This window comes from Neopsephotus bourkii, unplaced genomic scaffold, assembly GCF_033783945.1.
Source record: "Neopsephotus bourkii isolate Nb327-2 ecotype Australia unplaced genomic scaffold, CSIRO-AGI_Nbou_v1 NB_1749, whole genome shotgun sequence".
NCBI lineage: Eukaryota > Metazoa > Chordata > Aves > Psittaciformes > Psittacidae > Neopsephotus > Neopsephotus bourkii.
In genome coordinates, this window is record NW_026902223.1 from 2,654,138 (window position 1) to 2,796,767 (window position 142,630).

The 142,630-nt window shown below is 48.0% G+C and overlaps 3 protein-coding genes across 3 annotated transcripts; 2 read left to right on the forward strand and 1 right to left on the reverse strand.

Moving 5' to 3' along the window:
- Nucleotides 1-2,088: 2,088 nt before the first annotated feature.
- On the forward strand, nucleotides 2,089-8,443 carry SLC16A6 (solute carrier family 16 member 6). Its single transcript, XM_061377470.1, has 6 exons — nucleotides 2,089-2,323; nucleotides 4,019-4,260; nucleotides 4,842-4,985; nucleotides 5,692-5,820; nucleotides 6,747-7,568; nucleotides 8,184-8,443. The coding sequence occupies exons 2-6, from the start codon at nucleotides 4,026-4,028 to the stop codon at nucleotides 8,441-8,443; spliced, it is 1,590 nt and encodes a 529-aa protein (XP_061233454.1). The 5' UTR covers nucleotides 2,089-2,323; nucleotides 4,019-4,025.
- Nucleotides 8,444-22,601: 14,158 nt separating this feature from the next.
- Nucleotides 22,602-49,402, reverse strand: GNA13 (G protein subunit alpha 13). Its single transcript, XM_061377195.1, has 4 exons — nucleotides 48,992-49,402; nucleotides 47,062-47,288; nucleotides 32,043-32,093; nucleotides 22,602-27,542 (listed from the first exon to the last, which is right to left on the reverse strand). The coding sequence occupies exons 1-4, from the start codon at nucleotides 49,323-49,325 to the stop codon at nucleotides 26,970-26,972; spliced, it is 1,185 nt and encodes a 394-aa protein (XP_061233179.1). The 5' UTR covers nucleotides 49,326-49,402; the 3' UTR covers nucleotides 22,602-26,969.
- A 4,607-nt stretch (nucleotides 49,403-54,009) lies between these two features.
- Nucleotides 54,010-83,756, forward strand: RGS9 (regulator of G protein signaling 9). Its single transcript, XM_061377229.1, has 19 exons — nucleotides 54,010-54,157; nucleotides 57,361-57,457; nucleotides 59,697-59,747; nucleotides 59,909-60,015; nucleotides 60,655-60,706; nucleotides 62,067-62,125; nucleotides 62,491-62,567; nucleotides 64,263-64,344; nucleotides 64,665-64,727; nucleotides 70,827-70,856; nucleotides 71,415-71,476; nucleotides 73,408-73,521; nucleotides 74,469-74,584; nucleotides 74,961-75,048; nucleotides 75,547-75,685; nucleotides 76,353-76,438; nucleotides 77,772-77,889; nucleotides 81,040-81,389; nucleotides 82,190-83,756. The coding sequence occupies exons 1-19, from the start codon at nucleotides 54,095-54,097 to the stop codon at nucleotides 82,344-82,346; spliced, it is 1,911 nt and encodes a 636-aa protein (XP_061233213.1). The 5' UTR covers nucleotides 54,010-54,094; the 3' UTR covers nucleotides 82,347-83,756.
- Nucleotides 83,757-142,630: the final 58,874 nt, after the last annotated feature.

Consider the following 142,630-nt stretch of genomic DNA (forward strand, 5'->3'; position numbering starts at 1 on the left):
CCCGGGATGGAGAAGCACGTCCCGGTGCGAGCCGCTGCCACAAGGGACCCACAATGGGTGTTCTGGCTGAGCCACAGCCAAACCCTCCACAAACCCAAGCTGCAGCAGGGGAAATCCCCCCCAAAATGAGCAAACAAGATGGGAAAAGGGGATTTTACAGCAGAGCTGGGAAGCCCTGGGTTGGAGAGGCTGCAGCTTCCAGCTCCGTCCCTCCCATGGGGCCCCTGTCGTTTCCTAAAGCCTTATTGCACTTGGAAAGCCCAAAGGGAAGGAATGAGAAGGTGAAGCAGAGACAGATGCAAAGTCCTGACAAGAAATACCAAGGAGTAAATCGCTCCTGTTTATTCATGCCACAGATATTTGCATTCTGATTCCTCCCCTGGAGGCACAAACCTCTTTTGTTGTCCCACAGCCACTTGCACTGTCCCTGCCAGCGAGAATTACAGCCTGGGGAGGACGACCCATTCCCTTATATAACGGGGTATCAGCTCCTGGAGGCCAGGCAAGGTGCTTGCCCTCCATCTGCAGCCCTGAAAGGCATAACCCACGGGAGGATGGGGTTTCCTGCAGGATGGGGCGATACGAGGCTCTCTAAAGGCGCAGTGTCCATTGCTCCCCATGGATTTGAGCTTGTTTAGGAAGGGACTGCGAGGGGTGAAGCTGCTGAAACCTCGCTGCGAGGATGAGGGAGGCAGCGGCCGCTGGACCAGCTCTGCTATGAGGAAGCTCCAAGTTACGGAGCAAAAGCCATCAGTGACTTGTCATCAGTTTGCAGTTCTGTGCCCGCTGCCCTCACCTGCGCTGCCACACCAGCACTTGCACTGTGACAAAGAAGGAAGCCAAGAGAAGGGCCTTGTGCCAAATCAAATGCAGCAGCCCTGTATAGGCGAGGCATCGAAGAACAGTTTAACCGGGGTAGTTTATGCAGGGATATAAACCAGAACCCCCCGGTTCCACTTTAACCCAGCAAAGGGCAGGGATGTTCCGGGAGCCCTCTGATATGACCTGTGGGCTCCCAAACCTCGCTGGCATCATCCACCCATGCTCAGCACATTGAGGCCAGCACTGGGATGCAGCCATAGCAGTGATCTGGGAAACAGCACTGCTCATTTTTTCCTCTTATTTACTGATTTCAGGGGAATTTAGGGGAAACCCTAAAGCACTCATTGGTTTAGTCCCAACCCCTGCACCGGGCACTGGATCCCTGTCCTGTGCTCTCTGTGGCAGATGCCTGCCCCAACACTCCCTTCCACCCCATCCATATAGGTGCTGAGTCGCCTGCTTCCACTTTGAACCATAAATTAGGTTCCCCATGCAAGGGACATGTTTTCCCCTAAAAACTCAACATGTGCTGCCTCTGATACCACAGACTGGAGGTGTCAAGCTCAGAACCGCCACTCAGGACCTCACCGTATGCTCAGCCCCATCCCATCAGCTCCGGTCCCAATCCCAGCACCTCGCACAGCAAACAGGATGGCATCTGCCTGCTTTGCTGTGAGCCCGAGGTGCTCCTGGCACTGCATCCCTTGTGGGCGCACAGATCACAGCCATGCTGCCCATAGTGCAGACATTCCTCGCACCCCAGCTTGCACAATCTCATCCCTTATCCCTTTCCCATAGGGAGATGGAGGCTTTTACTGCTTTTGGAATAAGCCCCCCCGAGAAGTGCTGGATAAGATTCGTCTGCACAGGCTGCTGGGACATCCAGCCTCGCCTGCAAAGCTTGGACCAGCTGATCCCTGAGGTCCTTTCCTTCCCACCTGGAATTCCACGCTCCCGCAAACAAAAGCCTTAAAACTTCAGCACCAAACCGGAGCGACTCCGAAATCCCAACGGGGGGGGGGGGCGCTCGGGAACCGCCATGGGGGGGACCCAAACCCGCACACCAGGACCGTGCTCCCCCCACCCAATTGTGACGTCCCCGCTGTGCCCTGAATCGGCGGCGCCCAGGGCCGGGTGGGGACCACACTGGTGCCGCTGGGGCAGGTGCCGGGTGCCCGTGTCCGTGCGGGGCGGGCCGGGGGGGGGGAGAGGGGCCGGTCCGTTCCCCGCCGCCAGCACCGCCCCTCGGCCGCACACGCGGTGCCGGCGCCGCCGCTGGGGCGATCCGGGCCCGGCGCGCACATGGCGCTGCGGAGCCGCCGGCGGAGACCGGCTCCAGCCGGTATATAAGGGCTGGGAGCGAGCGCAGAGCAGCCGCCGCCGCGGGCAGCGGGAGCAGCAGCGGCCGCAGGCCGGCGGGCAGCGGGGTCGCCTCCTCTCGCCGCCCGCCCGCCCGGGCCATGGGCAGCCCCTAACCCCGCCGCAGCACCCAGCGCCGCCGGTGAGTGGGGTCCCGCCGGGGGCCTCCGGGGAGGGAGGCGGTGAGGGGGGGGCGGGTGTCTTTGTCTGCCTGCATTAATAAATAGGCTTTTTATTACCTTTTCCACCTCGCTTTTTGCTTTTCCTCCCTTCTCCCCACCTCCCGTTTCCCGCATCCCTTTATTTTTAGCCGGCGGCCCCGAGCAGCCGGTGCGGCGGTGGCGATGCAGAAATCAGGTCTGAAATGTTCGGAAAGTGATGCAGGGAAGGAAGGGGGGGGCGCGCCGGGCCCCTCCGCGCTGGGTTTTCCATCGCTAATTTCTTTCCCCATTCTGTTTTCTGTTAATCCCTAAATGTACATGGTTTGTGTGAGGTTTGTGGTGGGGTTTTCTTCTTTTCTGCTTTAAACACAGTGCTTCCTCCTACCCGAGCCTCCCCCCGTTCCCCGTGCAGTGACACAGGCATTCGCTGCAGCCCCGCTGCCTCCCCCGGGGGGCACCCAGGCACTTCCCACAAACTTCGGTCACACACCGGTGGTCCTCCCGGTGCCCCCCTCCCCTTAACCCAAGCACCAGAGCCGGGGCAGCGGCGGGATGCTGGAGCTCACGCCTCGCTCCATCCCGCACCGGAACCCCGCCACGGGCACCCTGCACCAGCCTGAACCCGCTGGGTGCTGAGACACCCCCCCCCCAAGCTCCACTTAGGGGACCCCTTCGGGTCCCGTGGGGCCGCTCTCGGGTGGGTGCCGGTGGGGACGCGCTCGCACTCGCCTGTTCCGCGGTGAGAAGTTGCCCCGTGGGATGCAGCCGCTGCCGGAGCCGCACGGACACAAAGTGCCGGTGATCCGGGGTATAAAATGGAGGAGGGAAATGCCTGGTGCCTGCTGGGGCGGGGGACACGCAGGAGCCCGGCTCTGTCCCCGTGTCCCACCCGCAGGTGCGTGGGTGTAGCACAGAATGGGATGAGGGCATAATACACCCTCATCCATGGTATCAAGTGATGCGGAGCAGCACTGCAGAGAGCCCGATGTCCTGCCGGGGAGCCCCTCCAGCCCTTAGCGCGTCCCCTTGCTCCTGCTCTTGGGGTTCCAGTGACCCCAAGGGCTGACGGGGACAGCACAGGGAGCTGGTGGCCGACGAGGTTACAGCACTGTGGCGAGCTGGGGATTGGCAGCTCCAGAGCTGCCAGAGCAACTGCGGGTACCCCAATACCATAAGCAGCAGCTCGGTGGGTGCAGGACACTGCAGGGTATGATGGTGGGTTGTGCCACTGACCAACCCCACGGCAAACGGGTGCTATCGGGGTGTTACCATCCATCCCGGGCCAGGCAGAGGGTGCAGTGGGGAGGACGGGCGCTCCTGAGGAGCTCCTGCAGCTCCACCAGCCCACGCTGGGTCCCGTGGTGGATCTTTCATGAACTGCATCCATCCACCCCCATGCACTGAGGTACAGACGACAGCTCCCGGGTGCTGGGATTTGCTGATGGGAACAGCTCGGCAGGGTGCTGAGCAGAGAGTTTCTGGTCCTGGGCTGGAAAAGCACTGGCAAAAACGAGCCCTATGGGGTGACAAAGGCTGAAACTTCACCCCAACTCCTGCATTTAATCCCTCGGCAGCACAGGGACTGGCCTTAGGGATGTCACAGCTGCTAGGCCGTGCTTCTTCCAGCAAAATCCATCTTAAAACTGATGCCTGGCTCTTTCTCCCCTCTCTTCCAGATCAAAAATGACTGTCAAAGCTGTAAAAATGGGGTGCATGGCCCCAAATGTCTATTCTAAAGTGCCTGACGGAGGATGGGGTTGGACAGTTGCTTTTGCTTTCTTCTTTGTGGAAGCTCTCACATACGGCATTATAAAATCATTCGGTGTCTTCTTTAACGACCTGATGGAAAGCTTTGATGAAACCAACAGCAGGATATCCTGGATAATATCCATCTGTGTGTTTGTGCAGACCTTCACAGGTAAGAGTGGCAGGCATCCAGCACGGGTGCAAGGGGCAGCCGTAGTGCTGACTCATCAGACAAGGACCTGGTACCGGTGACTTTGGTGTCTCTAATGGCTCTGTTATAAATAACAGCCATAAAGTGCAGAGCTTTGTGCTCCTGGAATAACAAGAAATGTCTGCCTCAGCCCAGCCATACCTTTGAGCCCCAACTCATCCTTCTGCATGGTACAGGGACATGGTCCATGTTGCTGAGCCTGGCACGGCCATTCAGCAAGGGGTAAAAACAAGAGTTTAAGACCTAACTTCATAGTGAAAAGGGTTGGAAATACCTTAAGCCTCACTGAAATCCACTGCTGTCTGTGGATGTTGCTGCAGGTTTGTTCCCTTGCACCCTTTCTAGTCTTTGCTGATCATTTATTAGCACATCTGAAGTGCTGTGCGGTGCTCGAGGGATGGCTCCAGGGTGATGCTCTGCTCTGGGAGGCCAGCTAGCAGGGGAGGTGGCATATCCTGGGATGTGGGCAGGGGTATGAGCAGATGGTAGCTGAGGTTGCTGATGGGTGCTGACCACGTCTCTTTTCCCCTTCTTCCGTCCAGCTCCTCTGTCAACGGTCCTCAGCAACCGCTTTGGTCACCGCTTGGTGGTGATGGCCGGGGGGGTGCTGATCAGCACCGGCATGGTCATTGCCTCCTTCGCCCGCTCTGTTGTGGACATGTACATCACCATCGGCGTCATCTCCGGTGAGTTGTCCTATTCCTGCACCTCCGAACCCTTCACTTTCCTCCGGCTTTCCGCAAAGCGTGGCTCTGGCCATGGAGGGGTTTTACTCCCCACGTCATGGGGAGTGCTTGAGAAACACTGCTGACCCTCCTGAGCTGCTCTTACTCTCCTGTCCAAGGCGATGACCTGGGCTCAAGGCTTGGTCTTGTACCCTGGGGACAACCTTGGGACTCAGTCCTGCAGCTGTACCGATTGCTTGTGCTTGACCGGGGAGATGAACGCTGTTCATGGGGCCAAATCCTCCAACCTCTCCTTTGATTCTGTGTTTTTCCTGATACTTTTCCCCTTCTCCAGTCTATCCTGGGTGTCCTGCTCACATCCGTGGCCAGGAGCTTGCCTCACTTAGGGGATCAATTACTCTTCAGGCAGATGAGGTCCTCCAAATGGACCCCGCTGGCTGTTTGGGAACAGAAGGCATGAGCTGGGTGGTTGGGTCTCTTGTTTTGCTTTTCCTTTCTTTCCCCTTCTTTTTTCTTTCCCCCCTATCCAGTTTAAAAGAAAATAACATTGTGGTTTCCCCAATGATTTTCTTCCAGGGTGACTTGCTGAGTTGGCCGAAATGATACTGTAATCTCGCCACTGGGAAAGCTGACTTAACGTGTTCTCGCATCGGTGTTTCCCCCTCCCTTACTTGTTGTTATGGCAATTTTTGGCATTTATTCACAGGCCTCGGATACTGCCTCTCTTTCCTCCCGACTGTCACCATTTTATCACAGTATTTTGACAAAAGGCGTTCGCTGGTCACAGCGGTGGCATCCACAGGGGAATGTTTCGCCGTCTTCTCCTTCGCACCAGGTACAGTGCCCAAATGCTGCATGTCCATGCCTAAAGCCCGATGTTGCTCCAATCCTTTTCCCAAGCAAACAGAAGCCAATTGATACCAACTTGGTGCCCATGCACTGCTAAAGTGCACAGGTGGTTGCTCACATGCCCTGCAAACAGGGCTACAAGTAATCCTAGAGACTGGTCTCCCCATGCCCAAGCCCCCCCAGCACGACGTGTGCCAGAGCAGGACGTGCCTTGCTGATACACAGCCTGCCCGGTTCCCTATATAGATCTAGCAGGCTAAAAATAAGACCGAGAAACTTCAGCTATTTAAAACGTACACAGTACACATAACTGTTCCTAAAGGTTAGTGAGCCTCTGCTCAGCATGAGCTGCTCCAGCCTTCTGGGGACCTGTGCCCAGGCACCATGTGCCTGTCTCTGCAGTTCAGGTGGTCCTCTCCTGCGCACGCTTCCATTCATAATAACCCATTGTAAAGCTGCTCTGATTGCAGATGAAGGCTTGTGATTACGCAGTAACACGCACCTTTGAGCAGAGCAAAGAGACTTCCTCTAATAGCTGGTTTCAGGGTGGGGTCAGTGAGAGAGGAAACTTTACTGCTGAGTTTGCTCTCATTCACTAAAAATAACACCACCTTCGTCCTTGTGCATCCCAAACTCACCAGGACCTCACAAGTGGTTACCTAGAGGGTGGCTTCTGCTAGCCAGATGTTAGAGGTGGCTTCCAGCTCTTTGCTGCAGCTGATGGGAGGAACATGGGTGCCAGACCCCTGGGTGGCCCTGGGCAGGATGGACCAGGATGGACCCTGCTCAGCCTCCATAAGAGCTGAGGTGCTGGGGACAAGCTGGTGATGAAGCTCCAGTACAAACAGCTCCTTGGTGTAACTCCACGTTCTTCTACTTATACTTTCTTCTTCTTCTGCCCTCTTTCCTCAGCAATTACTGCTCTGAAAGAGCAGATAGGCTGGAGATACAGCCTCCTTTCTGTTGGGGTGCTGCAGCTGAGCATCGTTGTGTGTGGGTCGCTCCTGCGACCCATTATCATCCAAGAGCAAGAAGAAGTGAAAGCACATCCTCCAGAAGAGCCCACGGAGACCAAGTACATGCTTGAAAACGAGCAAACACGCACCTCAATAGAGTCCATAGACTCAGGAGTCGAAATAACTACCTCACCCAGCAATGTGCCTGGAAAAACCAAAGCAGAGCCGAAAAGTGAAGAACCAAAGGAACACGTGCAGACACTTGTTGAAAATAACAGCACCCCTCCAGAACCAAAAACCAAACTACTGGACTTTTCTGTGATGAGAGACTATAGCTTTATCTGTTATGCATTCTTTGGCCTGTTTGCTACCCTGGGCTTCTTCGCTCCTTCCCTCTACATCATTCCCTTGAGTCTCAGCCTTGGCATCGGCAAAGACCACTCTGCATACATACTGTCGGCCATGGCAATCGCAGAGGTCTTTGGAAGAATCTCAGCGGGCTGGGTCCTCAACAAGAAGCCCATCCGCAAGATCTACATCGAACTCATCTGCGTTGTCCTGCTGTCTGTAGCGTTGTTTGCCTTCCCTTTTGCCTCCGAGTTCTGGGGCTTGATGACATGTAGCATATTCTTCGGGTTCATGCTCGGAACGGTAGCAGGCACGCATATTCCCCTCCTGGCAGAAGATGACGTGGTTGGCATCGAGAAGATGTCCTCTGCAGCTGGTGTCTATGTCTTCATTCAAAGCTTAGCTGGGTTGGCTGGACCACCCCTTGCAGGTAACTCTAAAACTCATGTTCATTTGGGGTTTGGGGTGTGGTTTTTGGCATGCTGTTGGTGCTGATCTGTCTAGAAAGTGTTCTGGAAGCGCTAATCATAGTACTCGCCTAAAAGCCCTGCAACTAGTATTAGGAGACACTCAGAGCCAGAAGACTGCTGCAATGCAGTTCTGCAGAGTCCCACAGATGAGGCGGTCTCCACTGAGGAACCTCGGAGTGAAGGAAAATACTGCAGTGCTCCCCTGATCCTGCTGGAAAACTAAACCTGGCATCACTTCAGGCTCTAGAGAGTGGCAGAAATGAATCGCTTCCACTGTGCATGTGCTTCTGCCATAGACTGCAGAAAGGTGAAGCTCTCTGGCATCCTAAATAGATGCATTTCATGCCCAGAGGCTTCTGACTTGCCTGAAGATGACACTATGCACCCCTGAACACTGTGTTTTACTTCTTTTAAGGTAGCATCTGTTTGTCATAGAGTAGCATTGATTGCAGATAAAATGATGCAGTGGTACCCGGATTAAAGTGGTACCCAGATTAAAAACCCTGTGGGAGGAATGGATGGGCATGGGAGAGGGGAGCCACCTGTGGCTAACTGCTGTCAATGTGTCCCCATAGGTGTCATAGTGGATACGACACAGAACTACAGCTCAGCCTTTTACTCCTGTGCTGCTGGCATGGTCTTGGGTGCCGTGTTCCTGTCCCTGGTGAGACCGTGCAAGGTTGGGCTGTGCCACTGCTCGCAGCAGGGCGCGGAGGAGAGCACGGTGGGGGCTGCTCCATACTTACCTGATGACTTTATAGACATGGATATTGGAAAAGGGGAAAATTCAGGAAAAGGGGAAAATTCAGGTAAAGGCTCTGACAGCGTGATCTAAACACACACCACCACCCTCCCCCGTTCCTTCTCCATCTAAATCTACCCGGCGCAAGACTGGGGAAGATGTCAGCTCTGCTCCACGTTTTAAAGCTCCATTCTAAAGGGAATGTGAAATTTTAAATGTGAACAGTTGCTACCAACAACTTCTTTTTTTTTTTTAATGATTAGGAAGAACTTTTTTAACCAATAATGGAAAGCTCCATAGAAAATACGGATAGCCACATCCAGTAACTTGTGTCTAGCATGAAGACGTGATGCACACTCCTGCTTTCCTGATAACAAACAAGGTTCAACTGACCCCAGAGAAACTGAGAACAACAGCAGAAGCAGCTCAGCCTCTGACTGTCCTCAACCACCCCTACCACAGATTCCAAGCAAATACAACACCGATGACATGAACTGGAGACAAGCATTTCATGCACCACCAACAGCCAAGTCAATCTTCTTCTGGAAATATGAGGACTCATGTTTTAGGCTGGAGGAGGCTAGGCTAGAGAGCTGGCCTAGTAGAAACCATTGTTAATGTTCTTAACTTGAACATCACAAATGCTGGAAAATCAGAGGCTCTGTATGTCTTTATGGCCAGTTATTACTGCACATCTTAATCACAAGGTAATTTTTCTTCTCCTGATTGGTATCCTTAGAACTGTTAGGGTTTTTTTTTTCTGTTGATAGTCAGCTCTGATGTACTGTTTCTAATTTAATTAGTATTTATTAATTTATTCTAAGATTGCTAAAGGAGGTTAGCTTAAATAAGGGGAGAGGAAAAATCATCTTCTGCAGATCGGAAAGCTGTCTTTACATCACCCTCTTCAACAACTATCTTGTATTGCTAGCTTGTGAAATTGTTGGGAACCTTACAGCATAGAGTGTAGCTGTTTTGAATAGGTAGGTCTTAGGTAACCCAGTTGTTATTTAGAAAGGAAAAAAAACCAATCATAAACCACAGATCCAGCATCTCTTTCCGTCAGGCCTCAGCTGGTGTCACTGGACCTAGCTCTGCTGCTGTCACCAGCCCACCCCACAGGGAGGGTTGGGCTCAGTATGTCTTAATGTACCCAAAACCTTCGCTTACACGTGCACAAGGAACTCTCTGCCACATCACACATGAATGTGGAACACCCCCTTGATACCCAGCCCCTGGCAATCTGCTCCCCGCATTGTCAGCCATGGGGCATGTACCCCCTGCTCCCCAAAGTCAGCAGGATCCCTTTTTTTGCTCCAGTAAAATGAACCAGAGTCTGTGCACACAGAAGGCATGAGGGGAATAGTAAAAGACAACATCCTAGATCTTCATTTAGTCTTAACGGGAGAGATTCCTACTCATGGTGACACAAGCTTGCTTACCCCACCTATATGCATCTTAACGCCTCTTAAGCAACTCAGGGGGACAAATCAAGTCTGGTTTGGTTTGGAAGGCAAACCAAACCAACATCTCTGTGTTTTTCAATGGAAGTGGCATCATGCATTAACTGCTACGCTGACCTGTCTGTGTTTTACCAGCCATAGAAATGGGGGACAATCTGTCAAGAAAAGATTAAAAAAAAAGATTAAAAAAGCCCAGGAATCTCGCCCCCTCTTTTTGGGAAGGTGCTTGATGTGGTTTTTGTGTCTTAAATGTCCCAAAACCCAATAAATAGGCACTCTTGCAACCAAGTGGCTAGAGCAATCCATCCTCACTGCCCGAGACCTGCGGTCTCGCATCCTTCCTCTGCCTCAGCACTTTATCACAGCCAGCAGAACCTCGCTGCGATGCACCCAGGACTGGAAGACCCCTTACAGAGAACTGAGAGTTTTGTGAATCAGTGAGCAAATGAACAAGTCACAATCGTCGCATTAAGATGTACTTTTTATTTATTGTTAATTTATGATGACTTCAAGCATTTTGGTAAATGTTCTGTAGACTCTTAATTGTGAGATTATGGAAGTCTTTTGTGATACGAGACCTCACTACAGCACTTTGCTATTACACCTCTGCTTGGAAGTGGAACAAGGCCTCCAGGTTTTGTGTGTGTGTGGATGCTCCCTGTTCGGCAGATTGGCGAGGTTCTACTGTAATGTTCTCTTTGTTTTCTACAACAGTTTCCAATACAGATCAAATGATATGTCTGTCACTGACCTCACGTTTCTGTTCCTGTCTGTGTAGCGGCACGAGCAGGGGAGCGTGTGAGTATGTGTGTGTGCGGGCACAGAAGACCCAGAAGCAGGCTTTAATGCGTTCAAAGCAGGACTTACTGATGTGTTTGTAACCTAGTGGACTCTGGAACTATTCTAAAACACTGAGTTTTGCAATAAACTTGTTCTTTTTTTTTTTTTTCCTTTTCCTTTTTTTTTTTTTTAATAAAGAAAATGAAGAAAATTTCCTGCTTCCCTCCTCTCCATCCCTAGCACGAGGCCTGGCAGCGTGGCCATCACATGCCACTTCCTCAGCCTGCAGCAGCCTGTTTGCCCTGTGAATTGGGCAATCCTGTGTTCTTCTAAAGAAGATCAGGGCTGACCTCGAGGGTGCTCTTGTAAAGCCCTTACCCGGGGAGCCCTGATTAGAAGGAGCCTTTTCTCCTCCTGGATTGGTGGCACTGGGGAGCGTTACCCTCGTTCCTTCGAGAAGCACGCAATCATGTCATTATTTTATCATCTCTCAGTTGCAGCATACTTTCTCCATGCCAGGCTGGGCGGCTCATGTAGCACAAATTAAGCCACTAAATACCAGGATAGTTGCACTAAAAGGCAATTTTCTCTCCCTCAAGCCTTGTTTCTTTTTTAGCCAGATGAAATACGCCCTTCCCCACTTAGCCCCTAACTCTCACCATCGCCAAGCCCTATCAGGAGTAAGGCTGCCACCCTTAATTCCAACTATCAGTACTTCTATTTGCAAGTGAACTACTTACTGAAGAAATCATGCCAATGGTACACGTTAAGTACAATCTGTTTTCATTCTGGTTGCAAAAGTCCTAGAGCAGAGGTGATTGTACGTGCAGACCTAATGCAAATACCAAAGTCCTGGGAAGCTAACCTGCCTCCATGTTTTACTCTGGCTCGATTACAGCAGTGAACAAGCACTGTTTGCAACAGCTTCCTCAAAACCAACCCCTTCAAAAGGCATTACAAAGGCTGAAGAGAACTCACTTAAAAGCACATCAAACCGTAGCACTTTCAGATGTCTCCTTGCACAGATTGGAGTCCTTTTTCCCACCTGGTTTATGTTAATTGCCCACATCCTCCTCTTACCCTGGTACAAGGGCTTTAAGGGCAGAATAACATAGGATAAGCCCCATTTTGTTCAGCAGTATTCCAAATGTACCTTGCAGCAGTAAATAAGAGGACAGCACGTCAGGATAAAAGGGGTTGTTCAAACTGCAGTCAATGAGGCCAGTGCTGGCCAAATGTAAATAAAGGAAGTTACACAAGGTCAGCTTGCAGGAGGACAAAAAGCTCCGACTGTAGGTATCGGGAGCAGAAAGGAAGCTGTCCAGGGGGGTTGTTTGTTGCTTTGGGGGTCTTTAAAAGCGACAAAGCCATTTTTCCAGTTGAAATCCAAAGGAAGGGCAACCCCTTGTGCTGCTTCACTTGCTTTACATAAGCTGACACCAGGTACTCAAAGGGACAAATGAACCTTTAAAAATAGCTGAACTGGCTTTGGAATGAAAGTGAAGTAGGTGCTTACAAAACAGCTCCCAAGTTTTAACGCTTCCCTTCAGATGTTACTTGTTAGCATCTGAGATCATCATGTTCCAGCTGCCCATAGTAAACATGACCTGGATTTTCAGTGATGCAAGCCCAAGCTGCAGCCTTCCTTGCTCCCTCTCTCTTTGGACAGCATCTTAAAGATGCCCTATAGGTTGGGTTAAAGATCCCTTGGTTGGAAGGCAGAGAGAGAAAGCACGGCTGCCCAGAGGAGTTATGTTGTACTTGGTGTCCACACTAACAGACAGGACCCCTGGTTCCCAATGGGATACAACACTGGCAGCACAGGGAAAGGCTCGCAAGCATCCCAAGATGCCACCAGTCCAAGAAGCTGGTGTGTAGACATGATGCACATGTGCTTCCCACTGATCCAGGAGACCTCTGGGAATCCTGGCAGCAAAGCACAGTTTTCCCCTCCCTGTTTTCACTCACATGGACTTTTACTTGCAGGGTCTGCACATCTGCGGCTGCACCAGCATAAAGCGAATTGCAGCAAGCCGTGTCATAAATCAAATGCAATCCCCCTCCCTCCTTCCTACTGCAGTTGTCAAGCTCCAGTTACAACAATTTGTGGTAAAATATTACTCACCAGCACTTTGGCCCGTGTAAGCAGCTCTGCCTCTGTAAAGACAGCCCCTTAAATCACTGCTTTGTCACAGAAGCCACAAGCATAACCAAAAGACTTATTACACGCAGACATTATGAGAATAAGGCCGGGGAGACAATAGTTCCCCTTGCTTCCTTTTTGTCAAAGCTTTCATTAATGTTGTGAATGTCTTTTTCTACTTTACCCGCTGCCAGCTGCTTGCCACAGCCAGCCTGTGGCACAGGAGCAGCCCAAAGAGCAGCAAAACAGAGCTGAGTGGTGGCAAACCGGGCTGCTCAGCATCACCCTGTGCTCCTGCTTCAGCGACCTGCGCTCCCCAGTGATGCTGGTACCCCCCCGTCCTGCCTCCGCGCTCTGCTGATTCACTTGCATCTCCACCGGCTTGTGCTTGTGCTATGGGAAGTTATCAAAATTGGGCCTTTTAAGCACTTCAAACCCATCAAAGCTTTTGTGTTTTGCTGTTGATTGCATTGCTGTTGGATGGGGTTTTTTAGATGTTGAGAAATGAGATAAAGACCCAAAATCATCAGTGAAGAATTTCTGCCTAGGATCCAATCTAAATCTGATTCTAACACTGCCTCTTGGCCAAACCTGCTGCTGAAGCCTTTTATCCACTCCCAGTCACCAAACTTGACCCAAGTTACCCAAACCCCTCTCCTCACAGGTTTGCATCCCTGCTTCTCTCTGTCGGTGGTGACTTAGGGACACCCCGACACGTGTCACCACTTAAGATGCAGCATCGCAGACAGGCCCTGGCACAGCAATTTCTGCACCTTGACATCCCCACATTGCCTCTGTTAGAGAATTCATTCAGGGGTGGAACAAGGTTCTGGTTTGCACAGAGAGAAGAGAAGGGCAGGGTGCAGTGCCCTCCACATCCCAGCAGCAGAAGCCAGCCTCCCCCCAGGACTGGATGCAGGGCAGGATGTACCCCTGTGGATGCAGGACAGGTTGCACTCTGCTGCTCTGCCAAAAGCAGTCCCGTGGGGCAGCCCAGCCTTTGATACCTACTGCGGAGTGCACACAGGGAACCGGGCACCACCACGCGCATGGAGCTGAACCCCCGCAAGAAGCCAGCTCCTTCCCCTGCCCGCTGTCAAATCACTCCCTTCCCTCCTCCTGCTGCAGCCCGGCGCCTCCGGCTCCCCCTCCCTGCACCCAACAACCACCACCGAGCCCCCGGGGGCCCCCAATCTCCCTCCCTCCCGCACCCGGGGGTGCAGCAACAGCGCCTTATCAGTGCGTGCCATGCGCAGGCACCGCGGGGCTATCGCGGGCTGCGAGCCGGCCGGGCCATGGGGCACCGCGAGGGGGAAGCCAGCGCCGTAGGGGACCCCCCCGGACAGAGCGGGACGAGGCTGAAGCGAAGCCTGAGCACTCACGGGGCAGAGCGGCTGCCATGGCGCAGCCGTCCCGGCGGGTCCTGCTCCTCCCCATCCCGTGTCCGTCCAGGCAGAGGGGAGGAGCGCGGAGCCCATGCGAGCGGCTGTGCCATCCGCAGAGCACCCCGAGGCACCCCATGGGGAGCAAAGGGCTTCACCCCACCCGCGTCTCCCAGGGACACCGAAGGAATGAGCTCCCCGAGCTCCTGCAAGCCCCTCACGGAACGGACTCGCAGCTCTTCCCTTGCTGCTGGCAAATCATGGCCTTGTCCTGCTCAAGCATCAGCTGCACAGAACCCACAGGTTTTGTCTCTGGAAACCCCTACACTGGAACTTCAGTAACACTCATGTCCATCCTTGCCCGCACAGAACTTACAGAGGGTTTTGCCTCTGGAAACCCCTCAACTGGAACTTCAGTAACACTCACATCCATCCTTACCAGCACACAACTCCGCTGGGTAGCTCATGCAGCTCCCCATCCTCTGCCAGGAGGACAATACATGAGATCAACAGTACCTGGAAAGCAGCCTGTAGGCACAAAGGTGACTTTCCTGCTGCTTCTCCCTTCTGCTGCCTGTTCTCCTTCCTCCTGCCTCCACTGGTGAGGGGTCAGAGCCCTTCACAGCTTCTTCAAGTATAGTCAAAAGCCCTCAGAGAGGAGATGGAGACCTCCCTCCACAACAGCAAGAGTGAGTCCTCACACAAATACATTAACCAAATACTTAAATACAAAATGATGCTCAAGCTTTAGTTTGTAAATGGCTTCATTGAGGCCACCCCGATCCTCCCCAGATCTCCAGCAGCATCTTCACATCCCAGAGATCTCCATAGAATCCCAGCCTGATTTGCGTTAAAGGGACCTTAAAGCTCGTTCAGTTCCGACCCCTGCCACGAGCAGGGACACCTTCCACTGGAGCAGCTTGCTCCAAGCCCCTGTGCCCAACGTGGCCTTGAACACTGCCAGGGATGGGGCAGGCTGTTCAATCCCTTTTGCATCTCTTTGCTTTATTCAGTCTCTTTTGCACATCTTTGAATGTGACACGAAATGTAACCTCGTGTGTCCTCAAGGACCAGACTCTGATCTTGCAGCCAGACCGATGCGTTGTCCTCCTTGGTTAAAAGCACCTTCATCACAGCACAAAGGGCTGAACTGGTCAACTAACAATGTGTAAAGAGGGAACTGCACATCAACTGTGTATTATGGCAAATTCAATATTAATAATGAAGGAAACAACAGCAATAAACATCAAAATGTGTGAATCTATCTCAAAAGAGGAAGTTTTTACATATCTCCATAGAGGTGCAGTCTGGTGGGTGCTTCCAACAGCAGGTAACTGACCCGCTGCAGAGAAGGTAATTGCTCACAGTGTGTGAGGAAGAGGCACAAAAGTAGATCCATGAAGCAACAATTAATCCTGAAAATTGTGCCCAGTGGGAACATTCCCCCATCAGCCGGATTTGGGGCTCAATTGGGATCAATTGGGATTTGGCACAAAGAAACCCATTTACTAGCCCAGAGGAGGCAGCATCCTACCGGGGTGGTGTGAAGAGTAACGGAAACCCAACCAAATCCTGGCCACAGTGATTAAAAATGCCATCCTGGCTCAGGAAATTAAAGCACCAATTAAATCTGTGAGCCTGGTTTAAAGAGAGGAACGTGTCAATGACCTGGATTAAAGTTCAAGGCATCTCTGCTTGATCTTCATGCACTGCACTTAGGTGCAACCCATGCTATGGGCAGACCCTGGTACCTGGGACTCTGAGGACAGCACGCACTGCATCACATCGCACTGGGTGCTCATGGACTGCCTCTCCCCACGTCATCCCAACACCCCAAAACCAAGCTGCTCATTCACCATTGCCCCTTTTCACCTGCAAAACCCCTTTTACTTATGCAAAGGAACTCTAATTCCTGCAATTTTATTATTAATCCTATAAAATACCACTCATTCAATGGCACAAGCCGTGGGACACAGCACACCCCAGGACCTAAAGCAGTGTTCAAGAGGGATGAAGACAAACATTCCTGGCTCCACGTAGCATCAGCAGAGACCAAATAGTGCAGCATCACGTTAGCAACCGGTGTCAGCCAAGAGATGATACAAACATGAGCTTTTCAGTGAAGAATTTTTAGTGCACTTGGTAGTTTCTTGTCAGACAGCACGTTTTCAAACAGCCCATAGGCAATGACAGCAAGTAACCCTTTAAATAATGAGCTTGGCTGCATGGATTATATGTTCTGCTTGCATGCCTTAGTCCTGCAGCACATCAAGGCACTTCAATAACCACCTGTGGCTCCCCTTGAATGCTCACAGTGAACACATTTGGGTTCCTGCCATTATTTCACTATCATCTTCATGCATTCCTTGATAGGGAGAAGTGAAAATGAACTAGAGTTGAACCACTTTAATCTTCACATTGAAAGACTGAAGCAAAATCCTTCTCTCCCTCCCCACTGCATCCTGCTCCTTGTATTTAAACCAAGATGGTTCATACTGGTCAGAAGGGTTCCAACCCCGACCCATGTGAGCAGCAGAACCCTTCGGCCTGCCCCAGATCTCTGGTAGCACCTGCTTCTACTTAGCAAACCAAACAAACAGTTGCTAACCACAAGTGTAACTCTATACCGCTGCCATTGCTTTGCACGTCTCAGACCACAGCTTCCTCTGGAGCCCCTGACCTCGTGTGTCTGCTCGGGTTTTACGTCTGTGAGCCCATAGGAGGATGAGACAAACAAGAAAGGAGCTGCAGTATCTACAGCAACGGCTGAAACACAAACTAATGGGGGTTGTGAAACGCAGCCTCAGAGGAAGTGGAAGGCAGGCTGCACGGTGCTGGGGGGATAATCCGGGCTCTGACATGGGGTGATGGCTCATAGGGCACCCCAGTGTGGGACAGGCACGCATCCAGCCAGGAATGCGCTGCCCAAGGACAAGGGTGGCCAGAAAGCTGCCCTGAGCATTTGGGTGGTAACACTTGACCCTCATCCCCAGGAGACCTTGGGAATGGGGAATGCTGTAGGATTGGAGATGGGCTTCCTGCATTCCTGAGTACTGGCTCCTGCAGGGCAGTGGGAAGCAACCGGACAGTGGTGCCAGCACATGTGCCACAGGTCCAGGCTCTTCCAGCTCTCCAGAACCAAGGCTGGAGACAGGGTGGAAAGAAAAGGCCGGGGGCTTGTGTGACTCTGATCCTATAGTTTTCTGTAATCACACACATGGGGCAGGGATGCAGGGGGTGTCTATAGGGTTCATCCAGGTGACTCACAGACACATAGAATGGTTTGGATTGGAAGGGACCTTAAAGCTCCTCCAGCTCCAACCCCTGCCACAGGCAGGGACCCCTTCCACTGGAGCAGCTTGCTCCAAGCCCCTGTGTCCAACCTGGCCTTGAGCACTGCCAGGGATGGGGCAGCCACAGCTTCTCTGGGCACCCTGTGCCAGCGCCTCAGCACCCTCACAGGGAAGAGCTTCTGCCTAAGAGCTCAGCTCAATCTCTGCTTTGGAAGGTTAAAGCCATTCCCCTTGTCCTGTCCTTACATGCCCTTGTAACAGATACATGACTGGAGCCCCACATCATGTCCCACAGCCATGGGTGCTGACAGACACCAGGAATACACCAAATTTCACACATCAGGAACTGATAAACAGCCGGTGTAATGCCAAGTGTCCCTGTTTACATGGCCTCATCCCCCTCCGCTTTACCCTGAGCACCCCAGGGTGGGCCGGGGCTCTCACCTGCCAGGACCTGGGAGACAGCTATAGAAGCGGAGCAGCTGCGGGGTGTGGGGGGGGGAGGAGAGGCCGCTGCTCCCCCTCATCGCACACAGAGGTCCCCCCGCGATCCTCTCCACGGGATGTGCTCCCAAAGCACTTCCCGAGGGACAGAGCATCCCCCGGCTGCGCGGCCCTTGCGCGCCCCCTGCCGGCCCCGCACCGCCACTGGGGACCCGGACCACCGGAGACGGGGACCACCACCGGGAGGATGCTCATCCACACAGGCTGCGGGAGCCACAGCAGAGCCCTTCCTCGGGGCTGTAATATTCCCACTTGTTTCAGTTTTTAATGGATTTCAGATTTCTGTCCATTTCTCAGCAGAAAAAAACACATGTACTCGCTGCTAAACGGCTTTTACAACATGCCCCCACTATAGGTGTCACCTTTTGCAATTCCTTAGAATTCCATTTGTTACACTGATATTTGCATCTTAACCTTTAAATAAAGGAAAAGAGAACTAGGCAGCAGCGGCCCAAACTAACATGCAACAGTGACACAGATGTTTGACGAAACTCCTGTACTGTTGGGAATCTCCTGTCTCCACAGATAAGGGCTTTTCTTGCTTATTCCCATCACATCCAAGCAAGGTGTGTCCTCTCTATTCCCCTGCCAGAAGCAGCATTTCCCCAACACACCCAATAGATCTTTGGTGGGTTTATAAAACAAACAAAAGCTCTGATACTGCACGCTCATGTGATGCTTTTTCTGCTCAGATGCATTTACAAACACCATGAGGCTTGCTGGGAGAGACTATGTTCAGACAGGAGTGTAGCCCATTGCTCCAACATAGGTACATCCATGTTCTGGTTTTCCCCCTCATTATATCCTGACTCTCTCAAGCACTGCAAACAGACATACACCAAAGACAGGGATCCAGGGATTCCTGGGAAGCGTTGCTGATGCAGTGGCAGAGATTGCATTTCAAACCTCCTATGATCTGCCCCGTCGCCTTGTCCTGACGCAGGGTGTTATCTGCTGGACCCAACGCCGCTGAGCCAGCATGGATGCTATATTTAGTACTCAGATGTTCCTGGAATCCAGTCCCATGCTCATATCACGGCACTGCTCCCTCCACAGTGATTTGATCTCAAGCAAGCAAGAGACAGCTCTGATATTTCTGATGCTGTTCTGGGGCACATCGTGGTGTTAATGCTGGCATTGGAACGGTTTGGGGCTCAAACAGGGTGGTGTGCAGTGATTAATTCTGCAACTTAAACTATCAATGCATTGCAGATCTGTTGTTTCTCTTATCAATAGGCTCAGCTCCACAGTATTTTCCATAAGCACTGCATCAGGAGCTCTTCCCAAGAGTCTGGGCTTACCCACAGACAGAAAGCCGGGGTGACATCCATGTCTGCACAAACAGCAATCCTATCTTGCCAGAATATGGAGGAAAAAATCAGCCTGTGCTAAAGAAAGGTGTGATCCAAAGAGCTCCAGCCATGGAAATGGGAATTTAAATGAGGATTTAGCAAGGAACTGTAAAACACATGGGGTTATTTCCAATGGCACTACTGAGATCTGAAGCTGTTTATCTGCAATGGCTTGTGACTGTTACAGAAGTGAATGTAGAGATGGGATGGGTGAAATCCTGCCATGAAGTGGGACTGGAGGACCCTCAGCAAGCAGGTAAGGCAGAGCTTTCCTCCAAGGACCTCAAGAGAGCTCTGCACTGACACACACCGTGCTGCATCTCTTGATCAGTGAATCGCAGCCCAAGGCACTGGGGTGGAGGTGGATTCATGTCACTCCAGGTATCTGAAAGAGCGTGACCAAGTCTGGGCTGCTCACTCCGACATACCTGGGGCACTGTGTCAGGCCAAGAGTTGCTCTCTGGAGGTGGTTTCCCCTCCCTATTGATTATAAATGGCCCTTGAAACTGCCAGCTCCAAGAAACATTCCCTAACTCTCCCCCCCCCGCCCATGGAATCACTGACCTCCACCTCCACAGGAGCCACAGCAGTAAGTGAAGGTGCCAGACCACATTCTCCACCTCTGCTCCCCTTACACTGGCACCATCACAGACACTCGTCTTGCTGCAAGCAAACCAGACGGGTATGGAGACACGGGGTATGGAGACAGGGGTGGGAGCCTGGCTCCAGTGGAACTGGCTGTCCTCCAGATGCTTTCACATTGGATCCTGGCTGCTGCAAAGGGGAAAACAAAGCACTTCACCTTGTGTGCCTTAAGAGGGGAGCTACTTCGGCAATGAATATTAAATAAGTAAAACCTCTCCATTATCTAATCTACCTGTTCAGGCAATTGGCTTTCGAAAGGAAGGAATCTTGCAACGGTGCCTATTGGTGCTTTGGCACAAGGGAACTTGCTGCTGATGCTGGTACATGTGAAGATGTTTCCTTTACCCCAGTGGCATCCCCAGATAGATGATAGCAGAGGTAGCTGTGCCCTGCTTTATTACCACTGCAATGAGAGGCAAGTGGTAGCAGGGCATCTGTGAACATTGCTGGCAGTGTCCAAGGCCAGGCTGGATGGGGTTGGAGCGGCCTGCTCTAGTGGAAGGTGTCCCTGTCCATGGCAGGGGCTGCCTCACATCTCCTACAGTTCTGCAGATGGGGATAAAGACTCTGTGTGGCTCATCTGCATGAATAAAAGGGGAAGTTTTCCCTCAATTCTAGGCAATTCTTAGCAAGTGACAGGCATGATGCAAGCTCACTGCTGCAGGCTTGCTCCCCTGCAAATCCTGGTGTTAATAACTCTGAAAATGCCAGTTTCACTGAAGTTTTTCCATTTGCTTCCTTTTTCGTCAGGGAAAACGGAGGCTACAGCAGTGAAGAGTCATCAGTTCACAGCTGCTCCCACCATTACTTTAGATTAACATAAGAACATCCAACTTACAAAGTGCAAAATACCAAGCACAGAATGATCTGTATCGCTGACAGATACTGCCTTTTCTTTCAGTAAGAGCTGAAAACAAAGCACATCTCCCATGTAAAGACTGAGGGTGCCCAGAGAACTCGGAGCTGAACCTCATGTCAGGCCTGGTGATCACCCTGCTCAATGCAGAAGCAATGCTCTAATGTGTGGTGAGCTGCTGGAGATGAGTTATTCACACTTGGTCTCATCCCACAAACATCATTTGCATGGAAACAGCCATTCATTGCCATCCTTCAGAGGGCTGTCTGGAGGAGGGGTAAGGTTAAAAACATGCCCTTTCCACTACGGCTTCCCCTTTGAATATGATAAGGGGTGGGTGGCTTGGTTCTACGTAGGAGAAGTTGACTTATTCCATGCTGCAGGCAAAAGGAGAGTGAACAGAGGAGATCACCGAGCATGCTATGTGGGTAAAAGCCGTCCAAGTCTTGGCCTGGTGCTGTATAGGAGAGAACTGGAAACCAAGCAGGGATTCAGGCTCAAAGCATCACTGTTTGTCACTGGGAGAAAGCCAATGGGGAAAGAAGTCAGCATCTTTTATCCAGGCAGGATCCATGATCAATTATGTTGAATATTGGAATAGGGAGTGGTGAACAGGGTAGCACTGGATGCACAGGACCTTGTGCTTCCTCCTGCTCTGTAAGCCCTAAATCAATAAACACCACTCTGCACAGATCAGCATCATCTCACTGGGTCACCGTGTTTCAACCCATCCAAGCAAAGTAATGGGATTTATTCACTTGCTGCACCCGCTGCAAACATGTTCGTGCCTCCTCCTCCCTGCCTGAGGAACAGCAGACACAAACCTGCTGCCACAGCCGGTGCCAGGCAGCACACAGGCTTTAAACATTAACCTTCGCAGGAGGCTGCAGGCACTGAAGCGGCTCCCATCAGCCTGCTCCACATCCAGGTTTGTCACATCCAGCACTCACCAATTCATCAAACCCTTGGCTTCCTCTGCAGGGGCGGGCAGTGGCTCTGCTGGATGCACGGCAGGGAGCATAGTGCTCCAGCCTGAGCCTCAGCACACGTCTCCTTTCATAGGATCATGGAATCACAGAGTGCTTTGGGCTGGAAGAAACCCTGGCACAGCTCCATTCTGCTTTTGTTCCCTTATGTCAGTTATTGTGTCACCAGCCAGTTACTTTAACAGGAAGGAAAGGGGCTTGAAAACCCAACCTGCATGCAGTAGCACATGCAATGAGGTGTTCTGTTAAATCAAGAGCCTCGTGAATGTGAAGAAACTGCCTTGAAACTCGCCCACAGGAATCCCAGAACAGGCTCCTTCCCTGCCCATCCTTCAGCTCTCCACACTGCATTATCATTGTCCGTGAGGTGCTGTGAAGGGTCCACCACCATTTACCCATTCCTAATGAGAGCTTTAGTCAACAAGAGCTTAACTAGAAACCTTGGTGACCCCTGATGCAATTACACTTGTAATACAGGGCTGAAAAGCCCCAGCCAAACACGACCTGTTAAGAGAGCACAGATGGTTTGTGCTGGAAAGGACCAGTACCGTGATACATCATTTACACAGTTCTGGCCACTTACGCAACACCACACACAAGGGGCATCAATATTTTAGACGCTGAGTGCCAAACTGGTTGTGAGATGCAAGTCAGCAACTTCCTTTTGCCTCTCTACTGCAGAAAGCAAATCAGGTGGAGCCCTTTAGCAAAGAGCTGAAGAGTCCAGATTTAGTACATAATGTATGTGAAACGCAAGCTGCGGCAGGAGCAATCCCTGCTCTTTGCCAGCCAGCAGAAAGAAGAGTCACTTGGCTGCCTCTGTTGAAAACAATGTCCTGATACCAAGTGAGGCTGTATATGTTTATTCATCGTCAGTAATTTTTGTACACAAGGCAAATATTAATAGCTGAAAGGCAACACTTTGAGGGTATGTACAGAGCAATGTACAAGCGAGTGTAAGAGGTGTGAAACTATTCAATTTAACCGTCTTATAAAAAAAGGAAGTGATGCTTTTCTCTTCTAAGACCTCCCTTAGAAATAACTTATTGCCAATCCGAACCTAAAGCAAGGAGAAAACCAACAACGAAAAAACCCAATTTACAATAAAAAGTAGTCCCTGGAAAGTTTATCAAAAGTTAAAACATATAAAATTGTAAGCAACAAACATTTATACAAAGCTAATACAAATCTGGGGTTTGTTAAAGATCTATGAGGTTGTTACAAAAGGAGTTTTTACAGAAAGGCTTCACGTCAGGTAAGCTCTCACTGCTACTGGAAGCGCAGGAAAGCGCATTTAAATAGTCTGCAATTCAACTTCTGTTCAAGTACAAGGCGAAGAAATTGCAAAATGGCACTGGATTGCAATGCTGTGTAACTCAAAACCGAACTATGTTACTGGTACCATCAAACAGACCTGTAAAGTTAACTGGGGAACCATTGGGTGTGGCATGAAACATCTGATCCATCTGAAACAGGAACTGTTGGAAATGAACCTTCTGCAACCGTCCTGAAAGAGGAATACCCAGAGGAGTCGATGGCCAAGGGACACGCTGAACATCCTTGGTTCCAAGGCATTCAGCAGGGAGGCGCTCCCCAGTGTGGAGCAGACACAGTAGGACCAACCTATCTGGGACTGGTCATGAGTATGATGATGAACCAAGTGTCATGAAGCTTGAAGCACCCACCCCACCTGAGCAGTCCGCTCCAATCCCTCTGATGGGCAGGATGTGAAGCTACTTACTAGACAAATGAGTCCCATATACAGCCTTTGAGATCGATGAACCCGCCTGACTTGGTTAAGAGCAGATATTCGAGAAGAAAGCTTTAGTTTTACACAACCTGATGGCTTAAGCTCCCACATAAAATATATTAAAAAAGTAAAACCTTTAAAGCCCTGATGAACAGCCACAGTTTTCAGGTATTAAATCGAACACACTGCAGCAGGGAACAGTCGCTAAAACACCAATTTAACCTTCAAGTACAGGAAAGCTGTACAAGACAGTGGTATATCTCCATATGGTCAGTGATCACTCCAAAGAGAACTAAGGGAATCTGGGGAAACCTGATTTTCCACCTGCTTTCCCACCTTCACTAGAAGTATGTTCTGACCTTGTACCACAGACTGATTTGCATGAGCAGGCTCCACTCTTTACTAGCCAACTGAGATTCATTTCTTTGCTTCAGGATAAAACTGATTCAAAACATCAGTCCTTCAGCTTTTGTACCAAAATGATGTTCTACTATAAAGACATAATATTTAGAAACCATTGTGAAAAGAAAGACAAATAATGGTACATGCTGTGCCCTTTCTCAGGTAGCTAATGAAGAGTAAGGCTGAAGATGGAAAAGCCAAACACTGATTCAGTTTAGCCAGCATGAACAGAGGAACCACATAAAGAGATACAGCAAGGTCCATTCCCTCATCCCCTCTACACAAGTGGTAGTGGGAAACACAAGTGATTTGACTCGATTTCATGAAAATAACTCATTTCTGCCTGAGATTCATATAGTGCTTATCTACCAGGGCCTGCTTTGCCAGAATGGCCCAACACTGCAGGGGCCACATTGCTATGTTACCAGCCCCGGTGTTCACAGGGCAAGCGATCTAAAAAGCATTAAAACCATTCTATTTGGTGTTGGTTGAGGGGAGAAGCCTGCTGAGTGTCTTCCCCTCTTTAGCCGAGTACCCAGTGCCTTGGTGATACTGATACACCCTTTGACTGACATCAGTTTTGAAGATCTTTAGTAAATTAGCAGGTCCTTTGACACAAAATTCATCAATGTTTTACATAAGCAATTTTGTTTAGACAAATTCCAGGTTGTTTTCCTATCATCTGCTATCCAATCTTTAGTCATTTCTGCAGCATCTGGTCTGCCATCCTGCAACACACATACTAGAGACCTCTCCAAATTAATTACTGTAATTAGAGCAGAGAGAAGTCTCTTGTCATAAAGACACTTGTTCAGACAACTGTCAGCAAAGGGAAAAAACAAACCTACTCCTCTTGTTGACTAACAAGGGCATGGACTTGATCAGCTTCTGCTTTCCAACACTGGACTATGAGGCTATGCAGAGGTTTGGTGTCTGCTCATGCAACATTTATAGCTCAACAGATCACCCTTCTCCAAAGAGGGAAATGGAGAACTTCTGGACTCCCATTACACGCTTCTTGTCTAATCTTTTAAATAGTCTCAGCAGCCTTTTTTGACATCTCAAGTTCATCCTCTTGAATTGCTCACATATGACCAGAATACATCACACCAGAAGTAACCATCATATCCATGTCCAGTTAAGAGGCAAAACCTTAAATATCCCCACCTAAAGATGCTATTAATCCTCCTGACATCAGTGCTGCACCCAGATGTTACACTTCCGTTCAGATAATGGCACTGTGACTTCTCCCAAGCTCTTTTCAGAATTCCTTCCTCCCAAAATAGTGCCTTATGGCAGGAATCGCAGACTAATCTATGACTACTCATTGGATGATATAAAAAATAGAGGTCTTTCAAAGCACCTAACTAAATAAAAATACATTATTCCCCTTCTATTGACAGAGGAACGAGGTACAGAGATGTTAATACAACTTACAATCACAGTAAGTAAAGGCTAAGTTCAGAAAACAGGCGGCTTTCCTACATCCTAGCAGGGACACTGCTCCAAGCAGTGAGAACATGATGTCGCACTACTTGCTACATGTCCTATGTTAACAAAAACTCATTAAAGTATTGGCCAGCATCATGATCCACAGGAATTGGTCTGTTCCATGGAGAAAGCGGCCAGCTGAACTGCCTACATGACACTACAGCCTGGGGGAAACCTGCTCCTTAAACACTTTAAGCTGACAAAAGCTTACTCTCCTTTTGCAGGATGTATGCTGGGTGATGTATGAGGATTTCTGGGCAAAAGAAGTATTTTGTATTATTCTTTTAAATCACATGGCAATGGTAACATCCTCCCCCTCAACCCCCCCCACAAAACACAACAAACCCAACCCTGCACTGGAACTTTTGGTAAGATACTCTTAGTCACAAGCAGCACTCTGGAGTACGCTGTGCAACGTATTTGGCTCAAGTACACTTAGGATTGCTAGACCCAATTGGGATGTGTCAGAAAGAACCTCATCAGCTGAAGCACATTCTGCTGTGACACGTTCTTTCTGCACAAGGAAACATTCATCTTCATGGTGTCAGCTACACAAGGCCTCTGCTGGGAACACGGATGCTCACATAAGGCCACTGGAAATACCGTAGGACAGAATACAAGGAGGCACTTAGGTTTGCAAGTCCTTCTATCCATCACCACATGCCTACTGCTTAAGATGAGGCACTCTGTAAGTCATGGAGAAAGTAAAGATAAACCAGTGCTATATTAAAGCGCTTCAAGATCAGGGTAAGGTACCTACATGTAGTATCTGGTTAGTGAAGATAAATACAAGTTGAGCTTGCTACCCCCTCCCACATAACACTCTCAAGAGGACCGTATCACAGTGCTCTGTGCTTTGCCATGGCTCCAAGAGGTCAGTACAATGCAGTAGAGTGAAACCGTGTACTGTGCCATTCATTAACTCCTCGTCATTGCACTTCTGCCTGCAGTTGTACTTCCTGCCAGGAATGGCCAAAGCTCCCAACCTAAGTATATTTAAACCATCTCCTAGTCAAACCCCATGCAAAGACCAGTACGTTACACCCGGGAATCCGAGCTTCAAAGAGATGATTCCAGCAAGGGATTTATGGGATTCCTAACCAGCAATAGACCTGAGAAATCGTAAGTCAGCTATGGTATCACAGTCTTCATAACAGAGTTAGATGTGAAGAGTTTCTCCCCCCTTAAATTACTGCCACACTCTTAACAATTGCAACAATTTCGCTGAACTTTGGACTTGGAATTCTGAAGGTGGAATGATTTTTTTGCCTAGGATAACAATATACATGTTCATAAAAGGTCAGATTTATCACTTTACAGGTACTTAGACATAGGTCCGCTATAAAATTACAACTGGAGTCAACTTGAAGCTACACTGGAAGAGATTAAGCCTGAATTTCTGCAGAAATTGGCAATAATGTGTTCAGCAGCAGCTTTTAGCCACATATCGAGAAGTCTGACAGGATCTGGATTTCTCTACTCCTGCTGTAAACTTCCTAGTTAAAAAAAAAAAAACAAAAACACCAAAAACAACACACAAAAGTTACTCAAATAAAACTGTCTTTTTGCACATCACTGTAACATAAGCTGCTTGAGGTTGTCGTGAAGGATGGTATCCTTAACGTCACGGAAAACTAGCCGGATGTTTTCTGTGTTAATAGCAGTGGTGAAGTGGTGGTAGAGGGGCTTCTGCTGCTGGTCCCGGCGTTTGGTACGAAAACAATCCACCAGGAATTTCTGGACATCTGTTAAGCAGTGGGGATCCCCCTCAAACTCGGGGAAATAGTCTTTGATGCTCACTTTTTTTACTTTTTCCTCAAGCAAGTCCGTCTTGTTTAAGAAGAGGATGATGGAGACGTTGCTGAACACCCGGTTATTGACTATTGTCTCAAAAATGTTCAGGGACTCCGTCAGGCGGTTCGTTTGCCGATCCTCCATCAGCACTTGGTCAAACTCACTCGAGGAGACGAGGAAGAGTATGGACGTGACGCTGTCGAAGCACTCGAACCACCGCTTCCGTTCGGACCTTTGGCCACCTACATCAACCATTTTGAAAGGGACGTTTTTGATTTCAAAGTCGTACTCATGAATCCCTTTCGTAGGTTTCCGGGCCAGCAGGATGTCCTGCTGTGAGGGAAGGTAATCCTGAAAGAGACATCAAGGAGAGTTTGCTGATTAGGGTACAAGGTGCAGGTGTGGTGATCACAACTGAGTTGCCATTGAGAGAGAAGCTTGCAGAGGAATAGCACAAGGTTTTGAATAAACATACACATGAATGCATATTTATATGCTGACACTGAAGCGTTTTGGAAAGATCTAGCATCCAAAGCAGGAAACACACCCCATATTAATCAAACATGGACCCCAGAGAACTGAAGCTTTCCATTTGCCACATGACAGGGATCCATAAACAACCCGCACCATCAGTTCCTCATGCCAGTTTCCCTCATTCTGGATTACTTTTCTGCTTCAGTCATCCTCTTCCCACAAAGCTGGGAAAGACGCTGGCTGCCAACACTGCAATGCAGCAGTCGGGGTCTAAAGCAGGTTTCTCCAATCTGTAACCACGGGGAGTATCCCATTCTAAGCGTGGGTGCTCCATTCCTCCCATGTTCTCGTGCACACTGCATGACTGCTTCCAGAAAAAAGAACTACTACTCAACTAAGTCAGTTTTAAGGCAATTAGGGCAGAAATGCACAACCTAAGCAACTTTCTCTGCTCTTGCCATGGATCTTTCACATCATATCGGTCCAAAAAGTCACTTCTATCAGCTACGTGCCACATCTGGGAGCTCAAAACATAGCCCAAAACATACTGTGCAACTGGTAGAATAGGAGAAGAAACTGGCAGCTGAGGAGAGCAGCCTCTTGCCAGTAGGACAGCCTAGGAGCTCACCTTTTCCCCCAGAATTAAAGAGGCAGGAGAAGTAGGTTTTTCACTACTTGTTTCAGTGTTACGTGACTGGTCATTACCAACAGCTGCAGATGTTAACAGGAAGAGGAATTCTTATTAGTCAGCTTTCGACAGCCTGAAATTCAAGACTCTTATGGGGGATTTCTTCACTCTGAGTTACACTTTGGCACATGGTCCAAGGCTTTCTGCTGTCTAAAGAGCACATCTCTAACAGGCAGCTGGCTGACGCTGAAGTTTAAAGCTTTGTTGTTCACTTGTTATGGAAACTCTTCCTTACCCCTTTCCAGCATTTCTCACAACTTCAGAGAGTGTGACTTCAGTTCCACAAGTTTAGTCTCCTCTTAGTGAGTGATCTACAATCTTCCTTTGACAGTGCCAGACCTGGACTTTTTACAAGGATGTGTAAGACCTGGGTCCACAAAGCCTGATTCAACTAGTGAGCTGGGGCAGGGGAACAAGCACACGATTACACAGCTACTTAAATACTGGTATTCCAAGTGTAAGGCATTTGGGCAAGTTTGACCCACAGCCTTTAAGAAAGGAATGCTAAAACTTAGGGAGCATAATGTTCCAAAAATTCAGAGATCACTTTGCTTTCCGCTGTAAGCTCAAAAGTGAAACCAGCTACAGAGACTGTTGTTGTCTGAACTCCTGTGTTTCTTTACTGGAGCTGCCCATGACTAAGGCACTGATTTTTATCGTGGCAGGAATTACAGAGCAGCTCTGAAGCACAGGCTCCCACCCTGCACATTCTGCTGCTGTATTATTACACATCCACAGCCAGAACCACCTCAATCTGCAGGAGAGCTGAACTGCAAAAGTAGCATCATTGTCATTCCAAACCAAGCAATGGGCACCTGCAAATCAGTCAAGGGCCCCGATTAAAAGATGCAGCATTAAAGGGTAATGAGATTTTTCTCTTTGTTAAATTTATTTTTGGTCTTTTCTACCAAAACTTGTCAGAGAGGAAGAACAATCAGAGAACAGAACAATGACTGTATCAGATGTCACTGAGCACACGTGAAGGGATTTTAAGGTGACTGTTAACACTAGGGAAGAGGATGTTACAGGTTTCATCTTTCGGACAGGAACGCAGCATCTTCTGTTATTCAGGAAGTTAGTCTCAAGTTCTCAGAACAAAACCAGAGAGTTTTAGGAAGGCTCAGGAGTGACTGAGATTATTAAAGTAAATACATAAGATCAATTAATATGAAAGGCAAAGCCATCTATACCTTCACTACTGAAACAAGAGCATAAAGAGAACTCTTCTGGGATTTGGCCTGTAATGTTTATTCAGTAAAGCTTTCAAGAACAAGAAGCTTATCCCTAAAATTCCTGACAAATTCCCTCTCAAGTATTACTCCTCATTTAAAATTCCTTCCACACTTGCAACCACAAATAAAATCCTTTCAAGTGCTTTCAAGCTCTCCATGCACAGAAGACCTACCATGTTTTATACCAGATGCACTCTTATGCACCAGCCTGCAAGTGAGTGCACGAAAGCCAAGTGCTGGGTGTGCAGCCATCATCTGGCTACAGGAGACCAAACAACAACTCCTAAGAAAGCTCCAGCATTTTAGCTGTCTTTTGTAAGGATAATGATGTTTTCTTCCTCATGCCCAGATCCTTGGGATACCAGCAGCTTGACATTACAGCAATTCTGAATGAGCCCCTTTCTCACTGTAGATCCCATTCTCCCTATTGAAAGACTGCAGCATTAGGAGAGTATTTTCCTTGGATAGAATTGAGTATTATCCAAGTCCTTTCAGTGTTTTGCCACTGTCAGTCAGTACTTTTCCTGCAAGCATCCTAAAGGGCACATTCCTTTTCTACACTTTGCCCTATCTTTCATGTTGACTGTTGTCATCTTAAGGTCCATTCCATTCCATTCTTCACCCTCACCCTTTTCTGGTTTGTTTGGTTGTTTCTGGGGGGTTATTGGTTTTTTTGGTTTATTTTCTGTGCAGCTCTTCCCAAGGATCCACACTGATACTGACTCCGAACATGTGCTTTCTTCCTGAATTAGCTCCTTCCTCAAATGCACTACTCTTTTTTCCTCTAAAGGACTTCTTTTGGTTGTGAGGTAGTTCTCTTAACTACCACGTCACTGTTTCCATAGTTAGAATGTAAAGCACGAGCAAGATGCAGTCACAACATGGAAAGTGATCTGTCTCTGTATTTTGGATACATATAGTCTGCACTGGCAGATGAAACAACAACAAACATGCAGGAATCCAGCTGATCCCAGCCAGCTACTTGTATTTTGCTGATCTGATTAAATCTGAACATTAAAGTTCTTTTCCCTACTCACTGCTATCATCTGCTCCTTTGGGCAAGAGGCACATGAATTGCAAGTCTATCTGTTCATAAGCAATTCAGTTGTGTCAGATAACAGATAAGAACAGTAAAATACTTACATTAATATACAGTTTGGGGGAATAATCATTAGACAAATCTTGCATATAGGCAAGATTAAACCAGAAGAACCCATCAAATCTTTCACTCCATAACAAAACTGTCCCACATAGACCCAACATTTTCTATGACAGCAGATCTTGAAGGATCCCTCTGTATCTCAACATCATTTGGGCTAACTTTAAACTGGAAACGCTGTAATTCAGAGCTCAGCATTCCCACAGCAACACCAAACCTACAATAAGTGTGTGTGCATATAAAAATAGAAAAGAAAACACAGTGACTTCAAGTTTCAGGCTTGAACCAAGGAATGGACCAAAGGTTCTAAATAAAGAACTTTGAAAAGAAGATGCAAAAATATTTACCCAAATGTGCAGGGGCAGAAAAACCAAACCAAAAACCAAAACTCAAGGGGCACTGGGTTCAAAACCCAGGAGAAATCCACCATTATCAGGAAGTTGAGCAGTTCCCTAAGCGAGTGCAGCTCTCCTACCGCTGTGTAACTCAAGACCAAATCAAAACTGAAGGAGCAAGAGCTGGAGCTTTCAAGTGAGGTATCTGGGAAGCACATGGATACTGCAAGGTAATCACCAGTGCTCTAATCAGAAAAAATTACAGTTAAAAGCTTAACCTTAACTTTTTCCTCCATTAAAAACAGAATTAAGCCTGATGTAACAGGATTCAATTGAAGTGGTTGGGATTCCTTCAGCATTTGTTAGCCATCAGCTGGAAACGACCTTGGAGAAACTGCCTCCCCATGGAGTTCAAGCTGGCATCCCATTTTACAGGCAGTTTTTCCACATGCCATTTCTGCAATACACAACTAATGAGCATCAGACAACTTCATTATTCAAGCAGTAACCAAGAGTTCTACCCAAAAGGTTCAGCTCTTTCCCCCCAGAGAAAACAGATTTGGTTCTGTACCAAATGTGTTTATTTTGAAGCAGATGCTACAGGACAGTACCACTGAGCCATGTACCAATTTAACTGGGTGTTCCTAACTGGATACGTACAAACAAAAGCACTCATTTCTGGGTATCATTTAGTGTTGAAGTGTTAAATTAATAGCGTTTTGACTGGACAAGCATTTGTAACTTGGGTTTTGTTTAATTTCTACATAAGTTTTATTACCAGAAAGTCTCTTGGCCCTTGCATTGCCCTCTGGTTTTGACATGTTGGCGATGAACTGCTGAGATAATGGAACAGTCAAAGTTAAAGCTATTTGAGTAGACACTAATAACATTTCATCTGTTTAAACCCCAGAGATCACAAAGACTGCTTAAAACTCAAGACTGAAAGAAACCCAAAAGACTTACTTGTTCTCCAAGTTTATCCAAGTTGTCCAAGAAATACTTTACGGATTCCCCCTGAAAACAAAGCAAACAGTTAGTTAAATAAGCAGCACGCTTGATCCCAAGAGTTTACATTGTGAAGTCCAGTTCATTTACCAACATCCAGACAGTGTTTTAAGCTTTAATCACTACTATCTCTCAAGCAGCTCTCCTAAGAACACAACTAATGTTTTATTTCTAGGTCAGTTAATATTTAAGCTTAAAAGCATAGGTAGGCACATTAATAATAGCTAAGTTCTTTCCAGTTTAGAATTGCTAAGTAAATTCTACAGTGTTATCCACAGGAAGCATCAATGAAGCAACCACACCTTCATTAGGAAAAGCTGCCTTCAATTCTTCCAAACCCTTTGAAGAGTCTGCACATACAGGCATTCAGTGCAGGATTAATGACTGCATTTATAACTGCGTTGCCATACGATCCCATTCATGCAGGTACATCCCCTGAGCACTGCCAATGACCAGCAGAATAGGGATAAGAAACCACAACTCATGAAGCATTTTACTAAAGACCAAGCTGGACAAGACCTCCTTTCTCTGGGAATAATGGACAAAGCTCCACACTGCAACACTGCATGGTATCACATCTACTATACAGGTTATGTTCTGGATTTAAGCCATTCCTTTCCTTGCAAATAGTAACTGAAGTGTTTAATCCCTCCAGTAACACGGAACTGAAGATTCTCTACTGTAAGCCTAAACTACAGTCAACTCTCCAGAACTCCATCAGGGTGCTGGGATGAAGGAAAAACTCTTACAAGGATGCTGCTGAACCAGAGTTCACTTCCAACAGGTAACATACTGACTGAATTTATTGCAAAGGAAGGTAGCACCGTTATAGGATTCTCAGCATCAACACAACAGCAGAGCCACACTTCCTTTTGAAAGCTCTTGGTTACCAAGCTGTAACTTACTTACTTTATAGTAAATACAGAAAAGAAGCCATCTGTGTTTTGATTCTAGGTACAGAACAGCAAGAACACTGACAGAATTTTCTTGATGAGCAATTCAGGCAGCATCCAGGGCCGGGTGACTACATCTAAGCCAGACGTGTGAATCAGGACAAGAGTTACACCCCGATAATCACTTCCCTTCACTTGAAATAGAACTTATCTACGAAGAATATCAAACCTCAGCATTCAACTGTGTCACCTAAGCAGCAGTGAAGTAGGGTAAGGTAAATAACAGTCCAAAAAGGGTTCTGGCAGATACATAACACGAGGCACGTACCCTTTGCAGGTTTCCCAGGTCCTATAGTTACCTAACAGCAGCAGACACCTCACCTTCCAGTGTGCAATTTGAACATCAGCTTTTCATTAGGCAAGACTGGGACTCTGGTTGAAACATGCCTTGTGCTTGACACACCTGCAGGGAAAGCGTCCAGCACACTTCTACTACCTTATTTTACCTTCTGTTTAGTTTACCATTACTGATTCTCTCTGCGTGACAAGCTGCAGCACTAACATTAACCAATCATTTCAAAGCCAGCGGCATGGAACAGCAGCTCTTGCAGGGACAGCAGTATTCCACACATACATCTTTTTCAGCACTCCAAAATCCATTCTAGCCTCAGTCCTCTCTAGGGGAAGTGTATGAGAAGCAGCATTCCCATTCCACAGAAAACAGAAATACACAACCTTAATGCACAAATCCATGAAAGCTTCCCAAGCAGGGGGAACAGGACCAGAATTGAAGCCTTCCAAGTACTAAGACCACTGTCTGCAGCTGAATATTAAGACAAAATAAAGTTAGACTCAGGCTTAATTTCTTTTTTTAGGTCCTTAGTAGGAGCTGCTAACCCTCCCTCCCCTCAGGACTATGTAAAATCAGACAGATTTCAGACTCATTTAGTGGAGGTATTTATTCCACAATACCTGGGCCTCAGAGGCTGTAAGTATGGATGTGTGTGGCTACATATATTTTAATCTTAGACAACTCTTTTTTTATACTGCCTACAGCAATGCCTACTCCCTAAAGAAGCATTAACTCCACGCTACTGGAATGCATGAGTTACTACATCTCCTTTAAGTCCCAGGGCTTACTGCTACTGCAATGGATTGAGCAGTTGCAGGAGTAAACCACAGCCTGTAAAGGTCACAAAACACCCCCAGAAACAGCTTCCCAAATGAGGGGATTTCCTGAAAACATGAATGCAAAATACATGGCGCTGTAGCAACTGCAGTGCTCTAGAGCCATACATCAGCAGAAGAGTGAAGCACACCAAGGGGACTGCTTAGACTCCACGCTGTCAGGTATGGAAGTCAAGGGCAGGCAAGTATGAAGGTGGCCATTCTGAAGCTCATCAGGTTAAGCCTTAAAAGCAGTCAGTTATGAGCAGGATACAGTTAATAAAGCAGTGACATACCAGCTTCCCTCCTCCACATCTGCAGCTCACTCAGTTCTTCCCTTGTGAAAATCTGTCCAGACAACTAATATGACACACCAAGAAAGTGCTGTCACCATGACTCAACTCACTATTTAAGGATAAAAGTTGTTCAGCCATTGGATTTTATCAATTTGCATGGCATCAAGAACTTAAAACAGCGCTAAGTTCATCAGGAGTTCTTCCATCACATTCCAGACAGCCCTCCCCTGTCATACAGCTACAAGCCAGTGTCTTGACTCCGGTTATTTTCTATCTATCTGGCCTGGACATCTTCAAATCAGCAGGCTCAGCTCTGATAACTACAGCTACTCTTGAGCAGCCAGCCACCACGACTAACAGATGGTTATCAGAGTGCACTCCTGCAGAACTGAACAGTTCTGACCCATTTTAAACAAGCTTCAAAAAGGCAGCACGACAAAGCAACCAAGCAAGACTTCAATCCTTTTCCCAAGGGGTGACTCTGTGTGCTGTATGCAGCATTCAGAAACCCACTGAAAAACCCACCACACAACAACCAATGAAAGCCTTAATACCAGCAACTGTTAAAACTGAGTATGAAACTGATCTAGCCACAACACCAGCTCCAAAGACAGCTTCTGTGTTAGGCTACTTTTGTTTGATACTAGATCCAGAACTAGATCTCGCTCTGTAAATCAATGACTTGCTATATTTAAATGCTATGTTCAACAGACAGTTGTTGTCTTCTAAAATTTCCCTTGACACAAACTGTAAACCCTCTGGTTTACCCAACATGACTAGAAAACAGAAACTTGGGGTTTCCCCACTCTGCCCCACTAACTCCAGTGTGGCTCACCACGTCCATGTGGCTGCTGTAACAGTCAATCTGCTGCTGTCATGCCACAAAGGAGCCACAGCAAGGACAAAATCAATAGGAGATGGAGAAACTACAGGATGTGCCACCATCAAAAACCTCTGTAGTTCCCCATTCATTCCCACTGACTTCACACCCATGTTCTGTGAGCACATATGATGGAAACTGGAAGATTTAGTAAAAGAAATACAGCGATGTGAAGGTCTTAAATTAGTCACAAGCGAACCTTTGGTTTTTCAAATGCAGGTGAACCCTTTGAAGTCATTTTTACAGTTGAGCAGTTGTGAACTGCCAGCTCCTGAAGTGTGGTTGCAAGCTACCAATGCTCTGTTACACCACAGGAACAGTACCATCGACCCTTCCTTGTCCACTGGCTGCCTCCTTCTGCTCAGCTTAAAGCACAGTACCAAAGATGTGAACAGAAGTGACAAACACCAACTTGAGCACATCTCTCATGCATGTTGATACACTGCAATAGAGCAGACTTCTTGAACAGCCCCAGTACAACAGAATGAATGGCCTACACATTAGTTTCAAAGCTCTTCCAGTGTCAGGTCACTGAGCTTTTGCTCTTTTCATACAGTATTAATATGAATTCTATCAGAACATAAGATTTTAAGCAATCACTCTGCTTGCAGAAGATGCCCTTTTTTGTTCAGATGGAGTATTCAGAAACACATGTAAACCACAGGAAGCTGACTGTTAAATAACTTTATTCATAACTGACAAGTGTTCCATTTTCAGCAAGGTTTGATTCAGAACAGCCTGTGTGCCTGCTGCAGTCTTGTGATCCTTCCTGAGGAAAGCCAACTCATTTCATCCTCAGCACACAAGTTGTGTTTTCTTGTAAACCACTAAATCATATTCTTATCAAGGTACCTGATATTACAACAACAGCTTCCCATACAACACTGCATCCATCTCAACTAGTCTTGCTCATGCCTATACAATGAAGTATCTTGAGCTTTGTGTAACACTCCTTCTACAAAGATGGGATTACAGCACATGTTGGATGCCTACCTGCAAGACAAGTGTGTTGCAGCTGTGTTCTGAAGTAACCCTGATCAGTTATCTTTTATAAACACCACTTGGCAAAGATTACTGTCTGAAACATTGCTAGTTAGTGCCTAAAGCAGAGCAACCACTAAAATATTATGGGTGAGGAAAAGGAGGAAAAGAGACGATGACAAGAAATACACAACAGATGAACACATCTTTTAAACCCAGGAAGTGGCACCAATTTATTTGGTTTCCATGAAAACAATGTCAGCAATCTAAATATGATTTGTTGAAACCTCAGCATCGCCAAATGGCTTTTTTAGCTGTTCCAGGGCAACACAGCACATTCTTTCCAACAGCAATCACTTCAAAAAATAAAAAAGAGAGAAAAAGCATCAAGTACAGATTCAGTCATCACAAGGTTTAAAGATAGATATAAACAGTCTATCAAACCATCTATGTCTGGCTGCAAGTTCACACTGAATGGACAGGACCTAAATATCTGAAAGGATAAATCAGATATTTAAAGAAAACAGGAGATATAACTGAGTAACTCTAGATTAGAATTACAGGAACCACCAAACCTTTTCTCTTCCTGACCCTACCTGAGTTTCTGGTAAAACACAGATTTTTTTATTTTCTCTAATTAAAAAACCCACAAGCACACAAAAACAATGGCAAAAAAGCTTTTTCAAAAGCCTAGTTTAGAAGAGGAGGTAACTACAATGTTCTTAGGCTGCCAGGTACATGCCTAAACTGACACACAAACCAACCACCCATAACACGGGAAAAGCTGCTTGAAGGAAGAAAGATAATGGAGGAATAACCAAAGCCTTAAACTTCTGCATCTTACAGCACCCTAATAGTCCTTGTGGCACTCATTATATATAGTGTCTTTTGCCTGTTAGAAGCTTAATCCAAAGGCACAAAGTGCTTTAAAACAGTACTGCTGCCAATGGAAACATTAATAGACCAGCCTTGAAAGGGCTTAAGCACAGGTACTGTACATCCAGATCAGGTATTTCAGGATCTCTGAGCTTCTTTCTCTCCAGCTCAACCATCTCAAACATCATTTAGATTTGACCTGCCCATTTTCAAAGGTTGTTCAGCTGGAGAAGAGAAGGCTCCAGGGAGACGTCAGAGCAGCTCCCAATGCCTAAAGGGGCTACAAGAAACCTGGAGAGGAGCTTTAGAGAAGCGCCTGTAGGGATAGGACAAGGGGAAATGGCTTTAAACTGAAAGAAAGTAAATTTAGATTAGACATTAAGAAGTTATTCTTCCCTGTGAGGGTGCTGAGGCACTGGCACAGGTTGCCCAGAGAAGCTGTGGCTGCCCCACCCCTGGCAGCATTCAAGGCCAGGTTGGATGGGGCTTAGAGCAACCTGCTCTAGTGGAAGGTGTCCCTGCCCATGGCAAAGGTTGAACTGGATGTGCTTTAAGGTCCCTCCAACCCAAACCACTCTATGTTACTATGATACCCTGAGATTAATTGCTGCTTCTTTGTAAGACTGGACAGTTTCGGTTACAGGTTACACCTGCTTCCACAGGAGGACAAAATAATCCTGTTCTCCACCAATACGTGTCACAAACGCGTCACATCTCATCCCACCTCTGAGAGCACCAACTCATTTCCTCTTTTCAGCACTTCCTGTGTGCAGCTCCAGTTGTATTTGACTGTTTTCGCAGCAATAACAACAGCATCACGCAGTGTAGAAGTGAAACCTGTCTTGTGTTCGCTCACACACCCTGAATATCTGTCCTAAACCAAGGAAACATTGAAATCCTGACTCAAAGAAGTAGTCTTTTGTAAAGCTTCTTGGTAGCAGAGCAGAATCTGTACTGAGAACAGCTGGATCACGTTGGGTAGAAGGTGCTCAATAGCATGAAGCTACAAAAGCACCATGAAATGGAGGAGTAACACTAAGTTTATTTCATGACTGACATTTTTATCTTGCATAATGGCATTAACAAAGAAAGGTGAAGGGGTTTAAGAAGGGGTTTAACCCAATAATATCCCTTTAATCTATTATCCCCTATTTACCATGTAATCCAATTAATCCACGATTCCCCAATGTGGATAACAAATGGAGGAAGCCAGAGCACACCAACCTGAGCTCCTGCAGCACAACTGCCTGGCAGCATCCCCTGTGGCTGTCAGTGAATGAGGGGGAAAAGGCATAAAGCTCAAGCCAGTCTGGATCTCAATACTCCAAATCAGCTCCAGCATCTCCTGTTTCTCCTTGCACTGACTACAGGTTTGCCCTTCAAGGGCCTCAGTCACAGTTCAGACCCAATTTTCTCCAGTCAGTGGAGCATTCCATGGTTTCAGACATAACATGCTATCCCCCTTAACCAAATGAAGACATGATCAGGCACTAAGAACTTAATCCACATACTGGTGCGCCACAGAGCAAACTGCTCCAGCTTTGAATTACTTCCCTAAGAGGGAAGAAATCCAATGTCGTTTTTCTCAGCTAGGAATCCCTCCCCTCTCCTGAAGGATGCAACTGCCAGATTCTTAACAAAACCTACTTAAAGATACAAACATTCACTACAGCTTTGAGGCACGAAACGGTGTTCTGTTAAAGACTGCAGAACTACAATTTCTTCCATGCAAGACACCATTATCATACCTCTATTTCTGAAAGACTACTTGGAAACCAGGCTGTGCCATATTCTATAAACAGCTGAGAGTTTTAAGAAACCCTTTGAGTTGTATGAAGCAATATTCTATTTGTACAGCTCAAGAGTACACCCCAAAGAGACTCTTTCCAAGAACTGAAAGCCTGAGGAGTACCCAGCATTTTCCCTGGAGTGTCATTTTTCTTAGGATCACCAATGCTCCCACAAACAGGAAGAAAACTCAAATCTACTGCAGCCCTTTCTAGAGATCAGAGCCTGATTAAGCAATGTAGTAAATGGGACACAACCCATGAGGAACCAGAATGTCTAATGAAGATGTTTGTTGGCAAGAACCTGAACAGAAATTAACCCATGAAAGCAAATTAGGATACACTTTCCACAAGATCAGGTGAACTTTCTTCCTTCAAAGTTCTTTTTACTCTTTCCTTCAGGACATATCTACAACCCAAACTCCCCTTCCAGAACGGTGACTTTAGGAAAGACACTGACACTTAACAAAAGATTGTCAGATTTCATTGATGAACCAAACCTCCCAAGTCACAGCACACAGACAGATCTAGAAGCTGTATGAAAACATGCACTGACCCAGACGAAACAGCCACCTCCCAATTACTATTTACACTCTGGGAAGCATCTATCTAAACTTCAAATGTTTTACACACAAAACAGACTGGAACCAGACCGTAAACATTTGCTCTTCTTTCAGTGCACTGACCCACTGGCTCCATGACTTCATGTGTCTGCAACTCAAACTGCATTTAACCTAACACTGAAGCAGTAGCGAGCCTGCAAATCTGCCATCCATCATTTGGAGCTTCACTTGCTTCCAAGTTGTACGAGACCGACAAAGGCTCCTCAAAACATGACAAATATTTGGCATGTGGAAAGATATCAGCACTAAAAGTGGTCATATTGAACTTTAAGGTGCTTGAAAAGCCCACTACATAAACTGTAAACTAAATCACAACCTTTCAAAAGCAGAACCCTGAACTAGACACCAGGGCAGGCACTGAAGTATCCCTCGGACTCAGTTTTAAAGTACATTTGGTTCATATTTCAGCCTCATGAGAAACACAGTTGACCAAATGCTTTTAGTTCCTTTCTCTGCCTCAATTACAGAATCCATTTTGATTACATTCTGGTATTTCTGTTTGTAAACGATGACACACAAATACACAAGCTCTTGTTACCAGCTATCTGACAAGATTCAGTGGTAATTTACTAGGTCTTGTGAAAGATCTATAGGTATCCTTAAATGAATGCCAGCGTATTTAAAGGTCAGTAAAAGCCATGCCTAAAGCACTAGAACAGTGTAGAAGACAGTTAAAGGCCCCAATACCATCCACATGTAAAATTCCAGTAGATCACCCTACACCAAGGGGTCTTTTTTTACACACTATTCTGTGTAGACCTTTTGAATTACAGAAGGCGTCAGTGCACTGTTTCCTCTCCTGGAAATTCTGCATCCTCTTTACTTGGTCACCAGTGGGTGACCAAATACTATCATGTGCCCAGCAAGCTCATGGGTGATGACACACATCTGTATCTCTCACCTATAAAAAGAATTCAGGGGTCTTTTAAGTTCCTTAGTTAAGTCACAGAAAAGGAGCACAATATTCCCCTTATTTTAACTGAGGAGACTGTGGAGTGCAGGGAAAACATTTAAGGCGTGAATGACCATGACAGAGAAGTGTGCAACAAAATGCAGTGAATTAAGTGGTGTAAAAAGCAGCTCAGTGCTTATAATAGTCCAAAACTCTCCTACTACACAGTTGAAGTTGTCAGTTACTGCGATGATAAAGAATTCAGAGAGGGTTTTATAATCAAAATTCCTCAACTTTCCCAGCTGCATTACCTGCTGTTTCTTGTTAATGCAGACATGCAAGTGGTGAAGATACTGAAAACAATTTAGGACCTTCTTTAGCTTCTGGTGTAATCTTCAACATTTTCTTTATGCACCACTTAAATTTGACCCATCAAACTACTTTGGCTGTAGAGTATAAGGGCTATTCAGAGATTTTCATCTGGATTAAACACATTTATTGTTTGACAATTTAACTAATATTGTGTTCTATGACCTATTTATTTAACTTTAAGACATAAAGAAAGGCTTCATATTCCAGAACAAGATACCATTTGGTCTCAGCTAGACTCCATCAGCACCGTGATCCAGCTCACTGTTGCGCACAGGACAGGCTCTGCACCTTCTGAGCATCTCAACTGATTTGTGGTAAATTTAAGATACCTCCAAAAGACCAAGTGCCAGTAGCCAAAACGCTGTCACGGAGATTATCTTGCCTTCTGTGTGAAACGCTACTACTTCACTGCTTTTCTTACGTAGCAACGTCAGCTGCACTTACGTTTTCTGACATTTTCTTAAGCAACTTCCCCAGCTACCACAAGCTGAAGTTTCCTTCCACTTTGCTAGTTCTGCATGAGAGGTACAGCATGAACTCAGAACATATAAATAGCACACAGCATTAACTCATAAATACAGCCAGAAGAGTCATACAAATACAACCCAAGTGTTATACGTGCTCAGTGAAAGCAGACTTAACTGGCCTCTAAGGCTGAAGTCTAGTTAGAGTAAACTCAAATTAGGGAGCAGCAGCACAACACTGCCACTGGCATCACACCTTAATCCTAAAGGATCCCATATTTACATATGAAAAAGATGGCTCCATATTCTTTGCCTCAGGTGCACAATATATAGATGGCAGATCAGGGCTGCATTCATACCACATGTTTTGCCAGCACAGAGGTTTGCTGACAGCTATGAATACTACCACTTTGTAGTGTAGATTGGGCTTACATTAATAAGTCATTTCTAAATGGACAGAGAATGGCACAGCCCTTGCTATGTTTAAATCCTGTGAAGCAATGTAATGAGACAGCTCTACAGGTACTAACATGTACGACCTTGCAGGTTAGCAGCCAGCAAGGAAATGGGCTCTGAACGAATGTTTGTACCACGGTCTCATGTTACTCTGTAAGCAGCAGAAGCAGCAAAAGCTCATCTAACGTTTAAAAGAATGTACTGAGAAGAGGTTCACACATTCAAGACACGTGAAAGTCTCTTCCTCTGAAGGGTTCGGGCTGTTGGCATGCACAGTATATCCAGAAGGGCACAGTGTATTCTACCTTTATTTAAGCAAGGCCCAGGAATGCAAATTTTTGCAAGTAGGTCACCTTTTAGTCTTCTGCAACCAAATGTTTAGGGAACTAAGGCACGTGATTATCAACACGACAGAGCTTGTCAAGACGGAATACGTATAAGAACACATAGCTCTGCTCCCACACTGTATTGTGAAACTACAGTTTAAAAGTAGCAGAGACTGAAGCAGAAATCCTAATCCCAATTTGGGAAATGATACAGAAATGCCATTTAAATCACTGTAAAAGTTCACTTGTTCAGCTCAGCATTACAGTCAATTCAATTCCCACTACCAAAGCACCAGTACACACATGGAAGGGTTTCTGGCCACAAACTCGAGTAAGGAAACTCAAGCCTCCTCATTGTTGAACTCTTGTGTTAAGCCCATACAGAGCCTTAAGGCCAACTCAAAGTGAGCATTACCTTGTCACTGGGGCAGGAAAACCAGCAAACCCTTAAGAACTCAGAGTCTTTTCTGAAGGTTTAAATGACACATTTTTAAGTATAAAATTGTAAAGCACTTTTCTGTCCATAGAATCTTTGATAAATCTTTTTCAGATGAAGACCAAAAGTGGCTCTAACCTTTCCAAGGGTTTAAGGAGTCATGCTTACTGTACACGCACCATCTGTGATGTGATGTTTGGCGATCTATTGCCTGGGGAAAGAGGGCAAAATAGTTCGTATTTCAACACAAAGCTGCAGCTTTGTTCTCCCCACAGAATTCTGAACAATATTCTGTGTAATTATAACATTATACTTAAATTAACTCTGAATTATATGATTAAGTGCCCAAATAGCCAATGCACATGTTTTACATAAGCACAACCTCCACACTTCACCCAGAAACAGAACGAAGCAACACAACACCCAATCCCAGAACCAAGAGGTGATCTGGGGAAGGAGAAAGACATCACCACCCCTCATCTTCAGGGTGTGGAGAGGTTGCAGAGGATGAATACTGGGAGGAGTTATTGGCACAGTACAGATGGCACAAGGTAATGAAAAGCTTCTGAAATTCAGTGCCACAAATACACTGTAGATGCTTTTAATGAATGACAGATGCTGTTTTTCCGGGTTCTACACTTGTGACTTCAGAGAGATTCTGAAGTACTGACCACGAGACGGGCATCCACATTTGAGAAAGAGCTCGTATCTGGCAACCTGGTCTGGCCTCAAACACAACTGGCCTCATCATGAGCACTATAATCAAGCACATTTCAAGGATGTGCTGCCTACACACCTGAAAGAATCTTAAGTTTTGCTAATATTCTGCAGTGGCCATTTGGGGACTCATTTCCAGTAGAGCTAGTGTAATGTTCTCATGTGTACAACAGCCCCACCAATATGCAGACACAGAACCCAGAAAAGCCCCACCAGGACAAGATAAAAGTTCAAACTGAGCAACACTTCTAAAATGCTGCTCTGCAACAGGAAAATGCTGCAAGGAAGCTGCAGCAAAACTAGCAGCATAACTTTGAGCTGAACACGCCTTTTCCTGTCTTCTATAATCTGATCTAGCACTTGCAGACATATCACAGAAGTAAACATGATCCAGAGGTAAATGCACATCCTGCCATCCTTGCTGTACCATCCACGCCTGCAGTTCTGTGCAGATATGGACAGAACAGTGTCATCACTGCCTCTGAGCACTTCAGGTTTGTGGCATTAAGGACCAAACAACACAATAACACTCTGTAATTTGCAAGTAGGGCAACATGTAACTATCTGCAGATCAACAATTGCTGGCAGCAAGCATCCAAACCCATCGAAAAGTTTTCTTTTAACAAGAACAAACCTTTAACACATCCAAAGCTTATCGTGTATCTGAGCTACTCAGCTCTCATCCCACTTTTCCATTGTCAGAGAATGAGAAGACTCCTGGAGACTACTTCAGAACGCTCCTCTGTGCACGACTCTCGTAGCAAATGTGAGTTCACAGCACCTGCTGAAGCGAGAGGCAGTGCAGCAGTGTACAACCATACCACCCTCAGTGCTTTCCTCAGTGTTACCAGATAGGCAGCACCAGCACCAGCCACTCCTCAGCTGCCAGTATCTCTGAGCAAGTCCCAGTGAGAACAGCAAACCTTTCCAACCACAGAACTGAACAGCTCACGAGCATAAATACAAAGGCGAGGAAATATCTTGTTAAATCACTTTGCATGTTGTAGAATTAAGATGTGTTTTATCCAAGTAATTTCAGGAGATCTTAACTGGAAATCAACTGGCAAGGAGAAATCTGCAATGCTCATTAAATGTCAGAGACCTTCAGGCTGATTCAGACTAACTCTGTAACTAATCCACATCAGACATCGACCAGAGGCTGTAGCAGAAATAAGCTCAGTGCACGAAGGCAGAAAGCTTGAAGTCGATCAGAATATAAAGTTACAGGAACTGACTAAGCTACAGAGCCAAAAGAGTCTTTAGTTAACTGTGTCAGTGGAACTGTCACCTGAATTACTTCACTTTGTAATAAAATTTGAGGGATTATAATATGAACCACCTGAGAAGCACTGAAGTGGCACATATGCACTAAGCTGTAATTAGTTTCAAGGCACTCCATAAGTGACCTCATGAATTCTCATAAATACTGCTGTTAGTGGCCAGAAGGCCCCTATTTTTATACCAAGGAAAATAAATCATATTGACTATCCTCATGACCACTTACATTAACAAAATGAGGAAGGACGCTCCAGCAAACAAGGCATGGAAATGCTGATTTCTAATTCCATTAGAACATAACCAAGTTCTGCTTTTCCCCCTCTCATGCTGCTATAAAAAGACCACATTGTTTCTTCAGGGTCTTAACATCATCTCTGGCATTATAAGTGAAAGATGATGGAGAAGGGAAACAACACGAACAGCTCAATGATTTCTCACAAATGTGCACAGATGTTGCCAGTATCTCTTCATTACATTTGTTGTCCCAAGCAGTTGAACTGGAAGTAGAAAACAGTTTTATTCCCCATCTGCAATGCTAACAACTTTCAGCTCTGGATCCTTACTTCAAGAGTCAGCACTCAACCCAAGAGCATTGTCTGCATGTCTTCCAACTTCTCCTTGCCCTACCTCCTGACTTGGAGGTACACTCATCACTCCCTCCTTCACTATTTGTGTCTCCCTTCCACAGTACATCACATACCTAAACTCTGTGAACACTCTTTTTCAAAGCCTGCCAGCAGGTATGACAAAAATTCATACCACTTCCAGGAGTCTTCCACCTTTCTGCTGCCCACATGGGGCTCTGTCATAGCTTCAGCTGGAGTAAAACCCCAGCCTTCACGCCTGGCCAGCACTGCTCAAGCTGCTGCACTCAATACAGCGACATCATTCAGCTGCTTCCTTTTCTTCATGTTTATAACTTGGCATAAATATCTCAGGCTGAGATTTTTAAAGGATTTAGGGAATAACACAATGTAAGCATAAATAAAACAGTTACCTTACTTTCAAACTTAGTATTAGGATAGCCGTCAACTATTAAGAGCACTTAAAAAAATACTCTGGAGTTCTGCCTAAAACATAACAAGATCCATACACGATCCAGGACATTATGCAGATTTAGGGATTTCCAAAAGAAAGCAATAGGGTTTTTTCTGCCTGAAGCACAACATACTCTTCAAATCCTACTCAAAGTGAAACTCTACACAAGCTTCAGTTATGGAAAGAACCTTCTTCTCAGACTCAAGACGACGGAATGGCAATAAGGCCCCTTTGCTGCTTCCCCTGCAGCCACCAGCCATGCTTAGCAGAGACGAATTTATTTAACAGCTTTCAAACCATATCACTCCATCACAGCAACTGTGTCACTAAGTCACATTTGCACCAGAAACAGAGCAATGACGTTTTTATGATCACCTTGAAGGCAAAACACGAGGAACAACAGGTCTCCTTAGAAACACATTACATAGCTGAGCTCACAGGGCAGGTGACAAGCACCTGCCCATCCTTCAATCTCTACAAGATGTTCCATGATCAGAGCAATACATATTTACACAACCTGTTTTAGCCAGAGCACAATTACACAACCATTCATAATAGCTCAACAGGAGACATCACCAGCTATTGTTCAGATTCACACTAACACAAAGGTTATTTTTAAGACATAAAAAACACAAAGCCACTTAGATTCAAGAGACCTACAAGAACAGATTTGATCTATTTTAAGGTTCTCCACCTCCACCCCTACAAACCCCTGTGCCACTGGCTTTTACTACACAAGTCTGTGAATCAATAAACAGCAAATATAACTCAAATTCTTTGCTTCCTTTTGCAGCATTTGCCTGGAAATGGAGCAAAGGGACTTCAGCTGTCACAGGGAGTTAAAGCTCCAGCTCAAAATTGAGACATGTTTCTCCTTCCTTTCCATCACCACTATAGAGCTGCATACTCCATCTCAACTCCACTATTAACCTGTATACTCCATCTTCAGCTGAGAACTTGAATATAACAAAAAATTCATTACATGAGCATGAACACAGACATTCAAAATTAAACAGGAAGTATACAGAGGGAATGTTTGCTAGATTGCTCAAACTGGAATAGAGAAGGGAGTGGTTTTTAAATTCTTCTCATTAACCCATGCATATCTTTTCTTAAAAATCACATTACTGTTAAGGCTTCCTTTACTGCAAACCATGTTTTGTGTTGTTTTTTAAGTCGATGCACTAGTTCACAAAGGAAACAATCGTATGGTAAAAACACTACAGACATACAAGTTCTGTTACAGAACATAAAAGCCCTCCAGACCTCTGCTTTCTCACATATGAAATGAGGACAATTATGTCAGAAGCTCTTTATTCTTGTTTTGTAAAAAAAGGGGAGGGAAGGAGCGAAATACATCTGTTTGCAATACCACAGCATACCAGTGTACTATTCCAAAAGGCTTAAGATCCATGAGGAGGCCGCTTGAGCTGTGTTGTATGCACTCACACAAGAATCGTACACACTCAATTCCAAATACAAACACAGAACTTACCAGCTGGAACTCCCTGCGCCGGTCGTACGCGTGCTGGATGCCACTGTCAGCCCATAGGGCTCGGATGGCTGGCAGGTACTGCAGGAACACTGCTGTCTCCACCATGCCCTGCACCACTGAAACCGAGCGGGTGTCAAACGCCATCATCGTATCTCCATTACTCTGGTTCGCAGGATCACCCCAGGGGATATGAAGTTTCTCTCTGGCATCCACGAGGACTCTCACACCTTTAATAGGATGAAAGAGCGTTGCAATTAGTTTCTCAGCATCTACTGTTTCAGTAGCCTACAAACCTGCAGAGATTCAGACAATGCCCTTACTCTGTACAGTCAAAGCTCAGTGGGACTCTCCACCCAGGAGGAAATCACAAAGTTTCTGAACAACCGACTCCAAGCACTATGCTTTCAGGTCATTTCGAATCTCAGATACTTACTATCTGAAAAACATGGCCATGGCCAACAGTATAATATCCACAGCACAAGTTTAACTCTTGATAAAGTGCTGGTTTTAATTACTAAGCCCCCAATCTGTGCTACCAAACAAACACTTTTGTCTGGCATGAAACAACTCAAATGAAGTATATTTAAAAGCTTATTTCAGAGTATGTCAAACCATCTGACTGTGTATTTTAAGGTTCCCTAATCTCTGTATTCTTATGAGTGTGGTATCTAGTTAACCTCTAGACAGTTATCACTGCTTTAACATTTGCAGAGATATGAACACAATATTTACCAAATCATTGCACTCACTAGAAGTTTTTTTTTCCTGCTTACATGCACAAGGAGTTGTATCATTGAAAGACTTCCCTGCACTTTTTTGTTACTGTTTTGGTAAATATTCCCTACGAGAAACAAAGTATTTTAAACTTCTCTTATAAAGGACTTTAAAAAAGAAAGTATCATAAAGATTAAGCAACTGCAGAGGCATGGGGAGAGCGTAAGGAAATCAAGGTGCAGTAACAAGTGACTGTATAACAACACACTTGTTCAATACCAGTGTTGTTTCAAGCTTCATTCCCTTCCCATGACTTTTCCACCTGTCAAACGCAGTGACTGCAGGGAAGCAGCCTCCAAAAGAGAGCTGTAGTTCCTAAGTGTATATTCCCACAGAGTAGGAAGCACCTTATTTTGCTAATCTCTAACCTGGTCAACATAGGTTGCTCGTGATTCCTACTGCCTTGCTATTTATAGCTTCCCCAGCCTTGGTCTGTAACCAGCTTTGTAAACCAACTGTCTTTAAGAATCACTGGATCTCAGCCCCCTTCACAAGCAGGGCTGAGGTCTGACATTGCTTTGCTGTTTCAAGAAACTTAGCTGAGACTTTGCCCACCTATTACATAGTCCAAACTGATAAACTGATGAGCGATTTAGACGAGAATGTGGCCGATTCAATACAGATGACAGCAGTGAAATGAAGAGCCCGCTCCTAAACCACGCATGGAGGTTTCAGCGATGCATTTATGACCCTTGGTGCAGGTTTAACCTTGGTTTCCAACACTATGGCAGCTTTCTTCCACTGCAGCGAAACGCTCCCTCCTGGGGCGCAGGACACGTCCCATCCTCCGGCACTCTCAGGTGCATCTCGCCCCCATCCATTAGCGTTCATCACCGCGATCGCGTTACCAGGAAATGGCACCGCTCGGGACCTCACGGGCTCAAACCGCTGCTCCCGCCTGGGGGCCGCGCCCGGGCCGCCGCCTCTCCCCCCCACACCACGGCCGGGTGACACCCCGCGGAGGGCGGCTGCCCCCCGAACGGTGCCACCGGCAGCGCGGGGCCGCTCCTCCTCCATGAGGGAGAGGCCGAAACGAAAGCACCGACCGAGCGGGAGGAGGCAGCGACCCACCGGGCTCAGGGAGACGAGGCCGCCCCCCCTCAAACCCCGGCCGGGCCTGGAGCTTCCCGGGGCTGCCCCTTCGCCTCTCACCCACCTTTAATCACGTTGCTGTAGATGGTGGCTCGGAACTCCTCCCGGGCCGCCCGGTCCCAGTCCTGCCCATGGATGATCCTCATCTGCTTGAGGAAAGTAGACTTGCCGCTCTCCCCCGCTCCCAGCAGCAGGATCTTGACGAGGCGCTTCACGTACGTCTTCTCGCGGTTGAGGCACTTGTCGATCTCCTTGGACTTGCGCTGCTGCTCGGCCTCGCCGCTGGTGAGCAGGCAGCCGGGGAAGCAGCCCGACAGCACGGAGCGCGACGGCAGGAAGTCCGCCATCTTAGCGAGCACTGCCAGCGAGGGCAGCGCCCGCTCCGCCACCCCGCGCATGCGTGACAGCGCAGCGTTCCCGCCCTTGCGCAGGCCCCGCCCACTGAGCGGCGCCTCAGAGGAAATGGCGGGAGACGGGGGCGGTTGCGGCCGCTCCGGTCGCGGTCGGGGTCTCTTTAACGTCTGTAGGCAGTGCTTAATGTGCGGTCACTGAGGGGAAACTGACCCCGTTATGGTGGGTCCTGTGCTCTGTAGGGGTACTGACAGGCGAGAAGCCGCGGGGAAGGGCAGCCCTCGGTCATGGGGGGCAGGATGGAGCTTGCCAGCTAAGCAGTTTTCTGTTCTCGGTGCGAGCAGTTTGGTTGGGAACGCGTTGAGCCGCTCGGCACGGACTTCCTCTTTGCTGCTCTGAGCTGTGCAGGGCTCCAGGCTGGACAAACAGCGGGTCTGGGCCTTGCATGGGGGCTGTGTGCAGGGTGAGGAATGGTGCAGTTTCCTATCCATGACTAGGTTAAATGAAGCAAAGACAGTATTTTCAAGTGCTTAATAATAAAGACAGGTGTCTCTTAGCGCTGCCTGTGCTGCTTTCCAAGGAGGCTTCTATCCTTGGTCTCCTGCTGGTTTTGTCCTTTTCCCTTTCTCCTCCTTTCACTTTGCTTCATGGGCTCTGCTGCCTGGTGTCTTTGCTAACACCTCCCTTTGGTCTCTCCCTGCAGCTGCCCTGTGCAAGCATCATGTAGCAGTCTGCTGCCTGCTGGTCCTGTCAGCACATGATGGTCATGTCACCTATCCAGCTGCCCACAACACCAGAGGGTTCGGTAGTCACTGGCCTTTTTTCCCCTGCGTGCTACAGATTGGGAATCATAGAATCACAGAATGGTTAGCAAGGACCTTAAGATCATCCAGTTCCAACCCCCTGCCATGGGCAGGGACACCTCCCACTAAACCATGTCACCCAATACTTCATCCTGCTTGAACACCGCCAGGGGTGGAGCATTCATGACTTTCTTGGGCAACCCATTCCTGTGCCTCACCACCCTTACAGTAAAGAACTTCCTCCTTACATCCAATCTAAACTTCCCCTATTCAAGGGCTGTTCCTGCACTGAGGATGATTCTGTTCCCTGGAGAGGACACTGCCGTGGGCTCAGCGTCATCCAGCTCAGAAGGGGGAAGCTGAATTGCTCCATCCTAGCTCAGGTGTTACCCAGCTGCATCCTCTGCCCCAGTAGCCAGGCTTCATCTCTAAGGCAGGGTGCAGAAGGTCTCTCTCTGTTTTGCTTTCTTCCTTCCTCTTTGCCACATCTTCCCTTGGCTTTCCTGTCCCTGGAAAGTCCAGGAGTGACGGGAAGCAAATGCTGCCCATTGCTACTCGCAGCTCTTCCCATGGGGCTACTAAGGAAGGTTCTTTGAGTGCTTGTGCCCTACCAGACATGATAATGGGCTCTGGAGTTACTGATTTAACTGCCTTGCTGAGGGACCTGGGATACAGTCATGTCTCTCTCTGTGCCACACTTTGCACTATATAGAGAGAGTTTATTATGTTATATATAGTTATATATAGTTAATATATATATGGCAGTTTACCTAACTGCTTTGAAATCTTCCCGGAAGGAACTGCATATGGAAATACAGCCCCTGCTCATCATGCTTGCAGTACCATTCTCGTTGCTTCACTGACATTACTCCTTCCTTCCCCTCAGGGTTGTCCCCGGTTTCCTTAGATAGAAAGGTAGTTTACTCACCACACGCCTTTTGTGTTGCATGATTCAACTTCTGGTGTGTGAAAAAGGGGCAACCACGTAGGAAATGTGATCTTTACAGACAGGAGGGGATTCCCTCTGCTGCGGTGCTTCCTACAGGAGAAACTGGTAAGAATTCCGAGTGAGCATGGCTCACAGGGGCTTCACGAGGAGAGCAGAGGGACAAAATTCAGCTGGCACAGGGTGCCCAGAGAAGCTGTGGCTGCCCCATCCCTGGCAGTGTTCAAGGCCAGGTTGGACACAGGGGCTTGGAGCATCCTGCTCTAGTGGAAGGGGTCCCTGCCTGTGGCAGGGGTTGGAACTGGGTGAGCTTTAGGGTCCCTTCCAACACAGACCAATCTGGGATTCTATGATTATCTGGGTGCAGAAAGGCCAGAACTAACTTGTGGAGCCAAAAATCAGCGAGGACTTTGCATGGCTCTGCTGGTGCTCTCTCCATTCTCCCCACAGATAGTCCTTTACTGTCTTGATGGACAAATTCACACATCGCTTAGCCAGACTCTGTCAGGAACTGGAGAAGCATTTCCTTTCCACAAGTGTGGGGTTGTGATTAGACCCCAGGGGTGTCTGCCCTTCACAAGCCTCTGTAATCTGATTTAAACACCTTGTGCTTCACGTGGCAGATCTGCTGTAGAGCATTAACTGCTGGGACATTTCCCCTGGGCAGCAGGTGAAATGTTCATCTCTGATCCTGCGTTCAGTGCTTTGGGTCATTTGCAAATGTTAACAGAGCTGAATTTACATTGGAGATCTTCTGTAGCAGACACGGAGCAGCTTGGCGATGGAGAGAGAATTACCCATGGGCTTTATTTTAGCTTGTCCGAGAAGACTAGAAATGGAAAAAAGACCTCACCTTCATCTCCAGGGGGTGTCCATAGGGATCAGCAGCATTTAAAATCACTGGGAGCTTTGGAGCTCAGCAGGGTTGAAGAGCTCACACCTCGGCTTGAGCTCTGCAGAACTGCTTCCCCTGGGTGTCCTGCAAGGAAATGTTCTTTCTGAAGGTTTGCAATAGTTTCTCTCTGGTAAGATGCCTCTATTCCTCAGTGGAACTTTCAAAGTCAGTATTTGGGATGAAATGGCCATTTTTATTGTTTTAAGTGCATGGGGCACATGCAGTTGTTGGTGATTGAGCCTTTCCTTAGGTCAGCACCTCTCCTGAAGGACTTCTGAGTCCTTCCACCCCAGGACAGTGAAGGACAAGAGCCGCTCAGAGGAACCAGTGTAGTTTATAACAGGTTCTCCCAGTTTCCCTCCCAAGCCAAGGAACTGAGCTACGTCTGTGCTGTTTACCCGGATATGTCCAAAAGAATTACCTGTATAAAGAACCCATTCTCCTGCCAGTGCCTGTCTCTCCTAGAGATGAAAGCACTTGTGTTAGCTATCGTCACTAAAATGCTTGTGTGCCTTCACTGTCCTTTCCTTCCTCTGACCCTGCTCTGAATTCCCTCTCTCCAGCTCTTTGCCTCCAGCACTGTCCATGCTATCAGTTTGTCACCTTTGCTGTTTCAGAGAGCCACTGGGATCTGAGCTGGGTTCAAACAGCACCTCAGCACTTGAACTAGGGGACAATTCTGCTCCTTTTGGCTGCCAGCTGATGCCTTGAAGCATGAGATATGATGGCTTTGATGCTAACATGTGGCACGACAGAGGTTACTCGCAATATTTAACTCATGGAGCAAAGAAGGGTGGAAAAACTGTGGCAGTGTCTGATGCAGCAGCTGCTGTGACTCACGGGGGGATTCCACATGGGAATGACTGAGCAGACACAGGAGGAAGGCCTTGCAGAGGGATGAAAGAGCAGAGAAAAAGATGAAACACTTCCACAAGGGCAACAAAGCAACTGGGAAAGCAGCCTGTGCCTTCAGGGTATTCCTGTGAATGGAAAGAGTACTCTGCTCCATGTGCTTTGCTCAAGCGTGCAAACCGTGTGTAACATCAGAGCAGTCACAAACACCATGGTAAGAGAGCACTGCCCTGAGAAATGGCTACACATGGGTTTGGGAATTGTGGGTGACCAGGAAACATGGATGTGCACGATGGTGTCAGGTGGGATCTGCTCATGGAGAGGGTGGCACGAGCACCTGCTCACTACATGCATACATGGCACTGTGTGCACCCCGGGGTGTGAGCACACGCTGTGTGTTCCCTGTGCAACCTGCCCACATGGCATTCCCGGGAATACCTCCTACAAGCCCGGGCACAGTTATGCTCAGTGTGAGTGAGGAGCCAGCACTCTTCTGGCTGTGCTGTGCTGGCAGTCCGAGCCCGGGGCTGCAGGAGGAAATCCCACCATTTTCCAAAGAAACCAGGAAAAGGGAGCTCTTGCTTCCCAGGGCTGCCATGGAGGTGAGACAGCCCCGTTGTGGGGAAGCACTCTAGTCCCGTGGTCTGCCTCTGGTCACTGTGAGTCACAGCTTTCCGTTGTGGGAAGTCACAACTTCTCACATGGCTTTGCCATGGTACCAGCTCCCCAGAGCCACCCGCCTGGCTCCTGCACCCACTGCCGCACCAAGCAGCATGCATGGAGCAGATGTTGCAGCACTGCTTGCTGAGTCCCAGCCACTGGGACCTGGGCCCCGTGGGCCTTGGGAGCCCCAGCTCCGACCAGGAGCACTCTGGGGGGAATTCTTCCCTCTCCAGGGGAACGAGTGGTGAATGGGGGCTTTGCCTGCTCCTGCCTACCACCACCTTTTGTAAGGACCGTTTCCAGTGTGACTGGTAAGGTTGGCTCGCCCTGCAGGTACCCAGCACCTTCCAGGGCGACTTTACAGCTCCATCACCCCCATCTCCTAACCCCGGTACCAATTCCAATTCCCAGTCCCTCCTGCCCCGCCTGCCCAGGCCCCGCCCCTGGCCCCGCCCCTCCGGGCGGGCTCCCCCTAGCGCCAGAGGCCGCTCCCGCACCGCCCTACGCCTTCATGCAAATGAGCGTGTGGCGACGGGTGCTGATTGGCTGCAGCGCGCAGCGTTGGCGCCGCCCTTGACCGGGAGTGCCGGCGGTGGCGGGTGTCTGCAGGCAGGTGAACCTGACCGGGCCGCCGCTGCCCGGGCCCGCTCCGGCGCCATGACCGTCACCCGGCTGGACCAGGGGCAGCGCCACCGGCCGAGGATGGCCTTCCTGAAAAAGGTGAGGGCTGGGCAGCACCTCGGGGGCTGCATCCGGGGGGGGGGCCATGCGGTGCCCCCTGCTCCGGGCCGGGGGGAACCCCGGTGTTCACAGTGCCCCGCCTGGGCACGGCTCCCCGCGGCCCCGGTGGGTGTGCGAGGGGACAGCACCGGCCCCGGGGCTCTGGGGACACGACCTGTTGCAAAGCCCTGGTGCTCCGGGGTTCAGGCTGGGGTCTGGGGAGGCAAGGTGTGAACTGGAGGAAATAAAGCCATAATGTCATTTAGTTTTGTGGCTTAGCCTCGGCTGAGTTGTTTTCCTGACACGTTTCCTCCTTATCCCATCCTTTCCCCCACCCAAAGACACTCAAAACTGCATTGTTTCCCAGGGGAAGCCCCATCACCTGCAGCGCAGGGCCCTTCGGCTTGGTCCAGCATTCCCGAGCCTTGCAGCTGATGTGCATCCGGTTTTTGGGCTGTATCGTGGCCAACTCATTTCCCACTTCTTCAGAAGCACTGGAAGGAGTGGGCTGGTGTTTGCCCACGCTCTGGGCTCGGATGTGTAATTTGTAAAGCAGTTGGTGTTTTTCCATAGGGTTCATTCAAAAGCGAAGCCAGTTTTAGTCCAACCGGCATCAGCACTGCTGAGCTTCCCTTCCACCCACCTCCTGCCTGTGGCTTATCCTGCTCAGTGGAATTAACTGAATTCCCAGTGACAAGGACAGCCGGTGGCTGTCGGAGTTGTAGCTGCCTCTTCTGCAGCACCCATGAGCCAGGGGGGAAGGTTCAGGCTATTTGGTGCTAAGGCACGATCCTAGCGATACAAGCACTGCGCTCTTCATGGTGGGGGAGGTAAAGGAGGTGTTTTGTTCGGTGCTGTGCCTTTGAAGGTGCTGTGTGCTTTGGGAAACAACCCCAGCAGCAGTCGTTGCAGTCTTTGCAATGCGCCCCGAGTTCCTCAGGTGGGAAGAGCTGGTAAAACACGGGGAATTCCTCCTAGGCAGCATGCACGGCACCCAGTGTGAGCAGCGAGAGGCTTGGGTCCTTCTGGTGCTCAGACTGTGCTTAGCGCTGGGAAGGGAAGCTCTGGGCTGGCCACAGAAAGGTTTTAGCTCTCATCTCTGCTTTCATTCCTCCTCTGGTTTTCCAGACCTTAGGGAAGCTGTGTATGGATCTGCTGTTCCGTGGCAGCATGGGCTACCACATCCTTAAATACAGAGCACCTTTACTGGTTGCCTATGGAGGGAGCTGAGGATGCTCAGCGTCCGTCCAGCGAGCACCTCAGATCCACGAGGAGCTAATATCCTAGAGAGAAGCTTTCTTAGCTGCTGAAGGCTGTGCTCCAGCTTCGCCAGCAGCTGGCCCATCGCCGTAGCCATGGGTTGGCTCCAGCACACGGAGGGGTTCCTGCTGTGCTGTCTCCTTGTGCTGCCTCTCCAGCTGTGGGGACAGGAAGGGGGTTTGCTTCAGGGATGATGGGCAGTGCTGGGTATGTGCTGCGAGGTCGCTCTGTGTGGCATGGGCTGGATGCAGAGCTTCATGGCTGACCCATGGGGGGGAATCAGAGAGCCCCCTCTAAGGCCCAGCAATGCCTTCTAGTCCATGAAATATGCACGACTAACACTTAGGTTGGTTTACTCTGTTTTTCCTCTCTCCTAAGCTGTCTTCCTAGGAAGAACATTGGCTCAGAAGCCTGTTGAAGCAGGGAGGAAGGCTCTGAAATGCATTTGGGCTGTATGCACATGGCCACATGCTGGCAGAGCTCAAATCAGCCCAACCTCTTGGTGCTGGTGTCTGCCTCAGCAGTCAGGATCCGGCCTGTTGGGCATCAGCTGGTGGAGCAGGGCTGTGCTCCCCAGTGGCTCTGTTTCAGTACAATCTGTGTGCTTCTCGCTGTGCTCTGAGGGCTGCACATGACTCACAGCTCGTGGGTAGGGCTGATGGATGCCGCTTGCCTTTTTCCTCTGCATCCTCCCTATGCTGGTCCCTGATGGCAGCCCCGCAGCCGGGCAGGGATGAGTGGGGTCTGCAGCGTGTCTGGGGGCTTCTCCAGCCTGGCTTCAGTCTCCCCAGGCTTCTCTGTTTCAGCATTAGTGTGACACTGACTTTAAAACCAGCTGAAAATCAATCTTTACTGTCAAGCCCAGAGCGCGTCCTGTCACTACAGGCTTAAACCCTCACTGAGCTTGGCAAGACTTGGGCTCCAAGTCACTGTGGTGCCTGTGAAGACAATACCCTCCATTATGTGTGAGTGTCATCAAGTCACCCTCGTTAAATCCTCTAATCCTTGTTAAAATCTACAGCCTGGCCCCAAATGAATGTGCAGAGAAACAGAATTGGTCCTGTTGGACCGGCTTTGATTTAGTATCGAATAGTAGCAGAAGACAAAAAGAGCATCATCCACAAAGCCAGGTCATCTAAAATGAGGAGATGAGGAGCATACTCCAACTCCAGCTGTCTTAGTGGAGCATCCCAAGTGCAAGCAGGAGGCTGCTGTGCCTTTGGGATGCTGCCAATACGAAGTCAAATGTAAGAGGAGGAAAATACCTTTGAAAACCTTCATATTTAGAAATAAAAGGTAATTTGGAACCAGAAACAGAAGAATTCTCACCCTGAGGGTGAGACTCATCCTTCTTAACATGATCTGTTAAAAACAAGTCATCAGCATCCCTCAGGGCTTCCTGATGGGATGGAGGATGCTGCCAGACAGGGGGAGGAGTTGCTCTGGATGGTGTGTCTGCCCTGTCCCAGAGGGGCTGAGCTTTGCTGCCCACAGACAGGGCCGAGTTGTACTGCATATGTTCTTGGTGCATGGTGCAGCGTCTATAAGTGCACAGGTGGGGTATTTGTGCAATAGGAGCACAGCTTGATTTCTTCTTCCTTAGTGCCCCAGCAAGCAGCCCTCTGCACCAGAGAAGAACATTTATGGGTAGCAGAGATTCCTTTCTCATAGCTCAGCTCTCATGGAGTGGTTATATCCTGTCCCTCGTCTGCTGACCCTGTGCTTGTGTCTCCTATAGGAGGGGGAAATGGCACTGAGAGTCAGTGTGACAGCTGGCAAGGTTTGGAGGTGACACCTGTAATGGCAAGGGGAGGTTGGGAGAAGACTGTGGCCATTGCATCCGTTCCTGTATAACACCACTGCACATTACTCTGGGGTGCTGCCCAGAGCTGGGATGGTCCTGGGCCTTCTGTAAGACATCCCATCTGCTTCCTGCTTCACAGATCGAAGCTCTTATGATGGAGATGCAGAATCCAGACACAGGAATCAAGACGCAGATGCAGAGGGTGATGGTCATCACCATCCCACATGCTGTGGCAGGTAAGAGCTGCACCAGGGGAAGGGACCAGGCAGTCCATCAAAGAAAGGCTGTGTGAGGACCCTGTGGCCACTCCAGGGTTACCACTGCCTGGATGCATACTGGTTATAGCCCAGTAAACACTTGCTGTCCATCCTTTGAGCCATGCCTGCTCCCTTTACCTCATTCTCGCTCCTGTCTCATTTCACTCCTACCTCTTTGAATCAGAGACACACAAAGAGTGATAATCACACCCTTTTAGCTGTCTCCTGTGAGTTTAACTCAAGTAACCTTGCTTTCCTTTAGCACAGAGCTGAGTAGGTGCTTCAGCCTCCAGACCTGTCATAATCCCAGTGAGGCTGAATCAAATCAGGATAAATATGAAGATCCAACTGAAACAGGCAGCCTGGAGTCAGGCTGAAAGAGGGTGCTTCAGAAAGGAGCAATAGACAGTTAGTCTCCCCTGTAAAGTTTTCTGCTAGTAATAGTTCTCCTTCAGCACACAGGAAAAGAACAAAACACTCAGCCCACTTCTCTGCCTGTAAATGACAGCTTTTCCTCCTTCAGGCAGGCAGGGAGCTGTGCTGCGTCACTTGTATGGCATTACAGCAGCTCTTAGCACAGCCTCCTTTCACAGGGCATTATCACCTCTGCTTCCCTGTTCTCCAGCCCTTGTGAGGGGTAGGTACTCAGAGATGCTGTAGCAAAGTTCCCTCCTTTTACTCTGGTCTTTCTGCAGCCCTTTAGAACACAAAGGACAAAATCTCTCCCTGAAAGCAGTGATTTTGCTCCAGGTGACTCCGGATACAACTTGGCCAGATAGATTCTATTATCCCTGGCTGTCAGTGAATAGTTAAGGCAGCACTGCAGAGAAGCTTCCTCTGCACTGAAGATGATGTGCCACCTCGAATAAGAGCAGGGAACAAGCAGTTCTGATGTCTGACCAGTGTAAAACACCGCTTCCTGAAAGTCCATGGCTGGATGATGTGGAGGGAAGGTGCCCGTTGATGCTCATCCTCTTTGTGTGCTGTCTGCTTCTGTCTGGTTCCTCAACCAGAATTGCTGCAAGTTCCTTCTTGCATAACTCCTGAATTGCAGTCAACTTCTCATAGGCAAGGGAGTTCCAGTCTCTTGGCATGGTGCTTATCACTCTAAATGATGATGGTTTTAGTGCTGTGCAAGCTGTGTGTGTATATATATAATAAACATATATATATGTAGATATTGGCCTCTGGGTGTTGCAAAACAGTGCTTCATGTTTAGTGAGGGGGTGGTGAAGACACCAGAGCAATGAACACAGACCCACTGAAGAGAGTTTGTCTCTTCATGTGCAGGAAGCCAAGGGGTTAAATTCAGTGCGGGGGAAATGGCTCACAACAGAAAACACCAAGTTAAATGTGCACCTTTAGGGGAAAGTGCTTGCAGAGAGCTCTGTCTAGAAATGAGGGATGAGATAATCCTTTAATTTCATCTATTTCAGGAAGCAGGCGGCAGGATAAGAGCCCTGAGCCCTTATTAGAAAGTTAAGTCAATGTCAAGAAAGGCCAACACCTCGGTCTGCAATCCTGGGGGATGTTTGGAGAAAAAGCCCAATAACTGATGGGGGAATAGTGCACTTCTGCACTGTTTAAATGGAAGGAGGGTGCTGGAGGCTTGGGTCTGACTGGTCACACTGCAGCAAAAGAACTGGGGAAGTGAACGGAGAATCTTTGCTATGTCCTTTTACCACTACAGCTTGTCTCTGAGCCTTGGGCATCCCTTCTGCTCTGACAGTCGTGTCCCTTAAAGGATTCCCCAGGGCCTGTTGCTGTTCTCGTATTCAGAGTGGGACAGGACCGTGCTCTGTGAATCTGGAGACACTGCAGTGAATCTTTCAAGACAAGATGGTTCAGACAAGGGGCACTTCACCTGCCCTGGGTGCGGAAGCTGTTGAGTTGCTTATGTCCTTTCTAAGCCAGTGCTGAAGGTTGAAGTGTTGTTGCTCAGGCCACAGTGTGCCTCCGCACACTCATCCTCAGCTCACTGCCTGCCTTGGGCTTCTTCTCCCAGGGACTGATGCCTGCTTGGGCAGGAGAAAGCCTGGATGGCAGCAGGGCCAGTGAGAGCAGTGCATTTTATCTCTGCTCTTTATGACTTCTCCTGTATGGTGCATTTGAAAGCATGTTTGCAAGAAGGGGTCAGTGGGACCCAGAGCACAGGGAGAGGTGAGGACTGCAGGGATCACTCATGATTTAAGCAGCTGACATGTTCTTTGCTTTGCAGGTAATGACATACTGCAGTGGATTCTGCAGCGCTTGCAGGTCACTCAGGAAGGTGGGTAGAAATGGAAAACTTGAGGCTTGGAGCTTTAAAACTTGAAGGTCTCCATAGACAAAACCTCTCAGATGAATTCCTCCCTGCCCAGTAGCGGCTCACTTTTAGGTTCCAGTGCAGTGTCCCTGTGCAATCCAAACGTCTGCCTTCTCCCTTTGCAGAGGCACTCCACCTGGGGGACCTGTTTGTCAAATATGGATACATCTACCCTCTTCAGGAGCCAAAGAACCTCACTCTTAAGACAGATGGAAGCCTCTACAGGTTTCAAGTGAGTTGCATCTTCTGTAAAGTCTTAGTCCTGAGGCCATGCTGTGTAGCCATGCTTGCTGTCCAGTATGCAGGCAGAAGGGATCCACAGAGCAGCCTCAGGCCAGTTCCATATGTCAGACTATGGTTTATAGGGAAACTCTTGATAGTTCCTTTAACTAAATCGGTGTATTTGTTCTACTTCAGAATAGCTGCGCTTTCTTCCAAATGTGTGCTCCCTTCCAGCTCTTAAAGTAGCAAATGGATTTCCTGGTTGGAAACAGAACGATCTGGGGAGACTGAATGCTGAATATACAAAAAGCACAGTAACAACAGGATGTTATCAATGTTCATGGTTGGACTGTTCCCACTACGATGGGAAATTGGGGTACCCTTGGTACTTTGAATGAGGAGTCTGGTTCCCACATGGTGCCAAATCAGGCTCCAGCATCTCAGTGCTCAGGCGGCAGCGGGAGGTTGGCCACGTGAACCTGTTGCAGGGCAGGAGTGGGCTGACATTGGCAGTCTGCTGGGCTTGGTTCTGCTGTGTCTGGTACCACTGAGCTGACACGCAGCGACAGAGCTGAAGCTCTGAGTGTAGCAGAGGAGAGCTGTCCTCTCCCTCGGTGGTGCTGCTAATGAAAGCCTTGTTTTCCTGCAGACCCCTTATTTCTGGCCTGCGCAGAGGTGGCCTGCAGATGACACAGACTATGGTAAGTGACAGCACTGCGTGGTTAGGAGGTGCAGTGCAAGCACACAGCCCTGCACTGTGTTTGCTGTTCATCTCTGTGCTGTGTGTCTATGTGCTATGGCCTTCCCTTGCATTTTCTTTCATACTCTTTCATGAGTGATTCCCAGTACTTTGAATTGAGGGAACACTCTGGATGTGACCACCTTGTGTGGCCTTGATGAGAGAAAATGCTTAAGCTTCTCTTACGTTCCACTGAGCTCCATCAGACTGGAACCTGTCTGAAATACTCTGCTGGGCAGAGGAGATTTTAAACACAAGGTTAGATTTCCTGAGTAGTTAAGTGTATTCCTGGATCTGAGCCCAAGACTTCCTGTCGATTTGGATCAAGTCCTGCCTTCGGAGATGGCTCTTTCTTTGTATAATGCCCAGTGGCTTCCAGTGTCTCCTGATGGCATTTTCCATATCAGTCACTTGTTGCCTTTATAATGCTTTTTATTATAGGTCTGGTCATGAAACTTGGTTTGCTCATGCGGGCTGTGCAGCTCACAGGCTGATAGGTTTGTACCGGGGTTGTCCTCTGTGGCTTTTATCTACACATGCTGTAGATCTTCTGGGGAAATAGAAAAGCCCAGTTTAGTTTCATAGAATCATAGAATAGTTAGGGTTGGAAAGGACCTTAAGATCATCAAGTTCCAACCCCCCTGCCATGGGCAGGGACACCTCGCTCTAAACCATATCCCCCAAGGCCTCGTCCAACCTGGCCTTGAACACTGCCAAGGATGGAGCATTCACAACCTCCCTGGGCAACCCATTCCAGTGCCTCACCACCCTAACAGGAAAGAATTTCCTCCTTATATCCATATGGGATGCTTTCAATAGAACTTGGAGCAAAACACTGGCTGGTGGTGGGAGAACTTGGAGGTCTAACTGTGAAGAACCTCAGCATTTAAACGTTTGGTCCAATATCCTTTGACCTGTGAGACCGAGTTCCCAAAAGAGGGGTGATGCTGACAGAGGCACAACCAGCCCAGTCTGTGTCACTGCCTCCTGAAGCAGCAGTGACAAAGTGGTGCCCCATCCCTGGCAGTGCTCAAGGCCAGGTTGGACACAGGGGCTTGGAGCAAGCTGCTCCAGTGGAAGGTGTCCCTGCCCATGGCAGGGGTTGGAACTGGATGAGCTTTAAGGTCCCTTCCAACCCAAACCATTCCATGATTGTATGAAAACACCAGGTTAATTTTTCTTCAGTGAGCTTTTGTGAGCTTGGAGCTCCTGCCTGGGAAGGTTCTGTAACAGACAGAGATTCCTGTGTTTGCCATGGGGGTGAATTCCTTATTCTTGGACTTGATGCTCTAACTGACTGCTTATTGCTTCTTCCTCCTCAGCAATTTACCTGGCAAAGAAGAACATTAAGAGGAAAGGTGTTCTGGAAGAATATGAAAAGGTGAGGACAAGTTGCACTTGGTCCATTGCAAGCCCCTCTGTTGTAATGGACGGAGCATGGCAAAAAATGACCTCTTCAATCGCACGAGGGGTTTCTCCATCAGTGCCAAAAGCCAACATCTTGAACGTGAAAAGTCACTGGCACAGGAAAACACTCTGAATCGATGGTGATTGTATCAGGGTAATGGCTCTTTGCAGTGGTATTCCTGAACTGTTGCAACTCATGTAATTCCATGCAGAACACTCCGGATTTCTTGGCTCCGCCGCCAGCCTGGCCTAGCTGAGTGATGGAGAGTCAAGAAAAGCCTTCCATGGAGCTCCTGGTGCACAATTATCACACTCACTGCTGCTTTGGTTTTATTCCAGGAACATTACAACATGCTCAACCAGAAAATAAACTACAAGTGGGATTTTGTCATCATGCAGGCCAAGGAGCAGTATAAGTGAGTTGACTCACGTTCCCTTGCTTGCATCGCTGGGGAGGGTGTGGGGCAGCAGAGCTCCCCTGGCTCGGTACACAGATAAACTGCAGTCTGAAAGCATCGACTGCAGCTTTAAAACAACCTGCAGGTGACCCTCAGGACTGTAAAATAAACCTGCCTTTATGTCAGCCTGGGGCTCCTTTGTGTAACAGAGAAGCCTTATTCACCTCACGCTCTGTGAGTGAAGAATTGGGTGCCCACTTGCACAGCTTCATCCTCTGCACCCCTGTTTCTCTCCTGGCCCACCAAAGCCATGCAATCAATGTGGTTGTGAGAGCATGGGCAGAAATGGGTCCTTCCCTGTGACACGTGCTCATGCCTCTTTGCAAATGGCTTTTGCACTGATCAAGTGTGCAGGGGGAGGTTTAGACTTTGCACCTAATGTGAAGAAGCCAGGGTCTGATGCTGCAGCGTTTGAGCCCTTGCTAGAGATGGCTTCTTTTACCTTGGGGCTGTCCCTGAGCATGTGTGGCTCAGGCTCAGGAGCTGATCCTGCTTCAGTCATTGCTTGCATGTGTGTCACAGCTGAAGTGAATGGCCTCAACCAAGAAGCACTGAATGTTCCCAGCAGGGATTTATGGAGAAGACTCTGATGCAGACTTGGGCACCAGCCAAAATGACTTGGTTTTAGAAGCTGAATCCTTCACATTCCCAGCAGTCAGTGAACGTGAGATGGGGATTACTCCTTTGGAGACAGCACCTTTCCTGCTGCTGTAGGCTCCTTTTACCTTGTTTTACCTCCCTGCACGGCAGCGCTGCCTCTGCTGCTCAGCACTGTTTCGGCTGGGATGGGAGCCAAGTCCTCCGAGTACAGCTCATCAGATAGCTGTCTCATTAGACACCAAACTGTTGTTCTTGTAAAGTGAGGTCAGGCTCGGGCTAAGAGATGCCAAATGCACTTTTAGAGTTAGATACCAACACTGAACGGGCAGAGGAAACATGTCTGAGGCTGTTTGATGGTGATGCTGGGGCAGACTGGTGCAGAGCAGCCTGCATCCACCCTGCTAACCACAGCAGGCTGGCCACATGCAAACAGCCTTTTGGGAATTCTCCTTTGCCCATGTGAAATCCCAAATCGTGCCCAGGACTTTTCTGGGAAAGAATTAGTTGATGCAAACCCAAACCATGCTCAGTGCCTCTTGTGTTTAATAGAGGAGGTGATTTGGGTTTTAGTGCCTGGGAACGCTGCTTGGTACCATTTCCAAATAACTCCTGTGAGAAATGGCCCCCTTTACAGGGATGAGACATGTCTGGGATGCATCCCTGCACGGCAGCCACCAGATACTGCCCAGGGACATCAGGCATGGATAAACATGAGGCAGCAAGGCTGACCGCAAGTAGTGGGTTGTTAGCATAAGGCTACCCAAGGGCTGTCTGTTTAATCCAAAGAGGATGTGTGGGCTCCCAGCTGAGCTCAGCAAGATGATGGCTTCCCAAAAGCTGTAGTCATGTGTGGCCATGTGAGCAGCATGATCTGCACTCCAGAATGAGCTGGGGTAGGAGGTGCTCAGGAGGCTCCATCGCAGCGTTGTGTAGTCAGGCTGGGAGCCATGAGGCAGGGGACAGTGGAGGTTTTGCTCTTTTCTCATCCCACTCATTTTAAGAGAGCAAAATCAATGCATTCCTATAGAGTAAATCCTGTTGTTGGCTTTGCAGGGCAGGGAAGGAGCGGAAGAAGGTGGACAGATATGCCCTGGACTGCCAGGAGAGAGCCTACTGGCTTGTGAACCGAACTCCTGTAAGTAGAGCATCGTGGTGCTTTGATGCCTCAATGGTTCCCTCCTGCAGCCACTGGGGACAAGCTGAGGGTATGGCCATGGGTTCAGCCTGGGCCACCAGTCCACACCACCGTCCTCTTGCTTGCTGTCTAAGGTGCAGCTCCAGGAGGGCAGCATTCCCAGATTCAGGGTGCACAGCCCCTCCATGGATGCTGCCGGTGGCCAGGAGCTGCTGTCAGCAGAGCCCTTTGGGCCTCGGGGGTCTCCTCATGCATTTGTGTGAACCCCAGACCTCAACACAAATGACTTACAAAGCCATTGGTGCTCTCATCCCCAACAGCCCGGCATGCTGGATGTCCTGGAGTACGGATTAGACCGTGTGACGGATCCCAATGAAAACAAGGTAAACCAGGTGAGGCAGGACTTTGGTTTTCACACCTATGGACTTGGCAGGACCCAGACAGCATCCCTGTGATTGTGTTTTGGGGCCCTGCAGGCTGGGTGAGTCAGCTCTGCTGTGGCAGCCCAGCAGGCCAGAGGTTGGAGCCGTCTCATTGTCCAGGGTGTGGTGCCCTCAAAATAGCCTTTGGCAGCTCCTTTAGGCTTGAAAATACTTTGTGAGCTCTTGCCACACCACTTGGTGTGAGAGCTTAGCTGCAGGATGTGTTTTCTGTGCTGCTGAAACTGAATTCAGGAACCCTCTGTCTCCAGGTGCTCGTGGCTGCCTCTATTAGTGCTGGATGAGCTGTGTGGGGTGTAAAGGATCAGTGAGAAGATCAGGTTTAAATAAAGGGACAGAATACCTCCAGAAAGGGTGATGTGTGGCAGAAAGATGGAGAAGTTGGGGTGGTGGGTAGGAGACACAGACACTGCCTAAAAATGCATATTGTTTAGTGAGAGCACAAACAGAATTGATGAACTGATGCTGTAACTGGTTCAGAGTCCCCAGCAAGACAAATGCGGGCGGTGGATGAGGAGCTGGAGCTGCTCTTCTCTTTCTCCATCAGTCCTCTTAAGTGATCCCGTATTTGTGCCCTTAATGGTGTTCATTTGGCAGCGCAGTCAAAGCCTCTCTCAGCAATGAAATGCAAATGTGGCTCTGATCACACTCACTGGATTCCCACAACTCATTTTCCTAACAGCCTTTAAACATCCCAGCAGCCAGAGGCAGGGTAATTGCTTTGGCCAAGTGTGTCCGGTTGCTATAGAGACTGGAAATGAGCAAAGTGTAGGCTTGGGGTGGATTTTGTTTTTCCTCGCTGTGAGTAGCTGCTGCTGAAAGCCCTTTATTTGTAGGAGGAAAGGAGTGGTGGGAAGGGAGAGGGATGCAGGAGGAGCAGCCAGCATCTCGCCCACGGTTCTGCAGCTCACGTGGAAGGAGGGTTTAGGTTTGCAAACGGTCTGCTTGGGGGCACAGGGGAAGTGAGCTGAGGGATGGCTGTGCTGCTCCCACCCTGCACGGGAATCAGTTCCCTCTGTCAATAGAGACTCCGAGAAGAGATGAGCCAAGCAGCAAGTGACAGGAGAAGAGGAACCGGCCTCAAGCTGCACCAGGGCAGGGTTAGCTGGAGCTGAGGAGCAATTCCTGCCCCAGAGGGTGCTCAGGCATTGGAACAGGCCGCCCAGGGCAGGGCTGCAGGCACCGGCCCTGCAAGTGTTCACACACTATGGAGACGAGGCCTCAGTGCCATGGGTTAGTGGTGACCTTGGCAGGGCTGGGGGACGGTTGGGCTGGATGAGCTTAAAGGGCTTTTCCAACCCAGTTGATTCCATAATTCAAAGGACACAGGCTCAGGGAGGCTTCACTCCTTGCAGCTGGTCTCTGAGCAGAACGGGGAAGTTTCTTCTTGCTCCTCTTGCTGCTGTTGAAAGAGCAACTGCCAGACACAAGGCAGCCAGAAGCTCACATAGAGACAGCCTTGGAGCAGCTGCTCTCACAAACCCTGTGGCTCAGCAGCCTCTGGGGAGCAGAAGGGACAGCCCAAGCTCCTCAGGTAGATGCTGAGCTGCACTGTGCTCTGCTGGCCATATCCTACCCCTGCTGAAGGCAGTGCAGAGTTTAGTGATGTTTCCTGTGGACCCTGTTGCTGGCTCTGATGTAGGTGAAAAGATGAGAGCATAAAGTGCATGAATCCATTTGATTTGCATCTCTGTTCCTGCTCAATCCAGCTTCATTTTGTTGGCCAGTTAATTGTGTTCTATCTTGGCAGCTGAGAAAGAAAGAATTTGTGGTGATAATGAATTCCTGACATCAGAATGACTTCTGTGAAGCTGCTATTGGCATGAGCATCTCCTTCACTTGCCTCAGACCCTCTGGTGGGCTGCTCCCTCCCTAATTGATAGAATCCTCCGGGGATAAACAGGCGCTCATACTCTTTTGAAGGGGCTCTTTCCACTGACCCATGGGCACCCCTCGTGGTTATAATGAGTTAGGAGCTGTAGTTGGGCAGGAGGAGTAAGGCAGAAGTACCCGGCCATGGAACAGGTAATTAAGGGATGCTTTAGCCTTTCATTACCCAGGTCTCAGACTCATGATCGAGCCTCATTGCTTAGAGAGTTACCAGGCAACTGCCAGAGCCCATTGATTCGCCTGCAGGTACACACTCAGCTTGTGCTGCCTTCTGTAAGCACAGAGTCTGTGTGGAAGGTGCTTTGGCTTAGCCAAAAATCACTGTGCTGGATTCAGGGATGGCTGAATGAAATTGGCTTAATGTAATGCAGTAAATGAGGCACAGAGCATCATAGTCATTGCTGCCCTTTCATTTCATTAGTTCCTCTCCATTTGGCTGCCTGGTGGATGCATCACTTCTGCTGCATGCACTGCATCTTTTCAGGTAGCAGGGTCAGAAGCAGGGACACAGGACAGGGGAAACCCAGGATGTGTGGATGAACCTGGGCACATGGGCTGTTAGAGGTTTAGCTCCAGCTGTTGGGCTGGAAGCACCAGCACAGTGGAGATGCATCCTGAGATGACCTTATGCCAGAGTTGGAATCTACCTCTGGCCTACGGGGCTCTCAGCTGACTGCATGTAGGGAAAGGTCCATGTCTGTGTGTGCAGGAACAGAGCTGTGTGCATGGAGTGCAGGTGTGATTTGCAGTGCCCTGCTCCAAAACAAGCTCTGGAGAACATTGACCTGTGCTTGCTCTTCACTCCATCTGGGCACACACACACACAGAAGCTGTTCAGCTGCTCATGGCCTCTGTAAGCACTGAACTGGCCAGACAATGCCAAACCAGAGTGACCACTGTCTCCACAATGTGGTCAGGAGGACCCACACTGAGAGCAGAGGAGCGAATGGTTAGCTGGAAATCAGCAGATATCCCAGCTCTCATGGCTTCATCCATGTGGATCAGCTCCAGACCTGGAGCTCTGGGGCAGGTCCTGGCTGGCTCCCATCTAAGCCCTGCAGCCCTATGTGCATGGGGAGTACTCAGCTGCCGGCAGTGGGGCGCGATGGGGCCGTGCAGGGTGTCCCAGTGCTGCTGTGTGTTCAGGAGGAGGGTGTTTAACAGCACCCAGCGCTCACCCCACACAGACCAAGGCCTTTCACTAACTGCCATTTGATTTGCAGCCTGCAGGGCTGGGAGCTCATCCATGGTAATTACAACAAGTCACTTGCTCAGGGCATTGCAACATTCATCTCATCATAAGGAATTGCTCCTTTGTTCCTAATGTGATTTCTGTCCAGATGAAGGAGGGTGGCACAGGGCACTTGGGCATTGCTGCTGTCGGTGGCATGGGGAAGGGTGGTGAGGATGGGGACACCTGGCAGTGTTCAACAGGACACGGGGAGGCTTCAGGGACACTTGTATCAGCAACAAAGCTGGGAACTGGTCATGGGAATGCTGTGGGATAAAGGGACCTCATAGCAGCCTTCCAGTATCTGAAGGGGGCATATAGGGATGCTGGGGATGGACTCTTCATTAGGGACTGTAGTGATAGGACAAGGGGTAATGGGTTAAAACTTAAACAGGGGAAGTTTAGATTTGATATAAGGAGGAAATTCTTTCCTGTTAGGGTGGTGAGGCACTGGAATGGGTTGCCCAGGGAGGTTGTGAATGCTCCATCCCTGGCAGTGTTCAAGGCCAGGTTGGACGAGGCCTTGGGTGATATGGTTTAGTGTGAGGTGTCCCTGCCCATGGCAGGGGGGTTGGAACTTGATGATCTTAAGGTCCTTTCCAACCCAAACTATTCTATGATTCTATGAAATGAACTGTGTGCAGCTCCAGGGTGAAGCTGCTGAGATGCTTCCCGGTGACTGTGGATTTGGGAGCGGAAGGGCTGAGCACAGCCAGTACCTGCAGCCTCCAATCCCCTCCCACCCTGGAGCCCAAAGCCCCCTGGTTTCCCAGGACCGGCTATCCCAAGGGCTGACTTTACACAGGCTGTGGCAGGAGGGGATCCTTGGTGTAGGATGTGCTTAAAATAAGTAATCTCTCCTTGTTTGCAGACATGGCATTAGCTTTGATTTTAACTTACCCACATATAATTTCCCTGTTGTGATGGCATTTTAATTCATGCCTTTCTTGCTCTATGTAACATTTAACTTCCTGTGTTCTCTTTCTCTTTCCCACCAGCTGTTTGTCTCCTGTGTGTGTGGTGTGCTGCCTGCCTCTGAGGCCCCTGTAGAAGATAACACAGCTTTACTACCATGAGAGCTGCCTTCAAGCCACTATTCCAGCACCCACCTTTCCTCACCCCTCTGCACCAGGCCTGTCCAAGGCTCCACTTCAGAATATAGAGGAGGAAATGAGGGGCCTTTTAAAACCATCTGATGATGTTAACGTGTTCATTTTCCTAAAGTACATGCCCTGCTGACACTGAAATTCCATCAAATGGGACAGTTCAGCTGTAAATATGATGGAGCCTGGTTCATCTCTTGGGTTCCCCAAGGAGTTAGTGAACTCCTATTGTGCAGGAAATAGCTGCCCTGAAACAGAAACTTAAGTTCTCTAAAGAGGACACTTGTAGGGCAGTAAATGCACTGAATTCCTCTGCACAGGCAGGTGTTTTCTGGTCTGTTTTGGTTTTTTTTTCCTTCCATTTCTACATCCATCTGAAACAATGCTGATGCTTTTGAAATGGGGGGAAGAAATAGTGTCTGTGTGTAAGCTGGCCTTAGCATGGGTGCAGCTGAGAGCAGAGAAGGGTGAAAAGCTGTTCCTTAGTCCATGTGTCCTCCCAGTACACTCTGAACCAGCCAGGGAGGCTGTTCAGCCTTGTGACCAGAGATCCTGTGGGCCTTTTATCCCCCTTGATGTGTCAGCCCTTACCCTCTCATGTTCACATAGTTGTTGTGCGTGGCCAGCAGAGCATCACTGCTGGTGCAGGCACTGTTTGTCCCTGCTGGGGCTGTGTGCACTGCAGTCATTCAGAGCTGGTCATGCTATTGCCAGCAGAAGCAGCTTCCTGTCCTTGCAATGCCACAGTGAGGATTTCTGTCAGCACTACAGTGGCCAGGCTGGGTTTGTGTTGGGATCGGACGTGCTGGCTTCATAGTAGTGCTGTACTGGTTTGATCTGCTGCATATCTGCCTCCTGCTGCTGCAGTGGTGAGTGTGCCCTCCCAAGCCAGCTGGGCTTCAGCAGAACGTGCAGGTTGTTCTTCCATAGAAGGGTTTCTCCCTCCTGAGCAGGGCCAGTGACAATGGTTAAATACAGAAGCAGTGTCCCCATGAAGCTCCCCTCAGAGCAGCCCTGGGAGGGTAAAGTAGGGGCAGGTCAGGGTGCAGGTTCTCTTGTGTGGAGAAGGGAGAAGCAGGCAGCCTGTGGCATTCAATACCTGATGCTTCATCCCTCATCACTCACAAACTGCCCTTCACCAGGGCTCTCTGTAGACCCCTGTCTTCTGCAGGGTTTGCTTGACAGAATAATGCTGGGATGCAGCTCTTGCTGGCTAGAACAGGAGATAAAGAACTGAAACACTCTGTAAGCCTTTAAAGGCTTGCTGGGAGCATCCCTGACTTTGTCTTTCCTTCTGCCTCTCACAAAGTAACAGTGCTTCAAAGGCAGCTGCGTGCATAAACACCCTGCAGTTAATTTCTTGCCTTCAATTGCTTGCTCATTTGTGGATGACATGTAACACAGTCTGAGTTATTCACATCACAACGTAAACACCCTCTGCACAGCACACAGTGCTTCTGAGGCTTTTAATTGTGCTGTTTATATTTTGCAATGTGTTGGTTCCTGTCTCCTTTAGCTAATATTGAATGATCTAATCTGTGTCTCATAAATGCATCTCTTTTAGCTCCATTAGAATAACCCCGTAATTGAAGGCATGCAGGCAGCGATGGAAGCAGCAATGCTGAACAGTAAATACAGCTGATGGAGTGATTTACGGTGTGTGGATGCTCTTAGCTTTGATGAGACCCTGATTAGCTGAGCTGCTGCCTTTGAGTTTAATTGTAATGAGAATTAATTGGAGAGCAACAGTGGCTTCGTGTCTGAAAGCAGGGAGGTGGAGGCACCCATCCCAACTGAATGGTTTTGTTTCTTTTGCAGAAAAAAACCCACGATGCCTATAGGAGAGAGGTGAGTTTTCCTCCTTTCACTTGCCGGTGCTCATCTCACATCAGTGGTGCAAGAGGGGCCCTATCAGGATGTTTGCTGCCTCTGCACCTCCCACTGCAGGCAGTGATGGGAAGGCTCAGCCAAGGACAGACACCAGGGCTCAAACCCAATCGATCACAATTAGTGGTGGGGAAGTCTTAGGAGATGCATCCAGTGGCGCCAGCATAGAGACAGCCAAGGATCAATGGTAATTACACGCTAAATCATCCAGAGCCATTGTAGGTGCCTGGAATAGTAGCTATTATCCAATTTTCATATAGCATGGGGAGTGCTTTTTAATTACTTGCACATTGCAAAATGCTTTTCTGACATTTGCGATGAGCTCAGTGAAAACAGGCATTTACTGAGATAGTTTAGGGATTCCCTGATTCCTTGGTTGCCCAGTAATTAGGGAAGGAGCAGTTCCCATTGTAGTTTGCCTCACTACCTGGGAGAGGACATGGTTGAAGGTTCAGATAGAGACAGCCTTGTCTTCACATCTCTGTGCTCCTAACCATGGATGTGTCTGATCTCTCTCAGATCATGTACTATCAGCAGGCCATCATGAAGACCAGAGTGAAATCTTCGGTCTCTCTTGGAGGGTAAGTCCTGATTTCCCTCTGTCCACACAGTAATTAGTCTGCAGCACTTATCTCCTAATGAGAAGATGAAGCTGCCTGGTGACTCAGGCAGGGGAATCCATGCGGTGGCCTCACACAGTGTTGTTTGTGCTGTCTGGGCTGTGTTGCCTGTGCCAGGAGGCACAAGGAGAGGAGGGACCAGTCCCAGACAGGATGAAGAGGCTCCCTTGGAGCTAAGGAGAGCTTTGCTGGGAGTGTCTGCAGAGCAGCAGCAGCCTCTCAGTTGAGATTCTCTCTGAATCAAGAGATGTTCACACTGGTTGGGGCTGGGTCATGCTTGAGACCTCTGCAGTGTGGAGAGGCAGCTGTGTGGAGGCTGCCCTGGGAGGATGCAGGGTGAGTAACCAGCAGGAACACACTGACCCTCCTGTCCCTGGTCCCCAACCCTCTGGATTCAGCCCCAGTGAGCGTCATGGTGATGCTCACCAGAAGACAACAAAGCTGGGGATGGTTATTCTGTATTCTGAAGGAACCTACACTTCTGCATGAACATCCAAGCAATGAACTGGCAATCTCTCTTCTCAGTGCCTCAGTCTTTCCTGATCAGACTCCTGATGAAGCCAATGAAGTGCAAAGTGCCATTGGCCGTAGGGTGTTTGCCACAGGCATTTCTTATCTGCAGCCCTTACATGCTGGCCAGTTGCCCAGAGGTGCAGTCTGTGCACCAGTCTGTTTTACACTGTCATTGCCACCCAGAGGCAAGGCTCATATAGAATCTAAGATAAGCAGGGAGCTCAGGCCTGTTCCCTGGGAGCAGAGTCATGGATGAATGAAATGGAAGGAAGTCTGGGAAGCAGTGCTGTCTTCTGAGAAGCACGACTTGTCAGGCACCAGCATTTCATCTGTCACTGCCTCCCAGCTCTCTTCAAACTCTCCTGCCTCAGTTTTCCAAGCTGTGAGTGGAGCAGGGAATGCCTGGCTGCCTTCCAGGAAGTTTATGATGCTTGACTGTTTGGCAATGGAGCTTTTCACTTATTAGCTCTAGTCCTCTGATGGGATAACGCCTATCGCCTACATCAAAAAATCCTCAGGAAATCTGGGTCTCCAGCTCAGCTGCAGGATTGGGTCCAAATCAAATTGTTGTTGATGAGGATAGGGGCATCAGTGTGCACACATCAGGGCACTGATTGCATTGACTGAGGAGGAGCTGCAAAGCACTCATCATTAAAAGGACAGGGCAATGTTACCTCTGTTGACAGGTTTAGATTTATAGCCTGATTAGCATGTATGGATTGGAGGGAGTTACGCAGGTGCTGAATGCCTTGGCATTTCCAGTGAGAAGATAGGATCAAGCAGGTCTGCACCAAACCTGTGGTGTGCTTTGTGCAGCAGCACTGTATAATGCAGGATGGATGCCAAGGTGCCTGTGAGCAGCAGGCCCTTGACCAGTGCACTCCAGCTTTGAGCACATGAAAGCAGTTTGGCCTGGAAGGAATTTTAAATGCAGAAACCAGATGAGTTTTTAAAGAGTGAAGAAAGGAGAAAGCTGAAATCCCAGCACATCAGGGAAATGGGCTGCAATTACAAGTCTGGCCAACTTCGAAGGTAGGAGAAGTGTTTGTCTGCATCCTGCTGGGACAGAGACACTTCTGCTTTGGGCCAAGCCCACAGAGTCATCTGCAGCGAATGAGCTGTGCTGTAGGTGAGCAGAGGAAGGAGAAGCTGGGATTTGCCCTCAGCATTCCCTAACCAATCCTCGGGCTCCCATGGCTGCAGACAACCCACCTGAGGAAATCCAGTGCTTGCTCTCCCCTTGTGTGGCACTTCCCTCTCTGTGATGTGTGGCACAGGATCTTCAGATACCTCCAGAGGTATCTGTTCATTTGGTTGTGATGGGGCTGGCTGCACTTCTGCCTGCAAATGAACACTTGTTTTGTTGGGTTTACTTGCAGGCTTGTGAAGTACTCGGAGCAGTTCCTCTCCAATGATCCCATCCTGTCTGGGTGTCTCCCCAGCAACCCCTGGATAACAGATGACCCTGAGTTCTGGGATCTCAATGCAAAGCTGTAGGTATTGGTATTCTTTTGCCAGGTTTACATGGACCACTATGCTGAGGGGAACCACTGAATGCATCATGATACCTGGTCTCTGATCATGAGCAGGGGAGCATTCCTTTTCTGACCTAGTTTGGCAATGATAAAGCCATCTCTTGGGAATACTCCTTGCTGAAGTTTGAGCATTACCTTCGTCAAGTGGAGTCTTCCTTAACATTACAGAAATTCCTAAACTGAGGATGGAAGTGTGCACTCAGCCCCTGCTGAGGGTCTGATCCTCCTTTTGGAGGAGCACAGTCCACTTTTACCAGCACAGGAATGGAGTAAGGCCAGTCACACTCAGGTGTAGCACTTGGCTTAGTGTTAAGTGCCAAATGAGATGCTGCCAATGGTGCAGCAATACAGGGTTCAACTGCTGGGCCTTGGTCTTTGCACACACCTCAGGCTGCTTCTTAGGAGAGAGTTGGAGGCACATCCGGGCAGTCCATCCCCTCTCTGAGGTATCCCTTGGTTTTCCCTTCACATAATATTTGCTAATGAGAGATAGGCGTCTCTGGGCTGGAGGCATACAACATGTTATGGTTCTCATTTGAGCCCAGCAATCCTCTTAGAGCGATAATATCCCATTAGACAGCCCCAAAGGATATCTTCACAGAATGCCTTTGTGAGAAGCAAAGCTTTGGGCAACAACCAGTGCCTCCTCCAGAACGGGGCTGAATCAGACCTCCGGCAAAGCTGGGATGTCACTGGGAGAGCAGCATAAACCCGAGTTAAATCCTCATCCCACTGTGTACCAAGTTCTTTAATTACAGCTTACTTAGTGGCCTGACTTCGGGAGCTCATTACAGCATTCAGAGAGTGCCGAGCAGTCCCTTGGCATGCCAGCAAAGGGCACTTTGGTTTTAATTAATCTGCCAATTAGCTGGGATGCATGAACCTGGCGGTGCCTTTGTTTGCAGGGTGGAAATCCCCACCAGGATGCGCGTGGAGCGATGGGCCTTCAATTTCAGTGAGCTGATACGGGACCCCAAAGGTCGGCAGAACTTCCAGCTCTTCCTGAAGAAGGAATTCAGCGGTGGGTCTGCAGTTCCCTGTCGCAGCTGAGACGGGACAGGGCAGTGCAGTGGGTGCTGTGAGTGGAGACAAGGGCGCAAAGTGCCTTTGGAGGCGCTGCCTGTGCAGCCAGTGCGTGCATTACCATCTAGTGGCACAGGACACAAAGTGCAGCCCCTATGCAGGAGGCTGCTCCCAGGCTGGAACGGGCTGAATTCACAAGCCGGGGAAAGAGGTTTTCCTCCTTCAGTCCCAAGGGGGTTTCAAGGTGGCTGTAAGAATTGGAGGGACTGAACTGGGGCCAACACATATTGAGTCGAGCGTTCAGTTTAGGAGTTGATAAATGGGGTTGATTGTGTTTGAGTCAGTCTTGCTCTGAATGCATCCTTGTCACACAGGAGAGAATCTGGGTTTCTGGGAAGCCTGTGAGGATCTCAAGTACGGAGACCAATCCAAGGTCAAAGAGAAAGCAGAAGAGATTTACAAGTGAGTGTGATAATTTTGCATTCTTAAACTCTTTGTAGCTGAGCCCCATCACCTTCTTCCACACCCTGTCATCCTCCAAATGGCTTATTCCTGGGACTTTTCTTTGTAAGCTGTCATCAGATGTGGCTGTCCTACGTCCCCACGTAGGAAAGGAGCTGTTGAAGATGAAAGCATAAGTGTTGTGTTGTTTTATAGTTACTTTTTCTCTGTTCTCTGCTACTACATTGAAGTCTTAGCATGTAATTTGGATAGAGCTGTGGACCAGTAAAGATCTCAGGGCTTCCAGACCCTTTTTGCTTCTAGTGAGCTGAAAGGTCGTTCATGTTGTGTGTTAACAGTGCAAGAGGAAGTGACTGCTCAATCAGGAGATTGACTGTCCAAGATCAGGACTGCAAACTGCAGTGGGCAGCTGAAGGGACTTCTCCTTTCCTGCATAGACAGAGCAATCTCCAGGCATTCTCCAGTTGTTAATGGCACTGCTGATTCTCCTCCTTGCAGGCTCTTCCTGGCTCCAGGAGCAAGGCGCTGGATTAACATTGATGGCACAACAATGGGCATCACTGTCAAAGGCCTCAAGCACCCTCATCGTTATGTTTTAGATGCTGCTCAGACCCACATTTACATGCTGATGAAAAAGGTTTGTTACTTGTTTCCAAAGCCTTGGGGGGATTCCAGTATCCTGGGTTTTTCCATGCCTTTGTGTGCTATAAATTGTCACTTTCAAGTGGCCTTTGTTGGAAAATCCTTTAAATTTGCTGACTGAAGCAAGCACTGGTTCAGACCTTTGTATTTAGCTGCTGCTGCTTCCCTCTAAGGCACTGTGTCCCCAGGGTGGTGGACATCAGGTGTCTGCTAAAGTCCAGCTTTCTAATACCAGCTTGGTACCAGCTCATTCAAAGCCTGAAGAAATCTTTCAGCTTCACTGAAACTATGGTGGATGCTTGTATCCAACTGGATTTCAGCAGTGGATGGGAAAAGTATTGTGATATAACTGCATGAGTTTTGTACCAAGAGCATAACCAGACACCACTGGCCTGGGCTAAGCTCGGTTCAGACCTTTTGGTCTGGCTCTTACCTGAGAAGCTGTATTGTGAAATGGAAAATCCTGGGGATTTTACACCCAGATGAAAGGGTATTGGTTTAAACAGCTACATTTGCCTGCAAGATGCAAAGTCCCTTTGGCTGCTGGGGGAGATGATCCAGTTCCCAGCCTTCCTGGCTCCTGAGCAGCTGTATTTGGTGGTGGTTTTAATAAGGGCGTTTGCAGCCCATAACTACCACTTTGTCTCTTTTTCTCCTAGTAGGACTCCTATGGCCGCTATTTAAAGTCTCCAATATACAAGGAAATGCTGGCCAAGGCTGTTGTGCCACAACGGACTGTCAAAAAAAGGCAAGTGAAATGGGATGTAATTGTGGGGTTTGATTTTCTTGTTGTAGCAAGGGTAGAAAAAGCCTGAGTTGCAGCAAAATTGCTGTGATTTAGATGTTTGCTTAATTAAATAAGATTTTTCACTAAGAAGATGCCTTGCTTTGAGAGGGATGATGCTGTTTGTGAGCCCTTTGGAAGTGGCTTGTGTGCAGCCAGAAATGACATGGTGATTGCTTGGCTGCTTTGTGTGTTGGGTCTGTTTGGAAAGGTTGTGATGGTTGAATTGATCATGGCTCCTTTCCTGGGTGGAAGGAGAGAGCACTGTGTGCTGGGCATGGGAAAACTCCCACCCATGAGGCATTGACTACCACAGGAGACACAAGTCCAGTGCAGGGTCCTCCATGGGATCTGCTCAGCTCTGTCTGGACAAATGCCTTGTGAAGCAGAGGTGACAGGCAGCCACAAAGGGACAGACAGCATCTTACTTGTGAGTTACTATTGGCATGAGGTAGGTGGCCATGAAAGAGGCTTGAAATGGCTTTTTCCCCAGTGAAAATGAAGGTTGTGTAGCAAGTTTAGGCCATTTGAATTCCAGTTAATTCTTTAAGCTGTGCATGTGATGTCAGAGCCAGAGTGGGCACTGTGCTGCTTTCTCTGTTCCTCTTCCACTCATCAACCTAACAAGTGAGAAAGAGGAATCATGGACTTTCACACTATTGTTTCATGTAAAGCCCATTTTCAAGGCAGTGGAAGAACCCCTCCTGCTGACTTGCCTGGGTTTGGTTAGCTTTAGCCTGAGCCACACGTCACAGGGTCGCTGGTTGATCCTGGTGACTACCTTTGCATTGGTCACTGCTTGCTCTGGACACTCAATACTCAGGATCCTGGCTCAGCTAAAGGGTATTAACAGGTTTCCACTGCTGCTGATAATGGCGTTTTTGAAGCAATAGTGGGTGGGTTTTGGTGGTATCACAGACACCAACAACACCCAGACTGGTCCCTGTCTTGATCTTACTGAGGGCACTGGTTAAATTCCACTGATGGCAGTTGTTTGGCTTCCCACTGAGTGTTAGTTATGTGCAAACACAGCGAAAAGAGCAATGTACCAGCCGCCTCCTGGCCCTCGGGTCACTTGGGAGGGCCAGGACCAGGGCTGCTTTTGTGCTTTTAGCAGTTCTGTGGCTGATGAGTCCTTTAAACCACCTCACCCCCATTTGCAGCTCTTTGTGGCTGTGGCTGACAGTGGCACATCCCTCTCTGGCTCTGAGCTCACCCTCCTGGTGAATTTGCTTACCAGGGGGAGGTTTTGATGCCCTTCTTTGCAGTAACCTCCTGCTGCTTCCTCTCTGCCCAGCTCCCCTTTCCTGTTCGGGCACCGCACCCTCCCCTCCAGCCCCAGCCCCATCATCCTGAGGCAGCGGGAGGAAGAGGCCAAAGCCAGAGAAGCCGCCACGACCGTGGACATCACGCAGGTCATGAGCAAGCTGGATCGCAGGAGCCAGCTCAAGGCGGATCCTCCCAAGTAGGCTCTGAGCAGGGCAGAGCGCAGGGAAAAGACGAGCCGAGGCTGGCGCTGAGCTTCGTCTCCCCTTCCTGAAGGTGTCAGTGCTGCTTTAGGTTTCCCAGCCCGGCTCTGCCCGCAGCCTGCTTCCTGCACGTTGCCATGGCTTCTGGAGCAGCAGATGTCACTTCCCAGGCACGGCAGAGCCAGGCTGATGGCTGCGCTGGACTCGGGATGCAGGCACATCCCCGCACACCTCGAGGGGAGATGCCTCCTGGCTGCCCTGAGAGCCCCCCCCAGGTTGGGCAGCCCGGCTGCTGCTCCCTGTCTCCTGCTCCTCCAGGGGATGGGATGGCACAAGGCAGGGAGAAGCTCTGCCATGCTAATCCTTTGGGTTCAAACCAGCCTTCCTGGGAGCAGAGGTGGATGATGCCACAGGGAGCAGGGTGAGGTGGCCCATGTTGGAGCTCATCTGTGCTGGTATCCATCCTCCCAGGGGGATGTGCACCCTCCCAAGGGGTGCATCCTGGCACCCCCTGAGGAGAGTGCATCCCTTGCTTCCAGTATCCCATGTAGCCAGTGCAGTGGAGCCACAGGCAGAGGAGTGGGATAAACTTCTTGTGAGAAGTATGATGAGTGTTTCTGAGGGTTTAGTTGAGTTTCAGTGGCACTCCCAGGTCCCCCCTGGCACGTTGGAAGTGATCACAGAAAGCTCAGCTCTCCCTGTGACTCCCCACGCGATGAGCTCAGTATGCAAGTGTGGTGAGCCTGGGTCTGGCAAAAAGGCTGTCCACATCTCTGGACGGGGGCTTGAGAGATACAGCATTGGCTTTGTGTTTCTGTTATCAAATCCTTCAACCTCTCGTCTTGTCTTTTCCCTGCTCTTCTGTTTTCCACTGTTAAGAAACCCTAACAGGAGGTAGTTCCAGCTGAACCAGGGTCGAGGTGTTAAGAGCTGATTTCAGCTGTAAGTAGGGTTTTTTTTTTGCTCTGCCTCTTCTTTAGAATGAGGCAACCTAAAATGCTACCTTAGTGCTAAAGAGCTCAGGGAGATTCCAGGCTTTACTGGGAAATCCCAACATGTCTGGACCAGGCCTCAATTACCAGAAGTGGGGAAGCTTCCTGCAAAGCCCAGTAAAGGGAATTGGGAGCAGCAGAAAAGCTTCCTTGTTTGTTAGAATTTGGGGGAAGCAGAGGGACTCGGTGGGAAGCCCTGAGGCCTGAGGAGCACCTTCACTCAGGTTCATATTATTCATTTGTTTTTTACTACTGGTATGATTTTATAGGAAATGGGAGATGGGGAAAGCTGGATGTGAGTGGGAGCCTTCAGGCACTGGGTGGTGCAGCCCAGCCCCTTGTGAGCAGGGCTGCAGTGAGGCGATAGCTCAGCTTTGAACAGCGATCCTTCCCCTCCCCTGTGCGTTATCAGAGGCAGAATCAGGGCTCCCTGCTCTGCTCTGGTGTCACTGCAGCACTGGTCTCCTCTCTGCAGCTGGGCTGGGGAGATTCTCATGACCTCCCTTAGCCTCACAGTGATAAACCTTCTTAGAGGAATTGAAACCAAGTTGCGTGAGTCTCTTTGCTCTGATGTCAAAGTCTGCTTGCTAAGTCTGCTCTTATTCCCACTGGAAGCAAGGGCAAATTGTGCCATGCTGGGAGGGTGAGCAGCTCAGGCAGGAATTCATGTTAAATTCTGCTTAAAGGCTGTTTACACCAGGTGCTGAGCACCATCAACCTACCTTGACATAAGAGCACTGAAAGACTCAAGAGCTTGGTCCAAAGCTACTTGGATGTGATGAGCTCTACACTCTCTTCAGTTTGTATAACATGGAGCACTGAGCACATTGGGATTGCCAGTGTATAGGAACATGTGGAAGATCAAGTCAGGGCATAAATAATAAATAACAAACCTGTGTGTTCCAGTCAGTCCCTCTGATTCTACTCCCATTTTTGTCTGCAGCTTCACTTTTTATGTTCTCTCCATTCCTTTCTCTGACTTTTCATCATCTCAGCTTCGCATCGCTGTGCCCCTGACACGGGTTAATGCAGCACGTTCAGCAGTCACTGTGCTTGTGAAGCACCAGCCCTGTGCTGGCAGGCAGAACCTGGCTCTGTTCTGCTGACCCAGCGTGCTCCTCATCCTCACTGCCTGGGCCCTGAAGAGGAAGGTCGCCTGGTACAAGGGGTGACCATGGGACAAACCGAATGTCACTGTGTGCCAGGCAAGAGGTTGGTTGCTTCCCCTGGCAGTCAGAGCAGTTGATTGTGTTGCTTCTTGGCCATCGCTTCCATGCATTCATCTGTCTAATAAAAATAAATGTAGGAAATGGAAAAGGAACCAAGTTCTCGTCCTCCTCTGTCTGGTCTCGGTGTGTTCGTCCCTCACTGCGTCATCTGTCTCATGTGTGCCTCTGTTTTCTGTACCTGCCTCTGCTCTCAGCTCTTCTCCTTGGACACCTGAGCTGTATTCAGCGGCTGGGAGTGAGTCCTAGGGAAACATGAGCGAGCCCTGTATGGGGCTTGTCCTGAGGGCTGAGCTAGCAGAGCTGGAGCCTTCACAGGGACACTGCGGGGTTCAGCACAGGATGTGGCTTCTTGGATTGCCGGTCACCAGGGGCTGGAGCTCAGTGGCACGTTGGTGAGCTGGTCATGCTCTTCACAGCCAAGCTGGGGATAACGGAGTCTTCCACGCCTGGAGCTATCTGTTGTAAGGGATGAGACAAGCTGGTGTCTCTTGCAGCATCCAAGGTATGGGGCTGGAGCTATCACAGAATCGTAAGCTGGGTTGGGTTGGAAGGAACCTTAAAGATCATTTAGCTCCAACTCCCCTGTTGGGGTTGGAGGCTGATGCTGGTAGCAATGACCCTGTTGATCTCCATGGGCAAACTGTGGCAGCTCTGGGTGCAGGAGGGCAGGGAAGGGGACATGGGCTGGATCTGCAGGAGAAGGGGGGATACTGGCCCGGGTTTGCCTTGCTTTGCCTTGCTTTACCTCCCAGCTGGGCCCTGTCTCTCCTGTCAGCACCAGCAGCACCCGGCCCGTCTCCAGAGGAGGAGCGGCAGCCATGGGGCCGCCAGCCGCCCTGAGCCTGACCGAGCCTCTCTCCTCTTCCTCCCCGCAGCCGCACCACCGCGCCTCCTGCTCCCCTCACCCAGCTGTCTACACCGGCACCAGCACCAGCACCCCGCCATCCCCCGCCAGCCGGCCCCATAGCCCGCAGGCCCTGCCCCACAGCACCGCAGCCTCAGGCAGCGCTGAGGGAGCCAGCCCCAGCCCTGGCCCCTTCCCCTCGGGTGCACGGAGGCCCCGTGCGGCCGCCATGGCCTTGGGCCGGTGGCTGAGGCGCGGGTGCTGGAGCTCCCCTGCCCTCACCACGGTGACACCCGCGGGCTCGGCTGTGTCCCATGGGAAGGTGCAGCCGCTGGGCGGGCGGGAGCGGCGGCTCCGGATGGACACCAGGGCCGTGAGCAGGTAAGGACCGCGCGGGCAGGTGGATCCCCTCGTGAGGGGATTGTCTCCGGCGCCATTTTGGTTCGTCATTAGCTGGGTTAAAGAGGTTAAAATAGGATGTGCTGAGCCTGCTAAAGTGGGAATTGTGCTGCTTTGGATTGAGCTGAGCTCTTAGGCAGAAGCTCTTCCCTGTGAGGGTGCTGAGGCGCTGGCACAGGGTGCCCAGAGAAGCTGTGGCTGCCCCATCCCTGGCAGTGCTCAAGGCCAGGTTGGACACAGGGGCTTGGAGCAAGCTGCTCCAGTGGAAGGGGTCCCTGCCTTTGGCAGGGGTTGGAGCTGGATGAGCTTTAAGGTCCCTTCAACCCAAACCAGGCTGGGATCCATACTACAGTCAGCTATCACTGTCTGCCCATCTGGGCCTGCCCTGGGGCTCTGTGTGATGGCGGCTGCCAGGCCCGGGCTCCTGCTCCGCTCCTGCCTCACGTCAGGCAAGCAAACCCTGGCCATGTCCCTCACTGCGAGCTCCGTGTCCTCACCCTGGTCTAACCCATCTCATTGTAAGGGGATGAGTCCACATTATCAATTCCAAAGCACATGTCTGAGGGATCCGGCAGTGCCAGCGCTGTACCACAGAGCGCTTTGTGTTCAGAGGGGGGTAAGGGCCCATTCCCTTCGTTTTCCATGAGTGCCCCAGAGTTTCCCTGTGGGATCTGGGGTCTGAGCAGTGTAAAGCTCAAAGCCAGGCTCCGCGCCGCACGTTCACTGCCTCAAAGCACAACAGCAGTGCCCTGTGCGTGATGAGTCTTCATTTCACAACACAGCTTCTTCCAGGTAAGAACGGATGCGCCTTTAGAGAGCCACATCCACCCCATAGACTGCAAGCAGGGGGAGGACAGGCACGCCCGGGCTCGGAAGGGCTCTGTGAAGGAGGTGATCTGCCCTTGGGAGAGCCCTGTGGAAGAGGGGAGAGCCGGGTGATGCACAGCCCAGACAGGGACGCTCTTTCCAGGCCTGGGACCACAGGGTTTGCCACCTCTGGCTCAGTGTATGGGCCATGCCAACGAAGAAGTGCATTAAAGCCATCCCTCAGCATCAAGGAAGCTCAGACTGCCACAGCTATGGATAACGGACCCTGGTGCACCCAGCTGTAACTCAACAATGTGAAGCATTTCTGGACTGGTTTTCTTTCCTATCTTTGCTATATTCAGATCTGTTCGTTACAAACCTCTTGATAAATGAACCTCATTTCTTGCCTTATAGCAGCTGGAGAATGTATATATATCTATATCCTGGGAAACAGTGTCTTATCTGAGTTACTTGCTTGGCCATGAGGTGTCAGCACACTGTACACAGCACAGCTGGAGCAGAGCTTGCAGGCATTCTTCAGAGGAGGACTCAGACTGCAGTGCCAAGATGGGGGCATGTTTGTGTCCCCAGCTTGGATCCACCTCTTATTATTAATAATGCTGTCTTAATCTCAAAGCAAGTTCATTAAGAGGCAGCTGATTGCTGGGGAAATTACAGTGAAAGCAGCTGCATACTGAATGGCATTCCTTAATGCAAACCAGAAACGATCCCAAAGAGCAAGCAGTGCAGGAGAGCAAAGGCTCCAGAGCACTTCTGCATTAGCTCCAGCTTCCCTTCTGTGGCCTCTCAGTGCCAGGATGGGGTTTGGAGCCATTACCTGAACACCTGGGAAACTCCAAACCAAATCCACGTTGGTGTTTTGGGCCTCTCCAATGCGGGTTGATGCAGTGCCAGTCTTTACCTATGTTGTTATCAAGAATGTTAGACTGCTGCTTTCCTTATGTCATGTCGCTGTTTGAAGATGGGGTTTTGTCCAAGCATGGAGGGGTTTCCTGTGTATGATGAGTCATTATTGTGTAGATTCATGTGGCCTGTGACTTCTGGTGTTGCTGGTGCTTTCTAATTGTAAATGGATCTTTGCCTGTGTGGCTGGTGTGGTTTGTCATGCTGACTTCTGCTGTGGGGCTTAATGCCTCTCCTCACATATGGTGAGTGGTCAGGACCGGGATGACACTTCTAATCAGAGGATCAGAAAGATGCAGCACCCCAAAGCAAAGGGTGCTGCCTGCACTGCCCGAGAATGTTCTCATGTCTGAATGTGTGTTTGCTCCTGCTGGCTTTGCTTGGTTGGAAGGATTTGGTTCTGCTCTGGCAGTCACTAGAGGTGGCCACCTATTACTAAGGAGAGACAAACGTGGTGTCTTCTGTGGTTGTTTCTGTTAATAGCGTTACTCTGCCGCTCCTGACGGGACACTGGGCATGGATAATCCAGGAAACACTACTGGAAAACTTTGTGATGTGTAGGAGTTAATAATACTATATTTAGTATTATGTACATATAATAAGAGCTATCCTACTATTCATATTCCTCTCGTTCCTTTGGGGTTCCTCTTGTGCACCTCCTTGCCAAGGAATCAAATAGTGCCTTGGCCTCATGCTCATCTTCTAAACCAGAGGAAGCACTTCGGGATCCCAGATGCAGAATGTGGAAACCCTGCTGCAATCACATCCAGACAGGTACATACATGTCCCAGAGGCCAGCACCGGGGGTTCCCAGCATCTGTCCCTTCAGGGCACTGCTTTTTTCCCCCAGTATCTTTCAACTTGAGGACTCCTATGGTCTTTTCCCCTGTGTCATCCATCTCCAGCCCATGCCTTGATTTCCTGCCATCACCCCCAGACCCCTGCTGACTGCAGGTTGAAACCCGCTGCTCCAGAGGCCCCGGGTGCCTGTGCCACGGCGCTGAGCTCGCACAGTGACATCTGAGGATGTCACCCCCGCTGGGGGCCTGGCATGTGGAGTCGGGAGCGCTTTCAGCTCAGATCCCCTCGCTGTGCAGGAGCCCATTGAACGCTGCCTGCAGTCACCTGGAGGAATTAGCTCACTGCAGCCACTTCGACATCCGAGGTATTCCGATAATGTGAGGGATGTGTAAGGTTAATGACTGGAAAAAGTGCTCGCTCCCCTGGGGCAGTTTCTCAGCAAACTCCCTGCTGCTCGGCTGACAGAAGAAAGGAGACTCCAGCAGCAGCAGGCAGCCCCGTGCCCTCGCCACAGTGCTCTGCTATCCTGCTGCTCCTTGTGCCTGGCACAGACCCACGGAGCAGCCGTGGTCCTGCTCCAGCTCATCTGTGCTGGAAGTGCTTCCCATGCTCCAGGTCTGAGCTGATGTGCGGCAGGAGGGGCTGCAGTGGTTTGACTTCAGATGTTGTTTGAATGAACTGGGAAGGAAGATGATGCATTAGCCGTGTGGTTTAACAAGGAGCTCCAATCCCACATGGGGAGGTCCCACACTCCACACTGGGGTGAGCTCCTCCAGTGTCCTTTCCTCCGGCTCAGGCTGATCCATGGGATTCATGTCTGTGCTCGCCTTGCAGTGCTGAGCCAGCCTGAAAAGCAAGACCAGCTCCTGAGGTTCCCCAAACCTCTATGCGGGCTCTTCCCAGGCTGTCTCAGTCATCAACCTCAAGGGGACACTGTTGGGATAGGATGGAGTGAGTCCCATGCAGTGAATCTCAGTGAGCCTCTTGCTGGAGCGAGGGGCAGGAGGTGGATCCTGGCGTGGGTTGTGACAGCATTGGGGTAACTTGCTCCGGCTGCACTGGTGAGCTGTGGTCATGCCGTGGGGCTGGGTATACATCGCGCTACATCCAGCCCTCAGGGTGGAGGGGGAGGAGGATGCAGGAGCATGGCCAGCTGGATTAAAACATCCCGATTAGAGATGTGTTTTCCAGGTGATCGGCGTCCCTCAAGTCTCCCTTCAAGTCTGACATTTCACTCTCTCCGCCCCTCTCCAGCTGGGACATGCAGCCCAAGTGCCAAAAGCACCCAGCGCCCGTTCCTCCTCTGAAGTCTTGGCCCGCGCATTGCTCAAGTCTCGTTAATTTAAAAATGGAACAAAGAATGCTCAGCATCCAGCAGGATCAGGCCTCCGGAGCAGGAAGTACCAGCTGGCTCAGGAGAGGGCTTGTTCCCGTGAGATTCCCAGTGTGGTTTTGGCAGGCGGCGTGGTTGGGATAGCTCGGCGAGCAGGCTCTTCCTGCCTCAAATGCCAGCCATGGCAGAACAGCTGACTCAGAGCATGACAGCTCTTCACAGCATCCCCTTGTGAACGGAGCTGTCAGAAGTGTTCCTGACACCACTGCCTGCACATTTGGACAGGGTGGCTTGAAAGTCGAGATGTAAACTGAGCCCACGTCATGATGCTCTTGGAAACGGTGCTCTGGGGGTGGAATTCACCCCTGTGCAGGGGCTGCATCACATTACATCCTTCTCAGGTCCAGAATAGGATGTCAGTCGAACTGAAGTGGTTCATGGTGCATTCACCCCAGCATCTGAATACCTGAGTTATGATAAATACATGATGAAAGAGTCATCATGACTTGGCTTTTTGGGGTGCAGCAGCCTCAGGGGTGCAGGAGGAACCCAGTCACCGGGATGATTATCCCCTTGCCACAGGGGATATGTTTTATGCATTTTCCACTACACCTGGCCCAGAGGTGAGTACCTCAGAGGATCCCTTTTAGGGCAGAGGTTCCCTGATGTGTTCTGCACTGCACTAAAGAGGAAGAGATAAGCTCTTGCAAGTGAGTTTACTTCTTAAAATTCTTGTTGCCATAGCAGCTTAGCACACTGTCTCGAGTCCTCCCTCTTGCAAAACTTTGATCACCATGAAAACAGAATTATGTTGTTCTCCAGCACGTTCTACATAGAGATATTTCGAAGTTACCACAGTTCATACTTCAGCATCTCTGCAAAGACCTCTCTTATTACTCAATCACAAAACAAACATGTCTGGCCAAAGGACTGTGTTTTAAATCACGAGCTGCAGCGGGCTCAGTCTTGCTGGTTCCTCAGCACCACCGTGGTCCTGCTGCTGCTGTTCCCCACCAGGGTTCTGGTTCCCGTGGTTTCTAACACGCTCTGGTTCACCACAGCACTGAAGCCCAGCCACCAGCTTCTGTCCCCAGAACTGCAGGAATACCTCCTCCCTTGGCTCTGCTCCCTGGCCAGCAGCTTAGTCTCCTCCTTGAGCAGTGAAAGAACACGGATTCCCCTAGAATGTCTCCCCATTTCTGTTATCCAGCAGCACTGAGCTGCATTATCCTTGCTCACCTCTAGTCCATCATGCTGGATTCCCTTTGTTCCCAGGGGAGGAATCAGCCACCCCTCTCGGGATAAATCATCTTTGGGAGTGGTTTATTCCCTCCATTGCTCTAGGGGATAACTCAGGAGTGGACACAACTTCTGTATGGGTAGGATTTGGTGACAGCCTATAGATGGGTGGGATTGCCTGACACCAGTGGCTTTAATGAGAGTTAGTGCACTCTGTAGTGTGTAGGCACCTGCTGCAGCTCCACTTACAGTGCTCTGGCTCTTTGCTTTAACCCTTAGGACACCTCAGTTAATTCTCGCTGTTACTCAAGGTGGAGCTGCCTCATTCTTGCTCCTAAGCTTCAATAAGCACCAACACTTCAAATCCTGCTTAGAGCAACCCTTTGGTTTCAATCAGGTGTTCCATTTTTTCTGGCTGAATTCATGCCAGCAATACTGGAAAAGACCAAAGTGAAAAGAAATGAGGCTAGATACAGATTTGCAATAACAACCTCTGCAGTCATTTGATTAAATAGCACATTACCCAAGCCATCCTTTTGCTGTTGTTGTTCATATGAATCCATCTCCTCACCCAGAGCAGACCCTTCCAGACCAGGGCTGGGAGAGGCCAGTTGGATTGTTATTACTGCTCACAACCAGGTTTTATCCAGGCAGCTTTTTTCCCATTTTCCCCCCATCAACTGAAGGAAAGCAAAAAAAAAAAAAAAAGGAAAAAAAATTGGGGTAAAAGTTGAAGAACACTTTAATTTATAAGAAAAAGAACTAAATAATTGATGTAGTCATGGTGCCAAAGGTAATTTCTGCTGCTCCCTCTATCTCACAAAGACATTTAGCATTGATTGAGATCAAAGTATCAAAAACCCCTGCTGCTGAGCTGAAAGGCAAAACTTTCGGCTGCCTTTCTCCGCTCTAATAATATCGTCTTTATGTAGTTAATAAACTGCACACTTCAGTCAAACTATATCATTACAGAAGACTTAGGGAGCTAATAATTTAAAAGCAAAGAATTGCCTCTGTTCTTCGCTTTGAACTAAACAACATTCTGTTGAATGAGGGGGACATCAAAGCTTTGTTACTATTACCAATGTGGCTGGAGCATAGGGCCGCACAGAGTGTGTACTTCAGTCATCAAGAGGGAAAAAAAAGGAAAGATTAAAGATATTGGCTTATCAACCCACAGGCAGAACCAGGTGTTTTCTTTGCTGCTGTGCAAGCATCAGGTGGTTTGATTATCAATGAGTTTTCTTGTTAAATAGATATACATGGCTTAGGTTGAGCCCTCCAATCCTGTGGCCCTTTTCTTTCTCTGGCAGAGTCAGGCTAGGGGCTGTTTGTTTGTGGCAGGACAGGTAATTGGGCCTTTTGTCCAGGTTTTCACTCTGCTGATGCTCTCCTGTTGTGCCCTGCTCCACTGCAGCAGACTCCTCCCTGTCCCCATGTATGCCATGGGGCAGCCCTAAGCATGTGGGGCAGCTTCATCCTCGGCTGAATGTGCCTTCCTCCCTTGTCTGCCATCTCATCCCCACTGCTTCAGTTCCTCCGTGCCCTCAGCAGAGCAAGCTCTGCTCTCCCAGCTCAAGAAAGGGGTGTCCCTGCAGCCAAAGAAGACCCTCTGGCATGGCTGAGAGCAAGGAAGGCATCACGCTGCTCCATTTCTGTCTGCATGGGGAGGACAGAGGATCTGACATCTTTCTGCTGCCTTCTCAGCTGCACCATAGCCAGATACTATTTCTTTCCCCTCAACCCATCAACCACAGCTTTGCAAAGATCTTCCTGCTGCCAGGAGTGGGTGTCCGTGGATGGTCTTGAGCAGGAAGATCCTAAACTCATGTGAATTACTCATGTTCATGCCAGTGATGCTTCCTTGGAGAGGATTTTTCTCTGGCACTGGGGGAAAGAAAGGCTTTCTTTCATAAACCCCACTGAAACACAGAGGTTTCCCTGGGACATTGGGCAGGGGTAGGATCAGCAATATAGTCCAAGGACACTTCAGGAGCAATCCTCCCACCCCTTCCCTGTCATGGCAACATCTACCCATGTTGTGTGTCTGGGTGTGACCCCAGGTTAGATGTGCTTTGACTGGAGATGTTTGGAGATGGGGCTGTGGTGTGAGCCCCGAGGGCTCACCAGGAGAAAGAAGGTGAATCCCGAGGTCAGCACTTGAGAGCACACATCCTCTAGACCCTCCTGCTCCGAGCTGCTGGGCTGGATGGACCCTTGGATGTTCCAGGCAGGTCTGGGAGCTGGCAATTCAGTGTGGGCTCTATTATGGGATACTTGCACTTCTTAAATGCTGCTTTTCATTTGCATCAAAACCTCTCCTTGGTTCTTGGCAGTCTGGATTTCATTCCCTATTAAAGACTGGAATTTAAAAAAGCAGAAAATAATGGCTTATTTCAAAGTAACAATTCGGCTGCTTTTTGAAATGCTGTCCTTATTCAAAACCACTTAAATTTATACATATTTCTAAGGCTTTCTTATCCTCAGAGGCTGAACCAATTTGGATCTTGATTTCTGCAAGTGTTCTCCTTGATTTCTGTGTCAGAAAGTTGAGATGTAATGTGAACACATTGGACGTGAACCATAGGTAACAAATGGTTTCCTGGGAATTACTGCTCAAGTTGATCTTTAAAATACTTTGCAAAGCCCATTACTACAGGGAGAAAGTGCATAGCAAAAAGGCTTTGGGAAAGGGATGGATGACCTCCTGCTCTTTATCCTGTGGAGCTGCAGGCTGGAGCGTGTGCCTGGGCACATGTGTGGGCATGTGGACGTGTGTGTGCTTCTGTGGGCTTCATTCTTTGGCCAGTTTAAGTGGCTTTACCGTGAGCTGAGATATTCTAGACCTGTGAAGTGCTCTTTTTGCCTTTAATTTCAGTTAAGGTGAAAATGTTCATTTCTGAAATGGAAGAGGGCCTTCTAGCAGCTACACACATGGCTGACAATGCATTTTATGAGCAGAATAATGCGCAGTGCCCTGTTTAAAGGGAGAGGAACTTGCCCATCACTCCTTCATCAGATTAACGGATGACCTGCAGATACCATCTGCAGACAGGAGGGTGAAGTCTGTCACAGTTAAGTCAACCTGACGGTTGTTGTCTCTCAGGGTAACCATCAAGCCAAAGGAGACCCTGATGTATTCTGCTTGACTTCTTTGTACCTTCACTGATGGGTTCTATTGGACACAATACCCAAAATTTGCAGTGGGTAGTATTTAATACAACCTCTGGAGCAAGGTGCCTATTGCATATTCTGGAGCGCAATATCTGCCTGCACATGGGTCTCTGTGTCTCTCTACAGGCAGACTCATTCATGGGATGACTGTTTCTGCAGAACTGAGAAACATTCTGTTGTTCAAAACAGTGCTGGGAACAGCACGATGCGAAGAGAGCCTTTCTAGCTGGCTAGAGATGCAGAGCTAAAGGCTCTTGAGCCAACCTTTGCAAGACGTAGTAATACAAAGATAATAAAGTGACTGTGATGGGAGTGCAAGGCAGAGTGAAGCTGTCTTTAGCCTTTACCAAAACCACTGTCAGTGCCTTTGCCTTTTCACAGCACAGCTCTTCGCAAAGCTAATTGGGTTAGTGCCTTGCAGGGGGTTTTCAGTGTCTGCAGGAGATGGGCTGCTGCAAACACCTTCCCCTTCAAGGCACACAGCGTTGCCTTTTTCACACCACAGCTCTCTCCCTGGCTTCTGTTCTCAAAAAGCAAAAGTCCCAGGCTGTTCTTCAGTATCAGCCATTACAGGGTTTCAGTTCTTTCCTCCCAGCCATTTTCAAATGTTCAACTTAAAAGGGAAATGTTTCATTTTAGGCCAAATCCCCCCCTCCTCTCCCTTTCCCCTCTCTTCTCCTTCGTTTCCCCCCCCCTCTTTCTCTGGAAGAAGAACAAAGTCATTCAAATCAGGAAGCTGAGGAACTCCATGTATACTTTCCACTGGGACCTCGATCCCTACTGGTTTGGCTTGATTTGATTGAAGTGTAATTTAATCCTTCATCATTTGTCATAATGTCATTTATATATAAAAACAACACCGCATCCAAACTTCAGATCAGCACCGAGGAGCTCTCCAGGAGGCACGGAAGCGCTGCTGAGGAGCGGGCTTTGCTGATAGCGAGGAGGGTTTGAAGCTGCCAGGCTCCAGTGCTGCCTTCCTCCTCACTGGATGAAGCATGTCATGGTTAAATCAGGTTGCATTATGTTGGTGAAGAAGGGTCTGGTTTCACAGCAAAATGAAGCGGGGCCTGTGAGCACAGCTAACCCAAATAATTCAGGTCGTGTAGGTGAAATGCCCAGGAGGAGGTGCACAACCTGGATTTCAGAGTATATTTGCAGGTGATAGGTGTATTGATGATAATGTCACTGCCCTCTGTTACCAGCTGGAGTCTGCATACCTCAAACCACTCTTTATTGGTAGTATGGGAAGGGGAGGAAAGGGAAGGGCCATTCCCTAGCTCTGCTCTGTGATCATGTGCAGGTTTTCTCCATCCCTCTTCTTCAGAGCAACCTCTGTGATGTTGGTGCTCACCTTCAACTTTAGGGCTGCAGTACTTCTTTGACCCTCTCATGGAGTGTGTCTCTGAGGTAGCAAAAGCCACCAGACACTCATCTCAAGGCTGTAGGGCCGTGAATCTTCATCCTTTGCCTCGAGTATCTCATGTTTAGCTACGCACAGCTGAAATACTGAACACCTGAGCTCTGGCATCTCCCTGCTCCTTTATCTGAGTGGTATAAATGGGAGAGGACAGGGAGGGGAGGTCACAGTCTGGAGGCTCAAAAGGGCTGATGGCTGTTGGTGGCTATGGACTCAGCTGTGATGAGAGGGCACGTGCTCCAAACCCTGTCTGGATCCCTCTGTGTGTCCCCATCTGTGAAATGATGCTGAGATGAGGCTTGTGAAGAGGCAGTTCCAAACATATCCCTGTGTTGCTACTCCTGTTCTTCACTGCAGCTCTCAAACAAAAGAGCTTTATCAGAATTGGAGCAGCTTATGAAGCTTTGGTGCAATAGATACAGACCAAAAACCAGTCCAGGGGTAACTGAGAGGTTTTGGGAAAGCTCTGGCCTCAAAAGCCCCAAGGCTCTTGTTTTCAGCTCGGTGCTCTGCAATCTAACACGCGATCAGAGGCACCGACCTGGCTCTGCACCCAGGCAAGGCTCCTTCTCATCCTCTTTCAAGCCTGCTGCCTCACTGCTCCTTGCCTGAGCATTTCTGGCATGGTCTGGCCTCGCAGCTAGGCACGTCCTGGAATGCTCCGTGGCACGTCCCACCAAGAGCCACCGCGGGACAGGAAGGTTACGGCTGAGCTGCAAATGTTGAGTGAGATGGTTTTGCTCTGGGATTTTTTGGGGAGAGATGCCAAACATCTTCACTTTCCACTCTTATCTCTTTGCCGAACACCCTAAAAGGAAGCATGAACAGGGAAATAGATAAGCCTTATCCCTCAGAAAGAAAACATTCCTGCAGTCAGGGTATATAAGCCAGATCCTGCCTGCAATTCCTCGGCTGGAGCTGTGTGGGTATCACAGAGCCTGCTCTCTGCTGGGGCTGAGGACAAGAGCCTGAGGTCACAGGACTGGTGGGTGACAGCACCTCTCCCCACTCACCCTCCCCAGCACCCCACTGCACTGCGGCTGAGGCTCTGCTCCATCCCTTCCCTCTAACAGCAGAGCACAGCATCTATCGAGTTGATTCTCTGGTTCTATTCACAGCACCTGTCAAAAATTGAAGCAGAAGTTTCTTTCAGATGCTCCATTTTCTGCACTTGACTGCCAGAAAAACGATTCTTCCTCCCCCAGAAAAGAATTAGCATTTAAAATTCCAAATATGCACTTTTGCTCAGACCAAAGAATGTGTGTTCTTGCTTTCAAGTTGGGTTCTCTGTGACCTCTTGGTTTTAATAATTTCAGCAAAGTGTCATTTGACAATTCAAATACAGCCGGTAAGCACAGGAAAGTAAATGTTCTTCAAGATAAGCACACATTATATTGAGAGCTGATGATGAGAAGATTTCACCTACAGCTAGAAACTTCAGAGTAATATGTATGATACTTCAGCATATTAAAAACCCACTTTGGTGAAATATTGGTATTTCCAGATTCCAGCTTTGCCAGCTTTAAAGTATTTCCCCTGTTTAATTCATAAGGAAGTGTGGTGGCCTTGTGGGGAGAAGTTTCACTGTTTAGCTTTTGCTTTCCAATTAAATATAAACCAGTGCTCAAACCCTGCGTGCTGCTGATCTGAGAGGGTGAAGGACCACAGCTTGGATGGCCAAGATCTGCTCTGCCAACCCCCTTCCTTGCCACAGTGCTGTGTTGCCTATGATGCTGCAGCCAGGAGATGGTGGAGCAGGGCTGGGTACCACTCCTGCTCCAGGGATGCAGGGGAAGCTGGGGCTGACCCCACCAGCTCTCAGCCCCAGGTGAATGTGCCCAGTGAGCTTTGGGTTCCCTCCTCATGCTCTGATTTTCTCAGATCCTCTTGGTTTCATTGTGCTATCCCAAACCCCTTGCACAGAGAGGACTGTTATCGCCCAGACACCCACCCCTCCGCATGCAACTCAAGCCACCAGTCAGCAAGCAGATCAGCTTGTCACAATAATTAATAGGCCTCCCTGTGGTCCCTGGTAATCCATCCCAGCACTGCACAGCACCGGCTCTGTTTTACTTAGGTATATGTAAACCTTAGAACTGCCCCAAACAGAGCCTTTTTCATGAAACTCCTTCATTCAGCACCTTATAAGGGCTGCGGGCGCAGGGAGGGGGCAAGTTTACACAGATGCTAGTGTGTCAGGACTTGCTAGCAGGTGTCTCCTAACTTTACACAGACCACCCTCACACTGAAGGCACTCTTTTGCTTTGAGCCTGTTTGAGTTACATGACTTTGGTCTTTGAGTTCCTGTTCAGCGGGCGATTTATGACTTTCCTTATTGATAATGCTCCCGTAAGCAGAGGGATGGATTGTCAGCCAGCGGTGTGGGTTTCATGGCATCTTCGAAGAGCTGCAGTTCCCTGGCCACGCAATTCCTTTGGCTTTCTAGGGAAAGGAAAACACCACCACCACCCATACGGGCTGTGGGGGTTTTCATCTGTTTGTTTGTTTGTTTAAAATGGGGGGGGGGGGAGCTAATGATAGGTTTGAGCAAACAGTGTCCTCTGAATTTGGCCGCTTTCTCTCGCTGAGGTCATCTGACAGCTGAGATTACACGATTCGAAATGGTTTAAGGCATTCCTTCAGCCCCAAGAGGGGAGGAGGGAAAACAGCTCGGGCTTGCTGTCAGTAGTGGAGGGCACAAACATCTGAAGAGCTTTCCTACGCAGGGGTGACCGTGGAAGGCGTTGCCTCTTTCCCAAGGGATGGAGCTGGGAGGCAGCAGTGAGCTCAAGCTTCTGACGGAGAATTCAGTGTCCCCGAGGCTTTGGGAAGTTTGGGTTGGGACAAACTGTGACAAAATTTGGGTCATTTTTTACGGTTGTCTGAAACCTCTCCAGTTCTTGTCCGGAGTTACTGGGGTGAGTGCAGTGCCTGAGAATCCCACAGCAAAGAGCTCATCCGTGCCTCAAACCTCTGTCTTCCACAGGCAGCTGCTCCTTCCTCTCATTGCTGGTGCTGCTGCTCCTTACCCCTCCTGCAGCCCTCACAGTTGTTCCCTCACACTGGGAGAAAGAAATTAGTCTGTGAGCGCTCAAAAGCAAAGGTTATTTCTCTTGCACATCAATGGGTGACACAGGATGGGATTTAAATCTGGACCCGGTCCATGATGGGTCCATCACAGTTAAACAGTGGAAAGGAAAGGGGGAACTTCTCCTGCTGATCACAGGGAGTTTATTGACTGAGCTTATTCTTGGCTGCTTGATAACTTCATTAGCAGCCCTCATCCCTCAGGTCATTTAATACTTTGCTCCTGACAGACCTGTGGAGGCACCAGCTGCAGCCCAGCCCGTGTGTGTCATGTGCTGGATGGCCTATTAAAAGGAAACCGGTGCCATTTGTGACTGGTCCCAGCAAGCTGTAAGGACACCTTCCCATGCTCCCAGCCCCTTGCCTGTCGCACACATGCTTTATAAAAGCTGCAAGGGGTTAGTTTATGCCCTGCCAGTTTCACCTTTTCCTGCTTCTCCTCCCCATCCCACCACAGGAAAGGGGGATGAGCAATTCACTGTGGGGTACTGTAGTTGCCAGCTGGGGTTAAACCACGACAGCGTGATAAAAACTAAATGACTTTGTTGTGCTTTTGGAACCAAATAATGCTTTAATAGCAGAATCCCTTTGCAAAGTTAGCAGTTAAGAGTAAGCAGCACTTTAGGCAATCCAAGCATCTGCTGCAGGGACTTTCCCTTGTAATTAAGTAATGAGCTTGATGTATTTTTCCCATCTCATTCTGATTGGGAGATTGTTTTAGCCTTGTCAGGAAAGGTGAACTTTGGAGACGTCCTAGAGACAGGTTCCCTGCATGGCCCTTGGTCTGCCCCCGGTGACAGCACCTCCTACCTCCTGGATGGCCCTGGGTGGGTAAGGATGCCTGTAAGTCTCTATGAGCTGAAGCAAGATGCGCAGTTACTCACCATGCACAGGGAAACTGGGAGACTGAAGTTGAAGAGCAGGCAAGAAAAAGTCTGTGCAATTCATTGCTGTGCGGTGAGTCAGTTCTCCTTCCCATGACTGAAAGTGTTGGTCACCTCAACAAACCCTCTGCTCCCAAACCTTTATTTATAGGGTTTACGTGGTCACCAGGACACCTCTCCTTTAGGGTTTGTTCATCTCTCTTCCTTAGGAGTAATGGCTATGGTGTTCAGGGACAGAGCTGGATCCTAAAGCCCAATATTGGTCCACAAAGCGATCTCTGAGGAAAGTGATGGCTGTTTGTAAGCTGGTTTCTCTCCAGAGCTCCCCAGTTGCTGAAGCTGGGGGAGGATGTGTCACACAGTCCCACTCCTATCGCTGGTGTTTTCTGCTTGTATACCCTGTTCTACATGAGTGTTTACAGGTGAGTGTACCTGTCCCACTCATTTCTCTCCTGGGTCTATTCACAATCCTCAATGAAAAACTAGTTCAGAAACACTAAAATAGAGTAATTTCATAAACTGGACTTCCCTTTGTGAGCCTCTTTCTGCCTCCCTTGCTGCCAATGCACTCTGGGACATGGGTGCTGCACATCTAGACTCGGATCCAAACCAAACCTGCTAGGACTTGCAAAACTTCAGGGAAGTGCAGTTCTAGACCCCATTCCTAGCTTTGGCCCCAGTTCAGGACCAAGTACGTATTTGTCTTCATTCTGGGCATTATCCTTCCTGTGATTCATAGGATAAAGGGACCCGAGCGCAGGGCTGGGAAGCAGGACAGCATCCTCTCAACTGCCTGCATGCTGATGGTTTGTGAGCACCATCTGCACGAGCAGAGGGAGCCGTGCTTGTTTGAAGAGCTACCCCGGATCCAAAGGGAAGCAGCAGATCTCACCAGAGCCAGTGGTTTCACCACATTCAAAAGAAAGAGCTACTTTGAAAGGCCTCTGAGAGCTAGGAAGCTGCAAGCCCGATGGTTGGTCAGAGCTGTGGGCTCAGAGTTTTCTCTGGCAGCAAATGAAAGTAGTATCAGCTACAGTAGCTGGAAGCTGCCTGTGTGCTGGAGTGCCAGAATACAGGAGGGAGCATTGTGAGCATGAATCCAAAAGGAGAAGGGTTGGAGTGCTTGGCAAAGGCATTGCTGAGCGAGGAACCTGCTGGCTCTTGTGTGAGTTTCAATGGGCACCATCGTCATCACCATCACCAGGGTGCAGGCTGCAGGAGGGACAGGCACTGAGAGGCAGATGTAGCAAAGGGGACTGCAGCCACTCTCATCTGCTCTGCCTGGTGCAGGGCTCACTTTGGTTGACGTGGGAGAGAACAGTCATGGACCTACACAACCTCCATCACTATTACACTCAGCTCTGCTACAAACCATTGCAAAGCACAAAGGTCATGGGCATAAGTCTCCCCTGCTAAGGAAAAGCAGCTTCTGCTCTTTCACAGAGCAGCTGGAGCTCCAGATCCACTTTTGGATGAAGGACACTTGGTAGAACAGGGTGTCTTAGTGCCTTTCACAACCAGAAAGTGAACTGGAGGCTGCATTGGGGTTGCTGTCAGCTTCTTTTCCCAGCTGACCCCATTTTTATATGTTCCCCCTTCCTAGCTGGGCTCCAAAGCCTGGATATATTTCTTCCTGGCCTGCCATCGTGCTGATGGGATTTAAATATGAAAAGCATTGCTCTCTGTGCAAGTTAAGCCTTTGGTTAAAAGTGCAGGATGTTAAGAGGTTCAGGATTTTTTTAGTCTCTTGTAAGGTCTGTTTCAGTGCCTCCTTATGAGATGGCATTAAAAGTCTCTGTAATATAATGGTCTCACACACTGTATATGCAATATCTGTCCTCCCTTTATGTAGAGTTTTCCTAGCTAATTTCACAGTGTACTCCATTAAATCACCATCCTTTGCTGTGAACTTCAGAGGTTCTTGCTGCCACATGGAACATGTGGCTGCTACTTGTGTATCTGCCTTGAATTAATGCGGGCAGCCTTCATCTCCTGCAGCCTTCCTGCAAAGATCAATGGGCTTAATCCTTGGCCTCCAGAACCAGGCCTCAGAGGCACCCAAATCCCCTCCTGTGAGCTGTTCTCTGCCTCTTACCCTTGGGTCCAGGTTTCTCTTGGCAGCCTTTGAGCAGAAGTTTGACCTCCTTCAGTCTGGGGAATGCCCGCCCCTAGAAACTGAGGTGAATGAGCCAGGAGGTGCCCCTTGGCCAGCTGAGGACCCTCTCCATGAGCCATAGCCGTGGGTCACCAAGGCTGGTGTTGCTCCTGTGTAGCTGCAATTACCCCACACCTTTACCACTGCTCATCCATGCCCAGGTTTGGAGGACTGAGGTTGCAGAAATCTCCCTTCTCCCCTTCCAGAAGCCTCAGAATAAGGGCAGAAAGAAGGAAAAAGAGAGCAATTGTGGACCAGTACTGTCAGTGGCACTTTTACAACTGACATGACAACAACGTTGTCTCCTCCAGCCCTTCGCTTCTATTTTCTTGAATTGGCTTCATCCACAGCCCAGTTCTGTCACTGGTGTTCTTCCCATTGTCTCCAGTGGGCCATAAATCCAAATCCCTGAAGGTGACCCTCCGCTGCCACCTACCTTGGTGCCAGGCACCCCGCCGTGCCCTCTGGGATGGCATTTCTTGGCATGGGAACCCTGGCTATAAGGCAAGGACAAAGAGCAGACCATACATCAAGCTGCAGACTTTTACATTCACACAGCTTCCTTTTGCCAGCCAAAAAGAAAAGGGATAAAGCAGGCGTGAGAAGACAAAGAAAGAACAAGAAGGCAGAAAAACAACAGGAGGAGGAGGTTATGGCTATAAAACACACTTTACATTATGCTTGTCCTAGAAACTGCAGATACTGGGGGAGCAGGGAGGCAAATTCTCTTCTTCCTCCCAACCCCTGCTCTGTGCAGTGACACTGCTGCCACCCAGGTCCCCCCAGGCCCTCGGCCAGAGGGGATGCTGCCAGTCACTCGTGCTGCTTTGATGCAGGCACAAAAGAGCAAGTCATTTGAGACACTTCCTGCCTGGTGGCCTGTATCAGCTTGTGAATCACCTGAACGCTCCTGCCTAAGCCGCTTGTGTATCTTTGAAGCCTTTTCTGCCTCGCAAACAAATGATCAACTGCAACTTATTTTTAATCCATTAAAAGGTTCCAGATATTCCCCTGTAAAAAAACCCCACCAAAATACCCATCCTGGGTACCTCGGGAGGAGGAGATTCTGTAAGTGTTGGTCTGTGCTCCACTGAGCACAGGAAAATATTAGCATCAGTTTGTGAGTTCCTTGCTAGTATGAAATGTCAACGGTGCAGCTTTTACTGTGATCCAGCTATTAAAATACTGGGGTCTCCAGGGAAGTAGCTGTAAGACAGTGTCAGAATGGCTCAGACCAACGTTGTGTATGGAACACTTGATCCAAAGGGGGCTACAGAGTCAGGTCTAATGTGTGGAAAGGAATCCAGGCCAAGCAGTACAGGGACAAGGTCAAAGCAAGGCTTCCACTGTTGTCTTTCACTTGCAGCTGGATGTATGTGGAAGGACATAACTCCGTTGCGAGACATTTATATACCTATCCTCGCATTAAGTTTTATGTGAATTAATTGTGCTTCCCATCCCTTCTTCCTTGTTTTGCTCTAACTCTCTGAGCAACCCCCCTGAAATTACAAAATCCAGCTGAATTTTAATTGAGAACACCAAGTTCCATCTGGCCTCGCATAAATTATGGTCAAAGTTGCCATTTAAAGAGCAGTCCTTGTTGTTGTTGTTTTCTAATGCCAAACTATAATTCAGCTCCAATTGAGTTCAAACCAGCTTGAAATTGAGACCAGGTTTGCTGAAGGGGTTTGCAAACTTGAGCAAAAGGCTTTGGGTAAAGCTCATCCAAATGCTGGGCTTGCAACAAGCCAAGGGAGTGTGGAGGCTTGGACTCAATGTGTCCCAGAGATGTGCTGCTAACAAAGAGGCACTTGGAGCTGATTTATGCCCAATGGAGGATGAAAGGACTGGTGTGGGTAGGGATGTCCTTCCCTTAGGGCATTCCCCTTTGTGAGGGCAATGAAGCTCAGGTGGGCACATTAAGTGAGGAGGGGAGGGCAATGCAGCTCAGGTGGACGCATTAAGAGAGGAGGGGAGGGCATTGCAGGTGCCTCTTGTTTTGCCTTGATGGGGCTGTGAGCATCTTCCCAGCTTTTCCCACTGACCCTGCCTTTAAGAGCAGATGCAGCATAGCCTAGCTCTTTCTTTGGGATATGGGGGGGATGAGAACCTCCTATTATGGCTTTCTACCTAACTGTTCAACTGATGATGGTGGTTGAGAGTCCTATGCTGACACTGCTCTGATGAGCACTCTCTATGAAGCCAAAGAATGATGGGGACCTGTGGATCTCAGGCTAAAAGCAGTAGTGCTATGGCCATGCAGGTGAGCTGGGTGTGTGGAGGGGTGTGATTGTGGATGAGGGATTTTGTGTCTGATCTGGTGCCTGCTCCCAGCCATGGGAGCACAGGGGGAGCCTGGTCCCTGCCATGTACAGAGTGTGTGTGTGTGGTGTCCTGGTACCTGTCTGAGAGCAGGCTGAGGACTCCTTGTGCCTCTGAGTTACCTGCTGCTTTATTTAACCTTAGGAGCTGTTGGTCTGAGGGTGGTTTTAACCATGTAGCCTGAAAATCCCTTACATAGCACTCACTTGTGATACTGTAAGCAAAGTGAGTCTGTATTTCTGCCCTCTTCCTGGCTTTCCTGATGCTGAGGAAGTGCAAGGCAGCTTTTGTCTGGAGCCCCCAGCTTGGTCTGTGTGTGGTGGTGCCAGTCTGGCACCGGTGTCCTCCTGGCCCATGAGCTACAGGTATCTGTGCTTCTGAAGCATGGGTTGAATGGTGAGAATAGGGCCCCTAGACACAAAATGTGCTTTCTGAAGTGTTGTCCTGCCATTTAGCCCCAGTGCAGCTCTTGAGAGGCTGTAAATAATGCAGAGAGATCCTGTGGGATGACTTTGTAGGAGGAATCGGAAGTGCGATTACTCTGTGACATTAGGAACGAAAACATCTCTTAACTCAGGTGAGCAGTGCACTTAGTAGCTGTGTAAAGAGTGCATAAATGGAGTGTCAGATGCCAGTGCCCTTGGGAGGTTGAGTAGAGGGGTTTGGGGTATTTATTTAATGGCTGCACATCTTTAAGACACAAATACTCAGCTGATCCTTCTTCCTTTTTGGCTGACTGTGCCTTCTGGAGTTGAGCATCCTCCTGTGATGTGTAAATGGCGAGTGACTTCTGATGATCAAAGGGTGCTGTCTTGATAGACACATTTCAGCTTCCTATTTGATACCCAGTTGGTGTTTCATATCAGCCCTCACATCCAAACGTGTCTCTTTCAGAGCACACGTTTACTCGATGAATTCTCTTCAGGCAATGTGTTAAATGGGAGCCATTCCTTCTCCTGGCCCTGCTTCTTCCAGCCTTGTGATGGCGAGTACCTTTGCTCCTGTGAGTAACTGCAGGCACCCTCAGGCCCCCTGGGATGTGATTCAGATGTGCAAATCTTGTTCTGAGCAGGAATGGGGGGGGATTAGGATCAAGTTACTGGGAAAAGCACTGGTCCTGTGCTGCGGTAGCGTGAACAGAGCAAAATCCAGATCTCCTGCCATGCAGAAAATAAACATCTGTCCCATCCCATCCCTGTGTGATGCTATGGGGCTGGGGAGCTGCCCATTGCCCTGCCAAAGGGCTCATGCAGACATGATGCATGTTTGAGTTGGTGCGTGGTTGTCCCTATGCCAGAGGGCTTGTTACCTGTGAATCCGTTGGTGGGGGGAGTCTGAGGGTGTGCTTTGAATCAGAGCTTTGCTCTCCATACAAATTCCAGTTTGGATGGGAGTATTTCTGTTGTACCTGGTTGGAAAATGCACAGAAATTCACACCAGAGGGTGTAAAAACTCTATTTTTCATTTTGAAAAAGAAAATTAGTGTACTCCTTGCTTTTCCAAAGGGAGCCACCAGCCCACAGTGTGTGGGGAAACGCTTCAGCCTCTTCCCTCTCCAATGCTTCCTTTTGTCTTTAGCCAGAAAGAAAAGGCAACCCAGTGTTTGCCCTGTCACATCCTGGAGGATGTTGCTGCAAAGAAAGTGTGCAAACATATATTAGAAAGGGATTTATGGATGACTTGTGTTTGGATCCAAAAGGTGCTTTCTGTTGAGAGGGGATCCATCTGTTAGGAGCACTGTCCAGCTTCCCTGTGAGTGGAGCTTGGGTTGGAGCAGGCTCTGTGGCCCAAGGCATGGACACAGCCTCTCCTTCGCTGCTGTTACTGGAGTGTGAAGCGCTCCAAAATGCAATGGGTAAAAACCAAGCCAGAGGCAGGTGATGGTTAGAAACTGTATCCTCAGTCCAGAGAGGTTTGTCTCCTCAGAATGGCAATATGGTGTGCTCTTTGGAAAGCTATGGCTTGGGGTTTTTGTCCCCTGAGAGCTGAAGGGTTTTCCTTTGCCACCTCAAGAAGTGAGAAATATTGTGGTTACATGGCTTGTTGTTACTGTCACACTGTTTAACCTTCCAAAGTGGGGAAAGATCCTTCAGACCCCTGAAAGCAGCAGTCAATGATTAGCATTGGCTCCAAACCTAGGAATCACAAGGACTTTGATCCCATATCACTCCACCTCCTCCTACTTTGTTGTTTAAGATTTACCAAACATTGCATCTCTTCACATAAAAATCCACCTTTGTGTTGCTGCACAGAATCATTGCTTAGTGACAATAACAATCAAACTCCTTGGAAATCTCCCTGTGGCAACAAGTAATTGACCCAAGAATTTTCACTACAAGGAGTATTTTTAATAACCACACAGCACTGGAGATGCGCGTTCATCGGGGGATACACCGCTATTGTTCTCATCAGTCCTGATGCTTTGCCTTCACCCTTTGAGTTCTCTCAAAGGATTGAGATGATTTGGTTTCTTTGAAGAACAAAGGAGGAGGGATTTTTTTTAGATGACTGGCTATTTTGATCTGCGAGGTCTGCGCGCAGTGTGAGGGAACAAACATCACTAAATCATTAAGGGGAAAAGGAAGGGGATGCATAATGGAAAGGAGAAACACAAAAGCCACTGAGGCCGGTGGTTAGAGGAAGGCGCCTGGGTGTTGTTTTCAGGGTGCAACGTGAGGTTTGCTGCCTTGCTTCTCTGGACCTTGGGGTTTCTTATCTATAATTTGGCAGGATAACTCTTACAGCTGAAAGACTTTGTCAGGTTTAGTTATAATTTTTGATCCCTTAGGACATTACATAGGATGTCTTATTTAACCAGTCTCTTCAAATGCAGCCAGTGCTTTGCTGCAAGATATAAGATGTCCTGATGTCTGTGAAAACCCTACTAGGCTGCTCAACCTCCCCATCCATGGCTGGACATGGCACCAAGGATGCCAACTGTGGTACCTGATGCGAGGCTACAGTGAGCACTGGGATAAGGGATGCTCTCCTGGTCTCCACTGCTGCAGCAGTGCATGGTCCTCAGCATATTTCTTCTACTGAAATCTTTTGTCCCCTTCTTGGCAATAGAGATTGAGGTTTTACAGCAGGAGGGCCCATGCATCAACTGCTCAGATAACAGAAAAAGCATCTAAGTTAGGAGGCATCATCCCAGGCTTGCTGAGGGTTAGTGTCACATAGGAGGCTTTGAAGAGGGTGCAAGATAGAGCCATTAGGGAGACTAGAGCAAGGACTGGCCAAACCAAGGGGCCTCCTTTGCCCCCTGGGCTGTAATGCTTTAGAGCTTGCCTTGCTGTTTTCCAGCACTGTAGAAGATAGAGACCCCCCCCCCCGTGATTTTGTATGTCATAGGATAGCACACAAACATACTTCATTCCAGTGTGCCTTTTCCACTTTGGGAGATAAGGGAATATCACATGTTCTAGGAAATAGGATTTGTCTGTAATTAAGCAAAAATCCTTCTATTTAGCATAACAACTCTTTTAAACTAAAGAATGACTATTACGTGCTAATGATGGGGTGCACCATATCCACAGAGCGATGTCACATTTATGCGAGTGCCTATTTTCATTCTATTTGTATTCACCCAGATGCATGAGACATCTTCCAGACTTCCAGCTAAACAAAGAGCATCCTGCTACGCTGAGTCCATCACTGCTCCTGCCAGCTGCAATACTGCAGATGATGCTGTAGCTGACTTAAATATGTCCATGCTCAGCTCTTGGTGGTGGTGGTCATCTGGGTGAGCATGTCTCATAGCGCTGTTGGGGACTGTCCTTGGGTTGAGCAAGGTCTGTACAAGGATGTGTGTACATGGAGGACGGAAGATTCCTGAGCTTCAGAGAGATTTTGGTCTGAATCTGAGCTCTGCAGCAGGATCCTTGGCCAGGGCCAAGTGGAAATCTGTAAGAATTTAGTGTGCTTTTGACAGAGTTGGGACTTGTACAAGTAGCTTGGCCTGTGTTGTGGTTAAGCTTTGCCCTTTCTTAGTGGATCTTGGGATATGGTTTGCTTAAAGCTGTTGAGGGCAAGTGAACTTATTCTCCTCAATTTTTGATCCCCTATTACCCATCAGCTTTAGATTTAGTCCTGAACTCTGCAAACACTTAAGCACATGTTTTGCTTCACACACTTAATGGCAGTACTCACTTATATCCAGTTAAACACATGTACTGGTTTTCACAGATCCAAGAGCCTGCCACAAATATTCCAGGTTCAACTTCCACTTCACACTGGAGCTGGTCTTGTTTCAGCAACCACTACCCTAATGAGTCCCTTTGATGCACTAATCCCCTTCCTGCCCTTTGGATGTATCAACATGAGCATGTCCCTAATCTACAGTGGGGAGTTCTTCCAGTGATTCCAGGTTCCATATGTCTCATTGAGATGAATGAGACACATGAGAAGGGTAGTAGCTGTGGTGGTCATGGGGTTAACCAGAACAACCTTCAAAAGCACATGAGGGGAGAAAACATCCTATTTACTGAGATGCCACTGCCATGAGGGAGATGTTTCCTTGGAAAACAAACGATGCTGGTGTGCTGGAACTCAGCATATTGGCTGTTCTTATGCCTGAGCTTTGGGTGCAGACTGCAGGGTATTGCCCTCGATCTGGGGCAGTGGGGCGGTCGCCCTGTTTCCCATTTCGTTGTTGTGATGCTGCACTGTGATAGGGCTGGGCTCAGGGCCAGGCTGTGAGCAGTGTGATCCCTATGCCTTGGCCTCCTGGTTGTAGAAAGGAAACACTAAACACACCTTGCAGTAAAGTGGGGCTTCCCCAATTAATACACGTGCTCGCAGGCCTGCCAGATGAAAGGAATGCAAAATACCCTGATAGCTTCTTTTATGATCATTAATAATAGTATAAGTTACCTGAGAGGCAGAGCTGCGTGTCCCCAGCGAGTTCTGATCTCCTGTCACGCCTGGCTATGTGGGATGGGTAAAGCTCTGCCTCTTTGGGGAGTTGTTAGATGAGAAAACAGGCGGCAGATATCTCTCCACCCCCTGCTTCGCTCTATTCCCAGCACTGCTTCCCTCCCAAGGATCAATATCTGAACTGAGAAATTAGATGATTAAGCTGCATATTGTAAATACATCAAGTGGAGTCCACTTCATCTCCTTGGCACGCATTAGCATGCCCTGATGGAGTGGTGCTTTTTGAACAGATTAAGGGCATCAGCCATGCAGAGGATGCGGGCGATAGGAGTGGGACAGTCCTTCTGCAGCGCATGTCTGACTACTTTGTGTGGATCTCTCCTTCTCAATTTGCATTACAGAAAAACAATCTTTTATTTATTTAAGTTGGAAATCCCTTTGCATCTGAACTTCAAGTGTGCAGCAAACACACTTTGATCATGTTAATGCAGAAGTCACTGATTTACAATAAATATTGTGTTTTCTTTTCATATTTCTTTGTGTTCTTTGAGGAGATTAGAGCAAAAGGAGGAAAATAATGTCGACCTCATTAAAATTGCCTGGCGAAAGAAGCATGCAGAGTGAGGGAGATGCTGGGATTTGAATTGACCAAAGCTAAGGACGGAAATCACAGCATTGGTTGTCTGTTAATTCCTGGTGCAGCTTATTGGGACTGGGAGAAGTGATGCTACTCACAGTGCCTTTGAGTGTGATTTGGGGAAGCCTAGCTGTTTTCTGTAAAGCATCCAAAGGAAGCAATGCATGCTGAGATGTAGCATGGCTTTGGGAGGCTGAGGTAGCAGAGGATGAGCCCAGCCCTCCTGCTTGCAGGAGGGGGTGCATGTGTGGGGTACAAGTGATGAATTGGCCTTGAGGGGTTCTAGATTTTATAGAATCCCAGACTGATTTGTATTGAAAGGGACCTTAAAGCTCCTACAGGTCCACCCCCTGCCACTAGACCTCTTCCACTAGAGCAGCTTGCTCCAAGCCCCTGTGTCCAGCCTGGCCTTGCAGGTACCTGGCAGTCCCGTGACAGTGAAAATCCACAAAGATGTGCAGTTAAGGCAATGACTGCTTTGACATGGCTTCTCCTGAGTGCTTCCACAGGGCTGTGTTAGGAGCATCCACCTTCCCACAGCGGGTGAGTGCCAGGAGGAGAAAAGCCTCTATGCAGTGTGAGCATCAGGGGCTGTGTGAGCAGTGCTGGTCTCATGGGTTCCTGGCTGGTAGGACAGTCAGGATCAGCTCCTAAATGCAGACTTTACAATCACACCAGCTGCTCACACCCTGTTCCTCAGAGCCAGGGTGACACATGGGGTGATGAGTCCCTGTTGTGGACCCCTGCTCTCGACAGGGGTGTTGTAGGAGAGCAGTGCAGCACTGCAACATTGCTGCTTTCCTCCTGTCCTCCTCACGTGGAGCTAAATGTATATGTGTTTGCTTTGTGCCAGGTCTGATTACACTGCCAGGGTGAGATAGGGATCAAGCCCCAAAGGATCAGTGAAATGTTGGGAAAGCAGCATCATTTCTGGAAATGATAGGAATGGTTTGTAGTGAAGAGATTTTTGTGGGATCAGTGAAGGGAGCTTGGGGTCGGCTGATCTGCTGTGATCTGTTAAAGCTGGTCCTTGGGGATGGTGGCTTGCTGGAGCATTGAGGCAGGTTGTGCTCCTGCACAAGGAGAATGAGCCCACTGACAGCACATCCTCCTCACTGCTGTTGAAGGAAGCTTTAGTGTGGATGTGCAGAACCCCTCTGCTGTTTGGGGATAGAAACGGATACAAAGTGAACACTTTAAACACCAACAAAAAAAAAACCAAAACCCAAATACCCCAAACAAAACCAAGCTGCAAAAAACCCCCCAAACAAAACCCTCCACTCCTCCCCAAATCCCAAAGCCTATTCAGCTCACCTCGAACAAATGCAGCTTTCTTCTGGAGTAATCCAGTGTAAAGGGAAGGGCTCAGCTCCCTTTATGCACCCGCTGCACTGACACTGATCCAAGCTGACTCGGGTCTTTGTGGCCATCCCGATGCCAGGAGCAGCAGGTCCAGCTTACAGGTGTGAATTCCAGCTCTGGCCCCTTTTCAAAGGGGGCTTTTCATGCTGGGGAGGCTTGGACAGAAAACAGTTAAACAAAAGAGCAGTTTACTCCGTGTGTTCCCGCCTTCCCTTACCCTCCTTTGCTGCTCTTTTGATTTCCTTAATCAATGTGGGTTCCTTTTGCTTAATTCAGTGCTTTTTCCTTCTTTTTTTTTCCCCTCCTAGAGCAAATCTATTAAATTGTATTCCTGGTTCAAATTGCTAAAGAAAAGGCCAGAAGGAAATCTAGGTTGCTTTGAGCTTTACTCAAGGTTGTAACTGGAACCAGCAAAAGCAGTAGGCGTATTGCTTGCATCAGGCCATAAAGGGTTATTTTGTGTGTGGTCAGAAGATCTCAACTGCATAATCTGTTGTACTGGGTTTGCAGTCCTGAGCATCAGGAACAGACATTGTGGAGGAGCAGGATGGGTTTACTCCTTACAAGGAGGGCTGTGAATAAAGAAACCCCAAAGACATCTTTGGGTTCTCCCAGATCAGGCTTTCAGAGTTCCGAATCCAGCCCCTCATCTTCCCTTTGACTCCACTATAATGTATTATATGGGTTTGTAACCAGAACAGTTTAGCCTAAAAGTGATCCACTCAATTACATGCTACTGTGTTACTTCAGATACAAAGAGACCAGAGACACATCCCTTTATCCTGAGCATCTTAGACAAACAAAGCAGGGGGGTTAGTGGCAGTGTAAACACATTTAAATTACCCTCTTTGGAAACCCTGATCACTCATTATGGTTAAATCCAGCAGGATGGAGCCGGAATGACACTTGAAGGTTTGTCTGCTGGGAAAATGCCTGTTGGAGAGCAGTGAACAAACACGGTCAGGGTGCCATCTCTTGTGGAGCTTATTCCTGTTGAAATCCTGGACTGGTTGGCAGTTGTCCTGTTCCATCCTGCTGCTTCTGATGTGACTTCTTCCTGTTCAGGGCAGAGATGATGCTTTGCACAAAATCAGTATCAGTACTGCAGCTCATGGGATGCTTTTTCTAGTGGAGGTAAATCTGGGGAGGGACAAAACTGCAGAGATAATTTATGACCCCATTTCATCCCCAAATGCATCCCCTCCTCTGACCTCAGCAGGTGGGACAGACCAAGAAGGGCATCCTGGGGACACATTCCCAGCCCTTTCCCATTGCTTTCCATCTCTGTGGAGAGACTGGCGTTGCAATGGGCCCATGCACTAATGGGTGCTGCCCAGAGCACACCTAACCCTGCAGCCAGCCCCATGGACGTGACCTTGCAGGTGTCCCACGGTGTGTGGAAACCTTGCTGCTATCCAGTAAACTCGTGTTGGGAGATGGAGCACCAGAGAGACTATGGGGAAAATCAGCCCCATTGATTCTGCTTTGTCCCCTCCATCCTGAAATTACATCTGACCCCATTCACTGCTGCACGGAGTGCAGGTTTCCCTGCAGGTATCCCTCCTTATCCATGCCTCATTCCATCTGCCAGCTGGGAAGATGCTGGGTTTTGCATCATCCCAAGCTAAGGATTGAACTCAGCATCCCAGGGAGAAGCCTGCTTTTGCTAATGCCAAGCAGGAGGGTCCTGAAGCCCCAGTGAAGACACTGGCATGCAGCAGTGCATGCTCTAGTGACTGTGGTGCGAGTGGGAGCATCAGAGGGGCTCCATCACTCATCTGTTATCTCCGCGTGGGAAACAAAACCCCAGGTCCCCTCTTCTCCACAGTGCTGGCTGAGGTGTTTAAAAATGAGCACTGGTTTTCACTTAAAGCTCATTTCCTGTCAATTTAATGGGATTTGATCACACAATTCCCTTCAGTTTGCAGTGAGCAAGTTCTGCTGGGAAACCTCTTAGTGGTGTTACAGTGGGTCTGAATCCCTCCTTTCCTGTAAGTGGCTTTAGCAAGGCTGTTTCCATGGGCAGCACCAGCACACCCTGAGAAAACTCCATCAAAGCCCAGACAACGTTTTCCAGTTATTATCCAGCGACTGAGTTTAGGTTTCCCATTGACAATAAAACAGTGGGTAAAAGGAAGCTATTAACAGCTTACAACTATATCTAGTTCCTCCTCAGTAAAGCTCTTTGAGACTTGGAAGCCGAACTGTACACTGTATTGCTTGCAAATGCATCCTCTGTTTTGGAAACCCTCCATATATTTTGTTTCCATGTTATCTGCGTGGTTGTAATTAGAAAATGATGTGCCTGCTCCATGACCTCCTCGTAAAGAACATAAAGTGAGACAATAACATTCAATTCCCTTTCTAAACCATCAAAAAGAAAATGGTTTTCAAGGCATTTCTTCCTCCTTCCCAATTCCCTCCCTGCAGCCGCTTGGGTGGTCTCATTTGACAAGTTTTGCAATAGAGGAGGTTATTTTTTCATGGGCAAACATGTAAGTACAGGGGGAAATCTGGAACTGGGAAACAAGCGCTTCGCTCCCCCCGTCCCCAAGTAAGACTCAAAGAGGCTGAATATCAGCAGATCCTTCCATGGCTCCTGCAAAGGCAGGATGAGGGAGAGCTTGCACAGGGAAACTGCTCAACTCCCTGGGTTTTGCTGCCTACCTGCATTACTGCTATAAAACTTGATACTCTGCTCCCATAGGAGGGAGGAGCATGTGCATGGCCAGCACAGGGAAAGCTGGGGACAGCAGTGGGGCTTTGCACTGGTACAGGCTTCTGAGGCTGAGGAGCAAAGGATGGGTGACAGGGCAGAGATGCAGTGCATTGTTGGGGTTCTGTGGGCATGGTATTGCACTTATCTCCCAGAGATCATGGAATGGCTTGTGTTGGAAGGGACCTAAAGTTCCAACCCCCTGCCATGGGCAGGGACACCTTCCACTAGAGCAGGTTGCTCCAAGCCCTGTCCAACCTGGCCTTGGGTGAATGCAAGATGTCCCTGTCTACCCCTTATACATCTAAACCAACTTCTTGGCTCTTCTTTGCTTTTCACCTGCAAATATTCCTGTCATGACCCTGTCTGCAGGAGTGACTCAGTAAATGGATCATTTGGAACAACGTCTGGAGGAGAATCACGTCCAGCTGAGGCACCGAGATCCTGGCACTGAATCACTCACTTGGTAGGAGCACGTCTGTGGATTGAAGTGCCCACTCACACCTACCTACATGACATGAATTTCAGGTACGATACGCTACTTATGTCAAGCCTCTCTGTAGTTAGTCATACCATAGTAGCTGGGGAAAGAGATCAAATACTGTTATAAAAACATGGAAATTAGAAAAAGTGCCAGGTTCTTTTACAGCTCTGTGTACTGTGCGTCTGTCTACCTGGGCTTACCATTTTGATGCTGAAATGACAGCAAGGATATTGTGAATATTTAAAGCTGAAAGTAGCATCATCATTTCTATTTCGGTTATTGCTTTGTGTTGTATCTGGTATGTTAGCTTCACTGCAAATGAGGTTTGAGATCTCCATCTGGTCCTGGCAGACAAAAGCTTTCTTAGAGAAGGAAAACAACCCCAGCAGTGGCTTGAAAGCTGTTGGAGTCTCGTGTGAAGATGGGAAAGCAGCTCTGAACCTGTTGGATTTTATAGCTTATGAAATACAAATTGGACCATAATTTTCATGTCACTAAGTCATTGGACTGCATCCGGTCACTTCAAGCATCAATTCTTCTCTCTCCAACTTTTTTCCCCTTATTGTTTCTGAAGCAGAAGGGTGAAGTCTATCAACTGGGTATCAAATGTGTGTTGAAATTCTCAACTCAAAAGGGGCTTATGGGATCCTGCCCATGAGTGTGGGGGCACAAAGTCCATGTCTCTCCATGAGGCAGCTGGATGAGGAATACTCTGTGTCTGTGGAACAGGGACAGCACAAGGTTTTTCCTTTTGAATTTGCCTAACCCTGGTCAGTTAAATGTGCAAGGTGCTCAGGCAAATGATGGTGACTGTCCTTCCCATAGCAGTCCTGTGCCAGTGCTGACTGCATGGGCTAGTTCAATGGTCTGTCTCAGATGCATAACCACTGGGGTCGTTCCGTTATGTTTATGGCCAGCTTTTGCTCCATATCCCTTCTGTAGCCTGCATTAACGGCGTGTCTGTTTTTTCCAGCTGTAGCTGAAGTTATTCAGTGCCTGGGGGCAGGTTTCTGGATGCAAAGGGGGTTCCAAGGTGAAGGCACCTTGAGGTCACCCTGTCTACCTCTCAGCCTGCTTGAGACTTTATATGACAATCACTTTATCTTGTATAAGCATCTAATGTCCTATATCTGTGCCAGAGCCAAAAATAGTTTCCTCTCAATCATTTTCAAGACCTTTTCCTGCTGAAGGTGGGCTCTTAGTGCTCCTCCTGGATAAAAGGCACTGCACAGAGGTGTGCGGATAGAGCATGCACAGCCCTGTTTGCTTTAGGACACTGTCATTCTTTCTATGGTCTTCTGTGGAACTGAAACTGTGGGGTGTTTTGATTTCCGTGGACGAGAGGCTTTGAGTGACAGATCAAATGACCAGGCTTTAGTGTGAGTTAGGAAAATTAGTTAATTTGGCTAGAGAAATCAAGGATCCCCATGGAGTTTGCAGGGTGAAACTTGCTTCAGATGGCTCATAAACAAAGGGATGTGTTGCTAGGATTGTGGAGTTCAGTGGATTCTGCTTTTGCAACCCACTGTTGCTGGTTTACTTTTTCCCTTTCCGTCTGGGAGAGATTTGCTTGTGTCTCAGTTTCATGTTTTCCTTCTGATTTTTGTGTAGTTTAATTCTTATTGTTGTCAACAATCTGAACTGTGGGATTTGCATTTGCAGCCTGCTTCAGGGGACGGGGAAAAGGAAAGATCAGATGATAAACAGCAATGATATCAAGTGAATATTAGCAAAAGTTGTGTGTTGGGGGGAGCATGCCCGAACCAAAACCATCACTGTGGGAAGATAAGCAAGCAAAGGAGCACGAAGCTGTGAGAAGTGTGTTTGGGGTTGTTCTATGCCACAGCATTCTCTCTTCCACAGTCGCCCTTAGGCACGGTTAAGCTTCTGTGTCAGGATGTCTTGGCTTATCTCCCAATGCCATGATGTTCCTGAGTGACTCTTTGTATTTGTTCTTTGCCTGACATTGCACAATAGATCAAGACTCCTTGATCTTGCCTTGTTTGGATTCTTTCCTGAATTGCATCCATGTGTCTAATGCACTGAGCCCTTTCACATGATTGGGTAATATTTGCATCAAGATGAACAGTTCTTTCCTAAATGAATGTGAGTGGTTGTTTCTTCCAGTCCCAGAAGTGAAGTACAGGACTTTGGACCTGGGCACGTGGCTTCAAGTCTGGGACATAGTGCTACAGGATAATATTTGTTCCTTGTGTATTTTTTCCCTGGAAACAGCTGGTTTTCCCTTTAGGGCAGGACATTGGCTGTGCCTGAAAGCCATTTAGAAACTGCAGGGAGTGCAGGAGTCAGTAGCCTGCCCATTAAGTGGGGTTTCTTGCCAAAACCCATTACTCTCAAGAGAGTTCTGCACTTGCACTCAGTTCTCATGTGAGGTTAAAGGCAGTGGGTTTAACACCTCAGTCCAAGCCAGTTTGGACCTGGGCACATGTGGAACAGCTCCTGTTGTTGTGGATAATGTGGTGGCAGTCACAGTGCAAATATATGTGAGCTAACAGCTCTTCTTGTGTGAGGCAGAGGAGGAATTGATGGCTAAAGCTGCTTGGGGAAGGCTTTCCATCCGTTCTGACATGAATGTGCATGATTCATTAACTAGCTTTGTCCAGCTGGAATTATCACTGAAGCCTCATTCCAATAGAACTCTGACTTCATGATTATTCCCAGAGGTGGTATCTCGAGAGGTTAGAAATTGAAGCTGGTGTCAGCTGGGATGCAATTGTCATTTATGTGTTTGTATTGCTGTCTGCACACAAGTGTGTGAGAATGATCTACAGCATGTCGTAAGATGACTGGGTTTTCTTATGGCTTTCTTGGAGGACAGTGCTTTTATTCTCATTCACAGTTCTCATCCCTTCTCCTGCTGTATGTCTGATTTATTAGAGTGGCTGAACATGTATTTCTTCCCCCTTTCTCCTTCTCTCTCTTGCTGATACTCGTAAGCAAATCACTCCTGTTTCATGGGAAGTGAAAGATAAAGTGAGGTTCTTGTATGCATTGTGCAACGCAGATGATGACTGAAACAGCTATTAATGATTGCTCTCTGCATGCCCAGACATGACTTTGATTTCTTAGTAATTCCAGCTATGGCAACATACACTAATAGCATAATTTACAGCTTCAGTTCCTCTAGAATCAGCTCAAAACCAGGTGGTGTTGTCACTGAGCTGGTGATAGAACAGCAGGCTCAGGCCCTTGGTTAGTTTATAACATCAGCTATTGTCGTGGATTCCCAAATACGGGGTTTGAATCCTTAGATTGGGGGCCCTCGTTTTTACAGAGATTACTCAAACCTTGCTGAAAATGCCTGACAATTCCATGACCAAAACCTGAGATAGTTAAAACCAACACTTGGGTTTGACAATAATAGTCATTAAATGATTAGTTTGAATGTTGAGGCATGAAGACGCCAGGATTTGGGGTGCAGATGGGCTCTGTTGTGCGGGATAGACATGCCTAAGAGAATCACAGGTTTTGTCTTCAGTAAATAACACCTTGAAATAACAGGTTTTATATTCATAACAACTGGCTCCTGCTTCTCCTCTGCCAGGGAGGTGCAACTAGCACTACCTGGAGATGGGGAGGTGAGGGAAAAGGGCATAAAACCCAGGACGAAGAGAGAGGGAAGCATAGGTCCCAGAGACTAAGTTTAATACCATCAAACTTGGTTGGAAATAATACTCTTGAAGACCACAGAAACGTGCCTTTTACTGTGGGAGCGCAAAGCTAGAGAGAAGAGAGATAGGATAAGGCTGGTGAAGTCAATGCAGTTGGTGCAACAAACCCTGGGACGTTCCTGCCTTACACAAGTTTCCTTTCTGTGGGAAAAATCAAGGACAGGAATGGGTTGTTCTTTTTTGCCACAGCAAGCCTATACTTAAGTGTGATTAAAATGCTTTGGGCAAAGGAAATACCCTGTAGTTTAAGCCAAACATGGGGACATCCTTTCTCCCTCTGATGGATGTTATGGTGGTTTATGTGGTGTACTATATTCTGAACCAGGCCCAAGTCAATTAGGCACTGTTTCAAAGTCTTTTCTCATGCAGCCCAAGGTTTTGCTCGTGCCAATGAAATCCATAACTCAGGGAAATGATAGCAGAGATGAATTGTGTGAGCGAGCGCAGCCAAGCCATCGGGTTAGCAGGCAGCAGGCGCTGCAGGATTCCCTGCTTCAAGGATCACGATGCCTTTTTCAAGTTGTGAGATTTAATGGCCTTTTTGCTGAGATCAAGTGTAGTATTGGTTTAATATCTGATACAAGATCTATCAGGAAAGTATATTCTGCCTTTGTAGAAGGACAAGGGGATCTAACTATAAGATGATCAGATGGTGTTAGTTCTTTCCTACCCCTAGACCAGGTGGGATTTCTGCCCCAGAGAAACCATCTCAAACACGTTTACACTCAGCCTTTGACTATTTGAAGCTTTCAGACAATCACAGTGTGGAAAAGGACAGTCCTTACAAATCTTTTGCCCTTTCAGTCCTGAAATATCATTCCTTGTGATGGAAGAGAGTAATAACATGTGAGAGCACCATCACAAGCCAGCCAGCAAAGGAAATAACAGGGTGACCTTATAAAATCAGTGCTGAAAAAAACCTCCCAATTATAAGGTTAAACACCACTGAAGTAATGATTCTCCTGGTTTATCTCACTCATGATACACTGCATTTAAAACCCATCCACTGGGGACATGAGAAATGGTGCTTAAACCATCAGTGGAAGGTTCCTTCATATAACAGGCATATTTCCATGTCTTCCAAAACAGCCCTAGAGTCTGGGCAAGCAGTGAGTGAGCTTAATGCCTTCCTTTGTAGCAGGAGATCTTTGAAACTCTTATTTGATCGTTTCCCTAGATTAGGATGATTCTTTGCTGCTTTGGAGGAATGTGTCCCCCTGCCCACCAGCCTCCTCTCCCAAAGTGATAAGGCATCTGTAAACACTCTCTGAAACTCTGTACAGAACCTCCTCTGTACACTGCTTTGAAGCAGAGCTGCATGAAGACCTCTGTGCTGGCTGGAAATATCTTGCAAACTGATAAAGAAGTGCAGGTACAGCTAAAATCCACTGTGTAATAAGGATTAGCAAGCCGAAGGAGGTTTGTCTGGATTGAAGATGGAGTTGAAATATATGAGGCTTGGATTGGACGGGAATTAAACTGAACTTGGATTTCATCAGATGCTGCATGACCCCCTCCTGTCCTGCTCCTCCTCACCCCACTCCATGCTTAGAGTAAATACTCAGAGCTCACCCTTTTAAAAGGAGCAGTTTAATTTTCCCACTGGTCCAGGTTCTTGTTCAATGCTTCAGTCCAATTCTCCACTTTCCCAACCAGCCCTCATCTCTCTGCCTGTGTGCTGCTCTGGATTGCTCTCAGATATGTGGGCAATTGCTCTGCTGAATACAGCCTGAAAGAGCCCCATTTGATCCGGTGATGATCCTATAGCATATATTCTGACTAATTGTATCCATGGAAATCAAGTGCACTTTAACTAATGAAAAAAAAAAAAAAGAAGATAGTGTGGTCAAAGCTTATTTGAAGAAATGACATGTTTTAAAACCTGACATGACTTAAAACAGAATCATATAAGTTCCTTTGCTAAAACACTTTCAGGATATATTAGGTATAACAATAGTTTTCTACATGAAAATGGCTTTGAAATCTTAAAAGCAAAGTATTTTAAAAGAAAAGGATTTTTGCGGTGCATTAAATTGGATGTGAATATGACAGATTTCAAAGACTGTCAAAATAACGAATTTACATCATAAATGCACAGGCTCCCTTTTTAAAGGCCTCTTCAACAACTCAGGAAGGCGTTTAATGGTGAGCAAGTTCAAAGTGTCATGGACTCCCACTGGTATAAAAAGGAGGCAATACCCACTATACTCTCTGTGTTTCAGATAATGTATCTGTCTCTTTTCAAGTTAATAAACTGCACTCCTGTCAAATTGCAGATAAATGAAAGCGACCAAGACATTGTTTTCCCCACATATTGCTAAGAAAGATATCTCCCAATATTTCTAAACGACCAGTATGCTAAAAAGAACTTGAAATGAATCCACCCTGCAGTTATTTTACAGCATCAAAGACAATGAAATTTCCACAGAGGCACTTTGTGAAGTTTTAAATGCTTTATTTCTGATAGCTGCTCATTAAGAAGCTTCGAAAGCTTTTTATTGTTTCAAAGGCAGTCATCTAAATTTTTAATCATTCACTAGTGCTGTATGGTCACGATGTGACTCTCTAGCTTTAAAAACCCTGCTTTCTTTTCTAAACAGTAATGTCAACATAATGTTTCCTTGAATAATTGTTAGGTACGGCCTTGCTCAAAGAGGAACTGTGAGAAAGGAGAGAAAGAGAAAGGGAAAAAGGGATTTTTCTGGCTCCCTTTTGCGAGGGAGAGAAATGCGACACTTCAGGAAATTAAAACCCAGGACCAGCAGTTTACAGAGCTGGCCACTGATTTAAAACGCTGTCTTCTGGGATGGTTTCAGCTCAGGCTTTTTATAGCAGGGGAAGTTTGTGGTGGGTATTTTTTAAGCTAACAATGATGCTCCACAGGCTGATTCTTGCTCTGTGACACGTGAGTGTCCCTAGGGATTAAAGAGGATTTGGGGAAGCTTCCTGTCCCTGGCTCTTACCCCACCCACCATGAGTGCTGGGGCCAGGTCCTGCTTGGGGTGGGGGATGATGCAGGAGGCAGCATCCTCATCCCCGTCCTGGGAGCCCATGGTTGCCCCATCCATGTCCTTGTGAAGGAGCAGCAGAGCCCATGGGAGCTGCGTGCTGTGCCCATCACCAGCCTGGTTGGGCTAATCCTGAAATTGCATCTGGTTTCTCTTTGCTCCTCACCCCAGCACCCATTAAAGACAGGATTTGTTCCTCGCTGCCTGGGCTGTAGGTTCTCACGTGCTAGACCTAGGGATGAGATTGCAGTTTATTTACTCTACAAGCCTGTATTAAGTTTCTCCCTCTAGAAACCACAATCCAGCCTCTCTCCTCTTCAGGGACCGTGAGTTTTCCATTCTCAGGATCTAAGAGCTGGACTGAACCCATGTTCCAGCTCAAGCCTCTTCCCTTTCTTGTGCCTGTAATAAAGTAAGTTCAGCTCACTGATAAGAGATACATACAGGGGCAGATCTGGGCTGCTTCTGCTCAGCAAGAGCGCAGATCCCTCTGAACACAGGCACTTGGCATTTCCACCTGCCAGTTTTCACTTAGGGTAAATGCAAAAGACATTAAAATCCTGAGCAGCAGGGGCAGCCCATGCATGATGCAGTGTTCGGATGCGACCTGTGAGAGATCTCAAGAGAGGAGGATAACAACTGGCTCTTCCTGATAGAACGCTTTGCCCTCCTCTAGTGGCACTTGTGATCCGAGACTCTCAAAGGAAGTATAAATATTAATACAATAACCTTCTCCTGTCAGTTGTAGCCATTCCCTCCTGCACAGCTGAGGCAACCAAAGCATGGGTTGGGTGAGCTCTCCTTGCAACCCAACAGGACAGTGTTAAAATGAATGCCCTTTGTTTTGTCCCCTGGGTGATGGAGATGTAATCCATACCTTCAAAGGGCAAATTTTTCTCATGCTGAATGTGTAACTGTTGAATAGATCTCATTAGTTCTGTATGCTGTATGCAAGCTTATGCCTGCTATAGATATATGTTGATGCTTTCATCTGTCCCTCAGTCTGGGCTTGGGTGGTTTTAAGCACGCGGAATGCAGCTTTCTGGCTTGTGACCATGCCAAGACTTCCTTCCCCTCTCTGCCTTGGACCAGGGTGTCTGTCAACTGATCCCATTGCTAGAAAAAGAGGCAGGAGTTTGGAAATGCAAACAGTTCCAGAGGCACATTGGCTAACATGGAGCCAAGAGACAAGCATGCTCCCTGCCCAGGGCCAGCTCCGGCCCTCGGAGGCAGAGCAAGGAGGATTTTGCTGGTTACAATTAACTAGTGATATCTTGGGAGCAATAAAATGAAGCAGTTGCTCCACTTGTACCAAAGGCCTGGGAATAGACAAGTTGCCAGTATTCGTGTTGGGAGCGGGGTGAGAGCTTGGCCGCTGTTGAGCCTGTGGATGCTGCTGCCAGGTTTGGGAAGAGGAAGATGCTGCTCCTGCTTTTGGCCTCTTTGTGTTGTGCCAGGCTCCCAGACAGTGTGGGCTTTGCTTTAGCGTCTGCATCAAGGCTGTGTCCTGGGATCTCCATTTGTTTTCTTGGCCAGCCAGAGCCCAGATTACTTTTCCTCATCTGCTTTAGGTTTTGTCTGCCTGGTGTAGTCACTGCTGTAATTCCAGCACACCCCTGAGCTGTGCATCTGCCCAGCCTGGGGCTCCTCCTCATGGCCCTGGGCAAGCTGCCACCAACACTTACTGCAAGTTCTTTCCCTTTCTCCAACAAGCATTTCGAGCAGCTCTGAATCCCTTTGGGAGGCTTTGGGAACCTTTGAGGTTAAGCTTTTGCTCTGAGGGGGCAAAGTGTTCTTGATTCTGGTACTGGAAAAATCAAATGAGAACTGGGAATGGAAGTGATGTCCTTAGCTGGTACTTGACAAGGATTTCTGCACTTCCCAGCCACCCTGGAAGTCATCAGTATGTCGGGCAGATCCTTGCATTGATTAAGCCCATGGGATAAGCCACAATCTTGCCAAAATAGGTAAGTGACGAATACTGAAGCTGCAATTAATGTTACATACACTTAGAAATCCTGATGAAAACCAATGAGAACATGACAGTTACTGTAAGAATTGCATGTTAGAGAAGTGAAGTATACCCTCTGTGCACTGCTTAGCATCTATCTCTCTACACTCATGTTGTGCACTGGTATGAAGGACTTGGTCTCAGAGCTGGTGGGCCCTGAAAGCAGTCTCACCATGGCAATCTCTGCAATGCAGCAGTTCCATCCCTTCGCACTGGGGAGCTGCTGCTTGCATTGGCTCTCACTGTGCTGGGTGCCAGTGGAACTTTGGGAAGCCTCCATCTTTCCAAATCTCGCATTTTATCTTTCCCAATCTCCCATTTGCAGAGCACACTTTTCCTGTAATGAGACAAGACTAATTACAGCTACCCAGAATCTTGTCTGAGAATAATTCCCACCCTGTGTCCAGGCTGACCAAGGAAAACAAATGAGATGGATAAATACTAGAATTTGCAGGACATGTCTATTGCCAGAGACAAAACAGATTCAGAGCTGGAAGTGCTATATTTGGAGCTAAGGTTAGAACTTGGGGTTTTGGACAGACTTCTAAATATTGACATGTAGGGTCTCAGGCCCTTCTCGCAGACTGCAAACATCCTGCGTTCTTGGCTATTTTCATGTCTGGATCCATGCTCTGTTACGTTTCCAGGGAGAATTTAACTCTAGCTCTTTGTGCGGAAAGAGCCAAGGGCTTTGGGGATAATCAGAAACTGATAGGCCAAATGACCTGGTAGCATATGAAGCTATCTTTGAAGCCTAAAAGAAGGGAACTGTATAAAATACAGCTCTTGGATCAGTGTATTCTTTCCCGTTGGTAACCTATCTACAAAGTTGTAATTAATGGGGATCTTCCAATTCAAGATGTAAGTATTGTCATAGGCTCTCGGTCCCTGCACATGGTGGGAGATCCCAGTACTGGGATCCAGGAGCTGGATTTAAAGGCTCTGCTCAAGCAGTGCATTGGGTACAAACAAGCGTAGCCAGCAGCAGAGCTAACAGCAGAGTGTTTCCAGTTGTTTTTCCTGGCCTGGTGTGTGTTTACTGTTGCAGGGTGAGGGAGAGGTCCTCGCATCCATCCCACCACACTGCCTCCAGCACAGAGTGACACTTTGCTCCCATCCAGGTGTTGGGGAGCTGTTTCCATATGGCACAGCAAGTCACAGCAACATGTATTTAATGTGTTTAGTGCACAGGCTTTCCAAGCCTGCATTTTGCCCCTTGTAGTAAGTGTAGCCGCATTAACTTCCACAGAACAGCTCTAGAGCTAGGCCAGCATGAGAGCAGGACCTGCTCGTGTTGAAGATGGAAATGCAAATGCCTGCCCGCAGGCTGCTGCTTCCTTCCCTGTGCCATTTGGTCTCAGAATACTCTGCATGCTTCACTTCTGTGTTGTAATTGCCAGTCTGGTTCCTAATGGCTATAAAGCTGTCCTCGGGAGGGTGTGATGGATGAAGGGGTGTTGTTAGAATGGCCTCTTCTGGGGTGTGTTGCTAACGGGCTGGCATGTTCCTTGAGGTGATCCTCTGTTGCTTCAGCGTGAGCCACAGTTCCCCACTGCTTTCACTTCTCAGACAAACTGGTTGCTCTGAGGCTGCAGCTGATGTTTTGATGCTGATGTCTAAGGAAAAGAAGCTGAACTTTTTCCTTGAAGCAAAGAGCTTACCAGAATGACTCAGCAGAGGCAACATAGCTCCATGTGGTCAGTTATAGAGAATACCACTTCTACTTAGTATTCCAAATCGTTTGCACATGGTTTTGTGCCTTATTTCTTCTCTCTGGTTAATCTGAAAGAGTTAAACATCTTTCAGCACTGGTAAATTACCTCTCTCATATGGTATCGTTTCTCTTTCCTCCTGAATGACTTAGGTGATTGACTAACAAAATACTTGAAATACTTGATCTGAGATTTGCTTTTGGGTAATGTTCAAGGGTTTAAACTCCAAGCTTCGTTACTGGAGAGCCTGCCTGCTGGTAAACTCTGAGCATTCCTGCAAAGCACAGCCCAAAGCACCTTGGGTGCTATTACACTTCCCCATTTACCAAGGCAGAAAAAGGCTTGCAGGGTGTTTCCAGCATGACTTCTGTCTGCAGTGTACTTGTGGGAGGAGGGATCTGTCTCATTTAACTTAAAACCTGACTTTTAAGCAGATGAAATCAGACATTGGTGTTCTCTGAAATGAATAGACAGAGATACTGCCCAAAGGGAGAGTGCTGCAGTCCTTAGATTGACGTCCAAGGGAGGTTTGAGATGCCCCATGGTCGTGTCCGCTCTCTCCAGTGATTATAGGAGCTGCCTATGTGACTGGCTAAGACTGTACACCTGACTGGACGTGGCAGGATGGATCCCAGCTGCAGACCCACATTTCTAAAGGTATTTGTGTGCCTAAGCAATCAGAAGGCGCCTTGCAGGATTTGTAGAAAGGGTTTTGGTTCTAGGGAATAAATGGGATTCAGTTTAGATAAGGCAGACATGTGGGAAATCTGATGTCTCACGTATTCATCTAAACACTTCAGAAGAATGTGTGCCTGAACGTGTGCTCAAAGTAAGGTCAGATTTGGCTGATGGATATTTAATAAATTTGATCTTAGCGTGACCCTCAGGAAATAACAAAGTTTCATTTCAAAATACATGCTTTATTCATAAGAATTGAAAAGAAAACCTTTCCCACTGCTGCTTTTGAGTGATGCCTCCTTCCCACCAAGGCCTCCACCACACCGTTCTGCCTTGTAGTGCTTCCCCTTGAAGGTAAGGGGGAAGGCAGCATGCTCTGATCCAGTTTTACCTTGGGATGTGCAGGGCTACAGTAACTCTCCTGTTCCCTGTATAGAATCTACATATTTCTGTCTGTAAAAACCTAGGAAGAGGCACTGTCAGCCTTGACCTCCAGCTTTCATCATGTCTCTGTGCTGCTAAGTGTGGTTTCAGAAAGGAGGCAACTTTGTGCTAGTTCATAAAAAGCCCAAAATAACAACAAGGAAAAACACAAAGAAGCAAACCCCTTGTGTGCTCAGGTCCAGACATCCCTTCTTGAGCTGCAATTTGTGGCTGTCTGATCACTTCAGAGCTGCAGCGTTGATTTCCTCACTCTTCCTGAACTCCTGCCATCTCACCCCAGGCCGGGAGAGGGGCTGCTCTGCTCCCTGCTCTTCTGGGCTGCTCCTTTCTTGAAAGCTGGAAGGGGAATAAATCACCAGCGACCTGCATGAAATTCAGACACTGTAAAACCAAAGGCAGTGGCTAAATGCAGCTCCTCTTTCCTCCGTTCATGGTTTCATGCCCACATGGATGCTTGTGAAAGCTGTGCTCCATCAGCAGGTGTGTGTTGAAATCCAGCTGTGCTCCTCTTGCAGGATGGCAACTAGTCACATCTGGTTCCCCTTGATTATAGTGCTGAGAAACCACCTTGTTTTCATTTTGAAGTAGCAGAGATGGCAGAAGGTCCCTTTATTCACAGTAATCAATTCTAGTTGGAGGGTCCTTTAAACTTGCAGACAAAAGAATAGCCAGATCCAGTAAACTGGAGCTACCAAAAGTCAAAGCAGAAATAAGCTGAGAAGCTTTTGTACTGAGCATAATTAATAGTCACAGCATCCTCTTCAGATCTATGGTAGATTTTCTATCGCTTAAAGCCTTCAAATAAGGACTGAGTATTTCTCAAAGTTGAAGTCAAGTCTGCTCATTCCCACAGTGGGATGTATCCACCAAGCTAGAAGATGGAGCTGATGTTGTGGTAGTTTATGGGGTGTGTGCATCACTTGGGATGAAGTACCTCCACAATCACTGCACATGCCGGAGTATTTCTGTAGGGGAAAACTACTTCAAAGTTCCAGGATTGGTTCAGACCTGATCTTCTGCACAGACTGTCTCGAGTCCACGTTAGATCTTTTTAAGGTCACTCAAGCCCCTGAGTTTAGATGCATCTGAGGGTGTCAAGGTGGCTGGTAGAAAACAGTAGATTAAGGGGTTTAAACAGAGCTGAAATCTTTGGATTCTGGCCTTGCTGCACTGCAAGTGAAGCATGGGGTGGCCCAGTGATGAAGATGAAGGGAAGAAGCAGCATAGCAGTGATGGGACTGGGGTGAAGAAGTGTGTTGTTTTTCTCATGTAGGGCTCAGCCACTGACTAGACACATAACTTGGGCCAGATGTTGCGTTAAGCTCCCTCTGGAGAACCACAGGTTTGGGCTTTTTTCTTTCCTTCCCTCTTGGAAAAAAGAAGTTTTCTGGAACGTTCTCACTGGAATTCCACATGTGGTGTCTTGGAGCCGGGTTTTCTCTGGTAAATAAGCCTGCTAACCAACCCAGCCCCACTGCTGCAGTGTGGTGTTGGGGTTTCAAACATCTGTGTGATGGTTCTATTCTTCCCCTGTTCTCCTTGTGCCATATTGGAATGTTACATGACTTGAAAGCCTGAAAGTCATGGAAGGGGGTGTGTGGAGGAAGGAAACACAAAGCAAGTTGTACAGACGGCTATCAGGGGTGAGGGTTTCTTTCATAAACACCAGTAATCACATGAAAGCTCTTTAAAATCATAACAAAACTGTCTTCTCCATAGCAGTTCTAACAGTGCAGGTACTAAAGCCTGGTATCAATTACCTGATTGAGCTTATTGCTGCAGGTGGAAGCTAGTCAGAAGCTAAAGTGCTTGGGTGGCCAGTCCCACTGGTTTCCATAAAGCTAATGCGATGCCCAGTCAACCCCAGCCTCCTGGGAGAAGAGGGAGCAGGTTGCTGGAGGTCTCTGCACTAAGAAATCTCCTAAAGGAGCCTGGCCTGGCTCTCTGGAGCCCCCAGGATGCAGGTACGTGCAGATGTGTGCGTCTGTCTGCAAACCAACCCCGCTGGAGGAAGAATTGCTCGTGTGACACAAACAGCCGCCGCTCAGAAGCCGGCTCGGTGGGTGCTCCAATTAACAGTGCCACTGTTGCTCATGAGTTCATTACAAAAGACAGACAGACATCTGCAGGGGTCTTAAAATAATGACTCTTTTTATGTGGTGATTGACAGAGGTGGGGTGACAAGGATGTGCTGCTTAGCATAAACTGACTTTTACTTCTCTCTTTTGGATACCAACAGAAAACATAATGCGTGCACTCCAAACCAGCAGCTCAGTGGAGGATGACAGGGCTGCAGCAATCCTTTGCTTCACTTGCTCCATGTTAGCATGGTCTTCCCAAAGCACTCACTCATAGGCTTCGGGAAGAAGGCTTTTGGTCTCTTGGGAGAGCTGCTGCTGCTTTCTGAAGACATGTTTTCCATGCAGCACTGATGTGGCAGCTCTGCATGCTAGATAGGGACCCTGGGCTTATATGAATCCTTCGTGCTGAGCTGTTTCAGTCTGTTCTATCACCATCACTGCCAAGCCATTGCTCAAACCATGAACTAATGGAGGAGCACCCTTTGAATTTGTCCTCTCTTCCCAGTACTCTACAGCTCTGCCATTGCTGGCCACTTCCCTAAAGGCAAAGCAACTTCACATCACTTCCAGTCTCTTGAGTCTCTCTGGCTTGAGAAACATCCTGAAACTCCCAAAGGAGGTAACAACAATTTCAGGGCTGCTGCCATCCAACTCAATCACTAGAGCATCCATAGAGCAAGGGTTTGTGCCAGTTCAGGTTTTTCATGAGTCTTCTGACATTCCTGAGGTTTTAGTCTGATTCATTTTTCTTAAGCTAGGCCCAGCAATAGAAAATAAGAAGAGGTTATTAGCTATTTCATAATTATACTCTGACCTTTTACAGTACTTTTCCGTTGGGGACTTCAAAGCCATTTGCAAGCTCTCATGAAGTCTCAGCAGGAAGAAGTGCCACCTTATTTTTCAGGTCAGAAAAGTAAAGTGTTTTCTCCAAAATATATGAGGAGCTGAGCTGGGATTAGACCCCAGACCCCCAGCTCTCAATCCCTTGCTTTAACTGCTAGCTCAGCCTTTGCTCATTCTGGCATGGGAAAAGCAATTGGGAATAAGAAGCTATTACTGGGGCAGGCAGCCTATAGGGGATAGTTATGATTTTTACACTAATGTATTATTTAGGGTTGGGCTGTGATTTGAGATGGACTCAAGCTGTAAATTCAGAAGCACTGCTAGGACTGAATACTGAAAATCCTTGAGTGGAGAAGCATTGAGTTTGGGGTTTGGGATCTATTACTGTGGATTTCCAGAGATGTCTGTCCATGGTCTATGGCACATCTTCTGCAACACTTATCTCTTGCCCTCAATACTTCACCATGCAGGAAAAGAGACAGGAGGGTTTTCTGTACCATGCCATTATGATTCCTCCCTTCTTATTAACCAATTTAAGCATAATTAATTATTGAACTAATAGTAAGGGCAAGGCTTTCCCATTATGATGGGGTTTTTTTTCTGCCTCTTATTGCATTGCTGCTTATCTGGAATGTGTGTCAAAACAGAAAAAAGGGATGCTGACGTGTTTTATTTGGGCTTTCATTTGACCATTGCTGGCTATTTTCAAACTGGATGTAAGCAGAAGGCCACAAGAGTGGTCTGATTAAAAGGATGCAGGAGAATATAAAATGCTGCTCTCCAGAAGCTATCAGACTCCTGTTAATCTGTGTTGATGTCTTTTGAGCACCAGGGTTAAGAGACAATAAAGAACATGGGGCAAATGGAATCAAGACAAAAAAAGTGAATTAGTGAATTAATGAAGAAAGATCTTGAGGAAAATGTCTTTGATACCTAAAAACAACCAATAGTGTGTGTTGGTTTAAAAGCATATCTTCAATGCAGGGATAAGTGCACACAGCAGGGAGCAAAATATGAGAGAGGATGTAGTAGGGAGTGTAGAGGGTGAATTTAGCTGACAATAGATCAGTAGAGCTTGTGGTATCATGTTTAGAGGGTTAAAAGGCTAAACATCTTTGTGCTTAATGGAAGATGCTCCTAAAATTCTCAAAAGCAAAAGACAGAGAGAGAATATGCTGCTTGGGAGCTTGAAAGTCATGGACTTTTAAACCCAGAGCCTGCAAATCTATTCAATGGGGACCCATCAGCTGCATTTCTCCTCTCGGCACTGCAGGGAACAGTTTCTGTCCCAGGGGATTTGCTGCTGCACAGATCATTCCCAGACCCCTTGCACTCAGGCTCATGTCCTGCCCTGTATCCAGGCCACTCCAGGATCAGTTCACCTGCAGCTTAGCTTTAGAGGAAGTTTCAGGGCCTTTCAACCTTATTCACAGACAAATGCTCTTCTTGAGCAATGGGTGAGGAGGAACCTCAACCTGGAAAGTTGTGCGTTGTTGACAGCACATCAGGCACACACTGTGGTGTGTCTGTGGTTTCACGGTGGAATACTTTGTATTACTATGCTGGAAATTGCTCCTGGGTATTAAGCAGACAGGAGCTTGCAGGGCCAGGACCAAACGGACTGATTCAAATCCAGAAAACTACTACAATTTGCTCATCTTTGTCTTTGCTAGCGTTTTACCACACACTCTTTGAATCAAAGTCACCCTTTTTTTGTAGGGGAGCCATACTCTGTAGGTAACCTGCCCTCTCTAAAAGCCAATAAATGATGTTCTTGGAGAGCAAAGATCTGAGGATACTCTATAGAGAGGAGTAACACGAACAAAGCTGTACCACATATTAAAATCACCAAAACCGCTTCAGGCAATCCAATTGCATCTTTATTAGCATTGTGTTATGATGCTGAACAGAAAATGACAACTGTGAATAAGATAAAGGTCTTCATTGTGCATGAAAAATTCAAATTGTTACTTTAAGGAAAGATTTATTTTTTTTAAAGAAACACCATAAAACATTTATGATAACATTTTACAAAATTAGGAAGGGGAGAATTGGCTTGAAGTCTGCTAAAGCCATTAAATTTGCATGTTGTTCAAAGCAGTGGTTAAAAAGGCAACAAAAGGAAAAGATCTACAGGGTATGAATATATAGAGATTCGGATATGTATTTGACAGCTTTATCTGAGGATCAGAAACTGGAGCTTGAATGAGTTTAGGGCTCAACAAAAGTTTTATCTGTGGGTTAGGCTGAGAAATTCTGAACACTTAATGATGCATGAACTTTCCATGTTACATAAAGATATTTGTTCCCAGTAGATACTGGGCACAGCCCAGCCCAGCCCAGAGATGAGGCTGCTCTATGGACCAGTTGTGGAAAGTGCAGGAAAAAGTTTTGCATCTCATCAGAAACGGCAAGTTTCTCAGTTTAAGTGTCTTTAGGCAACTTTGCAGTAAGCTTCGCCTCTTTAAAACACCCAGAGCAAGAATGATGCTCCAGAGTGAGCAGCAGGAGGTGGTAAACCTGCCAACTCCAAGGCCAGCTGGTCCCTGCTGCATCGTGAGGATGCACAGACACTAAAGACCCTGTAACCATAGGGTTATGCTGCTTTTGGGGTGCATGTGCCTAAGAGGTGGGTGGGGGGGCCTCCAAAGGCAGGATCAGTGCTGTAAACCCACAGCATAGACAAAGATGGGGAGCTGCCCAGACTGGAGATGATGTTAGGTGAAACCACAGCATAGTTTTATCAGGGAACTAGGAAATAAGCATCTGTTGGAGCACAGGGAATGGAGCAAGGATGCAGGGAGAACACACACAGTGACTATCCCACCTCCCACCATGGTGGTGGGACAGATACCTGTCACCCTCACCTGCCCAAGGAATCCCAGTGTGCCAACCCCATCCTCCTCCATAACTGCTAGGAGAAGCCCCATTGCTGCTCTGAAATCATCAGCTCCCACCCACCCACCCTCCCGACAAGAAGAGCAATTTGTTCCTTCTCTAAGAGGAATTAATTGTGGCGCAGGAGTGAACGTGGGGGCTTCAAATGAACCAGTGACTCCGACTGGAAAAGTTGGCACTTGGAAAGCAAACACGAGCGGCAGCAACATCGGTTTGTGTCATGCTGCACCCGGAGAGGCTTGAAATCCCGACTCCGGTCGTCGGAGCGGTGGGAAACCCGCTCGCTGCATTTTGCTGGTTAGTAATTAGAGTTTTCATATTTTATTTATTTCCTCAAAAGAAACAAGTAATGATTACACAACGCTCTCCCCACACCAATTTGGAAGATTTATCAATTATAATCTAGGAGAACGGCCCCGCGTTACACTTCAAATGCGTCTCATTAAAGGCGTTTTTTAGGGAGAGCGGTGGAAAAACAAAGAACTGCTGTGCTGTTGTCTTTGCCTTCGCTTTAATGTCGGGTTCACAAGTAATGATGTTGGGAACAATCATTCTTCAAGCCTCTGTTTCCTTGTGTTTACTCATTAAACACAAGAACCAGGTGCTCTCACGGGGAAATGCTCATTCTAACATTGGCTTTAGAAATCAAAAGTCTCTTCAGTTTCGCTAACAAGCACAGCATCGTGGGGAAGGGACCAGGGGGAAAAAGCAAGCAGGACCTGCTTTACAAATGAAATATTAGTACCCAGCCCTGCGATATTAGCTCATGGAAATTGTCCTGATTTGAGAGAGAGATTGGTGGGAGGCAGATGATGACAGGCTGTTGATGCTGCCTCATGTTTGGGCTTGGTGTTCAGAGCTCCCAATGAGAGCAGGGCTCCTCTGGGAGCAGCTCGGAACAGCGGAGGTTCATTCCTGAGCTCATTCTCCTCTGGATGTACCTGTCTGTTTCCATTGATAAGCTGGGGTAACCAGCTCCCTTGTTCATGCAGGGTGCCTGTTGTATTGGAAGGTATTTCAAGCTCCTCTGTGAGCAGTCCAGTGACCTAAGTGTGGGCACCTTGTGCTGCTTTGGACTCCTCAGGCCCATGTGATGGGATTGCATCAGGGCTTGAAAGATGGAAAAGCTCTTGCTTGTAGGCAGAAATTAGGAGCCCAAAGTACAGGTCCAAGCTCTGAAGCTGCCTTAAAACTCAGGATTAAGATCTCAAGGTGATTTTCTTCCACTAGTTTTTCGTATGGGGCATACCAGGTTTTGACAACCATAGGGAAACAGACCTTATGTGTTGCATGGATGTTGTCATAAGGTGCCAAGGAGGAAAAAGCTCCCCCTTTGGATGGATGCACAGAAGGTGGGCTCAATGCAGGAGGCAGAGCTGCATCTAGTGACCTTTCTGTGTAGAAACGCCCTTGAATATTCTAGTGGGATGCTGAAAACTTTCATATTCCCACAAAAAAAGTAAATCCTTTTGTTGTGGAGTAGAAAACTTCCATTTGGGTAGGAAAGGCTCTCTGCAAGATCTCAACCAATGCTTGTTTTAGCACGGCTTTGGTGAAGAAGCTCCGGGCTGGACCTTTATTTACCCTGATTTAAATCAGTGCCTCCCTTTGGCTGCGAGCAGCAGGAGTGGCAAAGGAAGCATGTGCTGCCAGGCTGTTCAGGTGCTCATTGAGCCTTCATTAATAATTATTCAGATTACAAACCGGCCTAAATGGGCTTTGCTGCAGCACCTGATTGGAGCTGCTCCCAGCTCCGGCTGCTGCACAGCTCTGCTCACCAAGCCCCAGCACCTTTGAGCCATCCCATTGATGCAGGACCTGAGGCTCTGTGTTAAAAGCGCTGAATGCTGCTCTCCTGCTCCTAGCCCACCTTCCCAGAGCCACTCGCTTAAACTTTTTACTTGTCCTGCAGGAAAGCCTGTTAGTGGGAAGATATCAAGGGGAATCTGTGTAGATCTGATTGGCAAGCTGTGTTCTTAGTTCTTGGTGCCTTTTTGAGTCGCCTGCTTTTCCCCGGCAGTGCCTTTTAATTCTGGTTTTATAGCTGACCTTGTTACTGTTGTTAGTACAGTTTTTTCCTTTCCCTTTTTTTCGGCATAGCACTTCTGTAAATGTTTTTGTTCTTTGTTCTAGTTCACTGTCCCTTTGAGGTTCTCTCTGATGTCTAGTCAGTGGCGTGTTTTTGATAAAGCCTTCCCTTGCTGGTGCATCTTCTCTCCAGGTATCAAAAATCAGGGCAATGGTTATTGAAGGGACGCTCATTAAAGTGATATGTGATTTCGCTGCTGCTGCCGCCGCTAAGGAGTGGGTGCCTCCAAGTCAACAAATGGCCCAGCATTTAAACAAAGAAGCAGGAGACCTGCCCTTTCAGACCCACTGGGTAAAGCCTCGGCTGAGCTCTGGGCCTTTGTGTGAGGGGCTTTGACTGCCACACGTGTGATGGGGGAAGCAGCGTGCTTGGAAAACTAGCTGCATCCCACTGGATGTTGGGCCCATACCTGCCAACAAGGGGCAAGAGTGGTCTCCTACAGCAGATCTGTGCTTGGAGGTTCAAGGTGAATAAAATGGGAAGCAGGGCAAAATGAGCTCTGTTTTGTACCTCTGTGCTGCAGTGTGCTGAAGGGGGTTGTGAGACGGACACAGGGTTCCCCAATGGGGCTAGAAAGTTCCTAAAAGCCTGCTGGCACAACCACCATGGTGTTGGCACTCCATGGGGAGCTGAGCTGGCTCTCACCCCCCCAGTGAGGCTGAGTGAACTAAGTTCTTAGCTTCAAGCTTAGCCCAACCAAGAGAATCTGTTGAACAGAACCCAAGTTGCACACAGTTCAAAGTGGGTTCATTGTGTTCAGTGGAAAGCTCTGCCTCCTGCGAACCCCCTTTTCTATCGACCTGTCCCCAGGCACTGAGGTCACCCAATGCACAAGGTGTTTCTGAACCTGGCATGAAGCTTGTTGCATCTCCTTGAAGTCCTCTGTGGACAGAGAGCAAGCAGGGAGGACCAGCAGCTCCAGGCTCTTTGTAGCACCCAAACGGAGAGCTGGGGAATCTGGGGATCCTCATGAAAGGGAAACCAGCAGTCCCACCTCTGTACTTTCCCAGCATAGGGCTTTTGTCTTGGATTATTCAGGAACCTTTCTTGTGTTATGCATGGTAAATAGGCTTTCCTTGAGTCTCTCTTATGTTAGAGGTTTAACAACGCAAAGGGCTTTGTTCTGGTTACAAGCAAAGAACATCTCTAAGGTTTGTTTACACCAAAGGGCAATGGCATAATAATCCTCTGTGCATCATGCAAGGGCTTGCAACAGGAAAGGTAATGTCTAATGACCTTCATTTCTTAAATGCCTTCCAAAACTCCTCCTCAGACACTAGAGGGTGAAGCTCTGCAGTTCCACTGAAAAGTAAGTAACAGAGGGGAAAATGAGCCACTGAAAGGTCAAAGACAGTGTCTGAGCCAGGAGACTCGGCTGCTTTTATTGTGTCAGCGCTGCCCTGTATTCTAAGAACCTTTAGGAAATTAAAGAAACTGAGTTGGACAAAGCTGAAGTTAAAAACAAGATTGAGTGGCCTTTGGTGATGCCTTTTGTACTTCTGAAACACCGCCCGATGCTGCTTCCTGACCGGGCAGGTCCCACTGGCAATGCTGAGGATCCAGCAGGAATCCTGCTGCAGTCCAGTGTGACACACATTCCCAGGACCATCCCCAAAGCAGCCTGAAAAGAAACTCAGCCTTAAATTCTCTTCATGGTTTCCCTTTAAGAATCAAAGCAGCTGCCAAGTGCAAGCACTGGAAGTAGATCCTTTAATTTAAGGTTAACTTTTGCTTGTTGCAACTTGATAGACATACTCCAAATGCACCACTGCTTTGTTTTAACTCTAATTCACTCATCCACACCTGCCTAAACTGCTGGTGACTTTCTCAGTTGGATGCACATGTACATGTCCTGGTGTTGAGCTGCGTCAGCAAACCCTGTGCCTTGTTGCTTTAAAAAGGTTGCCAAATGCTTGTTTGGTGCCAATGAGCAGGCTTCACGCAGCCAGAAATGAAATGCAAATGGGAGGTTTGGCCCATTGCTGGTGAGACTCTTCAAAGCAGGACTCCCCTTCCTGTGATGTGAAGACTTTGAGATGGAATCCCCCCAAGCAAGAGCAGTTCTCAGAAGGGATGCCAGCACCTGGCAGAATCAAAGCTTTGAAGATGGGCCTCCCCATTGATAGAAGTCTTTGCATAAGTATCCTCCTATCTCCTCTGATGCCTTTCCAGTGTCAGCAAACTGGAAGCTACAAAATCAGGAGAGGGGTGGGATCCCTCTGATGCTCCCTCACTGGAACAGCAGGTCTTGGGTTTGCTGGAGGCTACCCCCAAACCCACAGATGGATCCGACTGACCTTTTTCTGCCTGACTAAGGGGTCTGGCAGGTGAATTCTAGCAGATCTTGCTGGGGTGGTTGGAGATGTTATCACACCTCCACTTCCCTTCTACCTGTCCTACCCTCTGCTCACCACTCCCTTGTGGAGCTGGCAGAGCAAAGCACCATGAGCACTCGAGGGGAAACCCAGTGGCTTTGAGCTGGGTGAGGAAGGGAGGCTTTTGCACCAGACACTGCAGGCAAAGTCTTTGATTCCCTGTGCTGTAGGAGCAGAAACCTCCTGCAGGGGCATGATAGGGAGATAATGGGTCAGTAACAGCACCAAAAGCTTTTGTAGATCTTGCCTGTTTTAGCCCTAATGTGCAAAGATCTCCCCAAGGGAAATGATGGTGTGGCAAACAAGGGGAGAAATGCTAAGGCTTGTTTTCACTTGTGACATTGTGACATCTTCCAGTGGGAGCACAATGCTTTCGACCACCTTCTCCCCTGACTTTCTCAAGAAGAGAACCTGTCACTTCATCCTCTCCTCTTCCTCAGGCTGTACTTCACCAAAGCAATGCTTTCCCCACACCGGGCAGGGTACCAAATGCCTCACAGATTATTTGATCAGGCACCTTTCACTTTAATGACCTGCTGAATTACAAGGAAAAGCTACCTTCTGGTCTAAATTCTCTCTTACAGAGGAGATTTAAAGCTCTCATTTTAACACATCTCCAAAAGATTTCCACTAACAGGGCTTGAGGAACAGGAAGGAGTGAGGCTTCATCTCACTTTTCATCCTTTCCTCTAATCAGGCGACACTCTCAGCACCCTGCAGTACCTGTCTTGGAGCCTGTTTCGGGGTGCGGGTTGTCCTCTGGCCAGGAAGGAAAGGGGTGGAAAAGAAAACCCCTCAGGCTCTGCCAGGAAGAGGAACTGGGAGTGCAGTGGTTTGGGCACACAGGCCAGGAGAAAGGTGTTGGCTAACGAAATGTCCTTGCAAGTCATTTGGTGCATGGATAAAGGGCAGGAGGAGTCTGTGCATCACTTCCTGGTTGCGTTCCTTAGGAGACCAATGTGGGCTGCATTCCTGAGAGCATAGCTGATGAGAGATGTGCTCCTCCTCTGCTTGTCTTTCTCCAGGTCCTTGAAGATCCAGTACCCCACAGCTTTGGGGTACTTTGGGAGGGAAATGGATGTTTGCATTGAAATGTCCAGGAGAGGGCTGTGGTGTGAGAAGGGGGATCCCTCTCAGGGTCTCACATGGGCCATTGCTGCTCTTCCATCTTCATAAAGGGAAGCTCGGCTAGTTTATTCTTATGATTTCAGTATGTTTCACTTCTAAACCAGAAATCTCACTGCTTATGTCCACCAGACCCCAAACTGGAACTCTCTTAAACACGAGACTGAAGTATGTTGAAATTTCACATTATGCTCCTAATGAATTATCTGTTTTAAAAGGGGAAACAGTGAAGAATTGCTGGCATAAGTGTGGAATAAGATTTTTCAAAGGAATTACCCCAGCCAAGGCCCAGGATAAAAGTATTTTCAATAATAGCATTAGACCAAGAAGAAGCACAGCAAGAAATGCCAACTGTAGTCTCTAAATGCTTAAGCAACTTGAAATCTCAAGATGAAAAGGCACTATACACTATTTACTCTTCTTAATGCTGAATTGTACAGAAGTACATTTATATTTTATACCTCTTTGAACTGGGAAATATGTATAATTCCCACAAGAGGATAAACTATTTTTTGCACTGAAGGATTAGAGAGGTGCTGTTCAAAAGACAACTTAAGGTACAGTTCTAAAAGGGATCTTGACAGTGGGTCTGGTTTGTGCTCCTGCACTTTCATTAGTGCCCAGGATTGGTGGATCATGCCTCTGATTTGAGAGCAAAGGCAATGGAGGTGAACGTAAGTAGTCCTGGCACATCTTAAGCAAAGAGCTGTGTTACTTGAAGATTGAGTTCTGCTTGAAAATCAAGGGGCTGATAAAAGTCTTTGCTTTCCAGCCTTTTTGATGGTCTCCACCACTGTGACCCATTGGCCCTTGTCTATCTACAGCCACAGCCTTTGTAAAGCACTTGCACTGCAGCACATCTCCAAACCAGGGAGTGGAAAGTGCTTGCTCTTGCTGAACGTTCCCGTTTGAACCCAACCCATCATCTCCTCAAATGCATTTCTCTGTTGGGAGGTTATTAAGAACGACAAGCCTCTAGTAATGTAAGCTATCATTTGAATAAAGCAACTGCTGTGTTCTGCAGGTGACTCCTTTGTGGTCACGCTCGGAGGAATAGTGTAAGGAATGATCTCGCATGCCTTTAAACTTCATCAGAGTGCACAAAGGGTAGAGAAGATAAATAGAAGCCAAACAGCATTAGCTTGCACCATCAAGTTAGCAAGCTCTATCGCATCAGCTGGAGTGGATGGAAAGGGATACTGCCCTTTCTGAAGTGAGACAGTGCCTGAGTCATTATTTGCTTGATACACCATGGGATCCAACCACTAGCCTAATAGGGCCAGAACTATTTTATTGGGATGACACAATCCCATGTATCCAAAGGTCTCCTGTCCAGTGACTTTGTCTGCTCTCCAGCAGGGCAGCTGAGGGGATGCTGGGTTGGCTATGCTCATCTCAACTCATGTTCCTGAAGGCTTGTGTTTGGCTAAATGTGGAGAACTCTTGTTTGCTATGGAGGTACCACTTGAAACCATGGTTTGCTATGGAGGTACCACTCTGGCCATGGGCTTGGTGCTGGTGTGAGGGAGCATGGCTTTACCCCTGGGGCACTGCCACCGGTGGGAATTTCTAACCAGTGATTTCTAACCAGCAAATATGAGTTTGAAGACTCCATTGTACCAACCCACTGTGGGGAGGGAAAGAGGAGCAGATAATGAGCTGCTGCATGATCAACCGCGAGAAGAAGGTATAAAAGATAGAGACCATTAGAAAAGAACAAGGCTTTAAATGCCATCTGAGATTTTAGCTGAAAAGGCCTTTATTAGGTTAAAGAAAAAAAAAAATCTACATTTAACAATATAGAGTACCCAGTCCTGTAGATTTCCACCGCAAACTCCTCTGAAGTAAACTACAAAGGGTTGTGATGTTTCTTCTTTCAGACTTTTTTTTATATGAACTTTTTTTAAGGCACCGTATCCCAGTGAACTATCCTCCATTTCTTTTTCTTGCTGAAGCTGCAGATGTACATTATGCTAGTGTGAAAAAAAGCTAATTAAACTGCATAGGCTCTGCAGGAGGCAGAGAAGGCCTGCAGTGCACGGGGGATGATTGATTTGGACTGTCACACAGCTCTGCTGGGTGTCATAACTTAGTGACAAATAAAGGATTACAGTGTCCCAGAGTAACTCTCTCCCTTTTATTGTTCGCCAGACATCAAAGCACAAAAGCATATTAGCATTTTTAATAAGTAGTTAGGTCAGTCGTGGCTTACAGTTTGGAATGGCTTGATGTGAAACTAAAAAATGAAAGAAAAAAGCCAACTTAGTGGTAGATTAAAAAATATAATACCCACAGGGCAGGAGTGATTCTCCCATTGCTTTCCATCGGGAGTGTGTTATTTGTCTAAACCATGCAGGGAATGCGGGTTCCCAGCCCATTGTCTGAGCGCTGAGATCTCTAGTTAAAATGTTTTCAACTTCATGTTATTTTTATATCAGAAAAGCAATTATTGAACTTCCAGCGTTGTAGGCCTGTGTGCTGCATTATTCATAGGGAGCTTATTGTTTTCTGCTTACAATTAGGAGTATAAAATGATATTTTTCTCCAAATCACCTTATCTCTAATGAACATGTATCCCTGGAAATAAAACGGTGAGGTTCTTGTATGTTTAAGAAAGTCTAATTTGAGGGTGTTTACTTAAAATAAACAGAACTTGGAGATGAAAACGCGAACCAGGGTGGAATAATGAAGCTGGTGTTCTTATCGGGATACAATTAGCTCGGCATAATTGCTAACCTTCCCCTTTGAAGTGGGCAGAGTTCTTTCTGATGACGCTGCTCTGCTCTGCAGCAGCAGGAGGAATGGCGTGACTGGGATAACGCGTGTGAGGGATGCTGGGCTGGTCCTTGGCTTGTGTCTGTGCATTCACACTGGCAGGCTGTGTGATCTCCCCCACCGCCCCCTTCCCCCCCAGCAGCTAGAAAGCATCCCCTCCTAAATGGAGATGACCCAAGTGGTGGCAGTGCAGTGTTTCCCAGCCATCAGAGGACCGTCACTCTATGGCTGGTGGAGAGCCTGCTTCCAGGACTGCATAAAGTTGTTTATAAAAGCCATATAAATACCATACAGGGTTTGAGCTAAAGCTTCATATATGAGTATCTTGGCTGGAAACACGGTGCTTTACGGAGGTGCTGATCAAAAGCAGAGCTGGAGGGAGATGTGAGGTTGGATGGCCCCAGAGCTGCTCCTCCATCGCCACCCAACCCCATGTGCACAGGCAGTGGTGGCTGGTGATAGTGAGCCCTGGTTCCGGCCATGGCCAGACTTGAGACCCCCCGTCCTCCCTGTGAAAAGGCTGCAATAAAGATGCAAACTCCACTTTCCTTAGCTCCTCTTTTAATGGCATAAAGTCACTGAAGCAGTATCAACATGTGAAATACAATCACTAAAATCAGTTTATTCACCCCAAAGCACCGGCATGTTTTTTGATCACTGGTTTCACTGTTATCAGTTGCTATCGTAGCACTGTCATTAACACAGAGCTATTATCTTTTATGCTGCTGTTTGGGAAATTAACCCTTTACTAATTGTCCTCTTTTATCTTGATACTTGCATCTGTTGCTGCTACTGCATATGCAAGTGTGATCCAGCACTAACAGCATCCAGGATGTTTTGAGTGGTTGAAGACACATTTTCTGACTCTACTCTGCAAAACAGGCAAGGAGCCCAAACGTTTCTTCTGCAGCTTGTGTGACAATGCCACATTTCAACAGGACAGCTCACTGAGCTCATCTCAGATGTGCCTGTTGTGTTCCCTTCATCAGGCTGGCATGGGCACTTGCAAGAGCTGATGGTACCAGGCTCCAACATGATAACAGCATCCATCTGCACAGTCAGAAGCCTGTCCGGGGAGGGGAGGGATCTTCCATTACTCCCAGTTACCTCCTTAGATTTAAAGCTGTTGTTTTCTTGCTGCCTTCCTGCCCCACTTCCCTCTGTCTTCCCTCTGTCTAATGGACTTCCCTCTGTCAAGGGCAGCAGCTGCCAGAGTGGGAAAGCTGTGTTAGGAAAGAATAATGTGTAGTTTTAAGTTGTCTCTTTATAGAGTTTAGGAGCTGAAAAAAAAGAAGAAAGCCAACATCTCTGTGGAGCTCCAGCAAATATTCTATGGACCATCAATGGAGTGAGACCACATTTAAGGGACTGCTGGAATGGGCCATATGAGCTGTAAAGGAGATACAGTTTTCGTGTTATCCCTGGAGAGATGTTTCCTCTTGTTTTATAACAATTCTTTCGATACTTTTTAGAATGAAAACTTCATTTTCTTGGTATGAAATTAGCTTTTTGTGAAGAAAGAAATAAAAAGAACATACCATGAGAAAAAACCTGGCACTTGGATGCCCATGTGAAAGGCACCTTATAAACACCTGTGATACATAAGGAAAACAGACATGGAAGTAATCTCAAGAGCCTGCTTTTCATTTTCAAAGACAAGACAATGTTTCTCAGTTAAAGAAGAAATAACACTATTAACCCATCACCTCGTGCCTACACAAAAGGCACTTAAGATGCAGTGGAAACGTCCAAAGAACACAGAACTGTATTTGCCACTCTGGAAGTGCCAAACCCTGAGACACGGTGCTGGAATTTTTGATGATGGAATTTCCGCCTAAATTTCATTTCCTTTCTTTGGGTCAAATAAAACCTTTCATTTAATTTTAATGCTTTTTAGCAAATCCAAACTTACCAGACTTTGGGGTATTTAAAGCTACACCCAGGACTGAGTTTTGCAGTGTGAATCCATCGCTAGGATTTGTGTTTGTCATGATGAATTTTGATTACTGTTTTTTCTTGAGGCTACAAGGACATGATGGAAGCATCCGTCTTCACATAACAGAGGAGCTGGGAATCTCAACAGGACACTGGATCTGAATGGAGGAGACTCTTAATCTTGGCAGCAGTCAGCAAGTCCTTTCTGCACTCACACTACAAAAGCCAATTTGCATGAAGATTGCTGCAAACTCCAATCCTCAGGCTCGTATTTGTTGCAGTGACTTCCTCCTTCCCCCCCCAAAAGAGACAACACTGAGCTGATTTTGTGTCAGACCCATCGATGTAATTCATGCATACCTGTTCCGTGTTTTCCACTTATTTCTCTAGACCCCAGTGGGATGTGGGAGTCTCCATTTGTGAATCCTGTGTGCTCACTCCCTTTTGTAATTTGGGAGGCTCCTGCATATTTGAAAATGATGGCTTCATTTGTTTTTCCAAGTTCTTACTGAATCACTTGTTGGTGCACAAGTGACATTCCAAGCGCCGGATTAATGAAAGCGCCTTTCTTCTTTGTACAAGTTGTATTACGTCAGAAATCTCTCCACACGCACACCAGTTCCAGTTATCTGATTGATGTACTTAGACATCACGCATGAAATATGCCTTTATTCATGTATTTGTGTCTCTAAGCTGAAAAGGACCCTTTATTCTGGAGGAAGAGTCCCGCAGCTCGGAGCTGAACTGTACAGCTCCGTCAACAGTTGAGCTGGCTGCTCGCCAAACCCAGCCTTATCTCTTCAAGCAAAATCAGTGGAAGGAACCACAAGAGTGAATTTGGAAAGATCCCTTTGGAAGAAAACCCACAGGAACTCATGATGTCACTTCAAATCCATGGCTGGCACACACTGGCTGGTGCTTGGTGCACATCGGTCCCGCTATGGGCAGCGGCTCTTCTTGATGCCCGCTGGGGAAGCAAAGGGCAGCATTTATCTGACCCTAAAAATCATTACTTGAGGACTTTGCTCTTAGGGCTACATGCTCCATGTGCTGCACAGCGTGGAGCGGAGAGGCTGGGGGGGGAGCTGGGGAAGCCTGGTGTGGAGATGAGTGTCTGCAGTGGGTATTTATGGCACGGAAACCTCAGCCAGATGGGAGCACCATTGGGCTTGGGTGCTTCCTCTCCCTAAGCCATGCTGGCCCACAAGGGAAAACCTAACAGGAAGAGGAGAAACTGGTGGGGAACAGCTAGAGTGCAAAGAACAGTGCTCTGGTTACATATATAAATATATATATATACACATATAGGATATATATAGGAAACTCATGGCCATAACCCGCAGTTCTGCTGAATGAGGTTGCTTAAACTGGGCTGTGGGATGAGTTGACAGACCATTAACATCTCAGGCTGCCTGCAAATGAGGCTTATAAAGGCAGCCTGGGAGAAGCTTGAAGGTTAGCATTGCTGAGACAGGAGGAGAGGACAGCACAAGGCTCAGGATGCTGCTTTGTGGTCAGGTTTCTGGCCTTATGTCCTCAAGCTGCAGGTATATTTCTGCTGAGACCTGCTGGGATCAGGAGCACTGCGCCTTCATCCTGGATGGTGCTGGTCTGAGGGCAAAATGTGATCTCTGGGAACTGTTTCCTTCACTCTTTCTATCCCTAGCATGGACATCTGGGGAAGTCTGGATAAGGAGCTGAGCTGGGCTTTCTTCCCATGCACTGGGAGGCAGGTGGAGGTGGCTGTAGTTTTGCCCAGGTAAAACACTGATAAACAAGTTCTCACTCTGTAAGAGCCAGGGATGTTCAAACCATGATCTATCCCACCAAAGTCTGGAGGAGTTTGTGTTTGACTGGCCCTGACATCCATCATTTCAAACCCATTCTGGAACTTTGACTTCCTCTTTGAATAATGCCAGACACTTGGGGCTGCTCAGAGAGCCCATTTCCTAAAGGATTTCCATAATCCATGAACCATCAACAACCCCACACAAAGTGGCACTTTAGCAAGCAAACGTAGCTGAGAAGCCAGAGCCCATAGGGGCTTAATTTCTCTCCTGTCTCTCCCCAAAGCAGGCCATGGCTAATGCCAAAAGGGGTTTACGTTATTACTGCAAGAGCTGTGGGATAGAGTATTTCAGTCAAAAGCCTCCTATTTACTTTATTGCTTTTAACACTTGGCTGATTTAAGCACATGCTGCTCTGGAAAGAAGCAGCAGCATTTGTATAAAAGCTTTTTGAGAGCTATTTGTGCATCCCATGCAAAAGCCAAGTCTTTCAATGGCCAAGAGGAGAAGCAAAGCCCAAAGGAATTTTTCACTAGACGCTCCAAAATACGAGGGGAGTAAAGCAAAGTGATAGCAGGTCTGTGCAAATACCTAAGTATGGCCATGTAATATATATTATAGGGTGTGCAGGGGATACACAGATTTATGGGGAGCACAGAACGGGTTTTGTGCAACAGCAGAGTGCTTTTTCTTCCCTTCTTTTTTTCAGCTGAGAGACAAATGAGCTAAAATGGCAGAGACAGAATGGAAAAACTAAGCAGACTTGGATCTGGACTAAATGTACTAGCGGGATAGAATGTTAATTTTACCCAGATTTGGTTTCACTTGGGAAAAAAACATCACTTTGTCTCCCAGAGCTGTCTGCGTAATGTATAAATGTGGCACTTCCCCATGTCACCGAATTGGCAAGATATGGCCAGGTCAGCTTTGCTCTAATTTCCCCTCCACTGGAGATATATCAGCATGTGGCTCTCTAAACACATATAGAATCACAGAATGGTTTGGATTGGAAAGGACCTTAAGATCATCCAGTTCCAACCCCCCTGCCATGGGCAGGGACACCTCACCCTAGACCATGTCACCCAAGGCTCTGTCCGGCCTGGCTTTGAGCACTGCTAGGGATGGGGCATTTACCACTTCTCTGGGCACCCTGTGCCAGCGCCTCAGCACCCTCACAGTAAAGAACTTCTGCCTTATCTCCAGCCTGAACTTCCCCTGTTTCAGTTTGAACCCATCACCCCTTGTCCTGTTGCTATACAAGTTGAGGGTGAAGCTGAGAGCCTTAACTCCAGGTTCTCTCTGGTTGGCTTGCAGCAGATCTTAATTAAAATGGGAGTCTTAAGATTTAATTAAGAGCACTGACTCAATTAATAAGACACTTAAATGATTACACAGTTTGCTGTGAACAGTTTGATATTCGACCCCTGCTTTAGCTTATTCCAGATTTGATGAAGATTCCCAGCCATCAAAAAGACTCAGGTAATTAATGTTTGCATAAGCTACTTTTAACCACTCACCCCTTGCCAAGTGCACATCCTCCTCCTTTAGAAACAGAACACTTCAGACATACTTTAGAGAAAAACAAGGAAATTCTCCCCCTCCCCCCAAAAACCAAGGAAAAGTTATGGTAGCAATATAAATGGCAACATGCTGGGTTTGTTGTGATTGATTTTATTTCATACGAAGAAGAACGTGCGTGTGTCGGTGCAATGGTGAGGCCAATGGAAGCCTTGTCTCTGGTGCAGGTTGCAGGTGTGTGGTGGACAGTGTAGAGCACATGAGGAGGTGGAAAAAGCAACAGTGAACATTGCTGGTGATGGTCTGCTTGTGTCCCAGTCCTGCTAAGTGACACCTGAGGGTAAGGACCAGGGACTGAAATCAAAGGACTCCAAGGCTGCCTGGGAGTCTGGCAGGGAAGAATGTATCTTACGCTATAGAGCATCTCTGGTTCACAGCAGCGAGGGGATAGGGAGGAGAAAAATAACCCTGTTTATAAGATCCTGCTGTCCTTTTCCTCTGTGTCATCCGCTGGTCTGGTTGGGCAAGGAGCATTTGCAGTGAAGGGTGATTTCTGCTCTGCATTGCACACAGAAAGGCCTCCTCATGTGGGCTGCAAAGGAGGTGTCCAAAGGGGGCCTGACCTCCCCTAATAGCAGTAGCATAAAAATGCTCTGCTGCAGGATCACAGCAGCATCTGAAACTTTCCTTAAGTCATTTTCTTTCCCTTCCCTTTTTTCTCATCTCTTCAGGTCCTTTGGTCCATATGTTGCTAATTTTCTGTCTTTTCAAAGCGCTCTGTTTCATTTAAAGTCAGAATACATTCTATTCATCAATATGAATACTAGGGAAAAAAAGAGATCTTGAAGGTCAGCGTTCCCCTTAATATATAAAATAAATGAGCCAAAGCACTGTGTTTTTTAACTTTAGCTTATTGCTTTTTCTTAATCTACTTTATAGGTCTACTGTGTGAGATTGCAGGAGTTAAGTGATCGCTCCTAGAAAGGCTTCTTGTATATTCTTGCAAGAAAGAAGTCCCTCAAAAACACAGCCCTTTGTAGTTTGATCTGCTGAGCCAGACTTTGGCCAAGCTGATGTGCCAGTATAGTGACATGCATAGTGCCCAAAGGACTTCCCTTGCCAGGAATTCTCTTTTACTTGCTGTCCATTGTGTTTATCCAGTGGAAGAATTCCTTTCCTTTGCTAAGATATTGCACCTACGCCCTGAAATCTGTGCAGGGGAAAACGGTGAGAGAAAACAGTGGTGTTTAGATTTTGAAGTAATAATTGAATAGATCATAGTGGTACTAAGATGCGAGTTAGACTGTTAAAATCAGTTGAAACCAAGAAAGTGATCTGTTTGTTTAAATCCTGTTGTTGTAGAGATGTGGTTTGTTTGTAGAAGGCCATCCCAGGATTATATTTCTGGCAGGATTTGCAGCAGATTGCCATGCAAAGCGTTAATCATACCAGTAGCCCACTATTTTCTTGCTTCTCTACACTTGCAATGACAAAAGCTGGTCTCTCCCCAGCTGTGACAATGACAACTCAGCCCACATCAGCCTTCACAGGCTGGAGTGACCCAGGAGGCACAGCCAAACCCAACGTCAACTCAAGAGCCAGCTGAACCTTTCTGTACAAAACCTCAGACCACATGAAAGTGCCTGGATCTGTGTTCTCTTATGAACCTGGAGTCTGGGCCAAGTTAGTTAAAATGTTCATCGAAGCTTATCAAGACTCAGATCTTTGCAGTGAATCTCAGCCTGAGAATTGAACTAACCCAAGTTTGGGCTTCAAACCAGCCAGGAGGCAAGTGTCTGGAGCAGGATGAAATGCTGAGTAGCTGGTGGTTGGATTTTCCCCCATCTCCAGGCTGTGTCGCTACTTTACATGGTGGACAGACTTGCTTGAGGACACAAATCACCCCAAATGTAAGCCACGAACAGGATGATCTTAAGATTCTTTCCAACCCTAATTATTGTATGATTCCATGAAGGGGTTGGGTTCCCCTGAAATTTTGCTGCTGCTCCTTTGCTCATCCACTTGGCCAGGT

Coding starts and splice junctions, on each gene's coding strand:
- SLC16A6 (XM_061377470.1), top strand. CDS start 4,026: ATGACTGTCAAAGCTGTAAAAATGGGGTGCATGGCCCCAAATGTCTAT. Junction 4,986..5,691: donor CACCATCGGCGTCATCTCCG/GTGAGTTGTCCT, acceptor ATTTATTCACAG/GCCTCGGATACTGCCTCTCT. Junction 5,821..6,746: donor CGTCTTCTCCTTCGCACCAG/GTACAGTGCCCA, acceptor CTCTTTCCTCAG/CAATTACTGCTCTGAAAGAG.
- GNA13 (XM_061377195.1), bottom strand. CDS start 49,325: ATGCGCGGGGTGGCGGAGCGGGCGCTGCCCTCGCTGGCAGTGCTCGCT. Junction 47,289..48,991: donor CTACAGCAACGTGATTAAAG/GTGGGTGAGAGG, acceptor ATCCTATTAAAG/GTGTGAGAGTCCTCGTGGAT. Junction 32,094..47,061: donor GGCGCAGGGAGTTCCAGCTG/GTAAGTTCTGTG, acceptor CTTTGTTTTCAG/GGGGAATCCGTAAAGTATTT.
- RGS9 (XM_061377229.1), top strand. CDS start 54,095: ATGACCGTCACCCGGCTGGACCAGGGGCAGCGCCACCGGCCGAGGATG. Junction 64,345..64,664: donor GGCTTGTGAACCGAACTCCT/GTAAGTAGAGCA, acceptor CATCCCCAACAG/CCCGGCATGCTGGATGTCCT. Junction 75,049..75,546: donor AAAGCAGAAGAGATTTACAA/GTGAGTGTGATA, acceptor TCCTCCTTGCAG/GCTCTTCCTGGCTCCAGGAG.